We start from the raw sequence: 142,045 nt of genomic DNA, 5'->3' as shown, positions 1-142,045 counted from the left end.
TACTGACTTAAATTTCTTCAGTATTGGTCATACTATAGTATGCTTCAGGGTGGGTAATAGATTGCAATGATTTTTGGACAGAAAAAATAGGCAAGAAGAAACTGCACTGGAAAGAATCTACCACTCACTGTTAATGATCTCACAAATGGCTGTTCAGTGTTTAAGCACACTGAGAAGCTAGCAAAAAACAGTCTCCAAGTAGCTGTCAGTCTTCTAGGAACCTTTCAGCTAAAGTTTAGGCCAAAGTATGGTACAGAGACAGGACTTGAAGGTCTGGGGGATGAAGTCCTCTTGTGCATAGACAAGGGGAGTACATCCTGCTGTAATTCTCTGCAGCTATTGATAATCAAATACTCTTGTTCTACCTCCAAAAATCTGCAAGAGTAAAGAGAAATGCCCTGAAATGGCTTAATTCATTCATCTCAGACTGAAGCCAGGATTGCTGTGAGCTGTTCCTCAGCCTCCAAAGCCCCTAGCAGTGGAATCCCACAAGACTCAATCTTCTTCTCCATATCATTCAACCAGGGAGAGCAGAGGAGACAACACATACTGAAGTGCCAATAGAGCACAGCTGACACTTAACTCTACATCCTCTTTACATCAAACAAACAGTTCCATCTCCAGCATTCTGAAAACATATTTGAAATCAGCAACTAGAGAAAGATCTTTCTAAATCTAAACCCCAGGCAAGATTGAAGTGAAACTCTTAGGAAGAGTTACATTGGGGGAGGATTAAAACAAAAAGTTTGGAAGGGATATAAATGCTTGTGCAAATTAAGGAGATGGGGAAGTTTCTTCCCCTACAGGCAAGTTATTCCATAACTGCCCAGTTCAGGGTTTCTGGTACTTATCACTATCGAACACAGTGTACTAGACCAGATGCTCAGTGATGGCAATTCTTGTGTTTCTATAACAAGTGAAGAACACTAAAGAATTTACTTCTTCTACAGCATCCCCGTCATGAGGACATTGGTTTTCAGCCTTGGAATATTTTTGGGCTTCACAATGTCCAAACAGCCATGATTTCATCTGCTCAGTAGATTGCTCCCCTCTCAGTTGGGTTCAGACCTGGTCATGGAGAACCACATATTTTTAGTCCTCATGCTTGATCACTGCAACTCAATATACTTAAAAATGAAGCCACATGCCCTGAAAGAGCTCCAAATGGTAAAAAATGCAATAGCTCATCTGCTTAGCAACACAGTTTGCCACAAGCAGATCAGCCTGGAGCTTTCCTCTCAGCATCAGCTCCCTATTGAAGACAAAGCTCACTTGAAGGGCTCTGCTGTGATATTCAAACCATCCATAGGAATGGAACTAGTTACCTGAAAGGTCACTTCTGCCTCTGTGATCATAACTTCTCTCAACAGCTATATTCCACTGAAGCAATGGAACTCTTGGGCAACAGGAGAGGAGACCCAGAACTTTCACAGACTATGGCATTCATTACCACAAGAGGTAAGAAAGCCATGGACCTCACCATATAAACATTGAAAGCCAAACTCAGCTCTTTAACTCAGCGTTCTTTCAGTAAAGACTTCAGATACAAAGAACAGACTGATCAAACTATGTCTCATGGGCCTGGAAAGTAAGAGAAATGTAGTGGTGTTGTGGTTTTCTATTTTAAAATACTCAAGAGGCACTCAAGTTCTGTGCTCTTGGGGACCATATAAGTACCTAGATGTATAGTGGTTACTTGTTTAAATAGCAGATTAAAAATAATTCAAGTAGAAGTGTGATTTTAAGTTGATAATGTTCTGATAAATATTTATAACCAAGAATATTGTGGCAATGAAAACATTGCTATGCTACCATGGATTAATAAAAAGTCATTCCCTCCAGAAATGTATACACATTCTTTAGCAAAGGATACTTTATGGGTTTGGGGAAAAGTTCTTTTCCCTTAACAATGACACCCATTGCAAATAATCCAGATCTTAACCCAAATCACAAACCAGAGAGTTTTAAAGATTAGGAAAGCCATGGAATACATACTGTTAGCCAATTATTCAGTAAAGAAACTTTTCTAATTTAGAAATAAAAACTAACTTTAACTGGCTCACTTTCCCATAGTACCTACTTTCAAGTTAGGCCCTATGTTTCTCAAAATTTGTATAACTGCTTTATATGGAAAGCTAACTTTAAGAGAAGCGATATCTAGTCAATTAGGAAACAAAAGAATAACTAATTTATCATTTATCTTTGCAAACAACTTTCATAACAAAAACAAGTCCATATATGACACACTGGAAAAGGACCTGAGTAGACAAATTGCCTCAGAGAAATGGGGTTTGATCTGGAAAAGAGGACCAGCAACCTTAGGCTGTAGCACAATAAAATAAAATATCCTTAAAATACTATTTCAATGGTAAGTCAGAGGGAGACTGAATGGGGATAAATATTGGAGGAATTGTGGAGAACGAGATTTTATGCACATATGGTGGACATATTGGAGATGCAATATGTAACCAAATATCACAAAATGTTGGATATTTCTTACTAAATTATCCTTTGGTCATCCTGCTGGGGTTCTCATGGAAATGGTCAGACAAAAAGAAATGAAGAATTAAATTTCTCATTTGCTAGTAGCTGCCAGGCTACCAATAGCCTTTCACAGGAAAAAGAAAAATGTCGAACCATAGAGGAATCGTTCAAATATATATATATAGATATATAGGATGTTATGGAAAATTCACACACCAATTTTAGACAGAAGCAAAATAGACAGAAGACAAATAGACATATACCTATTTGGGTATCTTTTATTTAATACACAAAGTATATAAACCTGCAAAAAAACCTGTATAACTAATTTTTTGAAATATTACCAATTGATAGCCTGGCCTGGTCTGTTAAGTATGCACAATAAGATATTTCAGTCAGTTTAATAAAAATTACTAAAAATGATGAGTTGTAAGTCTTGTAATGATGCTCGTTCTGCAATATGGTAACACTCTTAGAGAAATCTGATGTCTATATTCATGTATGTCTCTTTAAACAAAATCTCAAGTACAATCAAAGTGCTTTCCAAAACAAAAACAAACAAAAAAACCTTCCTTTGTCTTCATTTCACAGATGAAAATACTAAAGAAGAAATATTAATTGATTTACGCAGTTGCTGAGCATCTTCTTCAGTTAATTTCCCTTGGAGTTGTAGGTGCTTGGTACTTCTGAAAACCAGGCTATGACTTGCCCAGCATCATAAAAGGAATTACTGTGAAAGCCAAAATTAGAACTCAAGACATTCTAATTCACAGTTCCATGCCAGTAAACTATCCCCAAACCTTAAATAATAATTAGAGATTACCTATCTCCTAGAGCTGGAAGGGACCTCAAAAGGCCATTGAGCCCAGCCCCCTGCTTTCACTAGTAGGACCAAATACTAAGTGTCCCCCTCAAGGACTAAACTCACAACTTTGGGTTTAGCAGACCAATGCTCAAATCACTGAGCTATCTCTCCCCCTCTCATAATAGTAGGTAGCATAGGATTGATGAAACAGTATCACAAGTACTAGCCTATATTAATAAACAATGTGACAAAATGCATCAGCAATAACATTTGTTTTATTGTCCTAAGTTGCAGCTATAACTTATTACACTTTGTTACAGGTGAAACATGTAGAGTGCCTAAGAACTTTCAAAATGAACTTTATTAATCTGAACATTTGTGTTGAAGTTTTTAAGAATCATAAAAAGTAAAAAAGTGGCAAGAGATTTTACACAATAGGCAGTCAGCCATAATTGGCACTTTTAATGCTTTTTTGAGGACAAGTTTCTGGTGCAGTAAGGACAATATTTAAAAAGAACACATTTTACACTTTTAGTAATCTCTCTCCTTTGCCTCACTCTTCCCATGTTTCCTATGTACAGATGACCATCTTTCCACTTTATCCATAAATAGCGGTGTCTCAGCTTTGCAGCACTGAGGAAACTGCACTGGAAACCTGGTTAACATGAAACAAATTCACGTCTAATTTGCATAAATTCACTTACACTTTTTTATATTAGAAACAACTCTGTACAACCATTATATTTGTTCGTACTTCATTGATGGATGAACAGAAATTGCTTGCTGTTTGAATTAATCAGTGATAAAACCATGCAGCTGATCAGCTTTATCTTCATCCTGAGGTTATGGAGGAGATAGGTGAGATTTGCATTTTGTGATGCTATGATCTCATATTTAGCTCTTAGGTTGCACTTTAAGTATCATTGTTTGTAGCATGATACAAGTTTCCCCATATTGCTCTTTAATGAAAAATAGAACTTACTTGTTTAGCACGGAGACCACATACATTAAGGTTGCCTTTAAGGAGGCAGGATTTTACTTTACATTATAATATAACTAAATAAAATAGCAATATCTGCTGGATACTAGTTTTCATTTTAAGACAAACACAGAGCTGATTCTTAAAGAAACATAAATATTCAGTACAAGTGTTTTTTTGCACAGTTTATAGGGCAATGGATCAGTTTAATCTCTGGTGTAATAATTTAATGGACTTGACTTTAATGAGTTACACCAGGGAAGAATTTTACCAAATAGATTTTTTTCCCCAAGTATGAACATTCTGCTCAGTTCTGTGGGTTTTTTTAAATACATGATCTTTCGTACATAACTTTACTTTTTACACAATAAAAATATTTGTAGATGCACATAAAAATTATACTGTACAGTTCAAACAAAATATGCACTCTCATTTATGCTAAAACCCACATCCAGAAGTTAATGAAATTATTCCATGCTGCTATTATTTTCTGATTTTTGTTTAACAAAGTGCATAAATATTTTTATTAACTGTGTATTAGCATGAGATGGTATGGGAAGTAAGCACTGAAAGGGAATTTTGACTCCCTTAGCAGGGAGCCAGTGAAGATAGAGACAGGCATGATCAAGTAGCCACAGCTTTATTAAACTTATAACTTACACAAAATATTTCATGTAGACACTCAACTCACTGCTTCTCTGAAGAGTTGGAATTGCAGCAGAATGGAGGGTGGAGCAGAAAGAGGCTCATTTCCACCTGGCATCACTTCTTATGGGGCTCTCCCTGTCACCTACCAGCCAATCCTGATAACTGCAGGAAATCCAATTGCCCAACGGCAGGCCTCCAAACAAGGGGTGGACAGGTAGTTTGTTCTTGGTACAGTGGGAAAAGGGGAGTCAGTGGAAAGATACAAAGAGGAGAGTGATGTAATCAAAACAATGAGTCAGGGAGATTATTTTTGCCACAACTTTTAAAAAGATTTAAGGTGGAGGGGAGCAAGTTGGGGATTTGTCAAGCCCAGAGAGGAGGTGGCTATATTAGTTGAGATGTGAGATAACAGAGGTCTGGGGGGTTGGGTTTTCTTTGTAAGATATTTTTGATTAGGCTAGTTTACAATTAAGTCTTCTGAAATGCTATAATGTAGAATCCGGAAGCATATCTCATAGACTCATAGACTTTAAAGGTCAGAAGGGACCATTATGATCATCTAGTTTGACCTCCTGCACAACGCAGAATCTCACCCACCCATTCCTGTAACAAACCCCTAAACTATGTCTGAGTTATTGAAGTGTTCAAATCGTGGTTTAAAGACCGCAAAGTGCAGAGAATCCTTCAGCAAGTGACCCATGCCCCATGCTGCAGAGGAAGGCAAAAAACTTCCAGGGCCTCTACCAATCTTCCCTGGAGGAAAATTCTTACCCGACCCCAAATACGGCGATCAGTTAAACCCTGAGCACGTGGGCAAGACTCACCAGCCAGCACCCAGAAAAGAACTCTCTGTAGTAACTCAGATCTCACCCCATCTAACATCTCATCACAGACCATTGGGCATATTTACCTGCTAATAATCAAAGATCAATTGCCAAAATTAGGCTATCCCATCATACTATCCCTTCCATAAACTTATCAAGCTTAGTCTTGAAGCCAGATGTGTTTTTTACCCACTACTCCCCTTGGAAGGCTGTTCCAGAACTTCACTCCTCTAATGGTTAGAAACCTTTGTCTAATTTCAAGCCTATACTTCCTAGTGTCCAGTTTATATCCATTTGTTCTTGTGTCCACATTGGTACTAAGCTTAAATAATTCCTCTCCCTCCCTGATATTTATCCCCCTGATATATTTACAAAGAGCAATCATATCTCCCCTCAGCCTTCTTTTGGTCAGGCTAAACAAGCCAAGCTCTTTGAGTCTCCTTTCATAAGACAGGTTTTCCATTCCTCGGATCATCCTAGTACCCCTCCTCTGTACCTGTTCCAGTTTGAATTCCTCCTTCTTAAACATGGGAGACCAGAACTGCACACAATATTCCAGAGGAGGTCTCACCAGTGCCTCTGATACATTATGTTGTCCTAGGCCCTTTGTCATTATGTAAATATAACTCCTGTGCTATCATCAAGGATGTGTCATTAATAACACTATGTCAACATAAGTTTTGTCAACGTACAAAACAATAACTTCTTAAACCTTAACTATGGTACTCACTGAAATCACCTTGCAACTTTTCACAAACATTTGTCTCTGCTACACATGGTAAACAATTACACACATTTAATTGCATATCCCTGATTGCTCTAGTATATTGTAAAAAGAGGTCCAAAGAAAAAAAGTTAGACATTGGAAATTATAAATTGGAGTTAACTCATACTGAAGAGGAAAGAAACCAAAATGTCATGAACTGCTTGAATTTTCTATAAGTTACAAAAAGCATTTGAAATTGATCCTTTAACTCAAAACAGAGATTTTCTAAAACATTTTCACCTCTTTTAAAATGAAAATCCAGGTCCAACTTTAAACATGATGACATCATCACTCCACCATAATTTTACATAAAGGGGAAAACAAACAAAACAGAACACTTAGGAAACTTGGGAGCTAATCCTGCTACCACACATAGTGCTTGCTAAGATGACTTCAGTGAGACCAGTCAGTATTTGCAAGATCAGGGGCTGGTTTAGTACATATGATCAAGAGAATTTCTAGAAAATCATAAAAATGGAATAAGAGGAAAAATCCAGCCAATTATATCTGGAATCAATTAAGTATTGTTTTGTTCAGATGCTGTTTGTCTTTCTATTAAATAGAGTTAAATTGATACAAGTTATCAGCATGTAGCAAAACAACTAGACACTGCATACTATACATTGCCTCATCTTTAAATTGGCTGTACGTTGGGGAAGGGGTAGAGAGAGAAAGAGAAGCATTCCTTGTAAGTTTTTTAAGTCCTTAAAATTTGAACTTAAAATTAACCTGTCTACCCACTAAATGACAAATAGCTCAGCATGACATCAATATACTGGCATAGTTTTCAGCTTCTACACGACATTTCCATGATGTACTGTACCTGCCTGAAAATAAAACTGAAAGTAAAGGAGTTGTTCTAGCAAAACCAACAGTTCACACTGAGTCAGATACACTGCATCCTAATTTCACTCATCTCCATGGGAGTTTTATTTTAAATATAATAAATAGGTACAAGTTTGGAACAAGGCAAGTATTAGTAAATTTTTCTGAGAAAGAAACTGTATTAATTAGTATGCCTTAAAGTCCAGCACTAATTCATCTGGATTCATTCTGCAGAGAGGGCCCTAGTTAATGGTAAACTGGTTATCCAGAACACCTCTAAAAGTTCCCAGGTTTTTATTTTCATTTTAGTATATGCTAAACTGACCTTATGTACAATAAATATCAAGATAGGCACAAGGACATACAACACAGGAAGGTTTTGGGTTAGTTCACCTGTGAATGAATCAACTGTACTGAAAGTAGAGAGCTGGTCAAAAATTTCAACCAAAAATGGATTTTCAACAAAGAGGAAATTTTTGTAAAAAAGAATTTTTTTGTCCCTCCTCCCAACCCCATTTTTTGACCCAAAAACCCCCTCTGTTGACTTTAACGGAAACACTGGATCCCTAAAACCTGAATCAGATCATTCACTTTGGGTGAAATTCTTATATAGGTGCCAAGTGCTCTTATAAGACCCTCCATACCACATAAAGCCTGTGCTGGGGTAACATAGAGGCATAGGGGCAAAGGTGGAGAGTGAAGTGGCCACATACATATGAGGATCTCCATACCACTGCGGAAAAGGTCTCTGTACCTATCTCACAAAGACTACAGCAAAGGTTAATGTGAAATATTGCAAGGGAAGGGCTATGTGATATAGAATCATGCAGATCTAATGGTTCCAGCACATTGTGCAAGTGGTCACAGGCTGGGGCTGCCCATAGGCTGGAGGGGTGGACACAAGAATCCTGGCCCCAGGCTGCAAAGGTGAATTTTGGTTCTCAAACCAGCCCTTTCCCACCCCTCCCCTCCCTGGCATATCAGCCATGCTCAGACTAATCATCATTCAGTAACAAGAAAATGTCTGTGGGAAAAGGGCATTACCTACAAGAATAGTTATGAAATAAACAGTAAAAGTACAAATAAGGAAATAGTTAATTTTGAAATAGTACACAAGTTTATTATTGGGTCTACTTCCTTACTGTGTACTTCTGAGCTAGCATGTGAATGAGAGAAAGCCAGCAATTGCATAGCTATTAAAGTATTGTAGAGTCAGATCCCATCCACATGGTACTGTAATCCAGAAGAGAGTCACTTTGACCTGATTTTAGGCAACTCACTCTCAACTGGATGGCACTCAAGTTCATTAAGATTACCTGCTCTTTCTAACAAGGGATGTCAGTTTCAAATGACACCATATCATTTAGATAAATTTGGACCTATAAAAATAAGCTTCCCTGCCTGGCTTTGTTTTAAAAACTTCCAAAGCATCCTCCCAAGGAAAACTGTAAGAAGGACATAACCTGTTAATGAAGATAGTTTATAAAGACTGATATCTAAAACCTACTTCCCTGACCTACTGTTAAGTATTATTTATATTACAATAGCTCCCAGAGGGCCCTGATTAGGGTTGAGCCACACTCTTGCAAGGCACTGTACAAACATCAAAAAGAAGTCCTGGGCCATTTTGACTGAGATTTTCAGAGATGCCTAAAGGAGTTAGGCACCCGACTATCTTGAATTTCCGTGTAATTTGGGAGCCAAACTCTCAGAGTTCTCTGAAACTCTAAACCAGAATGGGATGGGGCTGTCTTTTGATACATTTGTATCATGCCCAGAACAATAGAGACTACTCTGTGAATGTTAATTTTTAGAACATACAATATGATCATATAGGCAATTATACTACATTCACCCTTGTACTAATTGGGTAGGTACAGTCTGAAAATATAAAATCTAAATCAGTATATCAAATATCACAAAGCACATTTTAAAAAGAAAGTACAGTTAAACAGCTAGAAAATCTGTACAAGGACGATGATAGCAGTAAGGATGGTCAGTAGAAGGAATTATCCCAAATTAAAGAAACAAATAGCAGTTTATTGGAAACTGGAGAAGAGGTGGTTTCAGGCAACACAAAGAAAGATTTAATCTTTAGAAGAGAGAGCTGAAAATGAACTGAAATAAAACACGGTGTCAGTTTAATATGCAAGTGTATGTTTTGCTGGCTCTTGCCATCTCTAATGATCAGGATCACAAAGAATCCCTACTCTCCTAAAAGCAGGATTCTTCACCCTGTAACACCTCCCTCCCTTTCCCAACATCCCCCCATCTTCACCCCTCTACTCCAGAGTCACTACAAGTTCCCCTAACCAAGCATGATGCCATGGTACCCTCATTTCCACAGACTTATCCCCTGGGAATTCCTCTTGTGGCAGTTCCTTTCCCCTCCTTTTCCATGGCAACACACCCAGCTCCGCTCCCCCACCATCAGGCAGAACGACCCTCACTTCTAACTACCCAGGAATCCTTTTATCCCCACAGCTCCAGACACCCTCCCCACACTCACGGAGCCCTATTCCCCTCCACGATGCTCTTCCCCTGAAGTTCCGCACTGTTCCTCGGGATTGTTTCCCCCACCCCTAGCCCTGGGCAGTTCCCTGGGATCGCTCTCCCACCCCCCAGCCACGTGGGCAGCTCCCCGCGATCACCCTCCCTCACACAACCCCGTGGGCAGCTCCCTGGGATCACCCTCCCACACATCCCCCCGTGGGCACTCCCAGGGATCTCTCCCCCCCATCCCGTGGGCAGCTCTCGGGGATCGCTCCCCCCACCCTCGGGGGCAGCTCCACGGAATTCCCTCGCCCACGAATACAAGTCCCCGAGGCCCGGATCTCTTTCCCCAAACACCCGGCGCAGAGGCGGTCACACGCTCATCGGCCAATAGGTCGGTTCAGTCCAGCCGCTCTCGCACCTCCAGGGCGGCAGCCGCAATTCCTGTCCGGCCCCTCTGCCCGGGATTCCACCCCCACCGAAGGAGCCTCTCGGCCCGTGACGTCACCGTCACAGGGCTTTCCTTTCCCTGACGGTAATTTCCTCGTCGCGCTGATTGGCTGGAATCTCCGGCCAATGGGAACGGCGCGACCCTCCCCCCACCCCGTGCTGGGCTGGAGCAGCGCGGGCAGGTTCTCCGCTCCCTGGGGAGGGGGCGTCAGACAGGAGGGGGAGCGAGCTTAGGCACCAGGTGGCCCAGGGCTAATCCCGTAAATGTCCGAACAGCTGCCCAGCGCCATTTAAAGAGGCAGGGTCGCGCCGCGCGTGAGTGGGGCAGCGAGGGCAGGACAATGAGTCTCGCTGCGGCGCGCGGCCCGGGGAGGTCCCGCGTGGCGCGAACAATTCCCGCTGTGCCCCTCCAGGCACGACTCTAGGCGGGGCGCGCAGCAGCCCCCGCACTGCGGCGATCCCCCTCACTGTACCCCATGGGGATGAGTCAGGGCCGTGCGTCCTTGCTCCCACTCCTGGGACAGCACCTGGGGGAGGGAGCCCGGCCTTTGTCCGGCCCTGGCCCTGCCAGCCTGTGTGCATGCCTTGGCGCCCTGAGCCCCCCTGGCAGTGGGGAGGATAATACAAGATAGCCCCGCCCCCCTTCCCCAGTCTATTGAGACTGAAAGCTCTTCCCTGTGCTCGTGCCCCATGCAGGACAACAGGCCCTGACCTCAGCGAGGGCCTCCTGCAACTGCCTAGGCCAGCGTCTAACAAAATAATAGGAGCCTCCTCCTTCAGCTCTGCCCGGAGGGAAGATGGCCCTCGTGCAGCCAGAGTCCTTTCCTTTCCTGTGAGGAATCCTAGTGGGGGGAGTGAGGCCCTGGGGCTGGCACCCACGTACTTAATGGTAAAGAAAAAACAGGAAACGACACGTGGGTGAAGGCGAGTTCACTTCTAACCACGAGAGCAGGGTGCCACAGAAACAGAGACCTTAAAGACTTAAAAAGCTAAAGTAGGGTGACCAGGTGTCCCAATTTTATAGGGACAGTCCCAATTTGGGGGTCTTTTTCTTATACAGGCTCCTATTACCCCCCACCCCATCCTGATTTTTCACACTTGCTGTCTGGTCACCCTAAGCTAGCGATAATATTACAGACTGGCTACCTGGCCTTTTTGTGAAGTGATCACTGTTTTAGGGATTCAGGTTTAAAGAGGGAAACTACTAGTTATTCCATTCGTTTTTGTTTTGTCTATATGCAGATACTGCACTTGTTTAACTTAAACCCCACGTACGTACTCTTACTGCCCGTTAGTCTAAACCTGGTCCTAATCAGCCTAAGCTAAATCAAATGAAAGCAGCTTTAGATCATTCTAAGAGTGCCACAGAGCCGTCTGCACCAGGTTAACTAAACTGATTTTAAATCTCCCACCGTTAGTTTAACTGCTGCAATTGTGCATGTAGACAAGTCTGTGGTCTCATTTTCTCCCATCCCACAAAAGGGATGGTCAGGGACAGATTGTTTTACCGCTCCACCTAGCAGGAAGCAAAGGAGGGAAAAACTGGAACGGGTTTCTTGTATATAAACACAAGTCCACCCCTTCCTCCTCCAATTATCTACTGCTATAGTAATAAGGTAAAGAAAAAATGGAGAAGTATGCAAAAAGCAGCAGCACCCTTCCTTGGCAGGGTGTAGGATGGAAAAGGAAGTTATGGTAAATGGAAATATTGGTATGTAATTTTTGCTTGTCTCGTTTCACTTTTCCCACTTTAAGAAAGTCCATCAGGAACAGATGATGGATGTAAGAAGCATCAGCTAGGAGAAGGAATTACTTAAGGGAACGTAAACACTTTCCAAGTAAAGGTGGGGTCTGGAGTTAGCAGACAGCAGATCCAGCTGATAGCATGTTATAAATGTATGGAGTGTCACTTGCCACATTATATACCTCAAAGGAGTGGCACTAATATGAGGGTTGCTTCCACTTCTGCCCCGAGTGTTTTTGCACTTGCTCAAAGTTCCGTAGGCCATGTAGCCAGGGAGGAGGAAAGCGCATGGTCCAGCCACTTTCAATCAGCGGTCCCATACTAAATCAGTATGGGTGCTGTCAGAGTGGATTTGAGCACTGTTCTGGCTATATGGGCACCACACTATACAGATGGAGGGGCAGTTGGGCCAGATTTCAGTGAGTGGTATTGTGATCTGGGGAGTCTGTTCCTGTATGATGGAGCACAAGGTGGGGAGGGATAGCTCAGTGGTTTGACCATTGGCTTGCTAAACCTAGAGTTCTGAGTTCAATCCTTGAAAGTGCCATTTAGGAATCTGGGGCAAAAATGTGTCTGGGGATTAGTCCTTCTTTGAGCAGGAAATTGGATTAGATGACCTTCTGAGGTCCCTTCCAACCTTGATATTCTATGATTTCTAAGAGAGTCTGCTGAGAACTTTAATTGCTCCCATGGCCCTACTTTGAGACTATGGGAGCCCAATTCTTTAAAATCTATTACTATCAAAGATATTTTGGGGCTGGCAGTTACTAAATCCAAAAGGACTGAAAAATTGGGCCCTCTCTCACCAATACCTCTCCATATTTACAATTCTTTCCAGGCAAAGTGATGCTTTTTAGCTTTTTTCACAAAGATGAACACAAAATTTCATATTAATGAACATATTGTTCTTCCAGCCTTCTCTACAACTCAGGACACAAAGCTACTTTCCTTGGATGTCAGATTGATCCCATTGTGTTAATAGGGTAGTGCTAGACCTTTATAATAAGAATGTAACAAAGGTGGGAGCTAATAAGGCCGTGTGAATCATGAGATGGCTGAGGCATGAACTCTTAAGTACTCTAAAGTCCTTTCTTAAATCTTGACTTCTTACTGACTAGGGCATTCTCCAGGTTTAAGAATGAGCTTCTCTAGAACACCACCCAGAGTGGGTGGGACTTAGGGCAGGTCTACACTATAGCAGGGATCGACGCTCTGAGATTGATTCACAAGTGGTCGATTTAGCGAGTCTAGTAAAGACCCACCAAATCAACTGCAAATCACTCTCCAGTCGACCCCTGTGCTCTACCCCCAATGAGAAGAGTAAGGTAAGTCTCCCGTCAAACCCCCACGGTGTAGACCCTGCGGTAACTTGACATAAGGTACATAGCTGGAGTTGCATAGCGTAGGTCGACTTACTGCAGTAGTGTAAACCTAGCCTTGTCAGGAGTTTAGAAGGGAAGAGATGGCAACATTCCTGGAAAGACAGGGGCTAGGGGTAATCCAAGATGACAATCTTGGAGAAGAGGTAGACAGAGGTTTCTGAAGGAGAAACCACTGCTCTTCTCCAAGCTCCACCCTGTAGAGGATGCTGGTACAAGAAAACTGAAAGGTTAACAGGTCCCTGAGCAGACAGAACAGCTTGCTCCATTAGCAGATGTGAGATCAGACTCTGCAACAACCCAGAAAAATGAAGATTGATACTGGATCTCTAAATTGTTCCCTCTGTGAAATCCGTTGCTCTCAGCAGAGGACTTACATACAGAGTGAGTACTAGCTTCCCCTTATGCTTGGATCCTAACTGGCTTCAATTGGGGGAAAGGGGAAAGGAAGGAGGTTCTGGGATACCTATTCTCTCTCTCTCTTTCCTTTAAAACTTATAGAAGAAATAAAAAAGAATGCAAATCAGAAGGAAGAGAGTAGGCGGAGCAGGAAAAGCGAGGCAAGGGCTCCTTTCAAGTTGAAGGATGCACAGGAACTGAAGGGAGGAAGCAGATGGGGGCTGTTCTCGAGTGAGTTTCACTCAGAATTTCTTTGCATCATTGCTTTCTGATAAATGGAGTCCTAATATGTATATATATTCCTGACAGGATCTTATGTAGGATGGGAGAAGATGGATATCCAACCATTTTTTATATAGAATCTGCCAGGCAAAGTATCTTTAAGAAAAAATTCTCTATATAGATTGCAAAACAAAAAGATGGAATGGAGTCAAAAAAAACTTGCACACAGACAACTGTGACTTTAATGAAGATGCAGATATGAACTATTAGAGAGAAGGCAAAAATCACATCTCTGTAGGGCAGGGACTGTCCTGTCATGTGTTTGTACAGTGCCCAGCACCATGGAGGCAAGGACCATTAGGTGCTACAGTAATACAAATAATAGTAGATTCATAGATTCCAAGGCCAGAAGGGACCATTGTCATAATTTAATCTGACCTCTTTTATAACACAGGACACAGAATTTCCGCAAAATAATTCCTAGAGAAAAAACAGTTACCCACCTTTTAGTAACTGTTGTTCTTTGAGATTTGTTGTTCATGTCCATTCCAAGCAGGTGTGTGCGCGCTGCGTGCACGCCAGCCGGAAGATTTTCCCCTAGCAGCGTCCGTAGGGTCGGCCCTGGCACCCCCTGGAGTGGCACCACTACGGCGTCCTAGAAAGGGGCCCGCCGACCCTCCACCCCCTCAGTTCCTTCTTGCTGGCACTCTGACAGAGGAGCAGGAGGGTAGGTATTGGAATGGACATGAACAACACATCTCGAAGAACAACAGTTACTAAAAGGTGGGTAACCGTTTTTTCTTTTTCGAGTGGTTCATGTCCATTCCAAGCAGGTGACTCACAAGCCTGAACCTAGGTAGTGGGGTCGGAGTTCACTGCTGACTGGAGTACTGCATGACCGAAGGCTGCGTCATCCCTAGCCTGGTGCATGATGGCATAGTGCAACGTGAACGTGTGGATGGAGGACCACGTGGCCCCTCTACAAATCTCCCGAGTCGGGATCTGAGCCAGGAATGCCGCAGAGGAGGCCTGCGCCCTAGTGAAGTGGACCGTGACCGGAGGGACAGGGGTCTTAGCTGTGTGGTAGCATTCCCAGATGCAGGCCGCGATCCACGAAGAGATTCGCCTAGAGGAGACTGGGAGTCCTTTCATCCTATCCGCCACCGCGATGAAGAGCTGAGTCGTGCGTCTGAACGGGTTGGTACGTTCAATATAAAAGGCTAAGGCCCTGCGGACATCCAGGGAATGTAGCCTCCGCTCCTCACCAGAAGAGTGTGGTTCGGATAAAACACCAGGAGAAAGATATTTTGTCCCATGTGGAACTGGGAGACAACCTTGGGGAGGAAGGCTGGGTGAGGTCTGAGTTGGACCTTGTCCTTATAAAAGACAGTGTCCGGGGGCTCGGATGTCAACACCCTGAGCTCTGACACCCTCCTGGCCAAGGTGATCGCCACCAGGAAGGCAGTTTTATACGACAAGTACCACAGGGAGCACAAAGCCAGGGGCTTGAAGGGAGGTCCCGTGAGGGTGGAGAGGACCAGATTCAGGTCCCAGGCAGGAGCTGGTTGATGAACATGCGGAAGTAGCCTGTCCATGCCCTTGAGGAAACGAGCAACCAGCAAGTTCGCGAACACCGAGGTACCCCCCTCTCCCAGATGGAAAGCCGAGATGGCCGCCAAGTGAACACGAATTGAGGAGAGGGAAAGGCCCAGGTGTCTGAGGTGGAGCAAATAGTCTAGGATAATAGGGATTGGGACCCCCAGTGGATCATGACCTCGCTGACCTGACCATATGGATAAGCACTTCCATTTGGCCAGGTAGGTGGCCCTGGTTGTTGGCTTCCTACTACCGGGCAGCACTTGTCTGACCTGCTGGGAGCACTGTATCTCCACCGGATTCAGCCATGGAGCATCCAGGCTGTGAGGTGGAGAGATTCCAGGTTCGGGTGGCGGAGGTAGCCCCAGTCCTGCGTGATCAAGTCCGGAAGCAGAGGCAGCGTCAGGGGCGCCTGAACGGACATGTGCAGGAGAGACATGTACCAATGTTGGTGCAGCCACGCTGGAGCTATCAGGATTACCCGTGCATGGTCCCTGCAGATCTTCAAAATCACCCTGTGTATCAGGGAGATCGGAGGAAAGGCGTAGAGCAGTCTGACCCCCCAAGACTGGAGGAAGGCGTCCGACAGAGACCCTGGACTGTGGCCCAGGAGAGAGCAGAACCGTTGGCACTTCCTGTTTTCCCTCGAGGCGAACAGGTCTAACTGGGGAAAGCCCCGGAGCTGGAAGATTGAGCGTACTACGTCCCGTCGGAGGGACCACTCGTGACCCTGGAACGAGCGGCTGAGGGTGTCCGTCAGGCCTTTCTGCTCTCCCGAAAGGTAGAACGCTGTCAGGTAGGTAGCATTCTGAACTCAGAAATCCCACAATGCAAGGGCTTTCCTGCACAGGGGGGAAGAGCGTGCACCCCTGTTTGTTGATATAAAAGACCACTGATGTGTTGTCCGAGAGGACTGAAACACATCTGCCGGCCAGGTGGGACTGGAAGGTCAAACAAGCCAGGCGAACCGCTCTCAGCTCCTTGACGTTGCTATGCAACTTGAGGTCCTCCGGCGACCACAAGCCCTGCGTCCTGAGATTCTCCAGGTGTGCTCCCCAACCCCGATCCGAGGCATCCGTTACCAGAGAGAGGGAGGGTTGAGGGGTGGTGAAGGGAACGCCCATGCACACTTTCTGCGGGTCATGCCACCACCGTAGCCAGCTCAGCACCAAGTGGGGAATGGACACCACTGAGTCCAAGGGGTCCCTGGCTGGGTGGTATACTGTCGCTAACCAGGACTGTAGCGGGCGAAGCTGGAGTCTGGCATGGTTTACCACATAGATGCACGCTGCCATGTGACCCAACAGCCAGAGGGAGACGCGTGCCTTGGTAGTTGGGGCGCGTTGCAGTCCGAGGATGAGCTCAGACATCGCGCGGAACCTGGATTCCGAAAGGTACGCTCTGGTGTGGGTGGAGTCCAGAACCGTCCCTATAAATTCTGTTCGTTGCATAGGAGACAGGGTGGATTTGGCTTCGTTCAAGAGGAGGCCGAGTTTGAGAAAGGTCTGCCTGATGAACACCACCTGAGCCTCCACTTGCTCCTTGGTGTGGCCCTTTATGAGCCAATCGTCCAGGTAGGGGAATACCTGGATGCCCCGCCTGTGCAGGAAGGCTGCCACTTCGTGAAAATCCTTGAGGCAGCTGACAGGCCAAACGGGAGCACCGTGAACTGCAGATGGGCATCGGCCACGACGAACCTGAGGTACCGACGGTGTCGGGGAATTATGGTGATGTGGAAATAAGCGTCCTTTAAGTCGAGGGCAGCGTACTAATCTCCTGGATCCAGAGAGGGAATGATCGAGGACAGGGAGACTATGCGGAACTTGAGTTTTCGTACAAACTTGTTCAGTCGCTGCAAGTCCAGGATGGGTCTTAGGCCCCCTTTCGCCTTCAGTATGAGGAAATACCTGGAATAGAAGCCTTTGCCCCTGAGCTCCTGAGGGACTTCCTCCACCACCCCTGCCTCCAGGAGGGACTGCACTTCCTGAATTAGAAGTTGCTCGTGAGAGGGGTCCCTGAAGAGGGATGAGGAGGGGGACTGGTGGGGCGGGAGGGAGGAAAACTGGATAGAATATCCCCTCTCTACCGTGCAGAGCCACCCAGCTGTCCAACGTGATTCGGGACCAGGCACGGTAGAAGGGGGACAGACGTGACCCAAAGGTAGGGGTAGAAGAATCCAGAGTCTCGATTCGTAGGTCGCCCTCGACCGTACCATCAGATAGGGGGCCTAGGCCCTGATGACAGCCTCGGTTGACCGGACGCCTGGCCAGAGGGGTGGCGTTGATGATGCCTCCTGCCATTTCTGCCCCACCTGCGCCCCAGCTCCTGGTGAGTCTGAGGCTGGTAGGGGCACGGGGCCGTCTGCGGCCTAAACTGCCTGTGCTGGGTCGCAGGGGTATGCAAGTCCAGCTAGCGAAGCGTAGCCCTCGAGTCTTTTAGGCTATGTAAACGCTTGTCCGTCTTTTCTGAAAACAGCATCTGCCCCTCGAAGGGGAGGTCTTGAATGGTTTGCTGGACTTCATAGGAAAGGCTTGAGACCTGGAGCCAGGCTTCCCACCTCATGACCAGGCCTGTGGCCAGGGTGCGCGAGGCTGAGTCCGCCGCATCTAGGGCCGCTTGGAGAGAGGCTCAGGAGATCAGTTTCCTCTCTTCCACCAGGGCCGAAAACTCTGACCTCAAGTCCTGGGGAAGGAGCTCCGTAAACTTCAACATGGCTGAACATGTGTTATGACCATATCGGCTTACGACCGCCTATTGGTTGGCAATACGGAATTGAAGGCCTGCCGTACAGTATACCTTTCTACCAAAGAAGTCGAGCCTTTTGGCGTCCCTTTTCTTTGGTGTTGACCCCTGAAACCCTTGACGCTCCTGTTGGTTGGCTGCATCTACCACCAGGGAGTCCGGGGGGGGGTGTGAGTGTACAAGTGATCGTGCCCTTTAGAGGGGATGAAATAACGCCGTTCCGTTCTCTTGGCAGTAGGGGCCAATGAGGCTGGCGTTTGCCATAAGGTGCAGGACGTATCCGCTATGGTCTTGATCAATGGAAGGGCCACCCTGGATGGTCCTGAGGGAGCCACGATATCCACTATCAGATCCGCGTCCACCTCGATTTCCTCAGCCTGGATTGCGAGGCTCTGTGCTGCTTGCCGGAGCAGTTGTTGGAGGATCCAAGTGTCCTCTAGAGCCGGTGCCGCAGCCGTGCCCGAGATCGCTTTGTCCGGGGAGGAAGATGAGGAAATCACTTGGATCGGCTCTACCTCAGGTGCATGTAGCCCTTCGAGGTCCTGCAGCACACGGTACTGTGGTTGCAGTGCCAGTTCCGATTCTGAATGCGGCACCGCGACCGGTACCGGGGTCGCCAGTGAGCGGCTTGGGGTATCAAGCGGTGCTTGCTGAGCCCGAACAGTAGTCGCTGCCGGTGCCACTGCCAGGCTAGGTGGTGCTGAATTTGGATATGGCACACCCCTGCCTGGCGACGGTGCCGGTGGAGGAGGGAACTACGCCAGGGCTACCGATGCGGAGGAGGCCGAGGCCGACCTGGATCGAGGACCAAACGCCTGGCCCACCAACTGGTGGTAGGCCCAGGGGGTCCAAAACGGCCACTCTGAGGGCGGATGCCATTGCTGCTGCTGCCACTGTGGGTAACGCTGGTGGCTCACCCCCGAAACCGATCTCCTGCTCCACGACTGACTGGAGAGGTAGGAGTCTGCCTCTGAGTCTGAGGTCTCTGAGTAAGAGGACCTGGGGGGAGCAGCATCCCGTGCCGTTGAAGAGTGATAGGGGGAGCCTCCTATCTGGTCTGGTGCCGCCCTAGCGGTGCGGGGCGGGGAGGGAGGCGACAGCATGGCCAGCTTGCCCCTTGATTGTACTGGGGGCTGGGCCGTGGTAGGCAACTCCCTGTTACGGTGCGGGAAGGCCGGCGCCGGGAGTCCCCTCAAGTCTGAGGCCGCCTCGAATGCCTCCAGTGTTGAGGGGAGGCGCAAGTCTCCGCTAAGGTCTGGGGATCTAGGCCAGTCCGGACTCGACCACCCTCTCTGCGGTGCAGGAGTCGAAGGAGCAGCTGAGGGCTATAGCCCAGCCTGACCGCTTGTACCCGTGGATGGCGTCAGCCTCTGGAGGTCCTGGTGGGGTGACCGTTTCCTCACCAGCTTCCTCCTCTTAGCGGGCACCAGAGACGGTGAGTGGTGCTGCACTGAGGCCGACTTCCTATGACCCAACTCTGTTCAGTGCTGGGTTTTGGGGGATTTGGGCTGAGCCCTAAGTCTTTATGCGGTGCTGGGGCACTCTGCACCGAGGAAGACGTGCCGCCTCGGCCGGTTCCGGGTCCGAGGATGGCCGCAAGGCAGCCTCCATCAGTAGGACTCTAAGTCTTTGAGCTCTGTCTTTGAGAGTTCTGGGGCGGAAGCCCCTGCAGATAGAGCACCGGTCCCTTTGGTGGCCCTCTCCAAGGCACCTCAAACAAGCAGAGTGCGAGTCACTCTTGGGCATGAATTTCCCGCTGTCCTTGCAGAGTTTAAACCCGGGGGACCTGGGCATACTCCAGCGGACAACGAAAACGTGTGTGTGTGGGGGCCGCCAACTACCAAGAACTATATACAAATGACCTAAGTAAACTAACCATGTAACAGACTGTACACACGAGGATAGGACACTGCTAACTTGCTATCCGCAAGAGAAGTTCTAGCTAGCCGTCACTGGCGGTAAGAAGGAACTGAGGAGGTGGAGGGTCGGCGGGCCTCTTTATAGGGCGCTGTAGTGGCCCCACTCCAGGGGGCGCCAGGGCCGACCCTACGGACGCTGCTAGGGGAAAATCTTCCAGCTGGCGTGCACGCGGCACGCACACACCTGCTTGGAATGGACATGAACAACCACTCGAAGAAGAATATATTTTAGAAAAACATTCAGTCTTGGAGAATGCACCACAACTCTTGGAATATTGTTCTATTGGTTAATTACACACTATCAAAAACGTATGCCTTATTTCCAGTCTGAATTTGTCTAAGTTCCAGCCATTGCACTGTTACTCCTTCCTCTTTAAGATGGAGTCCATTATTAAATATTTGTTCCCCAGGTAGGTACTTAAAGACTAAGCAAATCATCCCTTAACCTTCTGTTTGTTAAACTAAATAGATTGAGTTCTTTTAGTCTATCCATATAAGGCATGTTTTCTAATCCTTTGATCATTCTCATGACTCCTGTCTGCACCTGTCCAATTTATCAACATCCTTCTTGAATTGTGGGCACAAGAACTGGACACAGTATTCCAGAAGCAGTTGCATCAGTGCCAAATATTTCTGTTCGAGATTCCCCTGTTTATACATCCTACCCAGTACCCAATTAGCTGTTTTGGCCACAGTGTTGCACTGGGGATTCATATTCAGCTGATTATCCATCACGATCCCAAATCTTTTTCAGAATCAACACTTTCAAGGATGGAGTCCCCCATTCTGTAAGTATGGCCTACAGTCTTTGTTCCTAGATGTATACATTTATATTTAGCCATGTTAAAATGCATGTTGCTTGTTTGTGCCCATTTTTCCAAGTTATTCAGATTGCTCTGAATCAGTGACCTGTCCTTTTGATTATTTACCATTCCCCCAATTTTTGTGTAATATTTATTCGTGATGGTTTTCTTCCAGGTCATTAATACAACTGTTAAATACCATAGAGCCAAGAACTTAGCCCTGCAGAACCCCACTGGAAACACCCCTGCTTGATGATGATTCCCCATTTACAATTCCTCTTTGAAATTATCAGTTAGCGAATTTTTAATCCAGTTAATGTGCAATGTTAATTTCATATTCTATTTTTTTAATCAAAATGTGCAGTACCAAGTCAAACACCTGATAAACTAATTTGATATCTTTGTTTTATGAGATTACAAGTTTGGTTGATAATAGCATTATCAACCAAACTTGTAATCTCATAAAACAAAGATATCAAATTAGTTTATCAGGATCTATTTACCATAAAATCATGTTGATTGGCATTAATTACTTTACAGTCTCATAATTCTTTATTAATCAAGTCCCATATGAGCTGCTCCATTATCTTTTCCAAAATCGATGTCAGGCTGACAGGCCTATATTTACTTGGGTCATCCTGTTTACTCTTAAAAATTGACACAGCATTAGCTTTCTTCCAATCTTCTAGAAGTCTTCCCCAATGTGCTAAGACTTATTGAAAAGTCAGTGTTACTCGTTGAATAAGCTCCTCAGTCAGCTCTTATAAAACTCTGGATGCAGGTTATTTGGATCTGGTTGTTTCGAAATGTCTGACTTCAGTAGCTTCTGTTTAAGATCTTCCAGAGATACTAGTGGAATGGAATGTGTATCATCACCACAATGAGACTATGTCATCTGTTTTTCTCCATATACAGAATATAAATATTTATTAAACATTTCTGCCTTTTCTGCATTATTATTGATAATTCTGTCTTTTTCTATCTAGTAATGGACTTACATCATTGTCAGGATTCTTTTTGTTCCTAATATATTTTAAAAACTCCTTATTGTTTTTATCACTGCTGTCCCTATATCTCCTTGTATCTGTTTGCCTCCCTTATCAGTTTGCTACAATTCCTAACTTCTGATTTATATTCATTACTATCAACTTCCCCCTATCTTCCATTTGTTACATATTTTTCTTTTTTATTTATTTTTATAACTATCTTCACTTCCCTTTTAAAGACACTTGTGGGATTATGTCTTTTTGGGCAGCTAATAAGGTGTTCTTAAATGATTCCCAATTATCATAAACATTTTTCTGATTAAATTCTTCCTCCCAGCTGACCTGGCTTATAATTGGTTTCAGCTTTGTGAAATTGGCCCTACTACAACACCAATTATATATATTCCTGGTCTGGAGTTCATTCAGGTTGCAAACTATAACTGTGATCAAGTCTCAGAGTAGCAGCCATGTTAGTCTGTATCCGCAGAAAGAACAGGAGTGCTTGTGGCACCTTAGAGACTAATAAATTTATTTGACCATAAGCTTTCGTGGGCTACAGCCCACTTAATTGGATGCATAGACTGGAACAACAAGTCATGATCTTTGTACCTAAGTTACTATTAATATTTTGTTCTGTGATTGGAAATAAATGGGTGGAGGAAGAGAAATGGCAGAAGTTCCTCATTGCCAATGTAAAACCCACAGGAAAGAAAAAGAGGAATCAGAAAACTCCACAAAATTCACCCACAGGAGAGAAGGGTTTGTGGTTTCACACAGGATCAGAGATGTGCCTTTGATTCCCAACCTTAGAAATTCAAGAGGATCTGTGTCAATGGGCTAACACCTTGAGCACTGTTACTGGGTACCTTACAGCACGGCTTCATCAGGTGCTGCTAATTACTAGCCCTTGTGCCCTACTCCCCCCTTGGAGGTTTTGTCTATAATTTAGACTTTCATCACACTACTAAGACTGCTGGAGCTCTATCTATGCTAGTGCTTACAGTGTAGGTGTACTGTTGCAAAAAAACAGGTACCAGTTACTCTAATGTATTCACAACTTGAATGAAGTAGGCAACGCAGTTGAATACCCCCAGATTTGGAGAAGAGCAGACCACTGAGGGGAAGAAAAGCAGACCACTTTGGCTCTGAGCCCTTTGAACCTTTTAATGAAGCATCTTTTCTCCTCTCCACATAGCAGAGAAAGATGGGACCCCATTCATAGTGTAAACTAAAAAGGTGTTATTTCATGTGAAATTGGAGTACAACACTTTCAGAGAGCTAGGGCACTACAAGTAAAATCCCCTGTCCTGTGTTGCCTCACTTCTGACCCTCATCCTTTAACAACCCCCTTCAAAAAGCAGTTGGACAGAGAGGGTCCCATTGACAGTGGAGAGCAAATAATGGAGAAGAGTGACATGCAGAAGATGCAATGGGGAACATAGGACAAAGAATCTTTGGAGTTTGGAAAACCAGGAGGATCATCTGAGTTAGATTCAGAAATGCAGATAAAGCCAGTGAAGGTACTAGAATTATTTATTTAATCAGCACCACAGTTCACTATTGTTTCTGCCTTCCATGAAATGCTGATGTAGCGGGGCAAAGCCCACCCAATCCCCTGCCATCTCTAGGTCCAGTGGGATGCGTGGGGCTCAGCCCCTTCCTGTAGGTGCTGGAACTAAGGGTGCAGCCACACCCCCTGGCTTGAAGTGGTTTCCATTATAACAGGGATTATAGTTTGGTTCAGAGGCTCTCAGCAACCCCACTACACAAATTGTTCCAGCACCCCATCCCTTCCCCTCTGCATTCTCCACTAGGGCATGAAGCAGCTGGTCTAGTGGGACTACAGCCTGCAATGAGCTTCCCGGGTCGGGCTGTCTTCCACCGCCACTCCCAGGTTCACACCTGCCTGTAAAACAGCTCCTGACTGCCTGCCTCGCCCAGCCAGCCCACTGGCTGGGCCCTCCGCAGGACAGGATGTCTCATGTGTGAACGGCTCTATTCCAGCTGCCAGCCAAAGTCAGCAAGTAAGTTTCAACTTTCCCCATGTCTCTTCCCCCCCCATCCGAGAGGAGATGTGTGGGGTGGTCATGTGCCCCCCAATTTTACATTATGGCCTCCCCACCATCAGGATTTAAGCATCGTCTCTGCTAAAAGGTTTTCGGTGGTAGAATTTGGCATCTGTATAAAATTAGCATAGATTTACAAAACAAATAATCTTACTATTTTATTTAATTTTAAACAGTATGCGCCATATCTTGTCTCATGGACATCCTTTCCCTCACAACATATACTACATCCCACTTTCCCAAATCAAACCAAAATAAAGGTGGTACAAGAAGCCATTTACTGCCAAATACATACAGAGCAAGTAAAACATTACAGTACATGGAAATAAAATTACTTTGTAGAACACTTTATATTTTCAAAATGTTCTATAAATATTCATGTAACTATAATTTATTCTATTGAAGCTTCCTTAATTTAAAGTAATAGATTTAAGAAACCTTTCTTAGATCATGACTAGATCTAGAATTTAGCTTATGAACATTTTGTGATCAACTAGTTGTCCATCTTTTTATGAACAGATGTAATACAGTCATATGTTTCTTTTTCAGGAAGCTATTGGAAAAAAGAGGTTACTCGTTTTATGAAACTGAAGTTCAAATGATTGTCTATTTGTATTCCAGTCTTGGGTGTCTGCACATCCCTGCACCAGAGTTTAGAATTGCTTAGATCAGCAGTGATTGTTGGCCCATATCTGTGCCCTACCTGCCCTGATGCCCCTCTACTGAGGGTATAGAGGGGCAGGATATTTAAAGGGAGTATTGAACTATTGGAATATCTTGTTTCCAGCCACTCTGCTGCTACCAAAGAAGGTGAATATCCTTGAGTTTAATATAACATGGCACTCCTGTTTCCATTAATTAGTATGGCTACAGATAGATCTGCTAAAATGTTTCCATTGCTATAATTCTGTAAAGCCAGCTTTGTGTTTATATTCTTCTAGTCCACAGCTTTCTATAGTGAAAATGATTTCAAAAGTTAAAAGGAGGGGAGAATACCAGTGTAAAGAGAGGTCAACACGTTTTAAAATATAGAGTGGTTTAGAACTAAAATACATTTATTTATATTATATATATTTTCTGACCACAGACTTGTACAGACTCTGCCCCTGAAATTCTTGCTGTCAAGCTTCACAAACAAACAAGCACCTAGAAATTAATTATGCACATCATCACTTGGATGTAGAGGCCAAGTGTTCCCCATACACTTTGCTATTTAGGGCAGTGTCTCTCAAGCAGGGGTACATGTCCTGCGAGGGGGGTACTGAGGTTTCCAGGGGATACATCAACTCATCTAGATATTTGCCTAGTTTTACAACAGGCTGCATAAAAAGCACTAGTGAAATCAGTACAAACTAAAATTTCATAGGGACAATGACTTGTTTATACTGCTGTATATACTATACACAGAAATGTAAGTACAATATTTATATTCTAGTTGATTTATTTTATAATTATATGGTAAAAATGAGAACGTGAGCAATTTTTCAGTAATAGTGTGCAGTGACACTTTAGTATTTTTATGCCTGATTTTGTAAGCAAGAAGTTTTTAAGTGAGGTGAAACTTAAGGGGTATGGCAAGGCAGACCAGACACCTGAAAGGGGTACAATAGTCTGGAAAAGTTGAGAGCCACTGATTTAGCGTACTTTAGTACATTTTCTCAATATCTTCACCTAACTTGTTCACAACTGTGCCTTTTTAAATGGTTCCAATGCTTGAACAGTAAAAATTCCACAAGTCCTCCTTTTTTATCTGTTTTATTAAAGATTTTAAATAATTAGTTTAACAAAACTCTTTCGGTAAAGAGTTGATCTGTTCCATCTTTTACTGACCTTCTCTAAACAGAAGCTGTTTCTGTGAGCCCAGGAGCGCTAATCCTTCCTTAGGGTATGTCTACACTACCCACCGGATCAGCAGGCAGACGGATATCGATCCAGCAGACTAGACACGATAAAAAATCAAACCCTGAACACTCTCCCGTCGACTCCTGTACTCAACCACCGCGAGAGGCGCAGGCAGAGGCAGTGGGGGGTGGCAACAGTTGACTCACTGCAGTGAAGACACCGCGGTGAGTAGGTCTAAGTACGTCGACTTCAGCTACATTATTCACATAACAGAAGTTGCGTAACTTAGTTTGATTCCCCCTTCCCCGCCCCCCAGTGTAGACCAGGCCTTAGTTTCAGTTTCTGCCTCCAGGAGTAAGGAGCAAGTTTAACTGCAATGTTGTCCTCTTGAATACTTTTCTGCTTTTCCACCTTCTTTATACACAATCTCATATAGATGAAAGGTGTCCTCTCCTGCATCTAAACTTAGTTTCTGTAATTGCTCTTCAGTATAATCAGAAATCCTAGACCTTTCTTCAGTTATCCTGTATCCTGTCTGCTCAATTAATAGTTCTGTCATAGTTGCCTTAGTTTCTTCTGATCTGTGCTCTTTAGCTTCCTGTCTCCTAATATGTTTGTGACCAATCCTGACAAATAGTAAGCACCCCCAGTTTCCACCAAAGTCCATATTTCTGGGCTTTCCTTGGCACACAGAAATGAGGGGGCACCATTGAGGCCTACCAGATTACATTAAGTACACCATAATCCTTCCTACTCTCCCTCGCACAGGAGATGAAAGACTGACTTCCTCCCCATTTATAAATATGTCCATCAGTGGCTCCAGCCTCTGTGGGAGGTATACTGTGAGCAACTCCATCTACATTCTAGAAAAAAATAGGGCTCCATGAATTCAACACACACTGATACATTGCTTCACATACATCTGCATACTGACAAAGATGTAGTTTTACAAATTATAAGAGAAGCAGATAAGGTACCTCCAAACTAATTTGTAACAGTTTGATTGGGGGAGTGTTGATCTAACTTAGACTACATGCTGGTTAAAACATTCAACAAGAATGATTTTCTCCTCTCCTTATTTTACCTTTTTCAAAAATATAGGATCAAGTTATTATATGTCAAGTCAGGAGATCAGACACATTCCATTTTATTTCCTATAGCAAGTTTCAGAAGTATTCACTACCCTGCTAGAAAGGCCTAAAGTGTGAAGGTTGCAACCAAGGGCACTATTTTTTAAGTGAGCAATATATCTATATAGAATAGTGATTTCCTTAATCAAAGCTCCCCTGACAGCAGTATACTACTTTAGATTTAGATAAAGCTGATTGCCTACTGTGTCATTTTACCTTCCCCAGCTTGGATTGCCTGCAATAAGGCTGTCATAGTTATAGTCTCTTTCCTCAAGCTGATCCTCCAGCAGAACACTTTTTCAGCTGTTAAGGAAAGCAAGCAATAATTGCCTGGCTTAGCCCCTCCTTTTCTGGAGCCAGAGTAGAGTAATATGCTGTAATTGGTTTTCCACATTTGCCAAGAGTCTGTTTCCTCTTATCCACAATATTTAACACAGGTCTTGTAATAGCTCCAGAAATAATAAAATCTGTCCCAAGAATAAAAAACGATAGATCGACAACATGCTGCTTTTGTCATGGTCTTGGTTTGGTTAGATTCTGTTAGTAGTTTTTATTGCCAAATGGTGTGGTTTCTTTCATGCTCAGCAAGCCTAGTAAAGACATTTCATCAGCTACTTATATGGCAGTGACATGGATTATTTACAAACTGAGACTTCAGTACTATAATAAAACAAATTACTACTGTATATTGTTAATAAGGTTAGCACATAGCTATATGGCAGAGGAATTGTAGTTTGGCAGGGGTCAGGGAGGCATTAACTCTCTAGGAATATAGGTGTTTATAATGTAGTCTTCTGCATGGTTCCTAACAATTAACATTAGTGCAGGTTTACATTAAAGAAAACCCTGATCCTTCCAGTACTGAATGGGAAAAATGGAAGAAAATAGATTATGTCCCACACACAAGCAAAATCATGCGTACATGATAGGAGAACAAATAGCACCTATGCAATTCTTTATCTGCTACATGATTACAACCAGGAGGAGAAAGGTGCATTCCTTGTCTCACACACTAAAGTGGAATATGGGTAACGTTACCTACAAAACATAGGTGTAATTGGTTTAGTGGAGCAGGGTTGTAGAATAACATTTTACTGATTGGACTCCAGCTCCCTGGCTCTGGTGTGGGACTTCTCAAAAATCAGCCATTTAAGTGTCTTCTTCTGACTGGCTTTTAGAACATAAGAGTATAAGAGTGGCCATACTGGGTCAGACCAAAGTTCCATTCAGCCCAGTAGCCTGCCTACTGACAGTGACCAATGGCAGGTGTCCCAGAGGGAGTGAGCCTAACAGGTAATGATCAAGTGATTTCTCTCCTGCCATCCTTCTCCACCCTCTGACAAACAGAGGCTAGGGACACTATTCTTTTCCCATCCTGGCTACTAGCCATTAATAGACTTAGCCTCCATTAATTTATCTAGTTCTCGTTTAAACCCTGTTATAGTCCTAGCCTTCACAACCTCCTCAGGCAAGGAGTTCCACAGGTTGATTGTACGCTGTGTGAAGAACTTCCTTTTATTTGTTTTAAACCTGCTGCCCATTAATTTCATTTGGTGGCCCCTAGTTCTTATATTAAGGGAACGAGTAAATAACTTTTCCCTATTCTTCACTTTTTCCACAGCACTGCTGATTTTATATACCAGTATCGTATCCTCCCTTAGTCTCCTCTTTTCCAAGCTGAAAAGTCCTAGCCTCTTTAATCTCTTCTTATATGGGACCCGTTCCAAATCCCTAATCATTTTAGTTGCCCTTCTCTGAACCTTTTCTAGTGCCAGTATATCTTTTTTGAGATGAGGAGCCCACATCTGTACGCAGTATTCAAGATGTGGGCATATCATAAATGTATACAGGGGAAATAAGATATTCTCAGTCTTATTCTCTATCCGTTTTTGAATGATTTCTAACATCCTGTTTGCTTTTTTGACTGCTGCTGCACACTGTGTGGACGTCTTCAGAGAACTATCCACGATGACTCCAAGATCTTTTTCCTGACTTCTTGTAGCTAAATTAGCCCCCATTTTATTGTATGTATAGTTAGGGTTATTTTTTCCAATGCACATTACTTTACATTTATCCACATTAAATTTCAGTTGCCATTTTGTTGCCCAATCACTTAGTTTTGTGAGATCTTTTTGAAGTTCTTCACAGTTTGCTTTGCTCTTAACTATCTTGAGCAGTTTAGTATCTACAAACTATGCCACCTCACTGTTTACCCCTTTCTCCAAATCATTTATGAATAAGTTGAATAGGATTGTTCCGAGGACTGATCCTTAGGGAACACCACTAGTTACCCCTTTCCATTCTGAAAATTTACCATTTATTCCTACCCTTTGTTCCCTGTCTTTTAACCAGTTCTCAGTCCATGAAAGGATCTTCCCTCTTTTCCCATGACAACTTAATTTACGTAAGAGCCTTTGGTGAGGAACCTTGTCAAAGGCTTTCTGGAAATCAAAGAACTGCAATAGATTAGTAAGACATGATTTTCCTTTGCAGAAACCATGTTGACTTTTGCCCAATAATTTATGTTCTTCTACGTGTCTGACAATTTTATTCTTTACTATTGTTTCAACTAATTTGCCCAGTAATGATGTTAGACTTACCAGTCTGTAATTGCCGGGATCACCTCTAGAACCCTTTTTAAATATTGGTGTTACATTAGCTATCTTACAGTCATTGGATACAGAAGATGATTTGAAGGACAGGTTACAAACCATAATTAATAGTTCCACAATTTCACATTTGAGTTCTTTCAGAACTCTTGGGCGAATGCCATCTGGTCCCGGTGACTTGTTACTGTTAAGTTTATCAATTAATTCCAAAACCTCCTCTAGTGACACTTCAATCTGTGACAGTTCCTCAGATTTGTCACCTACAAAGGACAGCTCGGGTTTGGGAATCTCCCTAACCTCCTCAGCTGTGAAGACCGAAGCAAAGAATTTATTTAGTTTCTCCGCAATGACTATTGTCTTTAAGTGCTCCTTTTGTATCTTGACCATCCTGGGGCCACACTGGTTGTACTTAAACATTTTGTTATTACCTTTTGAGTTTTTGGCTAGATGTTCTTCAAACTCCTTTTTGGCTTTTCTTATTACATTTTTACACTTAATTTGGTAGCGTTTATGCTCCTTTCTATTTACCTCAATCGCCTTCAACTTCCACTTTTTAAAAGATGCCTTTTTATCTCTCACTGCTTCTTGTACATGGTTGTTAAGCCACGGTGGCTCTTTTTTAGTTCTTCTAATGTGTTTTTTTTAATTTGGGGTATACATTTAAGTTGGGCCTCTATATGGTGTCTTTGAAAAGTTTCTATGCAGCTTGCCACTTTGCATAAGTCACATAGGAAGAACATTGAATAGAGGTACGATAGGAATTGCAGAGGAGTAGGTGTGAGAGCAGGGCAAAAGCTCCTAAACTGTAATAAGGCAGGATCAGCCAAAGGAAAAGGACTTTTTTTTGCAGGGGAAAGAAAGAGGCTTGAAGGAATGGTAGAATGGGAGCAGAATGGAAGAGGATAAACAGAGTAAGTGGAAGATGAATAGGAGATTATGTAGGAATAAAATAAAGTGGAAATAGGAGACAAAACAACAAGAAAGCTGTGACTAAATTCATTCTGCCAGAAAAAAGAACCTTTAGAGTAAGTGACAGAAGTGCCACCTCACACAAAGCTAATTGAGGCCTTGGGAACTGTGGGAGCACTTGACCCAAGGTAAGAAACTGGAAGGCAAATAGTAGTAGGGGTACAGAGTAGTTGGGGTGTTCTTACAATGGATTAAAATGCTTCAATTGTAATCAATTTTTAAACCATTGTCTACTTCAAAAGCCACTATCCCTTCCCTAGAAAGCCAACTCCAGTTCTTCTGTTGATATTTCTGTTTTCTCTCCTACATATCGTCTCAGTTTTGTAATTATAAGCAAGCTACACTGTTGGTGTCTGATTACAGCTCTGCCAGCCTAGGTTCCCATTCCTTTCCAAAGGGGAATTTGGCACTCCAACTCTATCATAATTTAAGACTACTGTATACAAGAATTCAGAACACCCTTCTTAAAGAGTGGTGCAGTGATTGAGCACTGTCAGTCTTCAGGAACTTTACCCTTTGTTGAAATGAGGCTACATAGTTTGCAAAGGAGCTTGAGTGTGCCTCTTCCTCCATGTTTTAACACTTCAGGTAGTATGCCATCTGGACCTGACTGCAACTTCAATTTCCATTTCCAATACATGCTGCTGTTCTTCGTGGTATTTCTCACAGTTGATGGCCTCAAGGACCTAGAAATTAAATAGCATTAAAGGGGTGGGGGAAAGAGACACATTTGGGTAAGGAATGGGGTATTCCTTTGTAATTGATTTGAGATGGATTGAAGTCATGAGGGCCCAGCAGTAAATACTGACACCCATTTAGTGTAAAAACCTAAATATGCAATTTGATTTTACTCTGTTGTGCATGGGATTATAAGTAGGACAAACTACTGCACAAAAAAGCAGCCTCTCCATTATATCTACGTATCTCTAACCAAGAGTTTAGAGACAGAGGAGCCATTCTGTTGTAGAGACTTGGTTTGGGATTAATCTGGTGGCGTGTGAAGCTTTTAAAAACACGTTTGCTCTTAAACTGAAAACCAAGAGCAGGTTTGCTAGTTTGTCTTAGGTAAAAGTGAGTTAGCAAGCATGAATTCTGAACAGCTCAAGAAAGAGCAGCTCCTAGGCTTCTGTGTGCTGTGAGATCTGACAGCTGATGATCAAAAGAAATCAGAGCTGGTGACCATGCTGCACTTGTATATCATGAGTCATGATGCAGCATGTGCTCCAGACAGACATCGGGCCAGAAGGGGTCCCTTTTTCTCCTGGAGGGCTTGCAGATGAAGAGGCAGGGCCACAAAGGATCTAGCAGATGTAGCAGTGATGGTAAGATGTCCAAAGCAATGGAGGCTGGAATAGAAGGGTGGATGGAGCTAGGGGCCGGACATCAGAGTGAGTAGACAGAGCTGGAACAAGAGACGCTTGCTAATCAGAATAACAGGCTGCTCAAACAGGAGAAAACAGTCAAGTCATGCCCATGGGACCCAGGACATAAGGGTGTGCCTGATCAGAGGCTAGCAAGCAAACAGCTATGGGTATAAGACCTGCAGTCCTTAGTCAACGTGGACACTACAGAAGGTTCTAGGATTCTGACTGTAGGAATCTGGGGAAATTATTTTTCTTGATATGTAATTTTCTGTAATAATGTAACAGGGTGAAATCCTGAGGACTCTGGTGGAAACCCACCATAGTCAGACTCATTGCTGAATGTTTGTGGCCAAGAATCCTGCTAGGAGCAGTGAGATAGTGGTTCAGCTAAGAGATGTTATGGGTAAGGCTATATTTTAGTTATGGGTATTTTTAGTAAAAAGTCATGGGCAGTAAACAAAAATTCACAGCCCATGACCTGTCCATGACTTTTACTATATACCCCGGACTAAAACTTGGGGGTGGGGGGGGGGAGGGATAGCCCTGGAGGGCACTGTGGGTGCTCAGGGAAGCCTTGGTGGGGACTGGGGCAGATTTCCTACCTAGCGCCTGGGAAGCAGCAACCTCCAGCTCCCAGTTCCAGATGCTGCCTCTGCTCCACCCCAACCCTGGTCCTGTAGCTCCCATTGGCTGGGGACTGCGGCCAATGGGAGCTGCAGGGGCAGTGCCTGCACTTGCAGGCAGATGCAACAGGTGGAGCTAGGTACTGAGGGAGGGAGTTTGTCACTCTTCCAGGGAGCATCCCCCAGGTAAGCACTGCCCCACACCCTAATCTCCAGCCCTGAACCCCCATCCCCCGCAGCTGCAGGGTGGGAAGGGCCCAAGACTGCCTCAGCAGCAACTGGTGTGGCTGGCCCAGGGGCTGCCTGAGCTGCTCAGGTACCTCCCAGGCCAGCCGCATGAGCTGCTGCAGAAGTTACAAAAGTCATGGAATCCATGTCTTCCAAGATCTCCGTGACAAACACAGAGCCTTCATTAGGGTTTTTTTTTTTTTTTCCAGTTGCACAGTTCCTTGCCTACACAAGGATATCCCCAGCAAGCCACAATGCCTAAAAGGCCAGTATCTGTGCTTTGTTTTCTCTCTGAAGGCAGTGAAGGAGGTAATTGCCCTCAGCTACAAGTTAACTCACAGCTCTTCCTAAGTATATACAGTTATTCTTAAGATGAAGGTGTTAAAGGGAAAACTTTTTTTAAAAAATGTTCCTATATACATGCTAACAGCTTACAACAGGTCATTGCTCAGTCTTATGGGGCCCCCAGTAGCTCAAATCCTTCCAACCCCTCTCCAAGGATTGGGATCCCTAGGACAGAAGGGCCTGTCTGTTTGCTGGATCAGAAAGAAAGCCCTGACTCAATGTAAACTCAGGCTGTTTATCCAAAATGTCTGCCTTTGTCTGTTGGTCTCTGCAGAAATCCAGTTTAAACTAGTATATGCAAACCTCTCCAGGTGCTGCTACTTGTCTGGTGGTGTTACAACCCGAGTCATTTTAGCATGTGCCCAACATGCCGCAGGTGGCACACAACCAGCACTCATCACTGAATATGGTGCAGTGATTGAATCATTAGCTTCCCTGGCTTGGGCTGGGTACTGATGAGGAGTACAACATGAATGCTGATCCATGCCCCGTACAACCTGAGTCAATGTGCCTAATCACCCCCAATGTGCAGAATTCCTGACAGAGCTGTTCCCCCCTGGAATACAATACCTCATCCACAATGATAGAGTTACTTAATGCAGTAAAATCTTCCAAAGATATGCAGGGTATTGCCATATTGTTCACAGGCCAGAACAGGGAAGACTGTAGCACAACCAGAAGGTGTGGTGGCCAACAATCCTGCTGGGAGTGGTGAACCACTGGTATGGTTAGAAGATGCCAGAACTCCACTGGGAGCCGAGAAAGTGGGTACTGCTAAAAGGTGCTGAGATTCAGATTTTCACAGGGAAAGGCAAAGTGAGCCAGGGCCAAAAAGTGAGGTATGCCAGTGCTCCCCTGGAATGAGGGAGACTCTGGGGAGTAAAGAGTGCAAACAAATTCATGATACCTGGCAAAGGATGGAGGAAGCCCCAGAAGGATGTGAGGCAACTGCTCAGGGAAGTTTAGATGGAAAAGATGCCTTTTACTTACTGAAACTTTATATCTCAAATAACCACACTGAAGCTATCATTAAACCTGAGGGGGATGGAACACATCTCACCTCTCCCCACAGGGGTATGAACAGTATGGACCTATAATGGCATGAAACTGCGTACTGGAATTGTTTAATGCCTGAATTAACAGGCATTAATAAGTAGTAACAGCAGATGCTCTGCCTAGAAGTAGGGTGCCCATTCATCCCTGGGATACTTGCCACATCTCCTGCTTTATTCTTGTTTGAAAGGGAGAGAAAAGTAACAAATTGGGGGTTCTGTTTGGATGATCATAATAGTGAATGATTTTATGAAATGACTATCATAGAAAGCAAGGGTACTGGAACCAGGGGGGCCATGTTCCCTTCTTTAAAAAGTGGGAGGGCTATGCTTACACAATTTTTAATATGGGCATAATTTGAGGGCACAAGCTGCAAACTTCAGGCAGGAACAGAGCACCACTGGCAGCTCCTACACACAATGCTAACCTCTTCCTGGTGTGCATGGGGGGTGAAGGGGCCTTATGACCCCCATGCCATGAGGCCCAGCCCCTCCTTTTCTACTCAAGGCCAGGCCAGAAGCTGGAGCTGTGCAGTGGTAAGAGCTGCCCAGGGAGCCCAGGCCACTGTAGGGAACCCTGGACCCTCCAGCTGCTGTGGGTGGTGCGCCTCAGTTTCACAACTACTACATGCTCCTGCCAGTTACACTGTAAATTAGAAGCTTTGCACCACTGGGTGGAGTTCTGGGAGGTATGTGTAAGTAACTAGGTAGTCTGTCCCCAGAGGGCTTATGGAGCTAGACAGTGGGTTCCAGCAATTGGGAGGGTCTGTGGCAGAGACTGTGCCTAGGGGCCTCTGAGATCAGGGCAGGGGCTTGACTTTCATCAGGCTCAAAGATCTTGAAACAGCCTTAGGAATCTAGAGCGCAGCAGCTTGGATGCCCCTCACAGCAAACCCAGGGGGTAGCCAAGAAGCAGCTGAGACAGAATTGTGATGAGGAATTTTTTTTTTTTTAAAAAGTCAGCCCCTTCTCCCCCTTTTAAAAAGTAACTGTTGTGGGGTAGGTGGACCCTGTTGCAGGGTGTCAGATCACATAGTCAAAAACACGTGAGCCTGATTATAAAGCAGGGTAGTATGGTCCAGTGACCAGAGTCCCTTGGACTGCCCTCACTCTCAGGGCAGTGGCCTGATGGCCCAAGTCAACAGGGGATCCTTCTTTACAGGGCTGAATGGCTCAATGGCCCGAGTCATTAAAGCAGCCCATCCTTACAGGCCTGTGGTGGCCTATTGGCCAGAGTCACTAAAGTTACCCACCTCTGTGGGGCTGTGTGGCCTATTGGCCCATCAGGGAAGTGGGACACCACCTAGAGAATTGTGGCTGGCATCTGGAGGTAGGCGGACTCAGACCCTCCTTGCTTCTCCAAGTCCCAGCCCCAGGACCTGGCAGCAGCAAGGGTACTCACCCATGAGTCAGCAGTAATCAGAGCAATATCTGTAAGGCCCCTGGGCTGCTTCCTACCCTGTCTTCCGCTGCAGTGGTCCACAGTTCCCCTGGGTCTTTAGGGTCCTTAGCTAGTGCAGCTCCAAATTCCAGGAGGTTGGTTACTATTTGTATTAGGAATGATATAGAAGAGCCTAGAAGTTGCTTGAGGGAATTTGCGATCCTGAATTTACCCTTTCTGTAGTCAGCTATTTCTGTTCCTCTCCTAACTTACAATATGGAGTAGAAATACTGCTATCAAGGTACACTATTATGCAACATGCTAGGACTTTTCCATTGCTAGTAGTGGTTTTTCCGCTAGATTACAGCAGCTGTTCAAGTCCCTGGTGTACAATGAAATATTTAAATTCTATTGTCATCCAAGCAATTTCTTGGCCATAAAAAGGTAATGGGTTTCTTGAATGTAACTAGGAAATTAGACAAATCATCACAGCCAATACGGTGTAAATAAAGTTGTAAAATTTGCCACAGAGTTGTCAAAACCTAAAATGTGCTGTGGAATTACCACCACCCTAGTCCAGCCTAGGGCTGGTGGCTCACTCCAGTAGCTATACTTGGGAGTGTTGAATAGTCACAAAAGAAAATTGATAATTCCTCAAAATAGAAAAGCAACAAAAGACTGCAGATGGTGTATTACAGTACAAAGTATTTGTTTTAAGGATAAGTTTCACACTAAACTGGTGACCAAAGCAGGGCAGCAGGACACCCCCCACGAACTAACATTAGGCCTTTTCTAGCGCCTCCTTGAAAGTACCAGATTATGACCAGTAACAGGACTAGGAGAGGAGTGGATTCTGTAGCAGAACTTCTACTACATCCTTCTACTAGAGTAGTATTAGCAGCATGATCAACATGAAGATTTTATTCCAATCTGCAGACTTCTGAATACTACTACTATAGTCTGAAAACTAAGGCTGGCGCTCTGCAAGAAAGGCTGATTTCCAATCCTATAAAATGGAGAGTCCAGTAAGCCTTCAGCAGGTAAAATGGATGTCAGATGCTTCTTTAGTTCTACCCAAATCCTATCACTCATAGAGGACATTATCAGCCCCTGCCCTTTTCCTGGGGGTAAGGCTGTATTGGAGAAGGGGAATCACTTGTCCATAAGACTTATTATACTAACAACTGCTATGGCCAAGGACGGCTGGCTCCAATTTCCAAAATGGCCTGAGGTTACTATGGAGCACTGTATTCCTTTCTCACATCTCCAGGATCAAGCATTTTATCTTTGCAGCACTGGCAGCCCCCAGTATCCTGGGAGGAAAAGACTCTTGGCTCACATTAAGTAACAAGTTGTACTGCTAGACTACCAATCAGATCCAAGGTAGATTTTTATTCTTAGATTTCTTGTGTAGCTACCCAATCATCACATTGTTTACCACCATTACCCATGTAACTGATTAGAATGGATTCAGTCAGTGTACTACCTCTGAGTCAGCACAAGGGAAATCTTTTTTGTGTGCTTTATAAATGCTTCAAGTTGTACACAATTTTGGTTTCAAATGATGTTATATTACAAATAATATTCATAACTGAGATAAGTATGAATGACAGAATGGTCTCACAGTGTTCACTAGTAGAAAATATAGGTGAAACACAATGTATTACAGACAGATTCCAATACTTCTACAACCATGATTGGATAGAAAGAGGTCTAAAATTAGAATCAGTGATGAGTATTTGCTCATTAATACAACCCCTCTTATAAAAATTGCGGAAGACCTCACATACTTTTAAACTTTATTTAATCTCAGAACCATTGCTATGTTACGCTTCTCAGATTAACATCAAAAGTGATAACGCTCAATGTTCCCTTTTGTAGCTTGACAGTAAGTGTAGATGAATTGAGGGGGACTCGTGCCCCCCCCCCCAATTTATGCCTCAGTCTCTCCTGATCCATTAAAACAAAACTTGTGGCTGAAATTCTTTTCTTTAGGGAGGTATATGAAGCATGAGCTAGCATTGGTGTCACCCCTTTATTTCTGAATGTATATTATATAAAATAATGGGAAGTTGTTTCCTCATTTGCAATCAGACCAACATTAATATTCTGCACCTTAACCAGTTTAAATACTTAAACACAGAATTTTATTTTGCACTGTTAACTATTTCATTGTGAGAAAAAATAAAATAAACCACCACATTGAGTAAAGTACCAAAGCATTTCCAGTTTTGGCTTTTATCACACCCCTTTCACAACAGACAAGATGCTTACCATATATTTAGGATTACAAGTTGCCACTGAAAGAAAACTTTACACAGTCACTGTACAACTAGGTTGAAAAACTGTCCTGCATGAAAAATATACTGAGAAATCAAGCAGTAAACAAGAAAAAAAAAGAAAACAACAGTCTTCATAATGTGCCATTTTAAAAGGGTATCAATTCCGCCTGTATTTTTCATTCATTATACTGTGTTTTTACCTACAGTATTCATTAAGGCAAACAACTATCCATTTCTGAAGAGGTGCTGTGGAAATTGTGGACAAACAGCAAACATTTGGCATTAAAATAGTTAACACATATGTAGCTTCCAGTAATATACATTAAGCATTTTTCTTGGACTTGAGGATAATGGCAGGAGAGGATGAACATGCTAACAATGTCAAAAAGGTTTAAAATTCAGCATCCAAGCGATTTCTAATAATGTTTCTGTAGTTTTCAAGCTCTAAATAGTATAGACTTTATGCAAATGCATTAAAGAATTATAGCTTGGCAAATACACCCAAGCAGGTTATTAAACTATATATACAGAAAGTAAATGATAAATACAGAATTAAAAGAGTCCTTCTGCTTTTCTTTATAGCCTTGAAAATTGACAAAAACTTGGACAGCTCTACAATATTAAACATTAGGTAACCACAGTAGCTGGGAAACCTAACTACACAAACTGATTAAAATACTCAGATGACTTTGTAGTGTTTAATACAATTCAGTTTGTAGTCAAGGGCACAAGACAACATTTAACAAAAATAATCACATCAATTGAACAAGAAATCAATGTAAATAGATATGAATACAATCTCCAAAATCTGTCTTTTAAGTGAACATTAACCATTTATTCAAAGTTATACAAGAAGTTGAAGGATAAAGTCTTCTTCTGCCACATGAAACCAACTTACAATAGTTTCATGTCTCAGTTGAGCTGCAGTGGGGGGAGGGTGAAAGAACAAGTTAGTGGGCCCCATTTGGGCAGCTAGAAAGTAAAAATAGGTTCAACAGCAGCCTCCACCAGCTTGTTGTCCTCCCTGATTGCCTGCAAGTGTTGCATTACTAGCAGCATGCTGAGGGCCAATTTTAATACCATTTGCCTGAAATAAAGTTGAATACACAGCAATTATTATTTAAAAAACATTTCAATATGCTGGAAAATACTAAAATTAGTCCATTAATTTTTGTTTATGCACATGTCTAAAAGCAGTTCTCCTTTTAGTTTCACATACAATAAGCCACAGGAAAAAAAAAATCCTATTTAAAACTGTGTCTGGATGCAAATAAGGAAGTAAAATTAAGGGGAAAGATGCTTTCCTTCTTGTTTCAGTTTTTCTCCATTTCATTGCTATAAACAGAACTCTGCCTGTTCTCAAACTGTTAACATAAACACACAGGAAGAATAGTATTTAAATGCTATTCTACATAAAGTAGCAAACTTTTAAAAATACATATATACATTTCTAATACACACTTGAGAGATTCAAAACCTCCACTGGTTTAATACAATGTAAAAACTTTTCCTCTCTAGACAGCATTTATTTCCATGTTGAATCAGCTGTACAGGCTAAGGGCATACGAGTGTTCTGTGTCATCAATAATTTCTATGATCCCCAAAGACATGGCAACTTGCCAAGAACCCACACACAGCGTAGCTCTTTCATTCATCAAACTCACACTTATATCTTAACCCTCACTCCCTCAAGTGGATTTTACCTAAAAATACAGCACTTTGAGAAAAGTAATACAGTAGCTTCAGAAATTAAGCTCTTAAGGAAACTTTGCGTCACAGTAAATCTCAGATTTATAGTGCTTGGCAGTTGTTCTGCAACAGTAGTAGCCTTGGGGTTTCTGGCACTAGCTCAGTATTGACAGCAGCTGATGTGGTTTCTTTTCGCTCTTTGACTCCTCTTTAATAAAAAGGATGCCCTATGGCTCATTGGTTTTGCCCCCTCTGGGCTGGTAGCAACTTCTTGAAGAATCAAGGAGCCAGACTTGGCATTAAGCCAAATAAATAGCACGGACTGTTGGCTCCTGACAGCATATTGCAATCAAAGCTCCATAAGGCACAGTAAAGCAGTCAGCTAGTATATGAAACTCGACAGATACAATGAGCATGCCTCTTCAGAGGCCCTGATTACTGTCCAATTTATAAAGCATCAGTTTCTAACTGAATGGCATCTCCTTTAAACCAACTCAAGACTTTGTTATATTACCCCTGAAGAATTTTGAAAAACTGAACAAGCTGGATGAAAAAAAGGATATTAACAATGAAATATTAATTACAATTTATAAATAATCTGAGAAGTTAGGTTCTTAAAACAAAGATCCCATGCTTAAGAGTGAAGGTCTTAGCTACAAGTCACATAGTTTAAGCAGCTGGAGTGGTAGTGAAGCTCTCTCTACTGCTACTAACAACATCTATTACTAATTACTAATAACATCTATTACTATAACTAGAAGTAACTTTTTACTTTTTAAGCTTCTATGTGCTGAGACAACTTAATACAGTTCTGCTAATTCCTTTGCCCCATCTTCCCCAACAATTCAGTGACTTCCATGTCTATTAAAAGCAGTCAGATTGACACTGCTAGAAAATGAAAGCCCTATTCACAGAACAGATACAGAATGGCTGGTGGCAGTGCACAATCCTCTGTGTGGTTCCAACCAACTGGCCTTCGCACTGATCTCAAGGGATACCTCTACAGGTGAAAGAAAAGGCTATGTGCGAAGGACTAAAAGGACATCTCAGACGGCCAACAAGGTGCCCCATTAGTGCTGACTGTGCTGTTGCTTTGTGATGTGGACATTAGTCCACCAAGAATATGACTGATCCCACCAACTTACTTCAAAAGACGAGTGACGAGCTATATTAGATGATAACTTTGATTACTAACCTGTACTGAATTTGAACCAGTGATCAGACATGAAAGGCTCTCTATCTCCCTGAGCTACTCAGAGCACTCTCACATAGTTATTTTCAATGTAAGGGCATATGATGTATTTGAGAATTTAAAGACATACATCACAAAGATCTACTCTGAGACAGTACACATTGATTCAGAAATTTTCAGTTGTTCCAAGACATAAAATGTTTTTTTTTTCGCTCTAAGAATTTCTTCACTACAGAAAAAGAATAAGCCATAATCTTTACTTTGCCTACACAAATTCGTAACAGTAGGCAGTATTTTACTCCTTACAATATCCAGCTACCTAAATCTGGATTATTTAGTCATATTTCATGTAATTCTCAAAGTTAATTCTTCCCCCCTCAGTCTAGAAGTGCATGTAAAGTGCATGACAAATTATAGGAAGGTGTAATTTGATTTAAAAAAAATCTAGAGAATCATAATTTCAGTGGTATCATCCTATCCGGAGTGAATGGGTGTATTTGCTAATCCCCCGGTTGGTGGAAATTTTGATAATATGTCAGCAGAAATGGGTCAGGCTTGGTAACATTCAAAAGCCCTGTCTCCCATGAACACAAGGGTACCAAACATGACAATCCTAGAACAATTCTGTAGATATACATTTGAGAAAATGTTGTTAAAAAAATCAACGCTTTTTAAATTATACTTTAACAGAGGCATGTCAAACATGCAGTCCTCTCAAAATTAAATTGTGGTCCTGGACTAACAGTACTCTTATCAGATAATGCTCAGAACATGATAACTGATATTTTTTAATGTTGCAGATTACTAGAAATGGAAGAAGCATCTCAAGTTTATTTGCTATCATTGTTAAAAAAGAAGCAGTTCAGTGGTATTGATTATCAGCTTGGCTTATTATGCCAACAGAGTTGTAATGAGTAAGGCTTCATGTTTGTCACTGATTCTGTGACTTTCCATGACCTCCATGACTTCTGTAGAAGCTGGTGCACCTGCCCCGGAGGCTGCCAGGCCAGCTTGAGCAGCCCCTGTGCCAGGCACACTGGCCACTGCTGGGGCAGTCTCAGGCTCCCCTGCCCCCCAGCAGCAGGAGTTTGGGTTTGGGGGGGGTCTCAGGGCTGGGAACTAGGGTGCGGGCCAGTGCTTACCTGGGTGGTGGTGGTGGTGGTGGTGGTGGTATCTTGCCAGAAGGGTGACAGGAGCTCCCCATCTTCAGCTCTGAGCTCCACATGCATCTTCCACCTGCAGGCACTGCCCCCACAGCTCCCATTGGCCGCAGTTCCCAGCCAATGGGAGCTGCAGAACCGAGGCTTAGGGCGGAGGCAGCACGTGGAGCTGTGTAGGGTGCCTGCCTACCCCCCCCAAATCACCCCCTCCCAGCACCCGTGGCACCTCCCCCTGCCCCCCCCCCCAGCACCCACGGCACCTCCCACTGCCTCCCAAGTTTTAGTTAGGGGTATATAGTTAGGGGTATATAGAAGTCATGGACAGGTCATGGGCCATGAATTTTTGTTTCCTGGCCGTGACTTGTCCATGACTTTTACAAAAAATACCCGTGACTAAAACGTAGCCTCAGTAATGAGACACCGGTTAAGATGTCAGCATCCAGACAGAAATTACTGGAATCCATCTGCAAACGGTATGCACATAATTATATAACAATTACAATCCCGAAGTAATTTATTACAAAATGCTTGTTTTTACTTTGGTCTTGATCAGTTTTAGGCATCAATGGGGAGATGAAGAGTAGCTGACTCTTTGGAGAAGAACTAGGTCCTCTGCAGTGGTAAACACAATGCTCAGTGGCACCTTACATGCTGTAAGAAGTGCACCCATAAAGTGAATCTGATAATGTTAGAGAGGAAGTACGTTGAGCATCAGGAAAAAGTTGAGGATATTGGGACAAGTGCCAGTTGTGGGCGAGACACCTAATAGTAGGTCCCAAGACATACCGTATATACTCATTCATTAGCCCATTCATTTATAAGCCGACCCCCCAAGATGGTAAGTAAAAATAGCAAAAACTGTATGAAAGGGTAAGCTGCTGGCGGGTCGGGATGTTTCGTTTACCTGGAGCGTCTGCAGGCATGGAGCCCCTCAGCTCCCTATGGCCGCAGTTCGCCATTCCCAGCCAATGGGAGCTGCGGGAACCACTTCCCACAGCTCCCATTGGCTGGTAACGGCAAACTGCAGCCACAGGGAGCTGAGGGGCTCCATGCCTGCAGGCGCTCCAGGTAAACGAAACAACAATGTATTAGATGTTCAATTCAATGATTCCATAGAATTTAAAATCATCAAATTTTGGTGTAGACCCATTTATAAACTGACCCCCACTCTTTGATGGGTCACTTTTTCACCAAAAATATTCGGCTTATGAATGAGCATATATGGTACATTTTGAGAAGAACAACTACTTCTTCTGCAGTAAGCTCAAAGGCATCCCTTAAGCATGTTTCAACAGATAAGAAACTACATGGAGTCACTCTTAGCAAGAGCACTGCAGGGAAAGTAAAGTGGGTACATTGACCCAAAAGACACCCACGCACATGACATTACATAATATATTTCTGGTGTAGGATGTGATATGCAGTGTGTTACACCAAGCCCTACACCAGTAATGTATACAATATGTTATGTCAAAAGGGCGAAGCAAGAGAAACCAATACTGATTTTACTACTGCAAACTGTGTGACTCAGCTGGAGTTCATAAATTGCCTCAAAAGGGCTCTAATGGATGGGAAAGTGGTGCTGATGGCCAATGCAGAGCTAAGCACAGAGTGTGCTTTGAATGGGACTGAAGAGGAACAAGTGCTTAGCAGAAAGGCTCTTAAAAACTTATTGAAGATGAACTGTGGGATATGGACATAGGTTTTGCAATCCTATCCGGAGAAATGAATCACAGCACATAGCACATCTTTTGCAGCTTTTAAGGATACCAAAAGCAGAAGAAAGCACTGATGTTAATTGTAATATGAAAACTGTTTGCAACTGCTAAATTTATATGGAAAACTATTCTGTCCTGGAGTATATGGGAGTTTCAGGGATCCGTAGTGGATGACAAACCTAAAAAAAAATAGTGTGACCTGTTCTACTTCTTTAAGAAGTGCATCAGTAGTTTCAATGACTTCAGCACAAGTACATTAATAAGCAAGCATAGCACAAGTCTCATGTACGTGTGTTTGAGTGAAAGGCAGGTTTCCAACACAGGCATGACAACTTTGAGACATATAGTGGTAAATTACACATAAAGTAGCTATTGGTTTATCAATTCATTCCAAAACAGAGTACTTCCCCTGGAGACTACAATTGAAAATGAGGTTCTTTGCCACATGGAACTGAATGAAGAATTGTCTCTTCCTCCAAACCCTGTTTAGGATAGTTTTATATTTAGTGCTGTTGAGAACTTGGACTTTCTTGAAGATACAGCAGATGGCAAAAGTACTCTTTATGCTACTGTGATGGTCTCCTATTAGAAGTGAATTAATGGGGATCAGTCCCGTCCTCAAGTGCTATAGGAACCAGCAAAAAACTGGGTCCTTGAAGGAGCTTACTAACTTCATAACTCACTCACTTTCCTATCAAGATCCAAAAATTCTGAAGCCAAGGATTTCAGTTTTCAATGAAGTAGCAGTTAAATAGGCTATAGCAGAGTTTTCTACATTGACTAACCTTGACCTCACTTAGTTGTGCTAAAGTCTGATGTGCCTGAAGTCATTTCCCAATGGGTACAGGACTTGCAAGACCAGTTCCACAAATCCAGTGCACATTCTGCTCATAATGATCTATTGAGCACAATGGAGAGCTGCAACATCATCACAGAACAGATGAAGCAATTCAATGAGGTTGAATTGATGACAAAGCCAACTTTCAGGATGGTGCAGCAATACATGAAGATGATTGAATCTTTGCTGCTCTATTCACTTTCTCAGGACTTCTAATTAGAATGTTCACCTTGCAGCACTCCAAGATGTTGTGAAATACTTCTTTGCTTTGATCTAACCAACTATTCTGTGATGATGTTCTTGGTACCTTGCTGAAATAAAAGGTGCAGAAAAACATCCGACATATGGGAGGAATTTTGAAAAGGAAACTGGGTTGTTAAAAGATTGCCAATACCCTTAAGAACATAGGAACGGCCATACCGCGTCAGACCAAAGGTCCATCTAGCCAGCCCATTATCCTGTCTTCTGACAGTGGCCAGTGCCAGGTGCTCCAGAGTTGCTTCTGTGCACTTGGTTCAGATGAAGCACTGGAATGTGAAAATAGAGCAATGAAAATAATTGGGCGGTTGGGGAGGCTGGTGGGCATAACACAGCTTCCAAATTACTCTTTTCCAGTTTTTCCTGACCACCCCAGAGTTCCATCAAATTTAAAATGACACATTAAGCATGGCTAGGATGACTTCCTCAGACATATCCAAGATTTCAGTTGAATGGATACTTTGGGTCATGACTTGTATGTGGCCTTCAAACCCCAAAGAATTATCCAAGGCTCTGTCAATCTATGGGATCCTATCGAGAACAGACTAAAGCTGTGCTTGAATGCAAAGGAAGTCAGAGTGAAGGTGGCAGGGACTATTACAGAGCTAACTACAGACAGGTCATTGTTTGCTCATCTCCAGGTCATGTCCAGATTGTAGCAAGATGTTGATCTGTGTCAGACTTTGGAAAGTATGAGTTCTCTGTGGCAGCATGACGGATGTATAAGGTCCCAGAACAATGCATGTGCAGACGAAAAGCAAATAAACATTTTGCATGGTCTACCTAAGCCAGCATCTACTGACAATGTGACTGACAGCTTATGCCAGCAGAAACCTTTCAGATTCATAGATGGTATGGTTGAGGTACAAGCTCTAGATAAACCAGAAACTGTTAGTACCTGCTGAGACTTGGCTGAACACCTCATTATGAGGCTACAAAGAAAAATACTGTACCTATGACGAAGTCCACCTCATGTTTGACACATTTGCAGAGGAGTCAACTGAAAATATTACTAGAAAGAAGAGACTTCAAGGTATTGCACTGCCTTGTACAAAATCTGTGACTCCACAAACATCTCCAATGTCACAATGAGTGTGAGACACTAGCTTCTTCACATGAAGGATGAGTTAAACGAATACCTTGCAGGAAAATCCTCCAGCATGTGAAAAATTATTCAACAAATGCTCTGTGAGGATGTGACACTATTGGAAGGTTGGCTGGAAAGAGGAAATTCTCTTACTGAAAGGCATTTGATTCAGCTTCTGAAGACTCTCTCCTCATTGTGAAGGTGCTCAGAATGGCTGAGCAGTTATTAAGGTCATAAATGGACCTATTGAGGTCATAAATGGACTGGAGGCGTTCGTGTACCAAGTTTACCATTTGAAGACCAACATTATGACACCTTGCAGAGCTATGTCGGTGAATGTTTTCCAAGAAGCAGACAAACTGACCAAGGGTGTATTTATACCTGCTATGAAGAGAGCAAATGGTCAAGTAATAGAATGGCCAATGGAAAATTGAGCACATCCAAAACTACTCTCCCTATTACTCCTGGATGGGTCTTGGAGGATGGACTAGTCACACCAGTTATGTGTGAAGTACCAGGTGCTCATGAATCAATTCTTCAGCTAATCAAATGATTGTGTAAAAGACCAGATGCTCATCATGCTGCACGAGTTTGGCCAGAGCTTGCCTTGTACAGAGATGTGCAAGTGTAGTGTGGATGATGATCAGTGTGACCTGTGTCTAGCAGTGATGTCCTAGATAGAAACACTGATGGTGACTGAAGAATAAATGCAGCAAAGAATCCTGTGGCACCTTATAGACTAACAGACATTTTGGAGCATGAGCTTTCGTGGGTGAATACCCACTTCCTCAGATGCATAAATGTTTTCAGTCCTACATGTCAAGACTAACTTCCCTAGAATTAACAAAGATCAATGTCTTTTACATGAACAATGCATCCCCATATTAACATAGAATTAACAAAAAAAATAATGTTTAAACATTTTCTTGAATATATAACAAATTGTTCTAGGTTTGTCATGTGTGGTACCACTGTTTTCATTGGAGAAAAGGCTTTCGAATGATAGACAACTTGACCTATTTCTGATGACACTGTACTATCAAAATTTCCACAAATCAGAGGACCTGGAACTGGGAGGGCAGCGAGTCCCCATTATTGAAAATATGATTCTGTAAGATTTTTACAAATCAAATGACATCTCTCCCTTATTTTTCCAAACACTAATTTGCCCACGGAATGAGATTTTACTACATTATGCTCCCACACCAGCTCTTCCACACTGGACAGCTCATTTAGTATATCTGGCACATTAACATGGTCTCCCCGTTTGCATAGTGGAAAATTATCTCTGACAGCAGATGACACCATATGGGGAAGTGAATGAAAGTGGATTTTCTTCTCTCTTTTGGGGATTTACATGATTTTGTGATACTTCACGAATGGCTAGGGTCACTTAATTCTAATCTGTTTTCATCACAATAGTGAATCTGTGTAAAAATGGGATGTACAAATGTTTTACTGCAGTGTGTGCAGAATACTGTAATATATGTGTTACAAAAAGCGACCCAAAGTCTTGTAATTTTGTGCTTTTAAAAAAAAATAAAGTAACTCACTAGAGCATGCTATCAGAATACTATAAATGTTACCTCATTATTAATATCAAAGACTCCTTCTTGGATTTTCTCATAGATTTCTTTTGCTGTATTAATAAATGCCTGAAATGGAAACAATATAAAATTAGATCATATTAATGAGACAAAACAAATATGGACATAACAAGATACTCTACAAATCCCAATACTCTCATGAAAGGTCAAATTCTGCTCCCACTAAATTCAGTGGGAGTTTTACCACAGACCTCAATAACGTATGAAGATTTGGGCTGTCAAGTGATAAAAAAAAATTAATCACAATGAATCTCACTGTTAAACAATAACAGAATATCATTTTTTAAATTTTTTTGATGTTTTCTACATTTTCAAATATAGTAATTTCAATTACAACACAGAATACAAAGTGTACAGTGCTCACTTTTTATTTATTTTTGATTACAAGTATTTGCACTGTAAAAAAACCAAAGAAATAGGATTTTTCAATTCACCTAATACAAGTACTGTAGTGCAATCTCTATCATGAAAGTTAATTCTACATTTGTAAGTTCATGTACAAAAAATGCATTCAAAAATAAAAATATAAAATTTTGGAGCATGCAAGTCCACTCAGTCCTACTTCTTGTTCAGCCAATTGCTTAAACAAGTTTGTTTACATTTGCAGGAGATAACGCTGCCTGCTTCTTCTTTACAACGTCACTTGAAAGTGAGAACAGGTGTTCTCTTGGCAGTGTTGTAGCTGGCGTCGCAAGATATTTATGTGACAGATGCGCTAACGATTCATATGTCCCTTCCTGCTTCAACCACCATTCCAGAAGACATGTGTCCATGCTAATGACTGGTTCTGCTCAATAACAATCCAAAATAGTAAGGACTGATGCATGTTCATTTTCATTATCTGAGTCTGATACCACCAGTAGAAGGTTGATTTTCTTTTTCAGTGGTTAGAGAGTTCTGTAGTTTATGCACTGGAGTGTTGCTCTTTTAAGACTTCTGAAAGGATGCTCCATACCTCATCCCTCAGATTTTGAAAGGCACTTCAGATTCTTAAACCTTGGGTCGAATGCTGTAGCTATTTTTAGAAATCTCACATTGGTACCATCTTTGTGTTTTGTCAAATCTGCAGTGAAAATGTTAAAATGAACAACATGTGCTGGGTCATCATCCGAGACGGCAATGTAAATATTTTGTGATGCTGCCTACAACAGTGTCATGTGAACACCTGTTCTCACTTTCAGGTGACATTGTAAACAAGCAGCAGGCAGCATTACCTCCTGTAAATGGAATCAAACTTGTTTGTCTTAGCGATTAGTTGAACAAGAAGTAGGACTGAGTGGACTTGTAGGCTCTGAAGTTTACATTGTTTTGTTTTTGAATGCAGTTATATAACATAAAGATCTACATTTATAAGTTACATGTTCACAACAAAGACTGCACTACAGTACTTGTATGAGGTGAAGTAAAAATATATCATTTTTACAAATATTTGTAATGAAAAATAAAGTGTACCTTGATTTCAATTACAACACAGAATACAGTATATATGAAAGTATAGAAAAACATCCAAAATCTTTAATAAATTTCAATTGGTATTCTATCGTTTAACAGTATGAATAAAACTGTGATTAATAGACAGCCCTAATGAGGATCATGTCCATAACCCATCCGAAATACCATGTATCACACACAGCTTACAAAAACAGTGGTTTTTGTAGTAGCACATGTAGCCCAAAACCTGGCGTCCAATAATTACTGAGAAAAGTTGTATTTAAAATATATATAAATTACTCTTAAATAATTTATTTGACCCTTATGGACAGATAATGTGGCAGATGGTTCTCCCACCCTTAATATCTTTGTAATATTCCACTCTAGATTAGAGTGCTTAGCAATGTAAAACTACAGGGTGCTTACGATATGTTGTAAGGATGCGCTCTGTCTGTTGTACAAAACCTTATACTATCATTTAATATTCATCCAATTTTAAGTTTTTTCTCTTAATTAATATTGTACTTGGGAGGCTATAGGCAGTCATTTGAATATTAAAAAGCTAAAAACCTGGGCTTTTTATACTGTCTTCAGAAAATGTATCTTTGAATTCAAAGTAATGACTTAGTTATACTACAGTTAAGGTCAGAACTAACACATTAGTCAAATGACAGGGAGTTACTGGAGAAAGATTAGCATTAGTGTTGAGATACAAAATGTAATCTTGCCCTGTTTAGCTTTATAGGGCAAGTAACTCCTGAAAGACAATGTATAATTTAAAGTTTGATTGATGATAATATCTACAATCAATATTACAAATCAAAATCTCTTCAGATTGTACAGCGATGGTGTTTCAATCAGAAAAGGGATTCTATCTTCTGCACAAGCCCACCACAGCTGATGTGGATCTAATTCAAATATAAAAAAGTAAACAGGGTTCATGGAGAGGAACAAATCATAGCTTTCCTCATTTCTACACTGGAAGCATTTGACGGCTGAACTTGCCACCAGAGCTTTGTTTCCTAATTAACAGGACTGATATGTTTTCACCTTTAAAGGCCTTACAGCTCCCCAGAGTAATCAATCTACTGCAGCTCAATTACTGCACCAAGCACACACCACAGCCAATGAAGGAGACTTGAACGACTGCAGCAGGAGCGGAAAGATATGAATATGCATAAACTCTAAGTGGGTGATCGAATCATCACAGAGGGTCATGAGAATTTGCAGCAAAATAATGAGAAGAATTAATCATTGCAGATTCACAAGGCACTTAGGAAGAGAGTACGTTTTTCAAACGTGTGTAAGAGTTGAGGAGGAGAAGAAACTGGCTTTCAGCCAACTATGAACTGATTCACATTCCTCAGAAATTGAAGTTCTCAATATAAAGAAGAAACTTATATTTGTTTCTGATAATGGACCAATTATTGCAATGGCCACATACACTGGACTAATTGAAAAGAATTGTCAAAGCTTGAGAAATTCACACAGCTGGAAGCTCTTATGCGGATATTCACTTGTTCCCATTAAACTAGAACATTAAACAGAACCATGAACTCCTGAAAATGTGTTATGATAACTTCATGTAAACAAGCACTTAACAATTGGAACATACAAGACGACTAGTCCTAGAAGTCACTATCTGAGCATGCCTACCTCTTACTGTTAATTCTATTAAAATAAAAGGTAATCTATCAAAATTAAGTTCCAAGGGAGTTTATTTTAGACAAAGAAAACTGCATTGTAATTTATGAGCATAAAAGTTACAAAATACAGTGGTAAGTCTCTCTAAAGAAAATACAGATATTTCAAACTTAACATTCAGCAGATAACTGTTTTAGGAGTACTTTGTCAGTCATATGAAATAATCAAATATAAAACATTTTTGTTCAGTGACCTTGCGATCCGGATCACAACCAGGTCTCCTACTCAGCAAGGTACTTAAGCATGTGCCTAACATTAAGAATGTGAGTAGTCCTTTTGACTTCAATGTGACTACTCACATGCTTCACGTTAGGCACACACTTGCTGAACTGAGGCCTACAACAGTGTGTGATTAACAATGGTAGGAAAAAGTAATAAAAATATTCTAATTCAACTGGTTATCTTTAGAAAAAATTAACAGATTAACCACTTGGCACTGGTGGTTCTGCAGCACCAACTATTAGTGGTAATATATTGCAGCAGGCTAATGCACATTGGGAAATAACCACTTCTATGAAGTTATATATTAACTTTAATCCTGATTTGAAAAAAAAAAAGTTGTTTTTTCATGTACTATAACAATACTTGGTAAGTTTACTTTTTAAAATGTTCTTCAGTGGCACTGATTCTGAAAGAACTAGTCAGGTATGGAAGTGAAACACTTCATATCTACCACTAAAAATAAATAAAATAAAGAAACCTACAATTTTCAGTTAGTTTCCTAGAAAATCATACTTTAAAGTCAGCCCATGGTTCAAACCATAGGTTGACTTAAAAATATGAGTCTTAAGAAAAACTAACTAAAAATTGTAGTTGACTCACAATAAGAACTCTATACCAATTTCAGTACTCTATAGTGCCCCAATTAGCAAGGAAACGTGGGTGAACTCGGCATAACTGACTTTCTACCAAAAGTAATTTATATGCTGATTGTACTATGTGGAACATTTAATATATATTTTGAAATCTCATGTATTTATGTAACCTCCATTTGACTAAAATGTCCCACAACTATTACAAAAATAATTACAACCAGGGATCTCCATGTGCAAGTTTTAGCCTCAGTTTTTCATCTCCATAATTAAGCATGACGTCATCAGTGAGATTATTTGAACGGTGTTAGATCAGTCTGTATTGGAAAACTATCTCGGGGTGAAAATAAAAAAACAACATGATATTTCATGAATTTATGGAGCACATTGATCTTCTGATTCCCTTAAAGTAAAACACACACAAATGCTTACTGGATAAGCAATGTGAGATCAATATTTCCAACAATCCAACTCACCTTAATAATCATCTAGGACATCGAGTGCAATAAGTATCTACACTCTGTCTATCACACACAAGCAAGACAGGTAGCCTTTGCTCACTGGACTCTACCACTAACAAGCAGGAAGCATGAACTCGCTCTGCCTATTACTAGTGGGAGTCTAGATCTGGAGTAAGTAAACAGCTTGTCTGCAGCTGTCTTAATACTTCATGAGTCCACAGATAAAGAAGAATCCATTAATTGAGAGATCTTGAGGTTAAGGCACTGACTGGGACTCAGGAAATCTAGATTCTATTCCTAACTTTGCTGCAGCTGAGAGACACATTGGGCAAGTCACTTAAAACGGTGCCTCGGTTTTCCAATTTGTAAAGTGGAGATAATATCACCTCTCTACCCTAGAAGTTGATGGCAAGGAAAAATCCTGCTTAGTGTTTGTGAGGGTCTCAGGTGCTAAGATAAGAGCTACAGAAAAGCCTATAAATACATGAATCAATCACTGCGATTTTTGAAGCTTCATGAACACAAAAGTAGTGGAAAAATTAAAACAGAAATACAGCAATAAAAGGAATCAAACTCTTCCTTTGCTTAAAACTGAAATACGGCAACCTGTTTTCTGTTCATGTAACATGCTGCCATCTGGTGGCCACACTAAAGGTATCAATTGTTAATTCAAATTTTCAGCTGACCGGGTCAACAATCTGATATACTGTCAAAAATGTATAGGTAATGTGCTATAAAATTTGAGAATATATAATCAAGAAAATTTAAAAATAAAGTCGGAATTTTAGTCAGCCAGCAATAAATGTGAAATATGGTATTCATCTCTATTCAGCCAATTCCTGGAATTAAAGTTTCATTCTTATTTTCCACCATTAAATAATAAGGTGCAATTAAGCACAGATTGTCATACATTAATTCTAGAACAAAAGGGTGTGCTTGGAAGGAGAAGTGAAGCCAAATATATCTTCATAGTGGAAATCGAGATAACTTGTCAGTGAACATGCATATGCATTGTCACTGCAAATCTTAAGTGTTCCCTATTTTGTAAAAAGTGAATTTAGTATGTCCAGCTATGAGGTTTAAGACCCCTAATGTTAGCATGGGGTTCTGCAAGTTATATTAACTAGAATCTCGCTAGCCAAATCAAGATGTTTAACAGCTGTTTATTACTCTCTGAATAAAGTTTAAAAGACGTATCCTATCACCCAACCAAGCAAGCTTAACTGGCAGAAGTAAAATATAGCATGCTTTTTAAAAAATAAAGTTTACTTTGGAAAAGACTTATTTCTGAGAGCAGTTCAGTCTTGTTCAGCAGTTGTCAATTTCCCCCTCTTTTTGAATAATATGCATCACTTCTTAATGGAGAGTTTCTAGGGCCACCTTCCAACCCATTTGTTATCAGATATTATCCTTGTGGAAGCTACACTAATTACTTACATAGATAATTAATATTAGAAAAGAGTAAGTTGTTTTTTTTAAGCTTCCTTTAGTGCAATTTAAAAGCTGGAAACAAGGAGAACCAGCATCATGTGACCAGTCAGTTCTCCACTATCAATCTGATAATTACCCAGGTGATTGGTGCCAAGATCCGAGTACCTGAGTTAGCACAGCCTGAGTATGAGCATTCCCACAGCAAAGCCCTCTCCATGTTTCTGTGTCCTTACTGTTTCTACACTTGTGTGTCTGGTGGCATATGCCATGGTTCTCTGTGTTGGGATAGTCTAGGATTCTTTCCAGTCAATTGTTAGTTGCAGGAGAACTTGCCTGAGCTCCTGGGGGAGGGGAAACAGTATGAAGGGCACTGGAGGACTGGCACTTGCCTGCATTCTCACTGCAAAGTAGGTGCATTCTGGCCAAAACTAAAAAGTGCAGTTTAGGCTTTTACCCCCAGCCATGAAAGCAAGCATGGGTTCAAAGCACAAATGAGCACATACTTGAAAGTTGTGTGTGTAGACAGAAGGAAGGTTTGTGCAAATACATGAAGGAGCACAGGCTAAGACTAAAATGCAGACATATCATGCACTTGATCCTAGACAATGAATCCACTAATAAGATGTTACTGATACAAAACCACCTCTGAAAAGCTAGTTATATTTGACTGACCCAGCCTGGAACTCAAGGTCTCTTTCCCTTAAACAACTCCTTAATATTAACTTATTGACACCCCTGAGAGAGACAATCCTTTACCTTGGGAGACTTCAATATCCATATTGACAAACCACTTTGCCTATAAAGTCTATTCCCACTGGACACCGGGATCCTCATAGTTCATCTCCATCTCCCCTATCTACTCTAGGAGGAATATATTCCATCTAATAATATCAAATGTTACTCTCATCTTGCCCATTTCACTTGCAACTCACTCATTTAACTTGGGGGGAGGGAAAAGAAGGAAGGAAGAAGGGTACTAGCTTAGAATGAACAGTCCCTTTATTGTCCCATAAAATAACGGAACCCAGAACCTGACATCTCCATAATTTTCTAAATATGAATTTAGTACTTGTGAAGACAGTTGGAGCAGCAGCTCTGGAGCCAGAAGTACCCATAAAATATGACCAGCTAGGACAAATCTTCAATAAACATCCTTATTTCACCCTGTCAATGTGCATCATCTCTGTCCCCGTATACTTCACCAGAGTGAAAGACAGTTCAGTCCCCAAGACCATGACCGCATGACTGTGCCCTATCTCCCTGCACTGTCCACAAGTGTACTGTACTAATAGAAGCAGCAAAGAGTCCTGTGGCACCTTATAGACTAACAGACGTATTGGAGCATGAGCTTTCGTGGGTGAATACCCACTTAGTCAGATGCCACACTAACACGGCTACCTCTCTGTACTAGTAGGTGGTGACTGCAATTCTTGTGATGACCTTAACAGGAAGTACTGACCATTGATTTGTTTCACAGTAGCCACTGTGCAGAAGTAAGATACTAGCAGCTTTTGGACATTAATGAATTGGGTTGTGTTCAAACTAACAACCTAGATTTTGTACGTGTTACTAGGCCACTGAACTATCCATTCCTCCCTCATAGCTCTGCTATTTGTCTCTCAATGAATCATCTGCTGATCCCTCATTTGCAGATACTATCCCACCATTCAATATGTCAATAACTGCTGTAAAACTTTATCCCTTTTTGGGCTCTGCTAACTTTGTCCCCCTTCTTCCTTACCACTTGATCATGGTAACATGAAGAGACAATGGCATGAGACAGAACGTATCGTTCGTCATTACTTGGGATTACCCAGTACACTAACCAAGACTCTTGGGAGCAGAGACCCAGTCTCTTGAAAGTTCAAGGTTCAGTTGGTGTGAGAGACTCAGTAGGTTCACGACTAAACATTTCTCTCTCCATTAGATGCTAGGAGGAATTTGTTACTTCACTTTTTAAAAAGAGATGATATTTAGTTCTTATAAAACACTTTTCACCTATAGCTCTCAAAGAGTTTCAAAGCACAGTAAAGAATTATCTCCTTTTTACGTATGAGGAAATTGAAGCACAAGAGGTGAAGCAACTTGCCTAAGATCACACAGCAGGTCAGTAGCAGACCAGGAAATATAACCAGAGTCCCCTGATTCCCAGTCTAATGGACCATGCTGCTTCCCATTAAAATGAGACTATTACTGCTTACAGCGAACACCAACAACTCAACCTGGTACTCCCTTTATCCAAAATGTTTTATGTCACCTGTTAAATGCATAATGCCGTGCTAATTCAAGATTATAGCTGTACAGTGCACACTCAAGAAGGTTTGAAGTTCAATTTTACCCCTTTGTACATGTGCATTATATACACGTTCACACACACATCAAAGACGACAACACATATCTAAGGTAATGTGATCAAGAATTGAAAGATCCAGTTGTAATGCATATGTGAGTGAGGAAAAAAGTTAAGGATTAACATTACATTTTAACACAACTGTATGACCTTAATGTGGCATTAGTGCAATTTTTTTTTTTAAAAAAAGGGGAAAAACAAAAAACTGTCTGGATCTATAACTAGACAAAAGGATAACTAGTGCATTAGTATAGTGGACTAACTGTGCATTTCCATACCTATGTGGAAAAGATGGTGAACCACCTCTGCAGGGGCTACAATTGCTCTTGGCATAGTTATGGTTAATTAGGTAAAAACATATCTTGGTTCAATAGTCATTTTGACAATGTCTCCGATAGACATAAAAAGTGGAAAGAGTAGTGTAAATCTGTTTTGACACTTATTTGATGTGAGTTAATTTGGAAATTAGATATTACTGTAACAATCCAGACACTTAAGGAAGTTAAATATGGAAAATCTGTTAGGTCATCACACCCATCTCCCTGTCAATGCAGAACGGTTCCAAACAGTCCAAATACTAAGGCGTTTTATAGTCCAAATTTATTTTTCAAGCAATGACATTTCCACTATTCCCTTTGGAAAAATAATCTATAGGTCACCATTAAAGATAAACATTCCTGATATCTGGCCCACAAGACTTTTGCTTCATTTCATCTCATTAATTCTAGTTGGATCATCTTCAAATACACGTAAACTATCATTTCACCACCTTTTAGTTGTGAAGTCAACGGGAGCTCTGAGTAAAGAGGGTTTGCAAGACCCTGTCCCTCTAGTTTTTTATAATTCCTTCCTCATAATTTAATCCCTCCAGGCCAGAAACACCACCTTTCTGGACACCCTTCAATTTCTTGACATCTTTTTGTTACTGACTGGTATCTAGAATTGAATGCAGATAAGTGCAGCCTCAACAATGTTTTATGGAAAGCCATTATTCACCTCACTTCTTCATAATGTGACACCTTTTGCCTATGCAGTTCAAAACAGCACTGCCTGCCCATCCTTCAATGTAAAATCTAATTTTACTTGTGTTCACCATCTCATCTAGACTTTTTTTTTAGCATCATGCTTTCTTAAGTATTTCCCTAATTTTTCCCATATCCATTATCTTGTGTGTTATAAGCCAAAGCTCATTATTTCCTGCTTACAGTTTTAACTTCTCTAGATCCTTTTGATTATTTCCTGTTCATGCCACCTCTTAATTTAGTGCTGCATGAAAAGATAATTAAAAAGTGCTCTTTACCTCCTTTAGGAAAGTCTGCAAAGCCTTCCTATTTCATAAAGCATTCCTATTATATAACTAGTAGTGTCAAGCGATTAAAAAAATTAATCGCGATTAATCGCACTGTTAAACAATAACAGACTACCACTTATTTAAATATTTTTGGATGCTTTATAAATTTTCAAATATATTGATTTCAATCACAACACAGAACAGTGTACAGCGCTCACTTTACATTCATTTTTATTACAAATATTTGTGCTATAAAAAACAAAAGAAATAGTGTTTTTCAATTCACCTCATAAAAGTCCTGTAATACTATCTATTTAAAAAGTTGAACTTACAGATGTACAATTAGGTACCAAAAAACCCTGCATTTAAAAAAATAATGTAAAACTTTACAGCCTACAAGTCCACTCAGTCCTACCAATTGAAATTTATTAAAGATTTTGGATGTTTTTCTACATTTTGACATATAATGTGTGTGTTGTAAGTGAAATCAAAGTGTATATGTTTTATTACAAGTATTTTCACTGTACAAATGATAAACAAAAGCACAGTATTTTTCAATTCATCTCATACAAGTACCACAGTGCAATCTAAGTTAAGTAACTGCACTCAAAACCAAAATAATGTAAAACTTCAGAGCCTATATGTCCACTCAATCCTACTTCTTAGTCAGCCAATTGCTCAGACAAACAAGTTTGTTTACATTTGCAGGAGATAATGCTGCTTGCTTCTTGTTTATAATGTCACCTGAAAGTGAGAAAAGACGGTTACTCACCTTTGTAACTGTTGTTCTTCGAGATGTGTTGCTCACATCCATTCCAGGTAGGTGTGCGCGCCGCGCGTGCACGTTCGTCGGAAACTTTTTTACCCTAGCAACATCAGTGGGCCGGCAGGTCGCCCCCTAGAGTGGCGCCGCCATGGCGCTCTATATATACCCCTGCCGGCCCGCCCGCTCCTCAGTTCCTTCTTGCCGGCTACTCCGACAGTGGGGAAGGAGGGCGGGTGTGGAATGGATGTGAGCAACACATCTCGAAGAACAACAGTTACAAAGGCGAGTAACCGTCTTTTCTTCTTCGAGTGATTGCTCACATCCATTCCAGGTAGGTGACTCCCAAGCCATACCTAGGCGGTGGGGTCGGAGTGAGAAGTCGCGGCACGGAGCACTGCAGTTCCGAAGGCCGCATCCTCCCTCGACTGCTGGACCAGGGCGTAGTGGGAAGCAAAGGTGTGGACCGATGACCAGGTCGCTGCCCGACAGATTTCCTGGATGGGCACACGGGCGAGGAAAGCTAGCGACGACGCCTGCGCCCTGGTAGAATGCGCAGTCACACGGCCCGTAGGGACATGGGCCAAGTCATAACAGGTCCTGATACAGGACGTAACCCAAGAGGATACCCTCTGGGAGGAGATAGGAAGCCCTTTCATACGGTCCGCTACCGCCACGAAAAGCTGGGGGGATTTTCGGAAGGGCTTAGTCCTCTCTATGTAGAACGCGAGAGCCCTACGGACATCCAGCGAGTGGAGCTGCTGCTCCCTGCCTGAGGAGTGAGGTTTTGGGAAAAAAACCGGAAGGAAAATCTCTTGGTTGATGTGGAAGGCTGAGACCACCTTGGGCAGAAAAGCAGGGTGTGGTCTCAGCTGCACCTTGTCCTTGTGGAAGACCGTATATGGGGGGTCTACCACAAGAGCTCGGAGCTCCGACACCCGTCTAGCTGAGGTGATAGCCACTAGAAAGGCAGTTTTCCAAGAGAGGTAGAGCAGGGAGCAAGTAGCTAACGGCTCAAAGGGGGGCCCCATGAGCCGGGACAACACCAGGTTAAGATCCCAGGTTGGAGCAGGGGGACGGACGTTAGGGAATAAACGTTCCAGCCCTTTAAGGAATCTCGACACCGTCGGGTGAGAAAAAACGGAGCGACCGTCCGCACCCGGGTGAAAGGTGGAGATAGCTGCTAGGTGGACTCGCAACGACGATAAGGCCAGACCTTGCCCTTTGAGGGACCAAACGTAGTCTAAGATTTCGGTTACCGAAACTTCCATAGGGCGGAGATTTCTCTCTACGCACCAACAGGAGAAGCGCTTCCATTTCGCCGAATATGTGGCTCTTGTGGACGGTTTCCTGCTGCTCAAGAGCACCTCTCTCACAGGCGTGGAGCAGCGCAGCTCGGAACCAGTCAGCCACGCAGGAGCCACGCCGCTAGGTGCAGCGACTGCAGGTCTGGGTGACAGAGGGTCCCGTGGTCCTGGGTAATCAGGTCCGGATGAAGGGGCAGGGGAACTGGGTCGGCTATGGCCAAGTCCAGCAGCATGGTGTACCAGTGCTGCCTGGGCCATGCCGGGGCCACCATGATCACGAGAGCCCTGTCCCTGCGCACCTTCAGGAGGACCTTGTGGACCAGAGGGAACGGGGGAAATGCATAGTACAGGTGGGTTGACCACTGGATGAGGAAGGCATCCGCTATCGACCCCGGCTCCCTGCCCTGAAAGGAGCAGAACGCTTGGCACTTCCTGTTCCCTTTGGACGCGAAGAGGTCCACCCGGGGATAACCCCACCTCCGGAAAATGGAGAGAGCGACGTCCGGGCGAAGGGACCACTCGTGTGACAGGAAGGATCTGCTCAATCGATCTGCCAGAGTGTTCCGTACTCCAGGGAGGAAGGAAGCCCTGAGGTGAATGGAGTGGGCTACGCAAAAGTCCCAGAGTCGTATCGCCTCGTGGCACAGGGAGGAGGTCCTGGTGCCTCCCTGCTTGTTGATATAGTACATGGTCGTCGTGTTGTCCGTGAACACGGCGACACAACGACCCTGAAGCTGATGACAAAACGCTTGACAAGCAAGGCGGACCGCTCTCAACTCCCGCATGTTGATGTGGAGCCCCACCTCCTCCTGGGACCACAGGCCCTGTGTCCGCAGGGTCCCTAGGTGGGCCCCCCAGCCTAGATCTGAGGCATCCGTTGTCAGGGATACCGAGGGCTGAGAGGGGTGAAAGGGAAGACCCGCACATAATACGGACTGGTCTAACCACCAGCCGAGAGAATCTAAGACCTTCTGGGGGATTGTGACTAACATGTCTAAAGGTTGCCTTGCCGGCCTGTAATGACTGATAAGCCACAGCTGGAGAGGCCTCATGTGGAGCCGAGCGTAGTCGGTCACAAAAGTGCACGCCGCCATGTGGCCTAACAGGGTTAGACATGTCCTCACTGACGTCAATGGGGCTGACCGCAAACGTTGAACGATCGCCGCCATGGTCTGGAACCGTTGCAGAGGCAGCGAGGCCCTGCCCACAGTGGCATCCAGGACGGCCCCGATAAATTCCACCTTCTGCGTGGGCCTCAGAGTGGACTTGTCTGTGTTTATCAAGAGGCCCAGACTTGCAAATATGGCGGTGATCATGCGGACATGGCTGTTGACCTGCTGTTCCGACGTGCCCCGAATCAACCAGTCGTCCAGATAAGGGAACACGTGGACACGGTTGCGCCGAAGATGCGCCACGACAACTGCCATGCATTTTGTAAACACCCTCGGGGCCGTGGACAGGCCGAATGGGAGGACTGCAAATTGATAATGAAGAGCCCCCACAACGAAGCGGAGAAAGCGTCTGTGGCGCGGCCAAATGGCAATGTGGAAATACGCGTCCTGCATGTCGAGGGCGGCGTACCAGTCTCCCGGATCCAGGGATGGAATAATGGTCCCCAGGGATACCATGCGGAACTTCAACTTCACGAGGTATTTGTTGAGTTCTCGCAGGTCGAGGATAGGCCTGAGGCCCCCCTTGGCCTTGGGGATCAGAAAGTAGCGGGAATAAAACCCCTTGCCTTTCTCGTTTTCCGGAACCGCCTCTATAGCTCCTTTGCTGAGGAGCGTCTGCACCTCCTGCCGAAGGAATTGCTCGTGAGAGGGGTCCCTGAAGAGGGACGAGGAAGGAGGGCGGGAAGGAGGAAATGAAACAAACTGCAGGCGGTATCCCGTCTGCACCATGCTTAAGACCCAGCGGTCCGATGTTATTTGGGACCACGCCGGGAGGAAAAACGAAAGGCGGTTGGAAAATGGGGGGGGAAGGATCCATAGGGGAAACTGTTACCGCGCCCTCGGGCGCACCTTCAAAATGAAGGCTTAGGACCAGGCGGGGGTTTTGAGGAGCCTTGGTTCTGCCCCCCTTGGTTCCCAGACTGCCTGCGCCTGCCGTTCCTGCCGCGGCGCCTGTAAAGGTCCTGCCGCTGGCGGAACTGGGAAAACGGCCTACGTTGTTGCTGTTGTTGCGACCTAAAGGGTCTACGCTGCGTCACGGGGGTGTGCATCCCGAGGGACCGCATAATGACCCGGTTGTCTTTTAGACTCTTGAGTCTGGGGTCTGTCTTATCGGAAAACAGGCCCTGGCCTTCGAAAGGAAGGTCCTGTATAGTGTGCTGGAGCTCTGGCGGAAGGCCGGAAACCTGCAGCCAGGAGATGCGATGCATCGTAACTCCTGACGCGAGGGTACGGGCAGCCGAGTCCGCAGCGTCCAAGGAGGCTTGTAAGGCCGTGCGTGCGACCTTCTTGCCTTCGTCCAAGATGGCCGTAAACTCTTGGCGAGCATCCTGTGGCAGCAGCTCCTTAAATTTGTCCACTGCCACCCAGGAGTTAAAGGCGTATCTGCTCAGCAGGGCCTGTTGGTTAGAGACCCTGAGCTGCAGCGCCCCAGCCGAATACACCTTACGGCCAAGGAGGTCCATCCGCCTGGCTTCTCTGGATTTGGGGGCCGGAGCCTCCTGGCCGTGACGCTCCCTATCGTTCACCGATTGCACCACCAGTGAACCGGGAGTCGGGTGAACATGTAGATATTCGTATCCCCTAGAAGGGGCCATGTACTTTCTCTCGACTCCTTTCGCTGTCGGAGGGATGGAGGCCGGGGACTGCCAGATAGTATTGGCGTTGGCCTGGATGGTCCGTATGAAGGGCAGGGCGACCCTGGTGGGAGCATCAGAAGAGAGGATGGTGACAATCGGATCCTCTATCTCCGAGACCTCCTCTGCCTGCAGACTCAGATTTTGAGCCAATCGCCTGAGGAGGTCCTGGTGCGCCCTGAGATCCAGCGGGAGGGGACTGTTGGAGGAGGTACCCGCCACCGCCTCATCCGGGGAGGAGGATGATGAGACCCCAGGCACGAGAGTGTCTAACTGAGGGTCTTCCTCAGCCCTCGCCTCTGCCTCCGGAGCCGCAGCGGAGTCCTGCTGTTTGGACCCTTCCTCCCCTTCCGGGGAGGGAGGGGGGCGAGACAAGGAGGCTTCAGGGGCCCTACGCTCCGCAGTCGCCGGTCTAGCAGGGAGCTGCTGGGGGCCCTGGGCCTGATGGTATGCCCAGGGTGTCCAGAATCCCCACTGTTGTGGGCCTTGGTCTTGCAGCGGCGGATCACCGAACAGCGCCGCCTGCCGGTCGGTGCCCAGCGCATACCCGCTGTCCGTCTGGGAGGATACGGACGGCTGTCTCGAGGGCCACGGTGGGGCCGACCCCGGATGGTAAGGGTCTGCGCGGGTCGGCACGGAGGATCGTCTCGGTGCCGGGGACCGGTGCCGGGAGTCATATCGGTGCCGGGACCGGAATCGGGACCGGGATCTGTCACGGTGCCGGGATCCTGATCGGTACCGGGCGCCGCTTCAGTACCGGGACCTGCCACCAGCTCGGTGCCGGGAGGTCGACCGGGACCTACCACCAGCTCGGCGCCGGGAGGTCGACCGAGACCGGGACCTGCCACCAGCTCGGTGCCGGGAGGTCGACCGGTGCGGCGAGTAGCGTCGGGACCTGCTCCTGGAGTCGCGGTGCCGGTGTCGCCGACTGGAGCCTGACCGCGACCGCCTCGATGCCGACCGTTGCCGCGAGTGCGACCGGTACCGCTGAGGGGAGCGGTGCCAGGACTGCGAGCAGCGTCGGGATCTGGAGCGCCCAAGACGTCGGGACCTGGATGGCGAACGACTGTCTCTGGGCGGCGCCGACATCATGGGCTTGCCTCTGGACACAACCCGCACCGGAGGTACCGGGGGTGGCAGCCGAGTGGGCTCAGTCAGGGCAATAAGGTCCCGAGCCGAGGCGAAGGTCTCCGGTGTGGATGGGACCACTACCTCAACCCCAGATCTCATGGGGGAGCTCGGCGGCACCGGACTCAACGGACCCGCCGGGCCCGGAGTCAACGGTGCTGACGGTGCCGGCGGCGCCGCGGCCGATGTCGAGGCCGGGCGCTCAAGCCGGGTCTGCCTGGCCGGAGTATCAGACTTCGACGGCCTTGGCTCTGATTCCAGTGCCGGAGAGGGTCGGTGCCGAGGAGTCTTCTCGGTGCCGGAGCGATCCGGTGCCGGTGCCGATACCACGGCCTGCGAAGCCGACGGGTCAAGTGCCGCCTCCATTAGGAGAGTTCGGAGCCTCTGATCCCTCTCCTTCTTTGTCCTCGGCTTAAAAGCCTTACAGATGCGGCACTTGTCGGATCTGTGCGATTCTCCGAGGCACTTCAGGCACGCTTCGTGGGGATCGCTGGTAGGCATGGGCTTCTTGCAGGCCGCACACTGCTTGAAGCCCGGCGAAACAGGCATGAGCCTGGCGCCGGGTGCCGGGAAGGGCTAAGCCCCCGGCAAAGAACTACTTAACAACTATTTAACTAAACTATCTACTTAACAAACTAATTAACAACTATAATGGAACTAGAGATGAACGATAGATAAACGATAGAGAACTAGGAGAGCTAGGGACGTGGAGGACAGCTAAGCCGCGCTCCACAGTTCCAACGACCGACACGGCGGTAAGAAGGAACTGAGGAGCGGGCGGGCCGGCAGGGGTATATATAGAGCGCCATGGCGGCGCCACTCTAGGGGGCGACCTGCCGGCCCACTGGAGTTGCTAGGGTAAAAAAGTTTCCGACGAACGTGCACGCACGGCGCGCACACCTACCTGGAATGGATGTGAGCAATCACTCGAAGAAGAACAGGTGTTCACATGGCACTGTTATAGGCAGCATCACAAAATATTTACATGCCAGATGCATTAAAGATTCATATGTCCCTTCATGCTTCAATCACCAGTCCAGGAGACATGCATCCATGCTAATAAGGAGCTCTGCTTGATAACGATCCAAATCAATGAAGACCAATACATGTTCCCTTTCATCATCTGAGTCAGATGCCACCAGCAGAAGGCTGATTTTCTTTTTTGGTGGTTTGGGTTCTGTAGTTTACACACAGGAGTGTTGCTCTTTTAAGACTTCAGAAAGCATGCTCCACACCTCATCCTTCTCAGATTTTGGAAGGCACTTCAAATTCTTAAACTCTGGGTCGAATGCTGTAGCTATGTTCAGAAATTTCACATTGGTACCTTCTTTGCGTTTTGTCAAATCTGCAGTGAAAGTGTTCTTAAAATGAACATGTGCTAGGTCATGAAATATATGGCAGAATGCACATATACTATTCTCCCCCAAGGAGTTCAGTCACAAATTTAATTAACACATTTTTTCTTAAAGAGCATCATCAGCATGGAAGCATGTCCTCTGGAATGGTGGCAGAAGCATAAAGGGGCACACTAATGTTTAGCATATCTGGCACGTAAATAGCTTTCAGTGTCAGCTACAACAGTGCCATGTGAACGCCTGTTCTTACTTTCAGGTGACATTGTAAATAAGAAGCCAGCAGCATTGTCTCTCATAAATGTAAAGAAACTTGTTTGTCTTAGTGATTGGCTGAACAAGAAGTAGGACCGAGTGGACTTGTAGACTCTAAAGATTTATATTGTTCTGTTTGAGTGCAGTTACGTAACAAAAAACAAAAAAACAAACATTTGTAAGTTGCACTTTCACAATAAAGAGAGTACACTATGGTACTTGTATGAGGTGAATTGAAAAATACTATTTCTTTTGTTTCTATTATTTTTATTAGAAATATCTGCACTGTAAAAATGATAAAGTGAGTGCTGTACACTTTGTATTCTGTGTTGTAACTGAAATCAATATATTTGAAAATGTAGAAAAAACATTTAAAATATTTAATACGTTTCAAATGGTATTCTATTGTTTAACAGTGCGATTAAAACTGTAGTTAGTTACGATTAATCTTTTTAATTCCATTTTTTTTAGTTAATTACGTGAGTTACTGTGATTAATCGATAGCCCTAATTATAACCCTGTTCATCCTCCTGACCCTTGAAGGCAGACATCCTGACCCAGACAGAAATTTCAGAACTCCGAAGGACATCTGCAAAGGAGTCCACAAAGTCCTCTAGAGACTTTGCTATTGACAATCTATTTTATGTGGAAGGCATTAAGATGCTATAGTGAGGTGCAACATTACGATAGACAGATGGAGATACTCACTCTTCTAGAGTATCTATAAATGGAAGGAACCCTAATCTACCAAATGTGGTTGTGGTAAGGGAACAGAATGAGGGAAGGGTGTGCTCACTCCTTGGCACCTCTCTCTCTCTATTTTTGACCCACATAAGGATAATTGGGAGCTCACTGAGTTTCTTGTGCAGTTCCTCTCCCATTGATTGAGTCCATTAATAAAGATTGGGCCCAACCCTGATGCCTAGCTAGATTCCTCCTCTCAATTTGATACATTACAGCTTACAACTATAATAATTTACCCTTTAGATAGTTTTCACTCTATGTATTCTTGCTCATATCCAAGTCACAATGAAAATATTTCTGGTACGATTTTTAAAACCATTTACTAAATTCTAGGGGTGTCAAGTGATTAAAACCATTAATTGTGATTAATCGCACTGACAGACAATAGAATAGCATTTATTTAAATATTTTTGGATGTTTTCTACATTTTCAAATATATTGATTTCAATTACCACGCAGAATACAAGATGTACAGTTAATTTAATTAACACTTCTTAAACAAGCGTCATCAGCATGAAAGCATGTCCTCTGGAATGGTGGCTGAAGCATGAAGGGGCATACAAATGTTTAGCATATCGGGCACATAAATACCTTGCAATGCTGGCCACAAAAGTGCCATGCAAATGTCTGTTCTCACTTTCTTAGTGACATTGTAAATAAGAAAAGAGCAGCATTATCTCCTGTAAATGTAAACAAACTTGTTGGTCTTAGCGATTGGCTGAACAAGAAGTAGGACTGAGTGGACTTGTAGGCGCTGAAGTTTTACACTGTTTTATTTTCGAGTGCAGTTATTTAACCAAAAAAAATCCTACATTTGTAAATTGCAGTTTCACGACAAAGATTGCACTATAGTACTTGTATGAGGTGAATTGAAAAGTACGGTTTGTTTTGTTTATCAATATGTGTAATAAAAAACACACACTGATTTCAGTTACAACACAGAATACAATATATGTCAAAATGTAGAAAAACATCCAAAAACTTTAATAAATTTCAACTGGTATTCTATTATTTAACAGTGCAATTAAAACTGCAATTAATCACAATTTTTTTTTTGAGTTAATCGTGTGAGTTAACTGCGATTAATCGACAGCGCTACTAAATTCACTGGGGACCATTAATAGCCAAATTCTGTTTTTAAAATGTCTATTTTATGAATGCATTCTGTTTATTGTTCATGGCACCATTATTCCCTAGAGGCTTATTGATCTCAATATTTCTTCCATTATGTTACTAGCAACTGAAATCAGATTTCCTGTATAATTATCATCAGACTCACTACCCCAAAGTTCTTTTGAGGGATTATGTGGGGGTGGAGAAGAATTATCAGTGTCACACTGCTTCCCTCACATTCTTCTAGTGCCTCCCCATTTTCAGAAATTCTTGCCACTGAGAAGGTAAATATATTACAAGATTTGTTTACCTTGGGATGCACATCCTCTATATCTGCATATTATGAAGACATGCTGGGTTAGTTGAAGCTGAAGCAAGTCTTCACTTATAAACCTGATTTAACATTCACCCTCACACTTTCACCTCAAATTTTGCCATTGTGAAACCAAATTCACCTGACATTTCAAAGGCATTGAATTTGCACCATTGTGAAAAAGTTTATTTTGGTGAACACATGTGCCTTAGACCAAAGGAAACATTGACCAATCCGGGAAAATATAAATAGGATCCTGTTTAGTGGCTCTAGATGTGAGCTTGACTCATACAAGGTATGGATCCCTTCAGCAGGCAGAGAGAATTTATATCTTACATAATTTAGGAAGTTTGTATTCAACTTTCCTAGACAGGACTGTACTACTTCTGATTGCAGGACATGAAAGCCCTACGCCTCAACTGGGAGTAAGGCGGCTGTGGGTTCTATTTCCAGTTTCCTTCCACGGAAAGAAGTTTTACCTTGTTTTTCCTTTTGATATCAGACAGCTAAGAACACAATATGAAAAGTACCAAAATCAGACTAAACAGTCAGAAATACATACTAGAACAGAAGAGTCTGAGCACGGTCCCAGTATCCTGTCTCCAACAATGGCCTATATCAGAACTTCGGGGGAGCATACGGATCAGGACAAGTAGAGAGTGATCCATTCCTAGCTTCCACTCCTAGATTCTAATCAGAGGTTTAGGGTCATTCCTGACCATCTTGGCTACTAGCCATTGATGGATCTATCCTCCATCAACTTATCCAGTTCTTTTTTTAACCCAATTATACTCTTGGCCATCACTACATCCCATGGCAATGAGTTCCAAAGATTAGCTGAGAGTTGTGTGGAAAAAGTACTTCCTCTCTTTGTATTAAACCTTCTGCCTATTAATTTCATCGGGTGACCCATGATTTTTGCTAACAAAAACTCGAGGAAGAGGCACAGTATTACAACACTCAGTATTTTGACACTATATTTGAAATGCTGTAAACGTACATCTTAGCTTTCTTAAACAATAAATATCTGAAAATTCTTGTAGAAAGGTAGTATAGCAGGGAAGTTAAACACTGCAACCTCACCAATTAAACACTGCAACCTCACCAATTTACTCGTCTGATGTGTTAACTGCATTTTACTGAACATCGTCTCAGAATATTTTAAAAAAACAAAATAGAAAAATGAGGAATAGGGTTCAAGTTATATTTCTAAAAGGGAGAGTAAAATGAGATTAAAAAAACTCAGTATAAAGCAGCAGGAAAGTATGTTAAAAGATTAAAAGCTTAAAACCAACTGTTTAATTAAAACCTTATCAAGAACAATTGTTAAGTGCGGTTACCTCCTCAACATTAGAAGCAGTTTTGGCAGATGTCTCCATAAAAATAAGTCCATGCTCTCGTGCAAATGCTTCACCTTCTTCTTTTTTCACTTCTCTTCTAGATTCTAAATCACTAAGATGATCAAACAAGAGACAGAGTTACTTACCTGGACATGTAAGAAGACTCCAAAAGCAGTTTCTTTAGAGACGTACCTCACATGGCTTTCATGTGCTTCTCATCAAGGGAGCTATTCACATCTATTAGTTAGAAATCTTTACCTCAAGTCAAATATGCCACAGTGGTACCATAAGGAATAGTCATACCACATCTGTTTGAAGTAATAAGTTATTTTTTACCAGACATAGCATAAAATTTATAATGAACCAGCTTCCAGAAGGAAAATATAGGGGAGCATGCATGCATAGACACTAACTTCAGAGAACTATTGTTAGAGGCAAGTATCTCCCCTCTCAAATGTAGCATCATCAATTGATCCACCCTCCAGAAATTTAAACTGGTAAAAATAAACTTATACAAATAAACTTTTTGTGAAATAAAAAGGGACCAGACAGCTTCATTTTCTGAAGTTCACATGCAACAACACAACATTGGCATGTAGGGATTGCAAATGCAACAAAAGAAATCTTATATTCAGACAAAAAATGTATTACAAATCATAAAGAGAAACATTTCTAAATGATTCTATGTTGCATTAAACCTTGTTTCTAACAAACCTAATTTTTGGTCTTGAAGTGGCATACTCAAAGACTCCTTTACAACAGACAAGTGAAATTGAGTGATTGATACAGAAAACTACTCATTTTCTACTTCTGAAGAAGTCTAAGTGAAAATTTATTATTGTAGGTTAGGAAATAGCGTACTTGGATTGGACAACTAAAAAAATGACATCACATGTGAGTTACATAAGGTAATTTTAATAGCTATGGCTATTTCATTCTTAAGAATTCTGATTTTGTTAGTGTGCAGAGTGATATATTTACTTCCTGTCTATTCTGCTTACCTTCATTTTGGACAGGAGGGATTACACTTTTTAAAAGTTGTACCTAAACTGTTCATGTAAAATATGTTTGCAAACAGTGTTCCAAGTAAAATAGCTAACTGTAAACTGAACACCCATTTAAAAAGATAAAATCTTGTAGTGGTCAGCCACGGATAATATTAGTGCTAGATTGACTTTATAATGACAATTTTGATGAACACAATGTATACAAGAGTGAAGTATCTATATAATATTTTATTTTCATGTTTACTTTTTAAACTCGCCCACTGCACTTATATTTTGCATCACAAGATACGTATCTGGTATTTTGACTGTCTTGTGTTAATATAACAATTTTGATTGTATTCTTTGGCTAAGTACATGCACTCTGACTATAGCTGCATTTATAAAGATACTAAGAGATGCTGTGTAATGAATATGACTTATGAAAAAACAAACAATTTCATCATATTAAACATTTGACTCAAAGTTTGTGGCAAGTTAGCACAGTGTTTGTTCTGGAAGTCCTGGGATACCTGCCCTGATAATGACTTTGAGGCTTGGGCTAATATGTACATGCAGTGTCTGACAGTCAGTTGAGATCTGCAAGTTTCAAAAGTGGTTTAGAATTTGTAGGATATTTTAAAATGTCCTTACAATTAATATGTTAAAACACATATGCAGAACAAAGCTCTAAATGTAAGTAACAATTTCAAATATTCATGCAAATATCTGATAGAAAAGGTTGCTGCCTTGATATTACATACCCACTCACATGCACCCATGTGTGCGCATGTGTGCATCATTATAAAAATTATAAAGACTGAAAATTCTCCTGTACTTTATCTTCTTAACTCAATGAGTTAAGGCTTCTTTGTTTCCAACTTAATCTTCCTAAGGCGATGTCAGAGTTACTCCCCAAAATTCTACTTATTCCCTTTTTTGAAAGACTAAAGTAAAGGAATATTTCCTAAAACTTGAGGAATGGGGAGGAGAAAGGAGTAAAGAAAAGAAATGCTGGGTATTAAGTCTCAGCCACTATAATATAAGATTAACCCACAGCAGCATTATGCCAGTTTTAAACTAGTACAACTCCTCCATTAATTTCAATGCAGTTGCATCAGTTTAAAACTGGAGTAAGCCGACGGGTGAATCCAGTCCAAACCCACTATTTCTCAACTTTTTTTTGGAAGTGAAGTCTTATCTGTATCTTCTGATACCCCAGGTTGCAACCCTATCCCTACCTACTCATTCCAGTGATTTAAAGTATTTGGTCTTGTCAGACTAGTACAGCTGTAAAGGTTTGCCATTATTTCTTCTTTTGAAAGGATTAAGTGATAGGACCTGTATTGTTTTGGTGCTTTGTTACTGTGCAGATGTAACAATGCAGTTTGCACTGTACAGTCTTGTTCTGTCTATATTATTTGCATATACTTTATCAAATGTTTACAATGAAACATCAGTTTAAGCAATATCTTGGATTATAGTGTTAGGGATACTTTATAATTTAAGTAATCTTCCCGATTACCAGAATTAAAGAAATAAAACCACTGTTGTAGTATATAAGTTTCAGCTGGGTGTATTTTTTCCTTTAAAGCCTAGTGAAATCTAAAGAAAAATTAGAAAGGTTGTTTCTTGAAGATTATTGCTCCTTTTGCTTTAGGACTGTAGCTTTCTAAAGGCATTTAAAAAAAATCTCACCACATTGTAAAGTAACAAAGTTATGAGATATCTGTACATTAACAGATTATGTTTAAGCAATAGGAGTTTTAAGTGTGATATTAATGATTGTGGCACACAAACTAATGGATCATCACACTCCCAATTATGTGTTAGTAAACATATTAGCAATTAACTGGAAAAGAATACATTCAAAATATGCAGTATATTTTAGCAGGAGAAACACAAACAGATAAGTCCCCTAGCAGCTTGGGAAAACGTGCTCATCGTAGCCTTCATGCAAGAGGTCTTTATCTTGCTGGTCGGTGGAAAAGGGATGCTGCCCCTTTAAGGGATCCTCCTACAATGGGTGGGAAGGAGGCGGAAAGTTTACATGATGGGCAGGAAGCATCTGAGGCCAAGTCAGTGTTGGGTCATTGATTTTCCTGCTGACGAGATGAGTGTATATGGGGGTTATTTATACCATAGGCAGCTCCAGAAAAGCACTTTTTACCAGGATTGAGTTTGTAGCACCCATCCACAACTATGAAAAAGGATCAGGTGTTTTTCTCATGACCCACTGTGGGTATTACAATAGTCATCCATTTCTTTGGAGGTTGCAAATGAATTTTTTCCTCACTGCCAGACTGGCTCGGACAGGACGTTTTCCTTTGCCTTTCCCACCAGCAAGTCTGGGACTCAGTGAGGTAGAGCAGGGGATTTATGGTACAATATTGCAACACGGTACATAAAACTCATGGCAGATGTCTAGTGGTCTTTGGTATGCAAGGGATATGGTTATCGGACAAAATGGACTGGAAAAAAGGATCTGACGGAAAGCATCCCTTACGGGACCTGAGAAAGGGGGTTTGGGGGCTCCTAATGATTTGAACAGCAGGGTGCTGATCTTTTATAGCCTCCATTTCATCTTATATGAGGTGATGGAAGCACAGTCCCAGCAACGGGATGGCTTGGACAAGGTTGGGGATTACGTGTAAATTATTAAGAACGTGATGACCTGCACTGTACAATTTATTGCCAGGTACTCCTGGGTATTTTAAGTGAATGAAATTGCAGCCTGCCACATTTATCATCGCTTGTCTTTCTTCTAACATGGCTGGACAAAGAGAAGTTATATTATGCAAACTGATGTGGTATTTATCTCTCACATACACATAACGCAGATCTAATTTGCCACACAATATGCTAATTCCCCCACTGCCATATTTTAGCTCATATGACCAGAAGAATATGTGACCACTCATTTAAGTAAAATAGGTGTAGCTTGTACATTTAATTCAGAAAAGTTCACGTTTGCCAGTTTGACTATTCAATCCATTTCACTGGCTAATGGAAAACTGTCAGTTAGCCGTACAGTCCTTTTTCCAGATTATATGCAATATAAAATTTTTAGGCAAATTTCTTGACTTCAGAGCATGTTAAAAGTTAATTTTACATGGAAATAAGATTTCATGGAAAAATATTAGATGAATGAGCCAGATTGTGAAACGAGCTGGTAGTCAGTTCAATTGAGTGGACACGTATCCACATTACAAAAATTACCATTACAACTGACACCTTTGTAGAATTTCTCAGGCATAGAGATGGGTTGATCTTAGACCAGGAAAAGGCAGCTGTAACATAGCTGACACATCACATAAATCCTGAACGTCTATCGTCTCCTTTAGTATTTGAAATTGAAGTTCCAGATTTTTACCAAAAAATCTCTTTGCTAATATGCTGTCACAGTTTGCTGAATCAAAATGGTAGAAAACTCAAGAAGTGTGCTGATTTAATAATTATCATTTTTCTGAAGATCTACGTTCCTTTTCAACCATTTCAGAATCAAGAGAGCATTTTTAGCACATTTGGATTGCTTTGACTGAAAATTAATAGGCTAGGTGTTGCGATATACTTTTTATCCTACTTACTTGCATTTTCATTTAATGCCAGACACAAGAAAAACAGGTCTAGATAATCAGTTAGTGTATCAGTTTGTTGCAAACATTTTTTTTCCAACTAGCTTATAGAAACCTACATGTTGTTTAAAAGTGTAACCAGATCTACTTTAGTTTCACTTACTGAACACAATTTCCATTTTGGACAGTGAGTGTGTCTTTTTAATTTTTGCAGCATAAATGTGCTTATGAAGTGAACCGCATAGTATGAGTTTCGAGTTTTATATATAAAAATGATTTTTCTTCCCCTCCTCACCATTCTTTCAGGAAAAGACACAGATTTTTGTCAAATTTAAGGAAAAACTGTAACCACTCTGGCATACAGATGCAAAAATTTACATTTCAAGTAGAATTAGAAAGAAATGCAAATAAGCTCAGTTAATTAATAGCATCAAAAACTAAACCTAAACAAAATTACTGGACTTTGTCTTTTTAAATTAAACTTACTTCTGAATGATCTAGACAGAGCAGGAGTGCATACAGCTCATCCACGAATAAGGTTATTACATCCAGATTATTTAGAAAAGTGCTTTTTTTTGTGCACTGAAAAATCTTTATTTTCATTAAAGTTTAAAAATTATCTAAAATTAGCACATTGATTACAAAGAATCACAAATATCAGAGGAGAACTATTACCTAAACAAGCAGGTCATAAAGCTTTATTACCTGAAAACTCGTTAGCTTCTATTTCATAAAGGATTATTTTTACCTTTTATTTCCAATAAGCATAATGACCATGTTGGAATTGGAATGCTGGCGAGCATCTTCTAACCAGGTTGTCAAGTGATTAAAAGTGTCTCTCCTGAGTTTGAACAAGAACAAAAATTAATAGTGATGCTTCAAGAAAAAAGTATTTGTCCAAATGCTATCACCCATAGATTTTTCTTTAGTAATTTATTTCAATGACAAGATTTCTTACATTAATTTCACACACAAGCCAATATACTGTAAGCATAATCAAAGTTCAATATACTCTGAGACACAAGACATAAAGGGTGAAATCCTGGCCCCGATGAAGTCAATGGCAAAGCTTACACTGACTTCAATGGAGCCAAGATTTCACTCATATTCTGTGGCAAGTACACCCTGGCATTCGAAGGGGAGGGACACGACAAAAAAAAAACAAAAACACTTTTATATTAGCATGAAATGCATTGAAAAGAATGCAGAAAATGAAGATTTGTTGAACTAATATACATGTATTAATTTTGTTATTCATTTATGTAGTTTTAATGAAGATTTCCAGTTTGAGCTATGCCACAGGCTGCTGCTCATTCTGCTGCAAGATCCACTATTCGCCATACCTACCTTTCCCTTTTCTCAGCAATAAGGAGCATGGGAGGTTTTAAACGCATCTTTCCTTCTTTCTCATAGCAAGAATGTTATTAGCTTAAGGGAGCCAGGCGTAAAGGGATGGATAAAGGAGGTGGATGATGGAAAGGAAAGCTCATCAAGTTCAAAGACACCTCAAGTTCAACGATCAAAGGTTTTTGTTGTTTCATTATTGGCAGAGAGTGTCAGCATGCAAGGTTCAGGGTGCCAGTTAGAAGACTGCTGCCTCCAAAGCTCCACCTCATGACTCAAACAGTGAACTCACTGAGCTCTGAAACACGTCTGCTGAAAACAGCTAGAATTCCCCCTGGGGGAAAGGAACAGGCAGACAAGTTATAGTAAACAGGGAAGCAAGAACAAAATGGTGGCTGTCTTCACCTAAAAATCAGCAAGTTCACACAGGATGCTTTCAGCAATATAACTGTAGATTTCATGACCACAACTTTCATTAAGAGTAATCAATAAAAGGTTCCACACATTGTAAAGAATTCTTCTAAACGACCTAAATAATTCCAACTTTAAAAACAAAAAACACCACAACACACGAATGCAGTGAATACAATAGCAACTGCTACAGTCAAGATTTCCAGGTTCAGTCTCTGCCTAAAAGAATACGTATTTTAGGAAGATTAAGTAAAAAAGTTTCTTTTAAGAAAAATGAAAAAAAATATATAGTCTTCACTCTCCTTGTACAACCTGCCCCCACAAAAACAGTTTTTGCACGAAGATGCTTGTTCCATTATAAGCAAAAATCACAAAAAAAACTCTTACAACTCTTTTTGAACAGATGTACAACTGAGGCTGCAAAAGATGAAACTTAGCATGGAAACAGCCCTTACTGAAAAAGCTGCTACTCGTTGTGATGAAATTTGTTTCAACTCAATAGTTATGACCCTTGAAAAAAATTACATACTGCGCTTTTCAACTGTGAATAAGTTAGATATGTAGTGAAGAAGTGTAATGAAAACATGCATGAACCGCAGCAAGGATTCTGCAAAGGTTGTAAGGTGCAAAGGGAGGTCTGCTGCACACTTTGAAAACACTAATGCAGGGGTAGGCAACCTATGGCACATGTGCCGAAGGCAGAACATGAGCTGATTTTCAGTAGCACTCACACTGCCCGGGTCCTGGCCACCGGTCTGGGGGGCTCTGCATTTTAATTTTAAATAAAAGTTTCTTAAACATTTTAAAAACCTTATTTACTTTACATACAACAACAATAATTTAGTTATATATTATAGACCTATAGAAAGAGACCTTCTAAAAACGTTACAATGTATTACTGGAACGCGAAACCTTAAATGAGAGTGAATAAATGAAGACTCAGCACACCACTTCTGAAAGGTTGCCGACTCCTGCACTAATGCTTTAATCCTGAATTCAGAACCTCATGTCCACCTACACAGTTTTCAGGCAGTAAGCAGTTCAGAAGCCAGTGATGTGTCTTAGGGTATATCTAAAATGCAACTGGGAGGTGTATAGGCTGACTTTATAATGGACACATACAGAGAGCAGCATTCTGCTTTCAGCACAAACTCTGATATTTTCTTAGTGCTTACCCATGCAGCTGTAACAACTTTTAAAAGATCTTGTACGGAATTTCCTATAGGGCTGTCATATTATTAAAAAAAGGAATCACAATTAATTGAAGCTTTAATCATACCGTTAAACAACAGAACAGTTACAATTTATTAAATATTTTTGGATATTTTTCTACATTTTCAAATATACTGATATCAATTACAACACAGAATACAAGTGTACAGTGCTCACTTTATATTATTTTTAATTAAATATTTGCACTGTAAAAAGATAAACAAAATAAATAGTATTTTTCAGTTCACCTCATACAAGTATTATAGTGCAATCTCTATAGTTAAAGTGCAGCTTACAAGTATATAAAATAATAATTCTACAACTGCACTCACAAACAAAACAATATAAAACTTTAGCAACTACAAGTGGAAGCATGAAGGAGCATACGAATGTTTAGCATATCTAGTATGTAAATAACTTGCAATGCCAGCTACAACAATGCCATGTGAATGCCTGTTCTCACTTGCAGGTGACCTTGTAAATAAGAAGTGGGCAGCATTATCTTCCATAAATATAAACAGACTTGTTTGTCTTAATTGGCTGAACAAGGATGAGGACTGAGTGGTCTTGTAGGCTCTAAAGTTTTATGTTGTTTTGAGTGCAGTTATGTAAAAAAATAATTCTACATTTGAAAGTTGCCCTTTCACAATAAAGAGATTGCACTACAGCACTTGTATGAGGTGAATTAAATATACTATTTATTTTATCTTTTTTACAATGCAAATATTTGTAAGAAAAAATATAAAGTAAGCACTGTACACTTTGTATTCTGTGTTGTAATCAAAATCAATATATTTGAAAATGCAGTAAAACATCCAAAAATGTTTATCATAAAACTTAAATTGGTATTCTATTAACAGTGTGATTAAAACTGATTAATCACTTTTTTTAATCTAGTTAATTGGTTTTGAGTTAATCACTTGTGTTAACTGTGATTGACAGTCCTAATTTTCTAGTTTTCTGGGTTTAAAAAAAAAAACGGGCAAAAGAAAGCTACTGATGAGCACTTTACTCTCCTTAACTTGGAAGCTCCATCGGTTTACAATAAATGAGTAAATACCATATGTAAATTCCATAACTGGAAATTTGATTATACATCCTGCAGGCCTTCTAAGGATACAGTAACACCTTGCTTAACACTGTAGTTATGTTCCTGAAAAGAATGCGACTTTAAGCGAAACGATGTTAAGTGAATCCAATTTTCCCATAAGAATTAATGTAAATGGGGGGTGGGGGGGTTAGGTTCCACAGAAATTTTTTTCCACCAGACAAAAAACTATATATTATATAGATATACACACAGTATATTTTTAAAAAACAAACAATTTAATACTGTTCACAGCTATGATGATTGTGAAGCTTGGCTGAAGTGGTGAAGTTAGAGGGTGGAAAAGGGAGGGATATTTCCCAGGGAATGTCTTGCTGCTAAATGATGAACTAGCACTCGGCTGAGCCCTGAAAGGTTAACACGTTGTTGTTAATGTAGCCTCTCACACAAGGCAGCATGAACACGAGGGAGGGGAGACAGCATAGCAGACAGAGACAGACACACACCTTTTGTGTGAGAGAGAGATGCACACTGCCCCTTTAAGTAAGCTGACCCACTCTTAAATGCATTGTCTTTTTAAGTGGATCAGGAAGTTAAGACAGCAGCTGCTGCCCCAGGCACTCTCTGTCTCTCTCCATCTGTGTCCCCTCCCTGCCCTACATGGAGAAGGGGTAAGTGGGGTGCAGGAGCAGGGGGGAGGGGGACACCCTGACATTAGCCCCCCCGTTCCCTCCTTGCACAGCAAGGAGTCTCTGGGAGCAGCTCCAAGGCGGAGGGCAGGAGCGGCACACGGCAGTGGGGGGAGGGACAGCTGAACTGCCAGAGATAGCCTGCTGGGCGGCTGCAGCACAAGGAACTTAGGGGAGTGAGGAGCTGATTGATAGGGGAGCTGCTGGTCCACCCTGGTTAGAAGCCCCCACCAGCTAGCTGCAACGGGCTGCTCTTCCTGCAAGGAATGGACAAGGCAGGCAGCTGCCAAACGACCTTAGAAGGGAGCATTGCACAACTTTAAACAAGCATGTTCCCTAACTGATCAGCAATGTAACAACATTAACTGGGATGACTTTAAGTGAGGAGTTATCGTATAGCTATACTGCATAGGAGACATAATTACAACACATGCAGGTATACCTGAGCTAGTTTTGATTGTGCTAGCTCACTAAAAATAGGAGTAAAGTTGTGACAACACGGGTGGCAACAAAGGTTAGCCACCCAAGTACAAGCCCACCGAGGATCTCAGGTGCGTATGTATTGTAATTGAGGAAAAAAAGTAAATCATGAAATTAAAGACCATATGGTACAGAGGTAAGGTTCAATCTTCACTTGGCATTTCTTAACTTTTGAAGATTTAGACCAGATGATGTTAATACACCATTTACTACAGTTTTCGCATGGCTTGTATTTCAGTTTATTTTACTCACTCACACCTAAACATATTTATAACATTTTTACAGACAAAAAAAAATCTAATTGTACATTCTAAAATATTTCTGATGTCCTTCATTAAGTTTCTCACCTTGTAATGTCATATACTAGTAAAGCCCCTGCTGCCCCTCTGTAGTATGACCTTGTGATGGAGCGGAAGGACTCTTGCCCTGCCTGTAGGAAAACAAAGTATAGTTATTTCATTTATTAAATTACCATCTGTGACAAAAGCTACCAACTTATTAAATTACATTGAGGGGTTTTTTTGGTTTGTTTGTTGTTTTGGTTTTTTTTAGGGGGAGGAGAACTTGGAGAACAAAACTTCACTAGTTCTGGAAAGAAAAGTCACATATAAGAAGATGACTACAGCAGAATGTCATTAATAAAATAAAAAAAAATTAAAAAAAAAGAGAAGGAAAGATCAGGAACAAGATCTCTAAACCTTTTTTGGCAATCCCTGACAACCCAATTTACTGAATGGCTTCACAATACATGAATCATTATTAGAACACAGAATGGACTCCTAGCAACTAAGCTCTGAAGACAAATTTGAAAGGAAGCAAATAACCCAGAGCTTCACATTTGAATTCAATAACTCGCTCCCTGGGGCAGCTGTTGACACTAGAATAAATAAAGCCCATTGTAAATAAATGATGAATGACATCTTTACGCCCACCATCTGCTGGTGTAAAGGTTGTTGGAAGGCCAAGGATGCAGATTTTATCCGTTATATCATAAACTGTAGCCAGCTTTCAACAGTCTTCAGATGGAATTCTTTCAGTAATCATTTTATTATGAAAAACAGAAAATGGTTCAGAATTTAATTTCATATCATTCTGCTCTACACTTAATCAGTTTCCTTTCTATTTGATATATAATGCTTGTCAAAAGGAAACAGGATGTAAGAGTCATCTTCATACTCACTGGTGAATCAAACACCAGAGATCCTGCATAAATTAGGCAGTTTCTTTTTTTGTAGATAAGAATTTCTGTTACAAAGGTCTCTCAGCACAAGGGACGTGGCCCACTGATTCATATTTATAGTCATAGTGTAAGATTCTTCAGTTTGCTTTTACCCCTCTGTGCAGTCCAAAATGTCCCTAACCTCTTAAGTGTCATCATGCAGCTTTTGGAGAAGATTCACCTGTACTATTTCTATTTGGAAAGATCCATTTCTGCATATATAACAGTATTAAATTCTTCAGGGCAAGGGAACTAATGACAAATGTATTTAGTCAACTGTACAGTAAGAAAACAATATACAGAAAGTTAAACAGGTTCAGTGGACAGAAGAGTAGGCCTAATCAAGATTCAGCTCCTGGAAAATGCAGAAATGCACAGCAGCAAACCCTGAGCATCCTTCCCCCATTTCCCAAGAGAAAGGCTCACCAGCATCTGACAACCATGTTATGAATGCTGAGATGTGAAATGTTCACCTCCAATTCTAAGCCACATACAGTATGTCTTCTAGTGATGTCAGAAAATGCCACTGAGTAGGATTAGGACATAGTAACATTTATGTGGACAAAGCCCTACAGGTAGTAAAATATTATTACTCAGCTGAAATTAAGAATGATTTTTGAAAAAGAAAAACCATGTATCCTTAATCTGTTATTTTATCAAAAGAGAGGCTTCTGCCAGATATACATACTGGGTATGTAGGGAACTTACTCCCACTGAATAAGCTTATCTTCCAAGAAAGGCCCTCTTGAATCAGGGAGAAGAGTTCACTAGCAAGAGTGACATAGGCCGTATCTACTCTACAAAAGAATCCATAATATTAAAAAATAAGATCAAAACACACACACATTGTTAAGAATACTTTGTTAGCAGAGTTTTGCTGTGATGTATATGGGTTTCCTCAACTAACATTATGACCTCCCAGGCTAACCAGTAACTTAAACTGTTTCTGAAAGCTTATGCCCTAACTACACTGCGGGCAACACAAACACACACTTTAAAAATTATATTTTTTAAAATGCTTTCTTGAACAATTGTAACAAACAGGACTCTAGCCACTCTTCAGGTGCTATGCCCACACATACATCTTTACAAAGTTAAAAAGTGCTACTCTCAGTTTGCTGTTAAAAGTTTATATGCACCACAGACAGGATGCCAATAAGATTTTATAACTCTGTCCTAAATTCTAAACCCAGAAGCTCCATGAACTCTACAAATATATTTTTCCTAGTGACTGACTAGTTCTCAAACTCACACAAAGTAAAACACTAGTAAAAAATGGGTTACTTACTGTAACTGTGATTCTTCGAGATGTGATACAGACGTGTATTCCAGTGCACCAAGTCAGAGACTTTTGCCTAGCAGTACCCTTTGAGCAGTGGTGCTTGCGCCACACGACTGTAGCCCCTCCTCTGGCTATATGAGGTGGTGCCACTCTGATCCCCCCTCAGTTCCTTCACACCAAAACCCTGAGAGGAGACTCCAACACAACATTCTTTTTCTTTGAATAGATGCAGGCATGTATTCCAATTAGGTGAATTGCAAGCAGTACCTCAATCCAGAGGGGTTTGGAGTTTACTGCAATTAGAAGGGCAGTCCTGCAATTCCTATGCCTGCATCACCCTGGAAGATGCAGAAATAGCATAATGGTCCCATAACATATGCATGGATGACCACGTGGCTGCTCACCAAGTGTCCAGTATGAAAATGTCACTGAGGAACGCTATCCATGTCGCTTGTGCTCTTGTGGAGTGAGCCCATGTGAGCCTTGGTTACGCCTCCTCAGCGATCTCATATCCAGCCTTGATATAGGATGGTATCCATCTAGAGGTGATCTGTGCAGAGATTGCTTGCCTCTTCATGTGATTTGCATCTGACACAAACAAACAAGGAGAAACACAAAAATGGTTTGGCCCTGTCTAGGTAAAAGGCTAGATATCATCTGACATCCAGAGTATGAAGGCGTTGTTCTTCTGGGGAAGAGTGCATCTCAGGGAAAAACACAGATAAATACATTGCTTGATTCAGATGCAACTGAGAGACTGCCTTGGATAAAAATTTTGGGTGTGGTAACATTATCTTGTCCTTGGGGAACTGAGTATAAGGCAGCTCAGCCATTAGGGCTTGCAACTCTCACACTCTTCTTTCCAAAGTGATGGCAATCAGGAACACAGTTTTCTGAGACAGAAGGGACTGAATGAAGGGCCTATCAGACCTGCCCGGACTGCGTTTATGTCCCACAAGGGAACTGGTTCTTAGACTGGTGGATGTGAGGAGAGAAGCCCCTTCAGAAATCTTGTCAGCATGGCACTGGAAAAAACTGACTTCCCCTGAGTCAGAGGGTGGAACGCAGATATCGTTGTCAAATGTGCTCAATGAACTGAGCACAAGGCCTGATTTCCGAAGATATAGCAGGTATTCCAAGATGTCCCGGATGGGAGCCCTGTCAGTCGGATCCCACAGGTCAAGAACCACACCAAGAACTTCTTCCACTTCGCTAAGTAGGCTGTCCTAGTGAAGCACTTCCTACTGTTGAGGAGGACTTCTCAGACAGCCACCAAGCACTGCTCCTCCTCTTCATTCAGCCATGTAGCATACATGCCATAAAGGTGCAGGGAGCTGATTGCAGGATGGAGGGTGCAGTCATGGTCCTGAGTGAGGTGGTTGGGATGGAGAGGAAGCAGTACGGGATGCTGAACTGATAGAGGAAGGAGGTCTAAGAACCAGTACTGTCTCGGCCAAGCTTGAGCAATGAGAATGACCTTTGGCCTGATCCACCTTGAGCTTGAGGATGACCTGTGGAATGAGCAGAATAGGTGGAAAGGCAGACAAGAGAGCTTACTTCCAGCTGCAGTGGAAGCTGTTGGAGAGGGAGCCTGGACTGAGGCCCCTCCGGGAGCAGAACAGGTGACACTGTTTTCCCTCGTCACAAACAGCTTGATGACAGGGATGCTCCATGTTGCAAAGACGACACAGAGAACACTTTAAGGACCACTTGTGGCTGAGAGGGTCTACAAGATGATTTCACATCCCTGGCAAATGGATTGCTACCGGAATGATGTCATCTTTGATGCAAAACATTGACACAGGTTGACTGCCTCCAGAAACAGTAACATGGAATGTTATCCCTTGCTTGTTCACATGATACATTGCATTGTGAGTATGTGAACCACTGAGTGTATGATGAAGTCCCAGAAGGCACAACATGCACTGTGGATGGCCCAAGGTTCCAACATGTTGATATGGATTTTGGCTTCCTGTTCTGAACACGGGCCCTGCACTCTCAATGAGTCCAGATGTGCCCCATCTCCCCCAAACCCAGAAGGGAAGCGTTGGTAATCAATGACTTGGTTGGAGAGAGCTGAGTGAAAGGGACTCCTTGGCAACATTATGTAGGGACTCCCACTAATGCAAGGAATCCAGGACTAGTGGAGGAAGGTGAACCAACCTGTCCAGAAAATGCTGGGGAGGGCGGTAAACCGTCCTCAACCACATCTGAAGAGGGCAAAGGCACAACCTGGCAAACTGGACCATCTGTGTGCCACATGTCTGCTTGGACAACAGCTTCAGACACACACAGATTGTTGTTGATGGCTGAGACTGTAGACTGAGGCAGAGCTGTTAATTGCCTGGAAGCGGCTGGTCAGTAGGAATGCCCTCAATCTCATGGACTATAACAAGGCCCCACTGAATTCAAGTTTTTGAGTGGGAGCCAAGGTTGACTTTGTGGAGTTTAAAACGAGTTGGACAGTTGAGCTACACAATGTGGTGCTGACATGGGCGAGACCCTTCTCTTTGGAGCCATTCTTCAGCAACCAATCAGAAAGATGTGGCCGAACAGCAAATCATATACTGAAAGTGTCGTTCGCCTATTGCAAAATGCAAGAACTTCCAGTGACTCAGTAGAATCACATGAAAATAAGCATCCTGAAGGCTGAGAGTCGTGAACCAGTCATGCTGAGACAGTGTGGGAGGATAGCCGATAGTGACCATGTGGAATCTCATGTACTTGATGAATTTGTTGAGGCCAGAATGGTTGAAAAGGGGTCTCATCCAGCCCTGGATTTCAGTTTCAGGAGGTACCCAGAGTAAAAGCCATGGCCCCAGTGTTTTTGGGGAAATTCCTCCACCGCACCCAACTTCAACAGAGAGCTGACCTGCTTGATGAGCAGTGTCTCATGAGAGGGGTCAGGAAAGGGGTGTGGAGAGGAACTGGATTACATAGCACAATCTGCCAATGTCTAGGTCACACCTGTTTGAGGTAATCAGCCCCAAGTACTGTAAAAGCAGGCCAGGCTGCCCCAAAGGGACAGGGAGCAGGGAAAAATACAGGGGACAGGGTGATGACTAGACCATTGCTCCGGACAAAAAAAGAGTTAAAATGGATGCTTGGCGTGTGCCTAGGGAAGACATGTAGATGTCCAAAGTCCAAGCCCGACTGCTTCCTCTTGTGGGATCTCTCTCTCTCTAGAGTAGTCAAGTTGCTTCAGAGGGAAAAGGTTGCACAAAGCAATGCTGTAGGCAATACTGTTGCTGTTGTACCCCATACTGGCACCTTTGCGTGGATGACATGTATACTCCCAAGAACCTCAAGCTAGCCCTGGAATCCCTGAAGGAGTGCCATCAGTTTTGTTCAAGAACAAGACTTGGCTGTCAAAGGGCAAGCCCTAGACTGGGATTGCTCCGGATGTCAACCAGGAAGCCCATCCTCTTAGTTACCACTGAAGCCATAACTCTGGCCAAGATGTCTGGAACAATAAGAGTGGACTGCAAAGACATTTTGTCCGTGAAACAGCTCTCTGCAGGGGACGCCTGGAACTTCTCACATGAGGCCCGCAGGCAAGTAGTCCTTGAATTTAGCCATGGCTGACCAATTGAGGAAGTTATACTTGACCAACAAAGCCTGTGATTTTTGATCCTTATCTGTATGGACTATGAAGTGGAGTCTCTGTCCTTGAGGGTAGACTTGAACCTGTCCTGTTTACTGCCATTACGACTAGGAAATTTGAGGTCAGGAGGGAACAGAACCCCTCAAATCCCTGGGAACAAAGTAGCATTTTTCCATGCATTATGCCACTAGTGACAGAGGCTGGTGTACTCCACAGAGCTCTCGCCGATTCAAGGAGTGCATCATTGATTGGACGGGGACACTTTCTGAGGACAATGGATTGTAAAATGTCCACCAGTTTGTGCATTTTGTCTTGGAGAAACTCTACCCAGGGATGCGGCTATGCAGTGTAAGTGGTCCTGGTATGCCTTAGATGTCCTTCGGAATAGAAGGGGAGGGTGAACCAAGCAGACGATGCTGTGCTGCCTATGAGAATGAAGATCTTGGCGGAGGAAAAACTGGCTCTCGCTCCCGGGAAGATTTACCCAGGAGGGAAGACTCCGTTGGCTCCGCATAGAAAGATCACCAATGCTTGGGCTTGCAGTCCAAAGTCACCACTATCAACCTAGTGAGAGAATTCGGCTACAAATGGGACAAAGAACAGGATCTCTGCAAATGAGGAGCATCCCACTGAGCTCAAGGCCACTGGTATTGGTGGCCAGTAGGGACCAGGCCAGGGACCTCTGTCCTGGACACAGGGCTCATGCCAACCTGGGGAACCATACTGGTCCACTGATAGGCCCCCGAGTTCACTGGGTGATGCGGAGTGCGAGGATGACAACTCTGACTTGGACTCAGAGCCTTAGAATCTCAGCAACATGGGTGGAGCAACTCCTGAAGGAGCCAACAAGTGGCCCGATTCATCTGACGCCCAGAATGAGGTGTGAATTGGTGCCCTCACTGAAAGTGGTATTGTCGGTACCAAGCATGCCGGTGGACACAAGTAGTGTTGGTCCCCGCAGAAACAGCAGTACTGGAGTGCCCAAATGCATCAAAGGTGGCGAGAGCCGCCATGAGAGCATTTGCATCATCGAACGCCGCAGGGCCAAAGAGTCCTGGTGCCATAGGTCCCCAGCACCAATTCCAGTACCGGCTCCATCGCCATCACAGGAAGGGGAATATCAGGATGCAGGGTCAACAGATATGGAGGTTCAGTGGATTACTCCATTGGAGGGCCACAAGTGGCACAGCCCTGGGGAATTCCTGGACCAATGGTGCCACTGGGACTGAAAGGCAGAGGTCTGCGACTGCCTGGTACACTGATGACATGGACGCAATCATGACTGACATTTCCCTCGTTGGTACCGGACTCAACAGACCCTGGAGGCTGGAACTGGAGTCAATGGTATGGGGTTTCTGCCCTTCCAACCTGGTGCTGGGGAAGGGTCAGAGGTACCCATGCCATCCCTCACACTGGAACTAGCCCTGTGCCAGTCTGTGCTTTTCCTGGGGAAGGCAGAGGTGTCACATTGCAACTTGGAGCAGTCCAGATTGTTTTTAATGAGACTTCTTCCTCAGCACTGACAACAGAAAATGGCTCCTCTGCCTCTTTGGCAAGGTGCCTACTCAGGAACAAGAGGTGGTAGCACTCTCTGAGCCAGAGGATGATATTCAGCCCAAGAAGGGCCTCCGTACTGGATCAGGCTGCATAGCCTGTTCAAGCAGGTGCTGTTTCTGGCAAAGGTCCTGCACCACCTGAGTCCATTTTTAAAATGATTTACAAATCGAACACCGCTCTTTAAAAGGTGGGCCTCGCTGAGACAAAGCAAGCACCGCAAGTGGGGATAGCTATTGGGGATCACCTCTACACAGGAAGAACAGTGTTTAAACCCTGGTGAGGGTATCACTGGGCAACACTATTAACTAACACTAACTACAAAAAACTAGGCTAAGACTAAATGCAAGATTGAGAGACTACAACCACAAAGAGCTCCAACTCCAGCCGCAGGTGGTGAGAAGGAACTGAGGAGGATCAGGGTGGCACTGCCTTATATAGCCAGGAGAAGGGTCAAAGCCACAAGGTGGGAGTGCTGACCCTCTATAAGTAGTGCTAGGCAAAAATCTCCAGCTCCTGCATGCTGGGCACATACAGACATACATCCCTAAGTGAAATGTATCTACTCAAAGAAATTTTTCTCCCAAACAGAAATATTAGTGTTCCGAAGTACTATGTGATATGCTGAAATCACATCAGACTGTATTTATGCTAGTCTGACATGGTTAGGCATTTGCCACAAATACTTCTACATTAAGGTTGCTTGTTTGTCACGATCATAAATGCCATCACAAAAAACAACAGGTTTCTCAATCCTCGACTCCATGAAAAGTCATAGTCTTTGTCACCCTGTCTAGCCTGCTACTGAGCAAGTGGTTCTATGAAGCTTTACAAATTCAGCTCCATGTACATACAATAACTTCAAAACCCACGTGCTGTAAGTCATATCGTAATTTCCCTTAATGAAAAATATTGTGTGCCATGACTTCCACTTAGAAAAAAAAGCTACAAAAGTCTAGAATTTTATTTCATTACCAGAATAGTCATCACTTTTGCCACAAATGATCAACCTTAGTTATTACCAACACCACCTGACAGAGGTGCTAAGTGAATTTACAGCTCAGGACTTAACACTTGTTTGAGGGCACAGCCATCTGCCACTACATCAAGCATGCTCTCAGATAGATAGATATATGTTCTCAACACTCTACCTAAGTTTCTTTTTACCCTAAATAGAATGAGTGTATAAATAAAGTTTCTATAGAGAAGACCATAAATTTAGATTTATATGCAATTATCTTGCTCTTTAATGAGTAGTGTCTTTTATTCTAAAAAAAAGTGTATCAAATATACTGCAGAAACAAATTTCAAAAAGAAGGCCAAAATAGCAGGTAGATACACATCTACAATTGATTTTTAAATATGCATAATTTTAAGCCCTGGTAATCTGAAACACATACACTTTAAGGCTTCCTGATACTAGCAAAAAAAAAAAAAAAAAAAAAAAAAAAAAAAGAGAGAGAAAAGCAACGTTTATTAAGCAGCCATAAAATAAGCTTTACATTTTTCCAATAACCTTATATTAAATATATTGATTCACACATTTATAAAAAAGACTTCATGTTACTACTTTACAAGTCTGATCAGGTGGGACCAATTTGAGTTTAACTACTTATGATGCCAAGAATGACATTTATGAAAAGAGCAGACTGGAAGCTGAATACAAAATTATACATTCATGTGGAATAGACAAAGAAATAAGATTAATCAGGCTCCTTGTAAAAGCCAATACAGTATATTCCCATTTATCCAAAACCCTATTATCCAAATCTCCATAGCACATCTCTTACGCTACAGGACAAGGAAGGGATTTGAATAATACAGAGGTTCGGATAGAGCAGCAATCCCTGGCTAGGACTGTGAGGACGACAATAAGCCCCCAGCCATGGGGGAAGCTACTCTGCTTTTGAAAGGCTCCTGGGGCAGCACAGGAAGCTCTTTGCAGCCCTGCTGTCATAGCCCCACTGACTCAGGTTTTGTTGACAAAAGTCACTAGGTTTGTCTGGTGGTGTGGCAAATCAGGACCTCTTTTTGACTCTGGAGGAGTCTAGCCAGTCCCAGCACCCCAGCTCTGATACACATGATTCAGGAGAGGGGGGCTCCAGTAAGTGCACATTCTGCTTTAATACATCATGGTGTGTGGAGATTGAGCTCTCATATACTTTGTTACATGGAAAAGGGATGGATAAGTGTCAGAAATTAACAGCCTGTGGGGCCTGGAGGAAAAATTTGTTAATGTACACTGGGATGTCCTGGGAATCCTCTATAGTGATCTCTAGGAAACTTTCCCATAGGTATTCTGCAATCCTCTGCCTAAGGTTCCTAAGTTTTGCTAGGCTACCATGTAGGGTGACCAGATGTCCTGATTTTATAGGGACAGTCCCGATTTTTGGGCTTTTTACTTATATAAGCTCCTATTACCCTCCACCCCGTCCTGATTTTTCATACTTGCTGTTTGGTCACCCAACTACCATATAGACTAAAGACTTTTTAAAATGAAAGATGGAGATTTTTATGTATTCCAATAGTCCAAAAAGCCCAAAGACTCAAATAAAACTGTTGGAGTTGGCAATACTGTCAATCTGTTCCTTATAAACTAGACAGGCCATCAGTTCGCTTCACACAGACCCACGGATATCTGTAGAATGGTAACTTCTGATCAAAATAGGATCTTAATTTCAAAATGCTTGAGGCAAGATGCTCCATAGACTACCACCAACCCAATGTCATTAAAGTACCTTAGAAATGTAGGGCCCTTACTAAAGATTTCAAGAGCTATTGGGCTCTAAACTTTACCACAAAACTAAATAAAAATAAATTTTTTTGCAACAAGTTTATTATGTGTCAAAAGTATAGTTAGACTTTTAGGGTTAAATTCACCACCATGCAGAAGGCCAGCACAACACCTACTCATAGATTCCAAGCTCAGAGAGAACCACTGTGATTATCTAGTCTCAGTGGCTGTGCTGTACAGGAGGTGAACTTCCCCAACACAATTCCAAGAGCATCTCTTTCAGAAAAACATCCAATCTTGATTTAAAAATTGTCAGCGATGGAGAATCCACAGTGAACCTTGATGAATTATTCCAATGGTTAATTACTCACAGTTAAAAAAAATTAAGCCTTCTTTCCAGACTGAATCTGTCTAGCTTCAACTCCTAGCCATTGGATCATGTTACAGGTCTTGCACATCTTACGCTGGGTTACGTTCTGCAGTCAGTGTGTAAAACGAAAATTGAATACAGTCAATGTGTATATAGTGTAATGGCGGGTGGAATCGACCACACTACAGGTACAGTATTAAAATTGTTATTTTTCTCTTTTTTTGTTTTTGTTTTGTTTTTGCCGACTGCGTAAAGCTGAAATTGCGCATGTTAAATGCGCGTAAGATGCGACAGATCTGTATACCTTTATCTGCTAAATTGAAGACCCCATTATTAAATATTTGTTCCCATGTAGGTGTCTACAGACTATAATCAAGTCACCCCATAACCTTCTGTCATAAAGAGAGAGTCAAGGGTTAATAGAACAGAAGTACTTCATGTCTCTTTTGCCTGTAAAGGGTTAAGTTCAGTGAGCCTGGCTGTCACCTGACCAGAGGACCAATCAGGAGCCAGGATACTTTCAAATCTTGAGGGACGGAAGTTTGTGTGTGTGCTGTTAGTGTTTGGTTGTTGTTCACTCTGGGGGCTCAGAGGGACCAGACGTGCAACCAGGTTTCTCTCCAATCTCTTTGATACAGTCTCTTATATGTCCAGAATAGTGAGTACTAGGTAGATAAGGCGAGTTAGGCTTATGTTTGTTTTCTTTATTTGCAAATGTGTATTTGGCTGGAAGGAGTTCAAATTGGTATTTTGCTGAAAGGATTTTAATTTGTACTTGTATACTTAGGCTGGGAGAGTATTCCCAGTGTCTATAGCTAAAAGACCCTGTAACATATTCCATCTGAAATTTACAAAGATAATTTTTACTGTTTTTTTTTCTTTAATTAAAAGCTTTTCTCGTTTAAGAACCTGATAGTTTTTTTTTTTTTTTTTCCTGGTGAGACCCCAGAGGACTGGGTCTGGATCCACCAGGGAATTGGTGGGGAGAAAGGAGGGAAGGGTGAGAGAAAGGTTAATTTCTCTCTGCATTAGGATTACTTTCTCTCTCAGGGAGAGTCTGGGAGGGGGAAAGAGAAGGAGGGGGGAAGGTGAATTTTCCTCTCTGTTTTAAGATTCAAGGAGTCTGAATCACAGTAATCTTCCAGGGTAACCCAGGGAGGGGAAGCCTGGGAAAGGCAATGGTGAGGGAAAGGGTTTACTTTCCTTGTGTTAAGATCCAGAGGGTCTGGGTCTTGGGGGTCCTCAGGCAAGGCTTTGGGGGGGACCAGAGTGTATCAGGCACTGGAATTCCTGGTTGGTGGCAGCGCTACAAGTACTAAGCTGGTAATTGAGCTTAGAGAAATTCATGCTGGTACTCCATCTTTTGGACGCTAAGTTTCAGAGTGGGCAATTATACCATGACACCTTCTCTTTATTAAGTTAAATAGATTGAGCTCCTTGAGTCGATCACTATAAGGCATATTTTCCTAATTCTTCAATCACTGTCATGGCTCTTCTCTGAACCCTCTTCAAATTATCAACATGTTTCTTGAATTGTGGACACTGGAACAGGAATCAGTATTCCAACTGCAATTGCACCGCCAAATAGATGGATAAAATACCTTTTTTACTCCTATTCGAGATCTCCCCCGTTTATTCATCCAAGGACTGGATTAGCCCTTTCGGCCATAGCGCTGCATTACAAACTCACGTTCAGCAGATTATCCACCTCAACTCTCAAATCTTTTTCAGAATCACTTCTTCTGAGGATAGTGTCCTCCATCATGTAAGTACGGCCTACATTCTTTGTTCCTAGATATATACATTTACATTTGGCCATGTTAAAACACATAGTTTGCTTGTATCCAGTTTTCCAAGAAATCCAGATCACTTTGAATCAATGATCTGTCCTCTTCATTTTTTTACCACTCCCCCAATTCATATGTCATCTGCAAATTTTATCAAGTGATGATTTAATGTTTTCTTCCAGGTCACTAATAAGGATGTTAAATAGCATAGGACCAAGAACCACAATCCCTGCAGGACTCCTCTAGGAACACACTCATTTGATGATGATTCCCCATTTACATTTACATTTTGAGACCTATCAGTTAGCCAGCTTTTATCCATTTAACATGTGCCATCCTGATTTGATATTTTTCTAGGTTTTTTTTTTGGTTTTTTTTGGCTGTTTTTTTTTTTAAATCAAAATGTCCTACGGTACTATGTCAAATGCCTCACAGAAGTCTAAACATATTACATCAACACTCTTACCTTTATCAACCAAACCTGTAACCTCATAAACAAAAAAGATATCAAGTTAGTTTACAGGATCTATTTTCTATAAACCCATGTTGATTGGCATTAAATTATATTTTTTTCCTTTAATTCTTTATTAAAGAAGTCTTATATCAGTCACTCCTTTATGTTGCCCAGGATTGACGTCAGATTAACAGGCATACAATTACACAGGTTATCTCATTTACCCTTCTTATGTAATAGCATACATTAGCTTTCTTCCAGTCATCTGGATCTTCCCCGGTATTCCTAGAGATACTGAAAAATAAACAGTAATGGTCCAGTAAGGTCCTCTGCCAGCTCTTTTAGAACTTAGATACAAGCCACCTGGACCCACTGATTTCAAGATGTCTAATTTTAGTATCTGCTGTTTAACATCTCCTGAGATACTAGTGGAATAGAATGAGTGCTATCATATAGGACAACATGATCTGTTCCCCCCCAAACACAGAACAGAAATATTTATTGAACACTTTAGCCTTTTTTGCATTACTATTGATAATTCTACCTTATCCTTATGGCAATGAACCAATACGGTGGTTAGGATTCTTTTTTTCCTACTACACTTAAAGGAACTCCTCCTTTCTGTCCTCAAAGCTGCTGGCCATAGATTTCTCATTCTGCCCCTTTGCTTCCCTTATCAATATCCCACCATTTTTAGCTTCTGATTTATATTTATCATCAACATCCCCTTTCTTCCATTTTTTTTTTTAATATTTTTTAAATATTCCTTCATTTCCCTATCACACATGGCCATCTTCCTTGATTTTGGGATTATGGCTTTTTGGACATCTAGTAAAATATTCTTAAACAATTCCAAATGGTCATTCACTAATCCTTCACTAAATCCCACCTAAGCTCTATTTTGAAGATTTAAGTGGGATATAAGTGGTGCGCTAGACATATGCTGGCTCCCTGCACAGCGGTGAACCTTACTCCTCCTACTACCCCAGAAAGATGCTTGTTATCAACCATACTGTACAGTGTATAATACACACCTGCAGTTTTCATTTGAGACATATAAATGGATCTTATTGCTTGGCCTTATACACCTCTACCCTGATATAAAACGGGTTCGCGTATAGTGTGGTAGCAGCAGGGCTCTGGCAGCGCTTTAGAGGGCCTACGGCTCCGGCTGCTGCAGGGAGCCTCAGGACCTTTAAATCGCCACAGGAGCCCTGCCACCCCTACCCTGGAGCTGTGGCAGTGGGGCTCCACCGGCGCTTTAAAGGTCCTGGGGCTCCCCAAAGCGCCTGGAGCCCGGAGCTCTTTAAATTACTGCTGGAGTCCTGCTTCCCCTACCCCGATATAACAGAGTTTCAGCTATAGCATGGTAGGGATTTTTGGCTCCCCACGACTGCGCTATGGAATAAAATATTTTAGATGGAGTGAAAGGGGTAATGGATATGTGCCCTTAGACTGTAGTTCTGAAATATTTTTACACCCAATATGTGTAAATAAATTAGCAAAGCCAACCACACACAAGCCTCACTTTCATGCAATGACTACTCCTGGGGGAATTCTGCACCTCTGCGCACTCACAGAATTCATGTCCAGTGCAGACTGTTTTTCTGTGCACAAAACAGATTCTGCCCAAGAAGTTCTGCAGTTCTGCCTCTCCCCCATTAGAGGCTGCTGTGGCGCCAGAACAGCCAGCAGCCAGTTAATCATCAGTAACAGCCAGCAGCCAGCTATGGCCATCACAGCTACCTGCCTGTGGAACTGAGGAGCTAGTGGGGTGACAGCATTAAGCCAAGGGCTGAATGGGAGGGGGGGCTGCAGGGCCACATGGGGACAGGGGCAGATGTGCTTGACTGAATGGGAGAAGCTAGAAATCAGTCAGGGTCAGCATGGGTAAGGCTTCCCAACTCCCTACCAATCCCACCCTCCCCTGCAAAAAAACCTGTTCTATACTTCCCATCCACACCCAACAGTCCTTTAGGTTCACTCCCTCTCCCTCAGGTCCTCTGTTACCCCCAACTCCCCCCAAGCCTTTGCACTGTTTCTGAGGGGTGTGGGAAATACCTCTCTGTATTGTGGTTTAAATGAATTACTCAAAGTTCTGTATCAATTTGCCTAGTAAGGAATCTATTTGTCAAAAAAAAATATTTCCTGAATTTTTTTTTTTGGTTTGTACAGTTACAGACATACTTGCTGACAGGTATTCTGAAATAAATTACCAAAATAATTGAAACTGGTGTGATTATATTATGTTGTTATTTTGACAATATGCAGAATTTTAAAACATTGTGCACAGAATTTTTAATTTTTTGGCATAGAACTCCACCAGGAGTAAATGACAGATCCACCCTGCAATAATTTATTCCAGAAAAATTTGGTTCACTTTCAACTAATTCAGGGCATTCTCATAAAACCTATATAAAAGCAATGTAACTTACCTGCAGTTATTCAAGACACACATTTTTCATAAGAGTAAGCTTTTCCATAAAGATTTGTAAAACAAATAGCTGCTGAATTGTCCACAGATAAAGTTATCTTTTTAGGACACTTTTTAGTACCTAGAAAGTAACATATGAGTTCAGAATAATCCTCAGCATTCTGAGATCCTTATCTCAAACACAGTTTGGATTTCTAGAGAGAACAAGGTATCCAAGTGCAAAATCCAGTGCCCATGCTTCCCACCCTAAATTAGATACATCTGTGCCTATTATGTTCAGGTTGTGAAATTAAAATCCATTCTTTTGAACATATTAAAGAGATCTCCTTTAAGTCACAGAAAACAAAAGCTTCTGCTGTTTACTATTGGTAAAACAGACTGAGATCATTGTGTGAAAACACAGAAACTCATAGACTAGGACTGGAAGGGACCTCGAGAGGTCAAGTCCAGTCCCCTGCCCTCATGGCAGGATCAAATACTGTCTAGACCATCCCTAACAGATATTTATCTAACCTACTCTTAAATATCTCCAAAGATGGCGATTCCACAACTTCCCTAGGCAATCTATTCCAGTGTTTAACTACCCTGACCGTTAGGAACTTTTTCCTAATGTTCAACCTAAATCTCCCTTGCTGCAGTTTAAGCTCATTGCTTCTTGTTCTATCATTGGAGGCTAAGGTGAACGAGTTTTCTTCCTCCTCCTGATGACACCCTTTTAGATACCTGAAAACTGCTATCATGTCCCCTCTCAGTCTTCTCTTTTTCAAACTAAACAAACCCAATTCCTTCAGCCTTCCTTCATAGGTCATGTTCTCAAGACCTTTAATCATTCTTGTTGCTCTTCTCTGGACCCTCTCCAATTTCTCCACATCTTTCTTGAAATGCGGTGCCCAGAACTGGACACAATACTCCAGTTGAGGCCTAACCAGCGCAGAGTAAAGCGGAAGACTGACTTCTCTTGTCTTGTTTACAACACACCTGTTAATGCATCCCAGAATCACGTTTGCTTTTTTTGCAACAGTATCACACTGTTGACTCATATTAAGCTTGTGGTCTACTATGACCCCTAGATCTCTTTCTGCCATACTCCTTCCTAGACAATCTCTTCCCATTCTGTATGTATGAAACTGATTGTTCCTTCCTAGGTGGAGCACTTTGCATTTATCTTTATTGAACTTCATCCTGTTTACCTCAGATCATTTCTCCAATTTGTCCAGATCGTTTTGAATTTTGACCCTGTCCTCCAAAGCAGTTGCAATCCCTCCCAGTTTGGTATCGTCCGCAAACTTAATAAGCGTACTTTCTATGCCAAGATCTAAATCGTTGATGAAGATATTGAAAAGAAACGGTCCCAAAACAGACTCCTGCGGAACCCCACTTGTTATACCTTTCCAGCAGGATTGGGAGCCATTAACAACTACTCTCGGAGTACGGTTATCCAGGCACCCACCTTATAGTAGCCCCATCTAAACTGTACTTTCCTAGTTTATCTATAAGAATATCATGCGAGACTGTATCAAATGCCTTACTAAAGTCTAGGTATATCACATCCACCGCTTCTCCCTTATCCACAAGGCTCGTTATCCTATCAAAGAACGCTATCAGATTAGTTTGACACAATTTGTTCTTTACAAATCCATGCTGGCTATTCCCTATCACCTTACCACCTTCCAAGTGTTTGCAGATGATTTCTTTCATTACCTGCTCCATTATCTTCCCTGGCACAGAAGTTAAACTAACTGGTCTTTAGTTTCCTGGGTTGTTTTTATTTCCCTTTTTATAGATGGGCACTATATTTGCCCCCTTCCAGTCTTCTGGAATCTCCCCCGTCTCCCATGACTTTCCAAAGATAATAGCTAGAGGCTCAGATACCTCCTCTATTAACTCCTTGAGTATTCTAGAATGCATTTCATCAGGCCCTGGTGACTTGCAGGCATCTAACTTTTCTAAGTGATTTTTTACTTGCTCTTTTTTTATTTTCTCTTCTAAACCTACCCTCTTCCCGTAAGCATTCACTATACTAGACATTCCTTCAGACTTCTCAGTGAAGACTGAAACAAAGAAGTCATTAAGCATCTCTTCCATTTCCAAGTCTCCCATTACTGTTTCCCCCTCCTCATTGAGCAGTGGGCCTACCCTGTCCTTGGTCTTCCTCTTGCTTCTAATGTATTGATAAAAAGTCTTCTTGTTTCCCTTTATTCCCATAGCTAGTTTGAGTTCATTTTGTGCCTTTGCTTTTCTAATCTTGCCTCTGCATTCCTGTGTTATTTGCCTATATTCATCCTTTGTAATCTGACCTAGTTTCCATTTTTTAGATGACGCCTTTTTATTTTGTAGGTCACGCAAGATCTCGTGGTTAAGCCAAGGTGGTCTTTTGCCACATTTTCTATCTTTCCTAACCATTGGAATAACTTGCTTTTGGGCCCTTAATAGCGTCCCTTTGAAAAACTGCCAACTTTCCTTAGTTGTTTTTCCCCTCAGTCTTGATTCCCATGGGACCTTACCTATCAGCTCTCTGAGCTTACCAAAATCCACCTTCCTGAAATCCATTGTCTCTATTCTGCTGTACTCCCTTCTACCCTTCCTTAGAATTGCAAATTCTATGATTTCATGATCACTTTCACCGAAGCTTCCTTCTACTTTCAAATTCTCAACAAGTTCCTCTCTATTTGTTAAAATCAAGTCTAGAACAGCTTCCCCCCTAGTAGCTTTTTCAACTTTCTGAAATAAAAAGTTGTCTGCAATGCAGTCCAGGAACTTATTGGATAGTCTGTGCCCCGCGGTGTTATTTTCCCAACATATATCTGGATAGTTGAAGTCCCCCATCACCACCAAATCTTGGGCTTTGGATGATTTTGTTAGTTGTTTGAAAAAAGCCTCATCCACCTCTTCCACCTGATTAGGTGGCCTGTAGTAGACTCCCAGCACGACATCATCCGTGTTTTTTACCCCTTTTAGCCTAACCCAGAGACTCTCCACACTTCCGTCTCCTATGTCCATCTCCACTTCAGTTCAAGTGTGTACATTTTTAATATATACGGCAACACCTCCTCCCTTTTTCCCCGTCTATCCTTCCTGAGCAAACTATACCCATCCACACCAACGTTCCAGTCGTGTGTATTATCCCACCAAGTTTCAGTAATGCCAATAATGTCATAGTTGTATTTATTTATTAGCACTTCCGTTCTTCCTGCTTATTACCCATACTTCTTGCATTTGTATATAGGCATCTAAGATACTGGTTTGATCTTGCCTCCCAGCTTTGCCCTGACCCTCCTTCCTCTCTGCCATTATAGCCCGTGCTCCCTCCTGTTTCCAACCCATCTCCCAGGTCTTTTTCCCCCACTTACCTGTGGGCTTTGCTCACCTGTCCCCGTCGAACCTAGTTTAAAGCCCTCCTTACTAGGTTAGCCAGTCTGTGCGCATGAACACTGCTGAGGTCTTCAGGTTTTAAATAAAGCCTACATTTCTCTGCAGAAGCAATTTTAGCTTCCTTAACAAGGTCATAAAAAAGAGGTCCCTTCCAGTCCTAGAGTCTATGATTTTCTATGGTAAGGGCAAGAGGAAACATTTTCCTCTCTTCTCCCACCTAAGCCCACATCTTAAGCAAGGACCTAGTTTACTTCTGTTGCTGCCACATACAGGAGAGCTCTGGAGAAATTCCTGATGAACACAAGAAGATACACCACCACTGAAGGAATCAGAAAGAATCTTCTTCCATTGTGGAGGTGTTCAGACAGTTTCTGAAACAGGAACACGTGTGCTCTCAGATATTGAACCTATATTACAACTACAGTGGATGCTAGTTATTAGCAACCTCTTGGTTGCCAGCAAAAAGTTGCTATTCTCTGAAAGTTGCCATTAAGTGAAGTGGAGGCAGGGCAACAGAAGAGAAGGTGGTTGCAGTCCAAATGCCAGGAGAGCCTCTGATGGAGATCCAGCCCTATAGGCTGGAAGAGGAGGCTGCTAGCAAGGGCTCCCAGGGCTTTCCATTGTCTCTCTCCCTGCACTCTCTGGAATGCACCTCACCCTGGCACTGAGGGGCCAGGCGTGGTATGTCCCAGTGTTTTCTTTGCTGGCTGCAGCCCTGAAAACCTGCCTGCGGCTGGCACTTTCCACGGGGAACAGGGACAATGGGTGGGGAGGGGGCCCACAAGGCTGCACAGTTCCTCTTCTTGTAATCTCCAGGTTGCAGACTCAGAGCCAATAAATTAAATTACTAGGGGAACACTTCTTCCAAAGAAGTTGTCAATAAGTAGCACGACAATTGCTAATATCCAAATTCTATTAACATTCAAGTCAATGGGACAGAACTGGTTCTTGGGAAAATGTTGATAATAACCGAAAGTTGTCTTTATCAGGATGGAATCCAATGTATAACCAAAAATATGTGAATGCAAAGTTAGAGGATCTCTCAAAAGATAGCTAGGATGGAGGTACTTATAGGTGAAATGGAGATTACAACTTAACTATAAACCCTCATTGTGGTTCAGATGTTGGTCCTTGCACACAAGGAAAAAACTGGATTGGAAAAAACTATTTGAAAGTATCGACTACTCCCCTTGTGAACCCAGGTTAAAGACAAAATAAGCTTACAGTTAGGGCCCTACCAAATTCATGGTCCATTTTGGTCAATTTCTACCGTCATAGGATTTTTAAAATCGTAAATTTCCTATTTCAGCTATTTGAATCTGAAATTTCATGGTGTTGTAATTGTAGGAGTCCTGACCCAAAAAGGAGTTGTGGGGCCAGGTTTGCAAGGCTACTCTGTGTGTGTGTGTGCACATGTGTGTGTACGTATGCACGCACGCATGGTGGGGGGGAGAAGAGAAGAGGAGAGACTGCTACCCTTACTTCTGCACTGCTGCTGGCGCTGCCTTCAGAGCTGGGCTGCAGAGTGGCAGCTGCTGCCCAGAAGCCCAGCTCTGAAGGCAGAGCTGCCACCAGCAGCAGCGCAGAATGAAGGATGGCACGGTATGGTATTGTCACCCATACTTCTGTGCTGCTGCCTGCAGAGCTGGGCCCTCAGTCAGCAGCCGCCACTCTTTGGCTGTCCAGCTCTGAAGTCAATGCAGAAGTAAGGATGGCAATACAACAACCCCCATAAAATAATTCTCTGATCCTCCCTGCAACTTCCTTTTGGGTCAGGACCCAATTTGATAAACACTTGTCTCCCTCTTGAAATCTGTATAGCGTAGGGTAAGAGCACAGAGAAGACCAGATTTCATGGTCCAGGATGCATTTTTCCATGGCTGTGAATTTGGTAGGGCCCTACTTATGGTTAAAGATATGGCCAGCAAGTTCACAACTAAAAACTTATCCCCTGGCCTGAGCCTGCCCCACTTTAGACTCTCAGCGTAACTTCTTTATACTAACTGTACAAGCTATAAAGCAGAATTACACTAACTAAATTCAGAGCCTTCCACAGCCATAACTTAGGCCAGAATATTTAGATATAAACCTGCAGTTACCCAAGTTCAGAAGCAAATCCAAGGCAACAGAGTAGAAGCTCTCAGACTATGGTCTGCAGAACACTTTCCGATAGTGCATATTAAGTAACAAAACAGGAAGAAAATACCACAAAATAGGTGAAGAATTGTAAGGAGATATTTACAGGAAGATCACAAAAACTGGTTCACAGAATGAAGACTCATGTGTGTGTTAACTTAGTCTTTTTGTTGGTGAACTTTATCTCGTGTTAGTAAACATCTTTTGTTTTTTAGTAATTGATTTTAAGAGAGTAGAACTTGAATAATTGACCTGCCAAAGCCAGCACTGGCATTTCCATCCAAACCCAGAGTATTTGCAAAGTATATTAAGAAAAAAAATCCTACTATGGGTCCCATGAATGAAAACATTTGTGATCGTTACACTTTCTCTTGCAGAAATTCACTTTTTAAAAAAAAAAAAAAAAAAGGTAATAAATATATATAACTCTATTCAGCTGGAGAGTCTCTATTTGGAAACACAGGAAATGTTGAGTTTGATGCCACAAGCTCCAAGAACAGGAGGGGATTTATTAAAAGAGATAGATATTTTTCTCATTATCTAGGTTATGCAACAAATTTTTTCAAATCGCTTATTTCTTAGACTTAGAAAAATATGGGGCCTTAAACTGAGTGCAGTTTTTAAGCCACTGTCACCACAAATAAACCCCTGACCAACACCAATTACTTGTTCCTGAATTTAAGTTATATTTTAACAAATTTCAAATAGAATATAAAAAAAATAAACACATGAATGATGGAAATATTCACATTTAAGAAAGTTTAATCAAATGAGGAAACGTGAACATGAACTTCGTAAGGGCCACGTGTCTGTCCATCACAAATATGAGAGGTAGAAAAAGGGGGAGAAAGAAAAATTCGCTGTCAGTAGCAAGTCTGTAAGTTTAAAAATAAATAAATTGTTGAGCGCCTCCTGGACAGAATCAGAAGCAATGGAGGAAACTCCACAGTTAAAAAACAAACACTCAGCTATAATTAAATTGGTTACCCTCATAATGAAACAAAACTGAATATTAAAAATGTAGCATCTCTCTTTAAATACATAGGAAAAAATGATTTCATGTCTATGAAAGGTTCACACTGCCACAACATGCTTCAGAGGTACAGCTAGAGATACATTTTATACCTAGCAAGTACTACACTTGATCTGAGCTCACAGAGCTTCTATTCCTTCCCATCTTCTTATGGAGTTTTGTCTTTGTTCCTGAGTGCTAAATCCATTTAACAGCAGAAACTGCACAATTTTTAAGAAGTACTTTGAATATAAAAATTTATAAGAACCGTAGTGAATATTTAAACTTTACAGAAAATAAATGCATTTAAATATATATACAAAGAACACATTTTTATTATGCTTACCGTATCCCATATCTGAAGTTTTATCTGTTTTCCATCAATTGTTATCATTCGAGCACCAAATTCTACACCTGAAGAAATTTTAAGAGTTACAGTGTTACTAACCAAGAGGGAAAAATCTATCCAAATGAAATTGAACAGGTGGGGTAGCCTTAACTCAACTTTTAACCATAAGAAATAATCTTGCAGTGCACTTTAACTTTATATTATACTCTAGTTCAGAGGTTCTCAACACACGGCCCAATCAGCACACAGCTACAACTCATCTGACATTCTCAGGGCCACACAATGCATATATATGAAGCCCACAGTGTTAAACAGGTTGAGAACCACTGCTCTAATTGGTTTCCTATATTGCTTTTACTGCTTTAAACGTGCATTGCTTTTTCTAAATCTTCTTCTAGATCTTCCAAAAGTATTAATAAAAAGGTGTTTGTTTCCTTAGTTCAAGTGGGTGAAAAATAAACAAACCACCCATGTATCTGTTTAGGCTAACCCAGGAAATTAAAGATAAACATGCAACCCTACTCATTTTTGTTCTCTATATCTAAGATTGTTATTGGAATGTTATTTTCATTACTTTTTCAAAATATAGATTCATATGCATTTTACATAAGCAAGGCTAAACCACAGAAATTCAAACAGTAACAACAAAGATTGAAAGTAAAAATTCTGACCATTTGTCGTTAGTACAGCAATAAAAGCATGAAGTAAATATTGCTACCACTGTATAATCTATATTTGTAAAGAATTTCATAGTTTCTCACCTGTATATAGTACTTTTTTTTGGTTGGACAGGGTCAATTTTTAACTAGAGAAGTTTGTGCTTATATTACAGTTTAACAGCTTGATGAATCAAAGTAAAATTGTAGAATTTTTGAGCACTAATCAAAGTATCTCAAGGCTCCCGCTAGCTTCCCCAACTGTAACTGCTAAATATGCAAAATAAAAACAAAAACAACCTGGGTGAGACAGTGGTAAAAATGAGATTAGTTTGAAAAAAATGAATTCTGTTCAAGGTTGGATTAAGTTGACAATGTTTATTGGTGAGTAAGAGTTAGTGAAAGTGACCAAGTGACAGTCAAGGAGCTATATTTCACTAACAGGCCAGTTTAACAAACATTATAAACTGTACCAATAGTACTAACACATCATAACAGCAAAAGATTGATGCTGCCCATTTGAGCAGTACTATTTACATGTGAAAGAGACTTGTTGAGTGGACATGTCACATCAACAAGATGGGATCTCGGACATTTCTTCAGTACATAAACACAGGTCTATTTCTTAAGAACAGATGCTTCAACAGTTCTGGTAATTACTGTGGGCAAAGTTTTTGAACTTAGGTGTCCGATTATGCTCAACTCAGGGTCAGGCACCTAAACAGAACTGATCTTACTTTTAAAGCTGCTGAACTCTCACTGTCATAATAAAGTCAATGGGTTCTGCAGGTACTCACTACTACTGGAAAATAAGGACTTCGTAGTTTAGTTTTAGGCACTCAATTTGAAAATTTTGGCTAGTGTCTGCAGACACGCAAGGGTGGGATTGTCAAAGGAGCTTAAGGAAGTTATACACCAAATCCCATTGGAAGTTGGAACTTTAATACCCAGAGGTACATTTGAAAATCCCAGCCTAAGTCTCTTTCTATAGCAGTGATACTCAGACCTCAGTGGTTCAGGAGCCAAATTAGCAATCAACTTTACCCGAAACAGCCAAGTAGTGTGAAGTCATTGTTTCATTTACTATAGTACTAGATATTAATATTTAAATAGTATGACAGTGGAAAAATTTAGGTTTTTAATAAATATATTATGCTCACAGCAAAATGACTGACCAAGTATTGCTATTTTATTAACTACAATTGGTTAACATAGTAAAAGCATGCTGGGAGAAAGTACATGTGGGTGGCACAGCCTGAGAGAATTGTGGTGGGTGGGTAGGGTACCTGGGGCAAACTCTTCCCATTCTTTCCTTTCTCCATCAAGCTCCTAAGTTCTGTTCCTATCCCTCATTTTGTCCTTCTATAGGCCCAGACATTTTAACTCCAGATCTCAACCCTCCGCCACCCCTCCTGTCAGCAGCTGCCTTCTTCCAGGTCTCCAATGCTGGCTGCTGGTGAAGTAGGCAGAGCAGGCACTGTGGTCATCATGAGAACTGTAGCTCTTTACCATCACCCAGACAGAAGCAGGAGAATCCAGCTAGCTGCAAAAATATGTGACAGGGCGGCAAATGCATCAATCTTATTCAAGATTCGACATACTTAACTGCCCTGGTCTTGAAAGAAAGATGACAAGAAGTCTGCCTACAAAGACAAGTTCTGGTTCTTTATTCAACCAACCTACCTGGTTCCAAAACTAGGGGGAACAAAGCTGCTGCTAAGGCTGACAGTTTGAAGTACTTCAGAGACAGCTGTGTACAGTGACTGGGAGGTCTGTCAAGAGACAGACTATCTTGCACTGTTCTGCTAAAAGAGGAATGGTTGTTTGTTTTATGCTTGTCCATTTTAAGTACTCCCACAGGAGAGGAGCTTCTTTAATCTAAGAGAAACTATGCTAGAGAGTGAAAAACAAAAGTGGGTACAGACTCATGTTGTCCATCCTGTGCAAAGCTGAGCATAATTGGGGATACTACCTTAACAGGGACCTTGAAATAACCTGAATTGTAGTTAAAAGATTCTGCAATTTTATCATAAGCTATGCTTGAACAGGCAATAGCCAAAGTAAAACTCATCTGAAGACCAGCCTTCTCCACAAGAGAAAAATTACCTCCCATATCATGCATCAGAAGTATCCATCTGCTTCACAGTGGAAAGTAAAAAATTGCAAATTTGTTTCATACGAAAAAATAAAAGTCAAGTCACAGCTAATACATTCCCTCCCAGCTCACTCATTGCATCTACCTCTCCCACCATCGGACACACCTCTTACACGTGCAACCTCCCCATCCTGCCTGTCCAGGCCTCAAACCTTCCCCTTCCAGGTGATAATTATATTCACAATTCAATCTTTCACCATCAGGAAACTCTATACAGTTTCTCATCTAGTAAACACAAAGATTTTTATTTGTTGAAGTCTGCTTTGTTTTTAATCTTAATTTTATGCTCGTGGCAAATGGCAGAGAGCCCTGGAGACTGAAGTCTGACCCACTGAGTAAATGCTAGCTCTCCATAACATTCTACTAATGTGCTTCAAGCCTGACCAGTTTCTATGCCCACTCCCTCTATGGCCTTCCTGCAGAGGAAGCCAAGGAGGTTGCAAATTATGATTGTGGAGCACTTGTGTGATGTGAATATTTACCCACTAGGAACTGGATTAGCATCTTATTTCACATCAGTTATGATACAGCCAGCAGACAGCAAAGACATGCGATTTGTATCACAATAAAACAAATGGCAATTAAGTAAAAGGATATACAACCCATAACCAACATGCTGAGGCACCTAGCTGTCCATCACCCTTCAAAAAGGTATTTAAAATAAGGATTTTTTTAATAGAATATTTAATAGGAAGAACTTACCAATAGTAAGGTCATGCACTGGTTGAAACCTCTTGTCTGTAAATTGTAACAATAAACATGATTTCCCAACACCTGAAAGAGAGAATATTTTCTTCAAGCAAATTCAAAAACTTTACTTAAGCAGCAATTAAAACCTAATTTATAACTCATTTAAAACAATATATATCATTAGACCCATTTTGATATACAGGACCTGACATTTGTTTATCCTTGTAAAATTATATTAGAATATAATTATATCCTTGTCTTACATATTTTTTAAAAAATTCACAAGTGTCTGGAAAGTGACAAGCACAATTTTAAGATTAACAGTTAAAATAATACACTTTATCTTTCATTCCCTCATACTGTAATGTGAACGGCACTTTGCCCTCTCAGTACCCTACAATAGTTTATCACTTCCACTTGTACTTTTACCTTTTGCTCTTCCATATCCCTTCCTTCATACATATTGCCAGATACATGCCTGCAACCTTTAAAATGTGGCCAGAATAATCTGATTATGAACCTACCAAAGAAAAAGCAGAGCACACCAGGAACTACAGTGATTTTCAGTGTGTCTGGGACAGCAACCCTGGTGGTGGGGGCAGAACAGAGGAAATGTAATTGAACAGCCTACAAGAATGTGACGGCAAAAATCATTAGCACTCTTACAAGATTTTGTTGCATTATGGCAGAACAAGGCCATAAGAATGACACCACAAAGTAGAAGGGCCAGGAAAAAAATGCACTTAAGTTATATAAAGACATAACTTCATCCACAGACACAGCTGCTGCCTGCCAACGGTGTAGAACACTGACCTTTCAGCTTCCTTTTCTTTAAGTTTCACACACTTCTAGGAAATGTGGTATTTTGCTTCAGTTACATAATTCAGCTAGTTTAAATCAAAAATATTAGGAGGATGTAAATAGGTTTGTGAAAAACTAAGGCAAATTTAAATGTAAGAGGAGTGAAGTCTCTCAGAAAGGGATAGAGGGGGACAGTGAAGAGGCAAGATTCCTTAGTTAACACTTGGTTGCAGTTTTTCATTCAATCAGTTGTTAATCTTTGCAGTTGACTAGGGACAAATATTTTTATTAATAGATGTATACAGTCATCTGAAATCCTTCAAGCATTTTGCGTGTAGGAATCATAGCAACTGTGCACATCAGGGTAGAGAAAAGTAGCCTGTCTAATTAAAGCCACAGGAAGACTTTTGATAGAGGATCCTTGTTGGAAATGTAACCTCTCTGTGATGTTAATGCAAGCCTAAGATGTAAAAGTCCAAAGGTCTGAGTTGTTAACTGGGTCATGATCAAGTTTTCACACAAAAGTCTTGTCCTTGCTCCTTTGCAGCAATGTAAATTAAACTGAAAATTAATTCAGACTTAGCTAAACAAAGTGACACTATTAGGCAGTTTAAACCACAGCTTGAAAAAAAATCATTTATGGTAAGGGGGAAGTTTTTCCTGGAGAACACAGGAGGCTCAAGCCATCAATGTCTGCTGAATTTGGGATTACATTTCAAATAAATAAAATTTCTAGAACTTACGATTAAGATAGTCTTCCAAATTGAATCTAATATAAAACAATGTATTTTTGTCTTCTAAAACTGCAGATAGCTGTGGTCAGTCTGCTACTTACTTACTAAGCTCAGACTTACCAAGTAGAAGGAGAATGAAACTAAAGCCTTGTCTATACTGGCAAGTTTCTGTGCAGTAAAGCAGCTTTCTGCGCTGTAAATCCCAAGGCGTACACACTGCCAAGCCACTTAGAGCATAGAAACTGCACAGCTGTGGTGCTCTAAAAAACCACCCAAATGAGAGATGTACAGCTTTCTGCGCCGGGGCTACAGCGTTGCAGTGCCAGTGTAGACACCATGGTGATTACAGCACTGTGATTGGCCTCTGGGAAGTATCCCATGATACCAGTTCTCACCTCTCTGGTCATCGGTTTGAATGCTACTGCCCAGCCCTCAGGTGACCAATCATCAGCCCCACACTGTACATTCCTTTGCAAATTTGAAAGTCCCCTTCCTGTTTGCTCTGTAATGCGTACAGTGGTCTCAGCATATCTTTCCAGGTGATCATGCCTGCTCCACGCACCAGGTGATCCCCCACTTGGAGCAATGCCAAGCTGCTGGACCTCATCAGCATTTGGGGAGAGGAGGCTGTGCAGTCCCAGCTGCGCTCCAGCTGTAGGCATTATGATACTTACAGACAGATTTCATATGCATGATAGAAAGGGGCCATGACTGGGACACATTGCAGTGTAGGGTAAAAGTGAAGAAGCTGCGGAATGCCACTGACAAGGCACAGGAGGCAAACCACCACTCTAGTGCTGCGCCCACAAGCTGATGGTTCTACGAAGAGCTGGATGCAATACTCAGTGGCAACCCCACCTCCACTGCGAAGGACCCTGTGGATACTTTGTTGGCACGTGTGCCGGTTGAGAATGGACCGAGCCAGGAGGAGGAAATCTTGGACCAAGAGAGGGAAGGGGATCCAGAGGCAGAGGACGACTTGCAAGCCAGAGGTGCATGGAACCAGGAGCTCTTTTCTACCCCAGAGGAGCCTAGCCACTCACAGCAGTCAGATCTTGATGAAGTGCAAAAACAGGAGAGGAGGCCCTTGGTAAGCGGATCTGTTTTTGTGAATTGCTGAGGGAAGTTGTTGGGGTCAGGAGGGTTGCAGAAAGAAGGCTTGTATCCCACCACATGCACAGTCTGAGTGGCAGAATGGCCTGTTGATAGACTCCCTCACTTCACGGGAATCTCCCTCCGATCTTCAGGAAACTTGCGGCGGTACTGGCAATCCGCTGCCATATTCCTCAGCAGTGCTGCTTTGTTTCTTGCCCCATTAATGGTAACTTTCCCACATCACTGTGCCATCATGGGGGGGATGGATGGGAGAACAGTTGCTGTACACAAGCGAGCTGCATAGGCGCCAGTGCGGAAGCCGGAGGCTTGGAGAAGACCCTCCCTTGATTCCCTGTTCACCCTCAGCAGTAAGATATCTTCCATAATGATCACCTCTTGTGGAAAGTGTGTGAACAGGAATGATTATTAGCCCCCACTACAGTGCTGGCTCTCTCCACGAGCCCCATGCACAGCAGGGTCCGGGAAGAGTGATTTACACTGGCTCAGCGGCTACTCACCATTTTGGGGGTCTTGTGGCTTGTGCGCGCTTGCCTGGGGTCAGCCAGTTAGTGACAAGTGAGAGAGTACTGGCTGTGTTTTAAAGCACTGAGTTAGTGTTGTCTGTGTTGCAAACAATATTGCTTCTGTAAAATGTTACATTTAAACTTCACAGAGATGACCTTGGGAGCCCAGCTTCCCTCTTTGTTATGGGCGGCAGAATGGCTGTGTAGAATTAGAAACGGCCAAGAACTAAGGAGGATTTTCTCCGTGAGGTTATGATGCACTCCACCGACAAGAAAAAGGAATTGAAGGAGTGGTGGGAGAGAGAGAAGAGGGACCAAAAGGAGAACATGGAACACTAGAAAGCAGCAAGGAAGCGGCTCTTAAAAGTTATGGAGCGCCAAGTGGACACGCTTCAGCCAAGAAGTGTGCTGCTTGCCAGGAACTAGGATTCACGATGTGACGGAGAGACTCATCAAGCCCTCAGATTGCTAACCCTTCCTGCTTTTCCAGGTTGGCACCAATGATACTGCCAAGAATGACCTTGAGCAGATCACTGCAGACTACATGGCTCTGGGAAGAAGGATAAAGGAGCTTGAGGGGCAAGTAGTGTTCTCGTCCATCCTCCCCGTGGAAGGAAAAGGCCTGGGTAGAGACTGGGAGAATAACGTGAGGGAGAAAGGAGTCCAGGAGAGCTGGTTGTATTTTAAAGAATTCTTATTGAGATTGTAGGAACAAACCATCCCGATGTGTAGAAAGAATAATAAATATGCCAGGTGACCAGCTTGGCTTAACAGTGAAATCCTTGCTGATCTTAAACACAAAAAAGAAGCTTACAAGAAGTGGAAGATTGGACAAATGACCAGGGAGGAGTATAAGAATATTGCTCAGGCATGCAGGAGTGAAATCTGGAAGGCCAAAGCACACCTGGAGTGCAGCTAGCAGTGCAGCTAGCAAGAGGTGTTAAGAGTAACAAGTGTTGCTTCAGGTATGTTAGCAACAAGAAGAAAGTCAAGGAAAGTGTGGGCCCCTTACTGAATGAAGGAGGCAACCTAGCGACTGCGGATGTGGCAAAAGTTAATGTACTCAAGGCTTTTTTTTTGCCTCTGTCTTCATGAACAAGGTCAGCTCTCACACTGCTGCACTGGGCAGCACAGCATGGGGAAAGGGTGACCAGCCCTCTGTGGAGAAAGAAGTGGTTCAGGACTATTTAGAAAAGCTGGACGAGCACAAGTCCATGGGGCTGGATGCACTGCATCCAAGGATGCTAAAGGAGTTAGTGGATGTGACTGCAGAGCCATTGGCCATTATCTTTGAAAACTCATCGTGATTGGGGGAGGTCCTGGATGACTGGAAAAAGGCTAATGTACTGCCCATCTTTCAAAAAAGAGAAGGAGAAGGATCCAGGGAACTACAGGTCAGTCAGCCTTACCTCAGTCCCTGGAAAAATCATGGAGAAGGTCCTCAAGGAACCAATTCTGAAGCACTTAGAGGAGAGGAAAGTGATCAGGAACAGTCAGCATGGATTCACCAAGGGCAAGTCATACCTGACTAACCTAATTGCCTTCTATGACAAGATAGCTGGCTCTGTGGATGAGGGGGAAAGCAGTGGACATGTTATTCCTTGACTTTAGCAATGCTTTTGATAGGGTCTCCCACAGTATTCTTGCCAGCAAGTTAAAGTAGTATGGGCGGGATGAATGGACTATAAGGTGAATAGAAAGCTGGTTAAAATCGTCAGGGTCAACGGGTAGTGATCAATGGCTCCATGTCTAGTTGGCAGCCGGTATCAAGTGGAGTGCCCCAAGGGTTGGTGCTGGGGCTGGTTTTGTTCAATATCTTCATTAATGATCTGAAGGACGGCATGGACTGCACCCTCAGCAAGCTTGCAGATGACACTAAACTGAGAGGAGTGGTAGATACGCTGGAGGGTAGAGATGAGATAGAGTGGGACTTAGACAAATTAGAGGATTGGGCCAAAAGAAATCAGACGAGGTTCAACAAGGACAAGTGCAGAGTCGTGCACTCAGGACTGAAGAATCCCATGCACTGCTACAGACTAAGGACCCAATGGCTTGGCAACAGTTCTGCAGAAAAGGACCTAGGGGTTACAGTGGACAAGAAGCTGGATATGAGTCAACAGTGTGCCCTTGTTGCCAAGAAGGCTAACGGCATTTTGGGCTGTATAAGTAGGGGCATTGTCAGCAGATCGAGAGATGTGATCATTCCTCTCTATTCTGCATTGGTGAGGCCTCATCTGAAGTACTGTGTCCAGTTTTGGGTCCCACCCTACAAGAAGGATGTGGAAAAATTAGAGAGAGTCCAGTGGAGGTCAACAAAAATGATTAGGGGTCTGGAGCACATGACTTATGAGGAGATGCTGAGGGAACTGAGATTGTTTAGTCTGCAGAAGAGAAGAATGAGGGGGGATTTGATAGTTGCTTTCAACTACCTGAAAGAGGGTTCCAAAGAGAATGGATCTAGACTGTTCTCAGTGGTACCAGATGACAGAACAAGGAGTAATGGTCTTGAGTTGCAGTGGGGGAGGTTCAGGTTGGATATTAGAAAAACGTTTTCATTAGGATGAAGCACTGGAATGGGTTACCTAGGGAAGCGATGGAATCTCCTTCCTTAGAGTTTTTTAGTTGGAGATTGATCCTGCTCAGAGCAGAGGGTTGGACTAGACGACCTCCTGAGGTCCCTTCCAATCCTGATAGTCTATGATATTAGCTCTTCAAACCGAGCAGCTCCGCACCTGCCCTCCCCTGCAGCTGCTGTCCCAAAACTCTTTCCCATGCGTCCCCTACACACCGCCAACACACTATCATCAACCTCCTGGCTCCACTCTCTACCCGCAGCATTCCACTCCTCCCTCGTCACAGTCCAGCACTATGGACTCCCACTGCACTCAACCCCCACCCCTCTGCAGTTTGGCCCTGCTGAAGTACAGCACCCCCTGCATTGTACTCCAAAGGAGAAGGTTGGGTATGATTCCTGGACATACACAAATCTGTAGCTGTCCCAGGACCCCTCCTCCTCCTGAGACCTTCCCTTCCTGCATCCCCCTCACTGCTGATCATTTTTTTCATTTAATTGTCTCCTCTGGTTGTTGTCTTTCAATAAGAGAATTGTGTGTTTGTTTGAAAACAATCTTTATTCTATTAAGTGAAAGCAAAAGGAACACTGCAAAGCAACATATAATAATGTTAAGCCACTTTCTTTCATCATGTGCACCAAACACCTCCAAGCATTACAAGCACTGCAATCCCGAGCCCTGCAACAAATATCAGTGGCTTTCAGGTTCAAATTGCTGCCTCAAGGCATCCCTGATCCTTATGGCCCCACACTGTGCCCCTCTAATAGCCCTGGTCTCTAGCTGTTCAAACTCAGCCTCCAGGCACTGAGCATCTGCGGTCGAGCCCTGAGTGAAGCTTTCACCTGTCCCTTCACAAATATTATGGAGTGTACAGCACGGGGCTATAAGCACAGGAATATTGTCATCGGCCACATCCAGATTCCCATACAGGCATTGCCAGTGGGCTTTTAAATGGCCAAATGCACACTCAGTCATTCTGCACATGCTCAACCTGTTGTTGAACCAATTCTTGCTGCTGTCAAGTTGCCTCATGTATGGCTTCGTAAGCCACAGCATTAAGGGGGAGGCGGGATCTCCCAGGATCACAATGGGCATTTCAACTTCCCCTACTGCAGAGGTGGGCAAACTACGGCCCACAGGACCCTCCTGTCTGGCCCGAGCTCCTGGCCTGGGAGGCTAGCCCCTGGACCCTCCCCTGCAGCCTCAGCTTACTGCGCTCTCAGCTCACTGCGCTCTCGGCGCAATGCTCTGGGACGCGGGGCTGCGATCCCTTGCCGGGCAGTGCAGCTGCAGAGCCATGGCCTGACCCAGTGCTCTGTGCTGCGTGGTGGCATGGCTGGCTCCAGCCGGCCAGTGAGGCTGTAGCACCGCCAGCCACTGGTGCTCCAGGCAGCGCAGTAAGGCGCGAGGGGGGTTGGATACAGGGCAGGGGAGTTTGGAGTGGTGGTCAGGGGGCAGGGGTGTGGATGGGGTCAGGGCAGTCCGAGGGCAGGGAACAGGGGTGTTGAATGGGGCTAGAGGTCCCAGGGGGCAGTATGAGGTGGTGGGGGACAGTCAGGGGCAGGGGTGTGTCTGTGTGTGGATGGCGCAGGGGTTCCGGGGAGGGGTGTCAGGGGGCAAGAAGCAGTCGGATAGGGGGCGGGGCAGGGCCACACCTGGCTGTTTGGGGAGGCATAGTCTCCCCTAACCAGCCCTCCATACAATTTCGGAAACCCGATGTGGCCCTCAGGCCAAAAAGTTTTCCCATCCCTGCCCTACAGCGATCTTCTGGTCCGTGAAGGAAGTCCCTGCTTGCAGCTTCTTGAACAGCCCACTGTTCTGAAAGATGCATTCGTCATGCACCTTAACGCAGGCTGGTCCAGAAACATCTGTGAAATGCACATGGTGATCCACAAGTGCCTGGAGAACCATTGAGAAATACCCCTTGTGATTAATGTACTTGGTGGCTAGGTGAGCTGATAACAGAATTGGAATGTACGTGCCATCTACTGCTCCTCCGCGGCTAGGGAAGCCCATTTGTACAAAGCCGTCCACAATGTCATGCACGCTGCCCAGAGTCACGGTCTTTTGGAGCAGGATGCAATTAATGGCCCTGCATATTTCCATCAACATGACTTCAGAGGTCGACTGTCCCACTTCAAACTGGTTAGCGACCTAGCGGTAGCAGTCTGGAATAGCCAGCTTCCACAGTGCAATCGCTACGTACTTCTCCAGCAATAGGGCAGTTCTCATTCTTATGTCCTAGTGCCGCAGGGCTGGGGCGAGCTCATCATGCGAAAGTTCTGCAGCCACAGATGTGCATCACCATGTGATCCTACCATTCAGTGCTTGTTTCCCAAGCCCCAGAGCAGTGTTTCACTGTGGTCAGCACCTCCGTGAATGCCACAAGCAATCTTGTGTCATAGCTGCTACATGTGGCGAGATCAATGTCACACTCTTCTTGCTTTTGTAGTTTAAGGAATAACTCCATTGCCACTTGTGACACGTTGATCAGAGCGAGCAGCACACTGATCAGTAGTTTGGGATCTATTTCTGCAACCCAAAAGAGCCAGGGTACGCAGCACACAAACCGTTGAAAACTGGTGCCAAATGCAGATGGATGCACGGGGATTGCTGGGATGTGAAGCAATGCATCACGGGGCATTGGGACAGGACCCAGAATTCCACGCGACCCCCTCCACCTTCCCACAACTCTTAGCAGCAAAAGAGAAAGAGGTGCTCTGTGGGATAGCTGCCCAGAGTGCACCACTCCGAATAGCACTGCAAGAGTGAACACGCTATTGCACAGGCAGCTGTCAGTGTCATAACAGCAATTTCCTTCTGCGCTCTGAGTGGCGCTGTAACTTTGACAGTGTAGACGTGCCCTAACAAAACTCCAGTTAGTTCCACTCTTGCTATTCAAAATCCTGTGGACAGCACTGAAACTGTCAAAAAATCACATTAAACAATCACAAGATGAAATGCTTGCAAGGAAACTATTTTAAAACACATAATATAGGCTCAAACTAAACACATACCCCAAATAAAAAACAAAAACAAACAAACAAAAAAACAGTAAGAGGAGCAAAAAATGTAATCATAGCTAAACAGCAGAGTAAAGAAGGTGATTAAAGGCAAAAAGGCATCCCTTAAAAATTGGAAATTAAATACTACTGAGGAAAATAGAAAGGAACAAACTCTAGCAAGTCAAACATAAAAGTATAACTAGGCAGGCCAAAGAAGAATGAGGAGCAAATAGCAAAAGGCACAAAAACTAAAATTTTTGTTTGTTTGTTTTTTAAAAAGTACACCAAACAATCAGTGAGGGCACTGGAAGATAAAGTTGCTAACGAAGAACTTAAGGAAGACAAGGCCATTGAGAAGCTAAATGAAATCATTGCATCGGTCTTCACTGCAGAGTATGTGAGGAAGATTCCCATACCTGAACCATTCTTTTTAAGTGACAATCCTGAGGAACTGTCTCAAATTGAGGTGTTAATAAAGGAAATTTTGGAACAAAATGATTAAACAAATAGTAATGAATCAGCAGGACCAGATAGTATCCACCTGAGAGTTCTGAAGGAACTCAAATGTGGAATCACAAAACTAACTGTGTTATATAACCCATTGTTTAAATCAGCCCCTGTACCAGATGACCAGTGCAATTCTGGTTTTTTAAAAAAGGCTCCAGAGGCAATTCTGGCAATCACAGGCCAGTAGGCCTAACTTCAGTAACAGGCGAATTAGCAGAAACTGTAGTAAGCAACAGAATTATCAGACATGTAGATTAACATGATATGTTGGGGAAGAGTCAACATGGCTCTTGTAAAGGGAAATCATGCCTTGCCAATCTATTAGAATTCTTTGAGTGTCAACAAGTGTGATTCAATTGATATAATGTACCTGGACTTTCAGAAAGCCTGTCATAAGGTCCCACATCAAAAGCTCTTAAGCAAAGTAAGCAGTCATGGGAGAAGAAAAGCTCCTCTCATGGGTTGGTAACTGGTTAAAAGATAGGAAAGAGAGGGTAGGAACAAATGGTCAGTGTTCAAACTACAAAGTGATAAATGGGATCTGTACTGGGATCAGTGCTGTTCAACACGTTCATAAATGATCTGGAAAAGGAGTAAACAGTGCAGATGACAATAACTTATTCAAGATCATTAAGTCCAAAGCTGACTGCAAATAATTACAAAGGCATCTCACAAAAGCAGGTGACTGGGCAACAAAATGGCAGATGAAATTCAGTGTTGATAAGTGCGAAGTAGCGCACACTGGAAAACAATCCAAACTATGCACACAAAGTGATGGGTTCTAAATTAGCTGCTACCACTCAAGAAAGAGTCATCATGGATAGTTCTCTGAGAACATCTGCTCAATATCCAGTGGCAGTCAAAAAAACTAACAATATTAGGAACCATTAGGAAAGAGAAACTAAGATAGAAAATATCAGAATGCCATGCCTTGAATGCAACCTAAACATTGTAGCATTACAGATGCTCCGACTTACACAAGCACTCCATTCCAGAACACCTTGCATAATTCGAATTTTGCGTAATTCGGGAATGTATTCCCCGCAAATAAGGAACCAAAAAAAAAAGCTTATGGAACTTATTCCTTAAGTGTGGATTTGTGTAAATCGGGTTTGTGTAACCCGGGGAGCATCTGTAATCTATCCCATCAAGACAAGAAAGTGAAACTAACTAGTGTGCGTTTTTATTGTCAAACTGATTGAAAGGCAAAACACCAACAGCATAGATAGTGAAAAGTAAGTGAGTTTTCAACATAGACATTCCATTTTAATAACAGGAAATTTTAAAAGTGACATATCCTCTCCTCATTCCATGTCTTTCTCTGAAGTATAAAGACAACATGAAAGGTTGGTGGGAGGAGGGGGCCCTACTTGTTTTGATGGAAGACTTGGAGACATCATTTGTTCTGCCACCTCAACTAAAAGGGCAAGTGTGCTGAATCTTCAGCCAAGACTTCTTTTTTTATCATATTAGTCATTCAGTCAAGTAGGTGTTTAAAAAAATTTAAAAAACCAAAATGTTGAAGTCTGACTAAAAATCTCTTTCCCTCAACTGCTCAGTTTCCGCTCTTGTGGAGACATCTGACTAGCTCTCCAGTCAGAGTATTCTAGACTACACTGTACCTAAATTTACAATGTGAAACAAGCAGAAAACACTTAAAACACAGCCTTTTAGGTGTCTGCCCTTTTTTGTTTATGATTGATATCAGTGGTGGGCAAACTGCTGTGGCCACAAGACAGTTTGTTTATATTGACCGCCCGCAGGCACGGCCGCCCACAGCTCCCAGTCGCTGCTGTTCGCCGTTCCCCGCCAAAAGTATGATATGGTATTTTTGGTACAGAGGTGGGGGGGGGCTCAGCAGGGGATCTGGTTGCTGGGGGAGTGGTGCTTGGTGGGGTGGGGTCAAGGTGCAGTTGGCTGGGGCTAACTGGGGTGGAGGACTCCTGATACAGGGGGTGAGGCTCTGTTGGGGGATGGGGTTATGGGTATCAAAGGCTCCTAATGCAGGGGTGAGGCTCGGCAGGGGGATTCCGCTTGCGGGGGAAGGTAAGCCTCAGCAGAAGGGGTTGGGTGCAGAGGGAGATGTCCAGATGCTAGGGGTTGGGTGGACAGGAGGAGCAGCTCTCCATACAGTGACCCTTGCCCTATTGCTCCTCAGCTATGGAAGGAGGGAAGTGGGGGAAAAAGGTCACTGTATAGGGAGCTGCTCCCGCTCTCCGCTCAACCCCTAAGCATCTGGACCTCCCCGTCCTGCTGAGTCTCACCCCTAGCACTCAGACCACCCTGCCAAATCCCACCATTCCCTCATGATAAACAGCTTCCTGCAGCCAGGAGAGGTTTCTGGAGTTGATCTGACCCAGCCCGGCTGCTCTGTGCAGGGGAGGGGGAACTCCATTTCTGACATCCTCCTCATCCCCCTCTCCCCTCAGTTGGGTCTAATGTTCCTGGGCAGCTGAGGCATCCACAGAACGCCATTCCTTCCCTCCCCCCAGTGACTTCTCTCTCCCCTGCCTGTGCTGCTTGGGAGGGGTGAATGAGCACTGTTGCAGCTTCTTTGCTTCCCCACAGAAACCATTTTTCTGCAGGGAAGCAAAGAGAATCTATAGGGGGAAGAAAGGGAAGTTTCTGCACATGCACAGTGGTGCAGAATTCCCCCAGGAGAACAATACCATCAACTGAAATCCACTGAAATGAAGTATTTCTTCTCTAAAGATATACAAGTAATTCTCTTCTCTCAAAAAAAATAAACCAATTTCAGTGGATTCCTCATCCTCAAGATTAAAGTATACAATATGTTAATAATTACTTTGCTACAGTAATGTCTAGATGTCTCAGCTTAGATCAGGCCCCATTATGCTAGGCACCACTGAGAGGCAGAGTAAAAAAACCAGTTTCTACCCCACAGATGGACAAGACAAAAGATAAGGAAAAAAGTATCTTTATAGATAGGAAACAGACACAGATATGAGTGACTTATCCAAGGTCATACATTGAGTCTGTAGCAGAGCCAGGAACTGAAAGATCTCTCGATTCCCAGCCCAGAGTCTTAACTACAAGACAGTCCTTCCGCTCATTATTAGCATTTATACTAGTAAGTGACACACACAATTAAAGTTGCACAAGCGTTTCTATTCTGAGGGATCACTTACATTTTCAACTGCTTATAATTTAAAAAAATAAATCAAAGTTTGAACAAAAGTGGAGTAAAAATATATGATAGCTACTTTTGGGGTGGGACACCTATAGTGAATTGGCAATTTGAAAAAAATTTCAATTTATATAAGTGTCTATGGGACATATATGCCTTTCTGTAGTCCAGGAAAAGTTAACTGCGATTTTTGAAAATCATAAAGGTTTTTAAGAAGGATGTTGCACATATTCACTAGACCAGTGGTGGACAACCTATGGCGCATCAGGGTAATCTCACTGAGGGGTGTGAGACATTTTGCTGATATTGACTGTCCGCAGGCACGGCCCCCCGCAGATACCAGTAGCAGGGACATGCTGGCCGCTGCTTCCTGCATCTCTTATTGACCAGGAATGGCAAACCGTGGCCATTGGGAGCTGCAGAGAGACCTGCCAGCGGAGCGTCAACATCAGCAAAGTGTCTCGAGGCCCACAATGAGATTACCCTGATGGGTCACAGGTTGATCACTGCACTAGATTTTATAATACACATAAGAACATAAGAATGGCCATACTGGGTCAGACCAAAGGTGCATCCAGCCCAGCATCCTGTGGCGAATGCCAGATGTCCTAGACGGAATGAACCTAACAGGTAATGATCAAGTGATCTCTCTCTGTTTGCCAGAGGGTGGAGATGGATGGCAGGAATCTAGGGACACCACTCTTTACCCATTCTGGCTAACAGCTATTAATGGACTTAACCTCCATGAATTTATCCAGTTCTCTTTTAAACCCTGTTACAGTCCTAGCCTTCACAACCTCCTCAGGCAAGGAGTTCCACAAGTTGACTGTGCGCTGTGTGAAGAACTTCCTTTTATATGTTTTAAACTTGCTCCCCATTAATTTCATTTGGTGGCCCCCAGTTCTTTATTTACTTGTTCTCATAATATACTTTTCCTTATTCACTTTCTCCACACTACTCATGATTTTATATACCTCTATCATATGCCCTCTTAGTCTCCTCTTGTCTGAGCTGAAAAGTCCTAGCCTCTTTAATCTCTCCTCTTATGGGACCCATTCCAAACCCCCAATCATATTAGCTGCCCTTCTCTGAACCTTTTCTAATGCCAATACATCTTTTTTGAGATGCAGAGACCACATCCATACACAGTATTTGAGATGTGGGCATACCATGGATTTATAAGGGCAATAAGATATTCTCCTTCTTATCCTCTATCCCTTTTTGAATGATACCTAACATCCTGTTTGCTTTTTTGACTGCTGCTGCACACTGTGTAGACGTCTTCAAAGAACTACCCACAATGACCACAAGATCTCTTTCCTGACTCATTGTAGCTAAATTAGCCCCCATCATATTGTATGTATAGTTGGGGTTATTTTTTCCAGTGTGCATTACTTTACATTTATCCACATTACATTTCATTTTCCCCCTTGTCCACGTTTGTTGACCCCTTCAAAGAACTCTAATAGATTAGTAAGGCATGATTTGCCTTTGCAGAAACCATGTTGATTTTGCCCAACAATTTATGTTCTATTTGTCTGACAATTTTAATTCTTTACTATTGTTGTAACTAATCTGCCCAGTAATGATGTTAGACTTACCGGTCTGTAATTGCCACGATCACCTCTAGAGCCCTTTTTAAATATTGGCGCTACATTAGCTATCTTACAGTCATTGGATACAGAAGATGATTTGAAGGACAGGTTACAAACCATAGAAATATCTCCGCAATTTCATAGTTGAGTTCTTTCAGAAAGCTTGGGTGAATGCCATCTGGTCCCTGTGACTTTTTACTGTTAAGTTTATCAATTAATTCCAATACTTCCTCTAGTGACACTTTCATCTGAGGAATTGTCACAGATTGGTCACCTACAAAGGACGGCTCAGGTTTGGGAATCTCCCTAACACCCTAAGCCGTGACAACCGAAGCAAAGACTTCATTTGGTTTCATCACAATGACTATCGTCTTTAAGTGCTCCTTTTGCATCTCGATCGTCCAGGGGCCCCACTGGTTCTTTAGCAGGCTTCCTGCTTCTGATGTACTTAAACATTTTGTTATTACCTCTTGAGTTTTTGGCTAGATGTTTTTCAAACTCCTTTTTGGCTTTTCTTATTAAATTTTTACACTTAATTTGGCAGTGTTTATGCTCTTTCCTATATACCTCACTAGAATCTGACTTCCACTTTTAAAAAGATGCCTTTTTATCTCTCACTGCTTCTTTTATATGGTTAAGCCAAGCCATGGTGGCTCTTTTTTAGTTCTTTTACTGTGTTTTTTTAATTTGGGGAATACATTTAAGTTGGGCCTCTATTATGGTGTCTTTGAAAAGCATCCATGCAGCTTGCAGAGATTTCACTCTAGTCACTGTACCTTTTAATTTCTGTTTAACTAACCTCCTTATTTTTGCATAGTTCCCCTTTCTGAAATTAAATGCCACAATGTTGGGCTGTTCAGATGTTCTTCCCACCACAGGAATGTTAAATGTTGTTATATTATGGCCACTATTTCCAAGCAGTCCTGTTATAGTTACCTCTTGGACCAGACCCTGTGCTACACTCAGGTCTAAATCGAGAACTGCCTCACCCCTTGTGGGTGCCTGTACGAGCTGTTCCAAGAAGCAGTCATTTAAAGTATCAAGAAATTTTGTTTCTGCATTTTGTCCTGAGGTGACATGTACCTAGTCAATATGGGGGTAATGGAAATCCCCCACCCTGCCATTACTGAGTTCTTTATTTCAATAGCCTCTCTAAGCTCCCTCAGCATTTCAGCATCACTATCACTATCCTGGTCAGGTGGTCAACAGTAGATCCCTACTGTCATATTCTTATTAGAGCATGGAATTACTATCCGTAGAAATTCTATGGAACATGTGGATTAAGATTTTTACTTCATTTGATTTTACATTTTCTTTCACATATAATGCCACTCTCACTCCATCCTACCCACCACCCCACCACACAACTTGTTCTGTCCTTCCGATATATTTTGTGCCACGGAATGACTGTGTCCCATTGATTGTCCCCACTTCACCAGGTTTCTGTAATGCCTATTATATCAATAGCCTCCTTTAACATGAGTCACTCTAGTTCACCCATCTTATTATTTAGACTTCTAGCATTTATGTACAAGCACTTTAAAAACCTGTCACTGTTTATTTGTTTGCCCTTTTCTGATGTGTCAGATGCTTTTTTATGTGAATGTTTCTCATCTGATCTAGCCCAGACTTTATCCTCTTCCATCCTCTCCTCCTGACTAAAACCTAGAGAATCTCTATCAGTAGGCTCCCCTCTTAAGAGAAGTCTGTGTCCGACCCACGTGCTCCTCTGCAGCAATCAGCTTTCCTCCATCTCTTAACATTAAAAAGATTGCAGAGCAGTTTTTAAACTAAGTGCCAGCAGTCTGGATCCTCTTTGGTTTAGGTGGAACCCATCCTTCCTGTATAGGCTCCCCCTACCCCCAAAAGTTTCCCCAGTTCCTAATAAATCTAAACCCCTCCTCTCTACACCATTGTCTCACCCACGCATTGAGGCTCTGAAGCTCTGCCTGCCTACCTGGCCCTGCGCGTGGAACTGGATGCATTTCTGAGAATGCTACCGTAGAGATCCTGGATTTCAGTCTCTTTCCTAGCAACCTAAATTTGGCCTCCAAGACATCTCTCATACCCTTTCCTATGTCATTGGTACCTACATGTACCACGAACACCAGCTCCTCCCCAGCACTACATATAAGTCTACCTAGATGCCTGGAGAGATCCACAACCTTCTCAACCGGGCAGGCAAGTCACCACACGGTTCTCCCACTCATAACAAACCCAGCTATGTTTCTAATGATCGAATCTCCCATTACTAACACCTGCCTTTTCTGAATGACTGGAGTTCCCTCTCCCGGAGAGGTAATCTCAGGGCAAAATGATATCCTAACATAATCCGAAAGGAAGGTCCCAACTATGGGGAAGGTTTCCCTCTACTCCTGTTGAAAGGCTCAGGGAAGGAGAGGAGTCATTCTTCTTAACAGCGCAGGAGCTGTCTGACCGGAGTTGGGACAAATCTACAGTGTCCCAAAAAGCCTCATTAACATCTCTCTCTGTCTCCCCTAGGTCCTCCAGTTCCACCACCCTCGCTTCCAAAGCCCCTATGCCAGTGGTCCGCAACCTTTTTGTGGCCAGTAGCACATTCATGTTTTCAGAAGAGTGTGGCGGGCGCCAACAATTTCTCAAGGCTTATTTTGTATTTGCACGTTAAATAATATGAAAATCATCGTATTTAATATACATAATACATGAATCCATTAGATAAAAAAGGGTAATTTTACAGGTAAAAGATATTAAATAATTCGGCAATTACTCTTTCACCTTACCATGTGAATTTGCTCTTTTTTATCTACCTGTAAGAAAAATTAAGGAGTTTTTACAAAATAATTATAAACAATTTTCATTTATTTTTAAAAAAAAAAGTTAAAACACTGTTGAATTGCTGGTCCAAATATATTTATTATTCTTACTTTGACACAGAATGAAGCCTGCAGCCCTGGAGTTCTCTGTCCCTGGCAGGGGCGGGACCTTGGCTTCTCTCCGGCTTCGAAGCCAGAGAGAAGCCACGGCCCGGTGCCTGCCGAGGACAGAGAACACCAGGGCCCGCAGCCTGCAGCCCCAGAGAAGCCAGAGAGAAGCCACAGCCCGCACCTGCCAGGGACAGAAAACACCGGCGACCGCAGCCTACAGCCCTGGAGTTCTCTGTCCCCGGCAGGCGCGGGGCCACGGCTTCTCTTCCCTGCTGGGCACTAGGCGGGCACACATAAATGTCTCATGGGCACGGGCACCACATTGGAGACCACTGCCCTATGCAGTCCCTGAGGGTCAGGAGCTCTTTGCACCAAATGCACACATACACTACAGGGCAGGTAATCATACATGTTACACTGAGTGCAATAAACAGGATAGCCCCCACTCTGCTGCTGGGCTTCTGGCTGCATTCTCTCCTACAGCTATCTAGGTTAATGATAAGGTTTTTGTTTAAATCAAGAAGTTTTGATTATAGTTTAGTTTAAAGGCTTTAAAGATTGGCAAGTATACGTGGCCCCCTTCCCACTCCCCTTCCAAACTCCCCCTCAAAACTCCGTTAGTGGCCCCTGTTCACAAACCACCTCCTAGTGGTTTGTCAACTTTCTATGCAAATATTGTTTAAGCAAATTTGAATGAAGATATGCAGGGAAGAAGGCAGATCTCAAAAAATGAGAATTGATGCAGAAAAGTGTACAAGGAATAAGATAAAATCTTTTGCCTTATTAACTGCACAGCTAGATTGGGTATAAAACTTTGTGTCGTTTACTCTAAGACCTCAAATGAACATTAGGTTTGCAAAACGAAGCAGTCAAAAGTCAGGACATAATGAAGATAAGGTGACCTACCCAAACTTAACTCCGCCCTCTTGTATGTATATATGACACATTCTTTAATTATATAATCACATAAGACCAAGAATTAGGCAGGGCTACATAGTGAATTGTTCCAAGATGCAGAGCATGTCTGCCACATTTATTACAGTTGTATTCTGGATACAAGAGGTTGAGAACAATCCATACATAATATGCTAGACTGGAACCCAGGAAAAATATGTTCTATCCCTGCCTCTGCAACAGACTCCCCATGCAACTTGGGAGTCAATTTTCCTGTGCCACATTTAAGCATCTGTAAAATGATGATTGCATTTCATGACCTGATCATAGAATCATAGGGTTGAAAGGGATCTCAGGAAGTCATCTAGTCCAACCCCTCGCTTGAGGCAGGACCAATCCCCAGACAGATTTTTACCCCAGCTCCTTAAGTGGCCCCCTCAATGACTGAACTCATAACCCTGTGTTTAGCAGGCCAATGCTCAAACCACTGAGCTATCCGTCCCCCTCACAGGGGTGTCATGAGAATAGATTCATTAGTGTTTGTGAGGCAGCAAACTATATGGCCCAGCAGTGTTTGGATGGTATGCTATAATAATGCCTGGGGCACAGGGAACAACGAGGACCAAAAAAAATTTTTGAACAACTGTCTCATTCATTCAGCACAGTTTTGTAGTATGTGAAATGAAGCAGAGGTCCCAGGGAAAAATAGTATGTGATCTTGTAATAAATTACTATCATAGTACATAAAAACAAAGGGGCAAATTTAAAATTGCACAGGCCTTAACTCTGTTATTTCCTAATTGGTGTGCTCTTCACTTTGTTGCCATAACATTATTTTAATGTTGTTATGCATATTTGGTTAAGACATCGTGAAGGGGGCAACATTTGAGATAGCCTGAGTTCCTGCTTAATTCAAGATAGAGACCAACAGTTTGGACACACCTTGCCAAGAAAGAAAGCAAACAAACTCGTTTACAAGTCAAATCTAAACAATGCTTGGTTACATATTACGAGACAACTACTTGGCATCACTGAAATCTATTGAACTGACTTGAGGCTGGCAGCTGAAGCATATTCAAACACGTTCTTGAGTAGTCTGCCATTAGTCCCTCAATAATGAGGGCAGAAGGAAATTCCAACTAACCTTATAGCTTGCAGTTCTAGAGTCAGACCCTGAATTCAAGGCAACAGTCTTTGTTTGTTTCCTGAACTCTCCTGCCTGCCTACAACTACCTCCTCCTCCTCAGGGCTTGGCTACACTGCCACTTTACAGTGCTGCAACTTTCGCGCTCAGGGGTGCGAAAAAACACCCCCTCGAGCGCTGCAAGATACAGCGCTGTAAAGCCTCAGTGTAATCAGTGCCGCAGCGCTGGGAGCACAGCTCCCAGCGCTGCAAGCTACACTCATAAGGGGTGTGGTTTCCGTGCAGCGCTGGGAGAGAGCTCTCCCAGCGCTGGTGCTCCAACCACACTCACACTTCAAAGCGCTGCTGCAGCAGCGCTTTGAAATTTCAAGTGTAGCCATACCCTCAGTCTCTGCTTCTCTTGATCTCTGTCCCATAGTATGTGTAACATCAAATGTGCTGAAACAAAATTTCTTTTCCTCTTCGGAACAAGTACAAAGTATTTAATCAGACAGCAAGTCTTTGTACTGCCTCTTTTAGAAAGAGAGAAAACAAAACTTTCAAAGACTACCAAACAAAACAGTTTATAAAAAACACTAAACTGACTTTAAACAAAACCAGATTAGTAGTGTTATCGTCATGAAAAGTAGATTTCCAGTACAGTTGCTGAAGCTTGATCTACACTTAAAAGTTATGTCAGCAGGTACATCTGTCAGCGGTGTGAAAATACCACACCCTGGACCAACATAGCTATGTCGACAAAATCTCTAGTCATGTTGATGGTAGAGGACTTTTGTCAATGTAGCAAATGTCATCCAGGGAGGTCAGTTACATTTCTACACCAACAGAAAACTCTTGCTGGCATGAGCCATGTCTTTACTAAGGAGCTACACATGCACAACTATCCCAGTATGGGTTCTGTAGTGCAGACAAAGCCTGAGATACCTATACTCCCAAGCTCCTTATTAGCCTGCACTACCTCTCCTGTGCTTCAGGATGGCTTTCTGTGAAGCTAATGCACTGTAGGAGTTGCATGATCCTCCTAGCTAACTCTTGCTTCCTTGCATAGAAACCAGGAGGCCCTCCAACGCTTTCTAACCTGGTCACTTGTCTGGAATGCAGAGAGATAGTATAACCTCTCACAGCTCCAAATGGAAATAGACTTGACATGATGCTCAAGTTACAAGACTGTGAGGCTGAAAAAGAAAGATACAATCAGCAGCTGTTTACAGATGTTCCTCTTGGAAACAGGAAATCCAAATTTTTGTATTTGATGTTAAAAAGCTGGGTAGACTCCAGGATTTCAATTAACCTATTGATAAAAGTGAAGGGACCTTCAAGCTTATGGTGAGGGAGGGGAGAAGTACCTTTCCAGGATGAATGACTCTATAAGATGGGACTCCATCACCATATTTGGAAGGAATTCACAACGTATCCACAGAACCTTGAAAAGTTAGTGTAAGATGATCAATCACTATGACACATTATGCACTGTAAGATGAGTCACTGCCATCAGGAATATAACCTTTCTACAGGAGGAACTTGATGCTTGTGTTACATGTAAACTTAAAAGGAGTTTCTTCATCTTAATTGGGTCTGATTTAATATGTGCTCTTTAAAAGGAGATGTTCAATAGTTTTTTTTTTAAATATACAACAGGCCCCTCGTGCATTGACATGGAGTGCAGAGAAACTTGTCTATGTTTGATGTGTCCATGATGCATCCTGTGTCACAGATTCAAACGTAAAACAACTGAAACAGAACACTATTCAATAACCACCTGCCAGTTTAAAAGTCTGATTGAAATGATCTTATACAGAGCGCTTAGTTATCCATTAATATAGAAGCACAATGTTATTTTACCTTAAATGTTTACTACCTGCTTCACAGTTTGTGGTCTACAGCTAGCTAATTCAATGTATTTAAAAATTGAATCTAAATATTTCTAGAATGCCGTAAAAGAGAGGCCCATTTCCTCTAGTGATTGCTGTTTAGAAGCAATGATACTTTAAGTATCTCTTTTGAAAAATAACTAAAAATTACATCATAGGGTTCCATGCTTGCTGCCTCACTTATTCCAGATAAAATCTGTTCAGTTTTATAAAATGTTCTCTTTTCCTAGCTCACAGTCCTTCCAACACAACCTGGGATCTGAAAGTCAAGAGACATTATTTTTGGCATGTGCCTCACCCACAACAGAAACTCTGCAACTGGACATTAACAATTCTGTCTAAGGCCATGTCTACATCTAAAATTTTGCAGCGCTGGTTGTTACAGCTGTATTAGTACAGCTGTATAGGGCCAGCGCTGCAGAGTGGCCACACTTACAGCAACCAGCGCTGCAAGTGGTGTTAGATGTGGCCACACTGCAGCGCTGTTGGGCGGCTTCAAGGGGGGTTCGGGGAACGCGAGAGCAAACCGGGAAAGGAGACCAGCTTCGCCGCGGTTTGCTCTCGCGTTCCCCGAACCACCCTGCAAACCGCAGGGAAGGAGACCTGCTTGCTCGGGGTTCGGGGAACGAGAGAGCAAACCGGGAAAGGAGAACAGCTTCGCCGCGGTTTGCTCTCGCGTTCCCCGAACTACCCTGCAAACCGCAGGGAAGGAGACCTGCTTGCTCGGGGGTTCGGGAACAAGAGAGCAAACCGGGAAAGGAGACCAGCTTCGCCGCGGTTTGCTCTCGCGTTCCCCGAACCACCCTGCAAACCGCAGGGAAGGAGACCTGCTTGCTCGGGGGTTCCGGGAACGCGAGAGCAAACCGGGAAAGGAGACCAGCTTCGCCGCGGTTTGCTCTCGCGTTCCCGGAACCACCCAGCAAACCGCAGGGAAGGAGACCTGCTTGCTCGGGATTCGGGGAACGAGAGAGCAAACCGGGAAAGGAGAACAGCTTCGCCGCGGTTTGCTCTCGCGTTCCCCGAACTACCCTGCAAACCGCAGGGAAGGAGACCTGCTTGCTCGGGGGTTCGGGAACGAGAGAGCAAACCAGGAAAGGAGACCAGTTTGATTACCAGAGGCTTCCTCGGTGATGCTGGGATACCTGCTTATTCCACGGAGGTCAAGAAAAGCGCTGGTAAGTGTCTATACTTGATTACCAGCGCTGGATCACCAGCGCTGGATCCTCTACACCCGAGACAAAACGGGAGTACGGCCAGCGCTGCAAACAGGGAGTTGCAGCGCTGGTGGTGCCCTGCAGATGTGTACACCTCCTAAGTTGCAGCGCTGTAACCCCCTCACCAGCGCTGCAACTTTCTGATGTAGACAAGCCCTAAGATATGATCTAGAACAGAATCCATATCACTCTACCAAAGCTGTTGCTTCTATTAGCTTCAGACAGTAAGAAGCCACTAGAATAAGCAGAACACAAACGATGAGATCGGCTGAGTAAGAAGTGCCAGTTTTAGTCAATTTTCTGTAGCTGCAATTTAATATTTTTTTTAAAAAAACAAACACTTATGATACCTGCACTTAAATGAATAAAAGCACTCGGCATCGTGTTTCAGATCAGAGACATGCAGTTTTGGTATAATTGCATACTATTTTTGTTACTACTTGCACAACCTGATTTCCATTACGAAGTAATGAGCAGTGGAGAGCAACTTAATTTTAATCTTTTGATAGTTCAGTAATGTCTCCCTTTAACTTTTCTTTCTATAACACATTGAAAAATAATTGCAGAATCACCATTCAATTTTGAAGACTCTACATGGAAATCCTTGAAATAATCTCTGGATCAGTATGAAAATACTAGTGCAGATAAGTCAGTTCTTTGATGCCATACTAGAATGCTTGAAGTGCTCACAAGGGGTCTAAACACCACAAATTCACAAAAGAGTTTCCACAATAAACCTGTTTTAGCCATTTACAGAAATATGACTCCCCTTCTTTTATAAGCAGAATGCATTTTAAAAGTAAATTTATTTTAGCCATGATTTTGTGTCCTTTATAAGCTTCCATCAGAAATTCTGAATCCTGAAACAAATTATAAGAAATAGTTTTAAATTAATAACATGTTTCCGTCACACATGTATTTTCCTCCATCTTAGAGTTTTGTCATATTGTACCACATTCAGCATTTAAAGTTAAAACAGACTCAGGCTCGGGTGAGCTCAGGCTTCAGTCCCCCCTTCTGGGGTCATGTAGTAATTTTAACTGTCAGAATGGGGTTGCAGTGCAATAAAGTTTGAGAATCCCTGGTCTAAATGCCTTTTTATATTTAGTAAAGTATTTTAGAGCACTTAAATGTTTGATAAAATATCAAAGAAAATCTTTCCAGGTAGATACATCATAGATTTTTTTTTTAAAGTTAGCCATGACTATAATGAAATCAATTTTAATATAATCAAAATATGATACCTTACACCAAATAATTTTGTGGAATTTTGATTAGCTGTAGGCCCTGCCCACACTGGGGAGGAAAGCACACTCACTTGGGAAACTTGATTTTAACTCCTGTGGCTAGCTGTTTTCAGCCCTACCATAGAGAGTAGCCTCATATATTAAGGCCTCTCAAAGTTAGCGATGAACCCACACTGGCCACTGGGCTATGGGAAGGAGCAAGGGTGTGCCTAACCAAGAGAAAGGGACCAAGCCAGATGGTGACCTGGCAGAAGGCAACATTTGAAGTCTATTTCTACGGACATTTAGTGACAGAAGCAGAGGTACATTTTAGTTGCCCTCAACTAGCTGGACAAGGCACTTATTGGTGCCAGCTGGAGAAAACAACATGCCTGGTTAAATGGCTGGTTTCCACGGCGCCTGGAGCTGAGGTTACACTGCATGTGCGGGAGGCTAGTGGCCTTAAGCGCCAAGGCTCTCGCATATGGAGGCTCCTTGGGGCAGGGGCCTTGACACACGCTTCTGCAAGGCCCCTGGGAGCCGAAAGGCGTCAGCCACCACCAGAGCGCCGGGAAGGCCGCTCCCCTCTCGTATGTTCCGGCGTGACGCTCTTCCCACCCCCAGCGCCGCGGGCCGGACCCCGGCCGGGCCCGGAGCATTCAGCCCCCGCACAAGCCTCAGACGGACAGCAGGCCCCAGCGACGGGCACCGCGAGCTCTTGCGGAGCTTGGACAGCCGGGCGCGGGGTCGAGTAGCACAGGCCAAAGCCACGTCGGGCGGGGCCCTCTGCCGAGCGCAGGGCGGGGCAAGTTACCACGTCGGCGACGCCACCACTGCGGAAATGGGTCAGCCGGGGTCGGGCTTAGCGCGGACGCTCTCCCCGCCTCGCAACCCTCCCCCATTTCCGCAGTAAAGGTCTCCGCTCCCCTGCCCTCTTACCTGTGTCCCCAATGATGATATATTTGAAGAGATACGCGTAGGCCATGGCCGCCCAGTCCCCGCCGCCTCTCGGTCTCTCGCTCCTCAGTGACGCGCGCTCCGCCCCACCCCCGCTGTCAGGGCTCGCGCTGCGGAGAGTTCCAAACCGTTAGCGGCCACCAAGCTGACCCTCCCCCCCTCTCGAGCTGCTCAGCGTCCGCAGGCGGCAATCCCGCACGAGCAGGAACAATAACAGGCAGCGGCGGCAGCAGCCCGAACCCTTCAGCAACGTCACGCAAGGCAACCTCCTCCGCCCCGCCCCCGCCGACCCGGAAGTGCTGAGGCGGCCGGTGCTTGGGGAGGGCTCGTGTGACGGGCAGCTCTTACCCCGGCCCCACCCGCGAGGAACCCTGCGCCTGCCTGAGGCTGGGAGGGAAACGCTCCTGGTGCGGCTGCACCCCTACTGCCCGAGGGGCGAGAGACTCCTTCAGGCGGCCCCCGTGGCTGAGGCAGCAGGGGCCGGGTCTGGCTGTCTCGCCCGGGGCCTGGGTTCGGGAGCCTGGCTGTGGTGCCCTACCGCCCTGTGCGTACCCGGCGCTGGGACGAGCGTGGCAGCCCCCGCCCGTGAGCGGAGGGAAGGGGCCGTGGATGTCACTGGTTGGTCTGACGGCCAAGATCCGTTATGGGATATTGTTGTTTGTATTGCTGCGGCGGCCTAGGGCACTGTGCATGGCCAGGACCCCACTGCGCTAGGCTCTGGCCACACACAGACCAGACAGCTGGCTCTTGACTCAGAGCAGCTACATGCTATAGCCTGGTCAACACCTAAACTGAGATCAACCTAGCTCCAGCACTCAGGGCTGTGAAAACCCTGTGCAGTGTAGGTGGGCGATCGACCCCCCACTGTAAACACAGCTAGGTTGGTGGGTGAATTTTCCCTCTCAAGGTTGTGGATTTACTACAGTGATGGAAAAACCGATTCTGGCGCTGTGGCAATGGACTGCACTACGGTGGCATAGCTGCATCTGTGCTGCTATAGCACACGTAGTGTAGGCATACCCTAAGTGGCCGTTCTTTTTAATTTTCCTATCTGGAAGTAAAGAGTTGAACCCTGGTCCTGCAGTTGGATTTTTTCCTACGGCTTTTATGTGGAGGAGGGTGTCATGCTACCTGGAGTTGCTCACAAATGTGAGCTCCTGCATCAGGGCAGACAGCCAAAAACAGGGCTGACACTCCAAACTGGTAGTGTGTTTTATAATTGGATTTCACCAAGCCAGTAGTAAATGTGAACTCCTGAATCGCTATAACAATCTTACCACCACAGACAGTCGTTACACTCTCCTGTCTAGTTTGCCACCCACAAAAACTGGATTTAGTGATAAATGGTCATTTGTACCAAAAATCACACCACATTTAGGTTACTTCCAGTCCCAAGAGACCAATCCCTTGCCCCAGATCAGCTGATACTCTAGAACAGTGTTTCTCAAACTTTTTTATTGGTGACCCCTTTCACATATCAAGCCCCTGAGTGTGCCCCCCCATCAATTAAAATGCTTTTAAATATATTTAACACCATTATAGATGCTGGAGGCAAAGCAGTGTTTACAGTGGAGGCTGACAGCTCGTGACCCCCCCCGTAAGAACCTTGTGACCCCCTGAGGGATCCTGACCCCCCAGTTTCAGAACCCCTCTTCTAGATCATATACCAAAGACAATACCTATAGGAAATCCTGTAATAACCTATCTAAAGGCTTATTAATGAGGAAAGAGGAAGAAGAGAGTTATTTACAGGTTAAAACAAATAACCATATCAACACAAATGAGTTATCATTTAAATCTTAAGAGTGACAGAGTTGTAGTGGTCTATCTATTCAAAGAGGCTTTCAGGGCAGATCCAGGAGGCAACCCTTGGAGATCTCTGGCTTCAGCTTAGAGTCTCTGGCCCTTCAGAGTTCCAACAGCCAAAAGAGAGGCAGTTCCTGCTTGTCAAGAATTTTTATTCCCTTCCCCCAGAATTCAAGCTGATTGGATGAGTTCATGTGCCCATCTCCTCTTCATTGGGCATTGGGGGGGAGGGGAAAGCAATCAACAAAATCTTTTGTCCTCTGATGTTCCACAATGGTTTGGCTGATGTTTATGGGCCTTCTTTTGTTGAGCCGGGGATAAAACCTCTTGTGGCAAACTAGTATTTCACATTTGGTAATGGTTCTCACCTGACTATGAGGGTTTACAGATTCAGAGAAAACACTTAAAGTAGTCCATGCTGAGGAGTGAGACGGGACGCCAATTCCGTAAATCGCAGAGGTCCCCCTTCTTTGGCAATAAGGCAAGCACAGCTCGCCTGCACGAGAGAGGGAGGACCCCGCCCTGCAAGGACTCGGCCCAGGCGCTGGCCAGGTCCGGGCCGAGGACATCCCAGAATACGCGGTAGAACTCCACGGTCAGTGCGTCCATGCCCGGAGACTTGTTGGTGGGCATCCGACGGAGGGTGTCCGAGAACTCAGCCAGAGAGAGAGGCAGCTCTAGCCGATCCCGGTCGCCCACGCTGAGCATCGGGAGCCCGTCCCAAAGTACTCTGCGAGCGGCAGGATCGGTCGGATCCGGGGAGAAAAGGTGCACATAGAAGGCGCTCTCTCCGGATCTCCTCCAGATCCGTGAGGGGGGTGCCGTCCTCCACCAGAAGCCAGATGACGTGCTTCTTGGCCCCCCTCTGTTTCTCCAGGGCGTAGAAGAAGTGGGAGCCGCGATCCATCTCCCGAAGGAGGCGGATCGGGAGTGAACAAAGGCACCCCGAGCCCCCTGGTCCTTGAGGACCTGGAGCTCTTCCTGCCTCTCCCGGCGTGCTCCACGAAGGGATGGATCCTCAGGGCTGGCGGCCAGATGCCTCTCCAGCTCTAAGACCTCCCGTTCCAACTGCCTTATCGCCGCATCCCTCCGTCAGCTGGACCCCGGGTGTAGTCACGGCAGAAGAGCCGGGCGCACACCTTCCCCACATCCCACCACCGCCGCGCCGAGGGAAAGGCACGCCGCTGCCCTCACCAGGCCAGCCAGAACTCCCAGAAGGATGCCAAGAAGCCCGCATCCTCCGGCAAGCTGTTGTTGAAGTGCCAATAGGCTGGCCCCGGCCTCTCCGCAGTGAGAGAGGCCGTCACGGTGACGAGGTGGTGGTCTGAGAAGGGGGCTGGCCGGACGCTGGAGGATTGGACCCGTGAAAGGTTGAAGCGCGACATGTAGATGCGGTCCAACCGGTAGTGGCACGACCGATGTGCCCCCACCCGGACATAGGTGAACGTGGAGACATCGTCCGGGTGGTGGTCGCGCCACACGTCCACCAGGGAGTGATGGTTGACGATCTCCCGGAGGACGTCCGAGGTGGCCGGGCTCCACTCGGTCCCCGAGTGGTCCTGCTCCTCTAGGATGATGTTGAAGTCCCCTCCCAGGACCAGTCACTCACGAGGATCCAAGGAGCCGAGGAAGGCGGACGCCTGCTGAATGAATGGCAGCCGCTCCGGGGCCGATGTCGGGGCGTAAACGTTCACGAGGTTGACCACGAGCCCCTCCATGCGGACCCGGAGGTGCAGTAGGCGACCCAGCACAGTCTCGGCGACCCCCAGCACCTCCGGCCGTAGGTCGGGGGAGAACAGAGTAGCCACTCCAGCCCTACGGGTTGTGAGATGGCTGAAGTAGACCCCGTCCCCCCAGTCCAGCCACCAGCTGGCTTCGGCGGCCGGATCCATGTGAGTCTCCTGCAGGAAAACCACAGAGTACCCCCCCTCCCGAAGGAAGGAGAGCACCTGGCTCCTGCGGAAACACACCCTATAGCTCCGAGTGTTCAAGGTGGCAAAGGTGGCGAGTGCCATGAGGAGGGCTGGGGGGGATCCTCGCCGGCAGGGACGCCAACGGCCCCTGTTGGGCTGCACAGCAAACCGTGACCCACCCTGAAGGTGAGCAAGGCATCACGGAATTTGCGGACCCGGTGGTAAGCTGCGGCACCCTGCTTCCCAGTCCTTTGACCCTCCCCCATGAGGGCCCTCACAGCCCGAAGGATTTGGTGGAAATCCCCCCAGTGCTGGAGAGCAAGCAGTACCTTGTTGCGGGAGCCCCTGACGTCGCCAAGGAACTCCTGCAGCTCCTCTCGCAGCGCATGGGGGGGTGGGGTCACTGGCCTCTGGTGACCAACCAGTGGGGCCTCTGGCACGGCCCCATGGCCTACAGAGATGGGAAGGCAAGGGGCGGACCCTCAATGTGGTGCCCGATGGGCTGGCACCACATGGTCTGCCCAAGACCCCGGCTCGACGGGGGGCAGTGGAGGGAAGAATGCAGCCCCTAGGGGGTCGGGACTGTGAAATGTAAAGGCCGCCCCCTGGGGGTCACCCTCCGAGAAAGGGAAGGGGACAGCCCCAGGGGCGGCAATAACATCAGGGGTGGTGGAGGGGACAGGGACGGTGTCAAGAGTAAGGGCAGGGCTGGGGTCAGGGATAGGGACGGAGATGGGGTCCCGGGCCGCAGGAGCCGGACTTTCAGGAGGTGGGTTCCCGCGGCCAGGTGCAGGGGTCTGAGGGGTAGGGAGGGGGTCCCCAGTGATGCCGGGCTCAGGCTCAATGGTAGGCGCGCTAGCCACGGCATCAGGAGATGTTACACCTTCGGTGGGGCCCCTGCCCGCGAAGGAACTCGGGTGCCCCGCACCACCGAGGGATACCCCTGTGAGCCTGTCTCCTGGCCACGAGGCACCGACCGTCGCCTCAACGGGCTCAGCGGCTGTCAGCGGGGTGCCATCCACGGCCAGCCAGGGCAGGAAGTCCAGGGGACCCTCAGAGGCGGGAGCGGACGCAGCGGTCAGGAGGAGGGAACACAGGGAAAGGGGAGCTGGGGTGAGGACGGCTAGGTCGAGGCCCGCTAGCGGAGGGTCATCCTCCCCCTGGGTAACCGGGGTCAGACCCAGGGCCTCGATCTCCTCAAATATGGAGGGGGGCTCGCTTCCCACCACCCCGAGGTCCTCCCCACTAGCGCTGGAGGCAACGATCGCCTCGAGTGTTGCAGGGGGCGCAGGTGGCAAGGGAGCAGGGGGCACCGCATCCGAGGCCCCTACAGAAGGGGATTGCAGAGGAGGGATGGTGGTAGCCTCTGGTGCCTCCACAGCTTCCCCGGCCGACATTGGTGGATGGACTGACCCCGAGGGCACGGCGGAAGGCTCGGCATCTGCGGTCCCCTTTCTAGTCTTACAGGAGGCTCCTGCATCAGGTGGTAGGAGCGGAGCTCGAGCCTTCCGCTTGCCCCGGCTACCCTGTACCTGGGTCCAGCCCTCCATGGCGTCGCTCTTGGGCTGGTTGACAGGGGTCGGGTCAGAGGGCAGAGATGGTGGTTCATGGACATGGAGGGGCACTGGTGGGACAGCCGGAGGAAGAGAAGATACCTCCTGGGGAGGGCCCTCTCCCACGTCCGGCAGGACCCCTGCTGCACCTTCCTCCACAGGCCCCGCCAGAGCACAGACAGCGGAGGCGGGGCTCTCCCGCTCGTCTGGGCACGCCGAGGGAGGTACCCCTGCAGCCCAAGCGGGAGCAGTGATGGATTGAGGAGGAGGAGGGGCGGCCCTGGGCACCGGGCGGCCAGGGGCACCGACGATGATGGGGCTGGCACCCTGCCTGGGCTCGGGGGTCCCGGGCGCTCCTCCGAGCCCGGCGAAGGGGCAGTCCCTCCGGATGTGCCCCGTCGCCCGGCAGAGGTAGCACCGGGCCTCTGCCGTGGAAGAGTGCACCCAGTAATGGGCCTCCTGATAGGGGACCAAAAAGGACCCCTCAAGCGCCTCCCTGCCACGCGCCGCCAGCGGCAGTTGAAGCTGCACCTGCCGGTGGAACGACAGGACGTGACAGAGGGCGGGGTCCTTGCAGCCCAAGGGGAGAGGGCTCTGTCATAACCTTAGTCCCAGATTTGGACCTTAGCATCCAAAATATGGGGGTTAGCATGAAAACCTCCAAGCTTAGTTACCAGCTTGGACCTGGTACTTGCTGCCACCACCCAAAAAATTAGAGTGTTTTGGGGCACTCTGGTCCCCCTGAAAACCTTCCCTGGGGACCCCAAGACCCAAATCCCTTGAGTTTTATAACAAAGGGAAATAATCCTTTTTCCCTTCCCCCCTCCAGGTGCTCCTGGAGAGATACACAGACACAAGCTCTGTGAAACTACACAGAGTGACTCCCCCTCTCTGTTCCCAGTCCTGGAAACAAAAAGTACTTTCCTATTCACCCAGAGGGAATGCAAAATCAGGCTAGCAAATCCAACGCACACAGATTTCCCCTGATTTCTTCCTCCCACCAATTCCCTGGTGAGTACAGACTCAATTTCCCTGAAGTAAAAAAAAACTCCAACAGGTCTTAAAAGAAAGCTTTATATAAAAAGAAAGAAAAAATACATACAAATGGTCTCTCTGTATTAAGGTGACACAACACAGGGTCGATTGCTTAAAAGAATATTGAATAAACAGCCTTATTCAAAAAGAATACGAATCAAAGCACTCCAGCACTTATATTCATGCAAATACTAAAGAAAAGAAACCATATAACTTACTATCTGATCTCTTTGTCCTTACACTTAGAAACAGAAAATTAAAAAACAGAACTACTTCTCCAAAGCTCAGAGAAAGCAGGCAGCCAGAAAACAAAGACTCAGACACAAACTTCCCTCCACCCAGAGTTGAAAAAATCCGGTTTCCTGATTGGTCCTCTGGTCAGGTGCTTCAGGTGGAAGAGACATTAACCCTTAGCTATCTGTTTATGACAGGCTCACTACTGAAATGGGCTTCTCCAGGGCAGAGAGGGCGGGCAATAGGGCGGCATTGGGGAGGAAGGGGGGGACAGAGGTCAGGATGACACGGACCCCCAGGTCCTCCAGCGGCCCCAGGGGGACAAACACGCCCCACACCGCCAGGCTCTTCTCCACCGCCTCCTGGGCGGCGGCCTCCGAGGCAAGGAAAAAGACAACCTTGCCATACATTTTGGAGGAATGTGGCAGTAGCAGAGGACAACCCGTTGCCTGCCGCTGCCGGCGCCTCAGCAATAGCGGTGGCAAGTTGTCCGGCAGCGACGGTAGTGGTGGGGACTAAGGGGGTCGTCGAGGGAGCAGGCGGGGCAGGGGGGACAGGGGTCGTCCCAGGGTCCCACCCACTGCGTCCCCCGCCATGATGAGTAGGGGGGAGGGGGAACACCAGAGAAAGGGAGGGGAGGGGAAGCAGGGCAACCACTCCCCCCTGCTAGGCTTTGGGCAGGTGCCGAAATGGGGGGGTGGGCGGATAGGGGGACTATGAAGGACTTGGGGGAGGGTCAGTCACTAACACGGGAGGGAAAGCCAACTCTTCTAGCTGCACTAGGGGAGGGGAGGGATACAAAAGCAATTGGGGGGTGCAGTGCAAGAGGGGAAACTCAAACCGGGGGGGGGAGCACAAGAGCAGGAAAGGGGCACGGGCGCAGGAGGGGAGGGGCCGATCAGAGCGAAGAGGCCATAGGGAAAGGGGAGCAACCAGGCTGGGAGCGGGGCAGAGGGACCAAGGGGCTAGCTTCAGGGCCAGGGCAGGACAAACAAGGCTGCAACGGGAGACGGGAGGGGAAGGCTGTCATAAACAGATAGTTAAGGGTTAATGTCTCTTTTACCTGTGTCATGGTATAATTCCCCACTCTGAACCTTAGCGTCCAAAAGATAGGGTGCCAGCATGAATTCCTCTAAGCTTAATTACCAGTTTAGAACCTGTAGCGCTGCCACCAACCAGGAATTCCAGTGCCTGGTACACTCTGGTCCCCACCAAACCTTGCCCGGGGACCCCCAAGACCGAGACCCTCTGGATCTTGACACAAGTGTTGCCGGCAGATAACTGCCTGAGGCCAAGCAACAGCGGGGGGGGGGGGTCTGTCGCCTGGTGTGCTGCGCCAATAAACACACCAGGGTGGAGAAGCAAACCAAGTTTATTTGAGATCTCAAAGCGGTGCAGGGAGATTGACTCAGATCAAGCACACCTAAAACAAGCAGTCTGTTCCTTTATATCCATGAGAACTTTTCTCACTGACTAGCAATCCCCCGTTTCCCCTGCCTCCTCCTCCTTCCTCCCCCTGTAGCAATTACGTAAGCGCAGGTGCATTAAGTAATCTTGGCCGCGGCAGCTCGTTAGTAAGTTTTCCTTCTGCAAGTTATCTTGTCCTTCTGCTAAAGGTGCACAGGCCTCATTATTTCTGCTTTAGACCAGTTAGAACTGTTGCAACTGATAACGGCTGTTACACCTGGCCTTTTAGGTCGATTAAAGTTCAAACATGGAGGGACTCTTGTCTGCTGAGGCCTAAAACCAGGAAGGCTCCATACTCTTGTGGCCTTCCACCCTCCCGAGTTACGTAGGGTTATGCTTAGTGACACCAACAACTGGAAAGTAAACCCTTTCCCCCACCGTTGCCTCTCCCAGGCTTCCCCTCCCTGAGTTACCCTGGAAGATCACTGTGTGATTCAAACTCCTTGAATCACAAAACAGAGAGGACAATTCACCTTCCTCTCTCCTTCTCTTTCCCCCTCCCAGACTCTTCCTGAGAGAAAGTAATCCTGGCACAGAGAGAAATCAGCCTCTCTCTCCCCCTTCCCTCCTTTCTCCCCACCAGTTCCCTGGTGAATCCAGACCCAGTCCCCTGGGGTCTCACCAGAATAAAAAAACAATTAGGTTCTTAAACAAGAAAAGCTTTTAATTAAAGAAAGAAAACACAGTAAAATTATCTTGTAAATTAAAAAAAAAATGGAATAGGTACAGGGTCTTTCAGCTATAGACACTGGGAACACCCTCCCAGCCTAAGTATACAAGTACAAATTAAAATCTTTTCAGCAAAATACCAATTTGAACTCCTTTCAGCCAAATGCACATTTGAACTCCTTCCAACCAAATACACATTTGCAAATAAAGAAAACAAACATAAGCCTAACTCGCTTTATCTATCTAGTACTCACTATTCTGAATCTATAAGAACCTGTGTCAGGGAGATTGGAGAGAAACCTGGTTACACGTCTGGTCCCTCTGAGCCCCCAGAGTGAACAACAACCAAAAACTAACAGCACACACAGAAACTTCCCTCCCTCAAGATTTGAAAGTATCCTGTCCTCTGATTGGTCCTCGGGACAGGTGACAGCCAGGCTCACTGTTCTTGTTAACCCTTTCCAGGCAAAAGAGATATGAAGCAGTTTTTGTTCTATTAACTCTTACTTATCTGTTTATGACAAGCCCCCCAAATCACTGACAGTGTGGAACCACACTGGCAGTGATTTTTCCCTAGAACTCTAGAATAAACAGATCAATAAACACATACACCTTTACCTATACTACTAATTATGTAAAATTACAAGATTTTTTTACATTGTCAGGACAATTTTTAACCAGTTGATTCTGGGAAACTTTCACGGGAGAGTGCATTAACTCCTTGATCTGTTGCCGCTGCAGACATTTCCAGGTTGTGGAGAGGTTCACCTCTTCCACGCCACCGTCACTTTTCCCTTCATTGTAGACACCGTCAGGCCACTCAGCATCATCTCCTCCCTGGACTGTAAACTGACAAACCTGCAAGTCTCTGGAATAAAAGGGCTTGAGAGAATTAACGTGATACTCTCTGGGCTTTAGGGAGGAATTGGGAAATGCTATGAGGTAGTTAACAGCTCCCAGGCGCTCTTGGACCTTGAATGGCCCTTCCCATGATGCTTCCATCTTATGGGCCTGTTGCACCTTCAAGACCATAACCTGGTCTCCTACCTTGAAGGAACGCTCTCTGGTATGTCTATCATACCAGGCCTTTTGCTCTTTTTGAGCATCCTTTAGGTTTTCTTTAGCAAGGGCTAAAGAGTGTCGGAGGGTGTTTTGTAGGTTGCTTACAAAATCCAGAATGTTAGTTCCTGGAGAGGGTGTAAATCCCTCCTATTGCTGCTTCACCAACTGTAATGCCCCTTTAACCTTGTGGCCATACACAAGCTCAAATGGTGAGAACCCTAAACTGGAATGTGGTACAGCCCTGTAAGCAAAGAGCAACTGCTGCAACCCTAGGTCCCAGTCATTGGAGTGTTCATTGACGAATTTACGTATCATGGCCCCCAAAGTTCCATTAAACCTTTACACCAGGCCATTGGTTTGAGGGTCGTACGGGGTGGCAACCAAGTGATTCACCCCATGAGTCTCCCACAGTTCTTTCATGGTCCCGGCCAGGAAATTAGTCCCTGAATCCGTAAGGATGTCGGAGGGCCAACCTAACCTGGCAAAAATGTCTGTTAGGGCCTGGCACACAGTTTTAGCTCTGGTGTTGCCTAGAGCTACTGCTTCTGGCCATCGGGTAGCAAAGTCTACGAAAGTCAATATGTACTGCTTTCCTCTGGGTGTCTTTTTTGAGAAAGGACCCAGATTATCCACAGCTACTTGCTGAAATGGGACCTCTATTATGGTGAGTAGCTGGAGAGGGGCCTTGGCTTGGTCTTGGGGCTTTCCCACTTTTTGGCACACCTCACAAGACCGGACATACTTGGCAACATCCTTGCCCATCCCCTCGCAGTGGAAGGACTTCCCCAACCTGTCTTTGGTTCTGTTCACTCGAGCATGGACACTGGGATGATCATGGGCCAAGCTTAAGAGCTTCCCCCGGTACTTAGTTGGAACCACCAACTGTTTTTGTGGATGCCAGTCTTCCCGGTGTCCACCAGAAAGAGTCTCCTTATATAAAAGCCCTTGTTCTATAACAAACTGGGATCAGTTAGAAGAGCTGAGAGGCGGTGGGGTGCTCCGTGCCACCGCCCAAGCTTTCTGAAGGCTGTCATCTGCTTCCTGCTCAGTCTGGAACTGTTTCCTGGAGGCTGGAGACACCAGTTCTCCCTTAGACTGTGGACTTGGGCTTGGTCCCTCGGGAAGCGATGTAGGTGCTGTGGTTGTTTTCGTGGCTGGTGAACCGCTCTCCACTGGTTCACCAGGTGGTATTTCAGGCTCTGGCTGAGCCTCTTGGGTAGGGTTGTCTGCTGCTTCTGCGAGTTCAGGCTCGCTGGCGTTTTCTGGCGTTGGGGTTGAAGATGCATTTGCAAGCACTGGCGTCAATGCTGGCAATGGTTCTGGTGCTGGTTGTGTTTCCAGGTCTGGGTCTGGGACTGGAAGTACTGTGACTGTTGCAGTCGTTGGCAGGGAATCCAGGTCCACTACCTCTGTCTGGGTCTCTGCTAACACAGACGGGGCCTCTGTGGATGGTTCAGGAACAGAGATGGGTCTGGAAGCTTGCCTGGCTTGGCTGCGTTTAACCATTCCCACCCTCTTGGCCCACATTACCTGGTTGGCCAAGTCTTCCCCCAGTAGCATGGGGATGTGATAATTGTTATAGACTGCAAAAGTCCACATTCCTGACCAGCCTTTGTACTGGACAGGCAGTTTAGCTGTAGGCAAGTTTACCGCTTGTGACATGAAGGGGTAAATTGTCACTTGGGCCTTTGGGTTGATGAATTTGGGGTCCACTAAGGATTGGTGGATAGCTGACACTTGGTCGCCCGTGTCTCTCCACGCGATAATCTTCTTTCCGCCCACTCTCAAAATTTCCCTTCGCTCTGAGGGTATTTGAGAGGCATCTGGGCCTGGGGATCTTTGGAGTGATGGAGATATAATGAACTGCACTCGGTTGGGGTTCTTGGGGCAGTTGGCCTTTATATGTCCCAGTTCATTACACTTGAAGCATCGCCCAGCTGACTGGTCACTGGGCCGAGGTGGGTTACTGGAGATTGGTGAGGTGAGAGAATAGGGCGTTGGCGGCTTTCCTTGGGTTGTAGGTGGGGTCCTGGGTTGCCCTCGGTGATAGGGTTTATTGTCGGTGTGCCCCCTGGGGTAGTTGCTCCCCTTGACAGTAGCTTTTTTCTTTTCTGCCACTTCCATCCATTTGGCTCCAATCTCCCCCGCCTCAGTTACCGTTTTGGGCTTCCCATCTAGGATGTACCTTTCTATTTCCTCAGGAACACCATCTACGAACTGCTCCATTTGTATCAGGAGGTGCAGCTCGTCCAGATTGTTAACCTTTGTTCCTGATATCCAGGCTTCATAATTCTTTGCAATGTGGTAGGCATGTTGGGGGAATGACACATCTGGTTTCCATTTTAGGGCTCTGAACCGCCGATGGGCATGTTCAGGTGTTATCCCCATTCTGTATTTGGCCTTGGTTTGAAAAAGTTTATAATCGTTCATTTTCTCCTTAGGCATTTCAGCCGTTCACTGAGCTGTGGCCTCAGCTCTATCATGTACTGGTCTTCAGGGATGCTGTACCCAAGGCAGGCTCTTTCAAAATTTTCTAAGAAGGCCTCAGTGTCATCACCTGCCTTGTAGGTGGGAAATTTCTTGGGATGTGGAACTATAATTGGCGAAGGATTGTTAGGATTGGCTGGAGCATGCTGCCTAGCCTGTGCTAATTCCAGTTCATGCTTTCTCTCTTTTTCCCTCTCTTCACTTTGTTTTTGTTGCTTTTCCATATCTCGTTGGTGGGCCGCATCTTTTGCTTCTTGTTCTCTTTTGTGGGCTGCCAGTTTGATTTTTTCTTCTCTTTCTTTCAGCTCCACCTCTTTTTCTCTTTTTTCCATTTGTCGCCTGTGGTCTGCTTCTTTGATTTGGGCCTCTGCCTCCATTTTTGTCTTGGAAGTCATGGTTCCTGTTTTCTTGTGTTGGGGTGCCCTCTGCTGGTTTACTGTCTGAATTACTGTTCCTCTGCTGCCTGCTCTGTTGCTAAGCAACGGAGTCTTTCTAACAAGCTTTCCCAAATAGAATAGAACAAAAGGAAACCTTCATTTGCAAATGTGTTTTGCTGGTGTATGGTGACTCACAACTGGAGTCCCTTTGTTTAACAAAGATCCTTGTTAAACTCTAATGCTTTGCTTTTAGAGTATTCAAAAGGGAGAGACCAAAAAACTTGCAGACCTTTGCTTTTAACACAATCTCCTCTAGCCTGCTTTACACACAGCTAGCAGGAAAAGAGAAAGAAAAAATCCTACTGGCCTTTGCTTTTAAACCCAAGCCTCTCAGTCTGCCTGCAGATAGCTAGCAGGGAGAGAAATAAAGACCTCACTGGTTTTTGGATTCTATCTTATCTATCTATCTATCCCACCCACTGCACACCATGTCATGGTATAATTCCCCACTCTGAACCTTAGCATCCAAAAGGGTGCCAGCATGAATTCCTCCAAGCTTAATTACCAGCTTAGAACCTGTAGCGCTGCCACCAACCAGGAATTCCAGTGCCTGGTGCACTCTGGTCCCCACCAAACCTCGCCCGGGGACCCCAAGACCCAGACCCTCTGGATCTTGACACAAGGAAAGTAAACCCTTTCCCCCACCGTTGCCTCTCCCAGGCTTCCCCTCACAGGGTTACCCTGGAAGATCACTGTGTGATTCAAACTCCTTGAATCACAAAACAGAGAGGACAATACACCTTCCTCCCTCCTTCTCTTTCCCCCTCCCAGACTCTTCCTGAGAGAAAGTAATCCTGGCACAGAGAGAAATCAGCCTCTCTCTGCCCCTTCCCTCCTTTCTCCCCACCAATTCCCTGGTGAATCCAGACCCAGTCCCCTGGGGTTTCACCAGAATAAAAAAACAATTAGGTTCTTAAACAAGAAAAGCTTTTAATTAAAGAAAGAAAACACAGTAAAAATTATCTTTGTAAATTAAAAAAAAAAAGGAATAGGTACAGGGTCTTTCAGCTATAGACACTGGGAATACCCTTCCAGCCTAAGTATACAAGTACAAATTAAAATCTTTTCAGCAAAATACCAATTTGAACTTCCTCCAGCCAAATACACATTTGCAAATAAAGAAAACAAACATAAGCCTAACTCGCTTTATCTATCTAGTACTCACTATTCTGAATCTATAAGAACCTGTGTCAGGGAGATTGGAGAGAAACCTGGTTACACGTCTGGTCCCTCTGAGCCCCCAGAGTGAACAACAACCAAAACTAACAGCACACACAGAAACTTCCCTCCCTCAAGATTTGAAAGTATCCTGTCCTCTGATTGGTTCTCGGGTCAGGTGACAGCCAGGCTCACTGTTCTTGTTAACCCTTTCCAGGCAAAAGAGATATGAAGCAGTTTTTGTTCTATTAACTCTTACTTATCTGTTTATGACAACCTGTAAAGGGTTAACAAACAGGAAACCAAACACATGACCGGGGAACCAATCAGGAGACAAGATATGTTCAAATCTCGGTGGAGGGAAGCCTTTGTTTG

The 142,045-nt window shown here is 43.9% G+C and overlaps 1 protein-coding gene across 2 annotated transcripts; it reads right to left on the bottom strand.

The window, feature by feature from the left end:
* Positions 1–37,460: 37,460 nt before the first annotated feature.
* RAB2A (RAB2A, member RAS oncogene family) lies at positions 37,461–128,135 on the bottom strand. 2 transcript variants are annotated; one of them, XM_030553150.1, is made up of 8 exons: positions 127,832–128,135; positions 103,668–103,739; positions 100,152–100,219; positions 78,195–78,277; positions 73,412–73,504; positions 68,106–68,217; positions 47,484–47,552; positions 37,461–39,042 (listed from the first exon to the last, which is right to left on the bottom strand). In XM_030553150.1, the coding sequence occupies exons 1-8, from the start codon at positions 127,875–127,877 to the stop codon at positions 38,947–38,949; spliced, it is 639 nt and encodes a 212-aa protein (XP_030409010.1). In that variant the 5' UTR covers positions 127,878–128,135; the 3' UTR covers positions 37,461–38,946. The 2 variants fall into 2 exon arrangements, with proteins under 2 accessions (XP_030409010.1, XP_030409011.1); XM_030553151.1 differs by lacking the exons at positions 100,152–100,219; positions 103,668–103,739; positions 127,832–128,135 and adding exons at positions 91,097–91,145; positions 93,287–93,366.
* Positions 128,136–142,045: the final 13,910 nt, after the last annotated feature.

The sequence above is a fragment of the Gopherus evgoodei genome, chromosome 2 (genome assembly GCF_007399415.2).
Source record: "Gopherus evgoodei ecotype Sinaloan lineage chromosome 2, rGopEvg1_v1.p, whole genome shotgun sequence".
NCBI classification, from domain to species: Eukaryota; Metazoa; Chordata; order Testudines; family Testudinidae; genus Gopherus; species Gopherus evgoodei.
The sequence above is the reverse complement of the archived record's forward strand: the minus strand, read 5'-3'. Positions and strand labels throughout refer to the sequence as shown.

Coding starts and splice junctions, on each gene's coding strand:
- RAB2A (XM_030553150.1), bottom strand. CDS start 127,877: ATGGCCTACGCGTATCTCTTCAAATATATCATCATTGGGGACACAG. Junction 78,278..100,151: donor AACTTCAGATATGGGATACG/GTAAGCATAATA, acceptor GTTTTCCTACAG/GCAGGGCAAGAGTCCTTCCG. Junction 39,043..47,483: donor TCTTTGATATTAATAATGAG/GTAACATTTATA, acceptor ACTTTATTTCAG/GCAAATGGTATTAAAATTGG.